Source organism: Amia ocellicauda, chromosome 3 (genome assembly GCF_036373705.1).
Source record: "Amia ocellicauda isolate fAmiCal2 chromosome 3, fAmiCal2.hap1, whole genome shotgun sequence".
Classification (NCBI taxonomy): Eukaryota; Metazoa; Chordata; class Actinopteri; order Amiiformes; family Amiidae; genus Amia; species Amia ocellicauda.
Window position 1 is genome coordinate 10,067,283 of NC_089852.1, and position 111,768 is coordinate 10,179,050.

General features: G+C 36.9%; 1 protein-coding gene across 6 annotated transcripts; it reads left to right on the plus strand.

Moving 5' to 3' along the window:
- Nucleotides 1-2,006: 2,006 nt before the first annotated feature.
- rad18 (RAD18 E3 ubiquitin protein ligase) lies at nt 2,007-68,848 on the plus strand. 6 transcript variants are annotated; one of them, XM_066698094.1, is made up of 13 exons: nt 2,007-2,198; nt 4,009-4,090; nt 4,382-4,443; nt 16,648-16,718; nt 23,991-24,319; nt 24,711-24,810; nt 27,167-27,351; nt 32,069-32,139; nt 32,559-32,625; nt 41,071-41,196; nt 42,004-42,124; nt 53,519-53,566; nt 68,566-68,845. In XM_066698094.1, exons 1-13 carry the CDS (start codon nt 2,145-2,147, stop codon nt 68,666-68,668), a joined length of 1,419 nt encoding a protein of 472 aa, XP_066554191.1. In that variant the 5' UTR covers nt 2,007-2,144; the 3' UTR covers nt 68,669-68,845. The 6 variants fall into 6 exon arrangements, 5 of the variants coding, with proteins under 5 accessions (XP_066554191.1, XP_066554190.1, XP_066554188.1 ...); XR_010811602.1 differs by lacking the exon at nt 2,007-2,198 and adding an exon at nt 2,931-3,503 and having other exon boundaries at nt 42,084-42,124; nt 68,566-68,648; XM_066698091.1 differs by lacking the exon at nt 2,007-2,198 and adding an exon at nt 2,936-3,503 and having other exon boundaries at nt 42,007-42,124; nt 68,566-68,847.
- The last annotated feature ends 42,920 nt before the right edge of the window (nt 68,849-111,768 follow it).

Genomic DNA, 111,768 nt, shown 5'->3' on the forward strand with positions numbered 1-111,768 from the left:
AACACTGCACTTCACTTGAGTTAAGAGATGGGGAGATCCTGGAAAAGTTACAAATAGTATTTTTCTTTTTAAAGATAATATTGCCAAAAATACATTCAATAGCATTTGAAATGCATTACTTTACAAATAATGCTATTTAACATTTCTTTATATCATATGTTCAAATCTTTTAATTTCACAACCTCTCCCTTTTAATAATATAAATCGAATATCCGCACCGAATATCTCCGGTATAAATGCAATTTACCGCGTGCTCCCTGAAACACAAACAGCATAATTTCAACAAAACTGTTAATTCAACACCTTTAGAATTTTTCAATAAATGAATTGGCTTTCCATATATCTGTGTATAAATGATACATCTAGCTGTTACAATCAAACAGGGGAAATAAAAAGATCATGTCTACTACACACACTATTAATTAAACTGCAGCATTTGTTCTACTGATTGGCATTTTAACTTCTCAACAAGGGAAACAATTATAGAATTATGGGAAACCAAAAGCTGTGTAGGCTCAAATCAATGGAAAGTCATTAGACAGAGTATATAAACTGTGTTATACATGTGTATCTTTTGAAATTCACCAATAAATGCTTTGTCACAAATTCCTATTAAACAAATGGATGCCAAGTTCTTACTCTAATTTCTGAATCAGAGCATTTAATTTGTGTCTTCCATACCACTTTAATTATAATGGTATATTTCTTTATGACATAGTTATCTTCCTGGGCTGAAGTAATCTATAAAAAGTATCTTATTATGTGAACCAAGGTGAGTGAAGTTAAGATAAACAATTCACAAAAAACTGTTATTTTCCAAAAAGGTTATATTAGTTGCAGAGTTTATATTCTTCAGAGTTGTGGAATAATATATGATGGTGGTGATTTGTAGCCAAACAAAAAATGCAATTCACTTTCAAATTTACTTTAATTAATTAACAAATGATGGTGATGCATGACTTTGTCCATGGGAGATTTTCTATTTATTTGTAATTTGCCCCCTGCCAAATGAGAGGAACAGATCAGAAATCAGAAACAGGAGAGACAAAGAAACCTTCACAGCTCCAGTTTGTAACTAAAAAACAAACATTTCCTTTAGCTCTATGTGAAAAGCAAAGTGATTTCCAAACATGACACTATGTCCAGGAGAGGGGTTGGCAATGAGGTAAAACAAAACACCAACTGAGAGATAAACATTACAAAATAAGGGGTATCATATTATTTACATTTGATCTTTTATTATTATGGAATTATTTGAACACTAAACTGAGAAAATATGAACATTTGTGTGCGGCTTAAATATTTAAATATAAGCTTTAAATCTGGAACCTGGCCCTTTCATGTATGTATGTTAAGATTATATATGTATCTTCAGTAAGTCCTATAAAACAAAATGTCATATGATCAATTGCTTGTTTCAGTCAAAACAGATGACAGGAAAATGACATTCAACACCAGGAGCTTTTTTTTCTTTTGTCTTGTGCTGGGATGTCCTCTCTCTTTAATACTTACACTGCTTCTAAACAAAGTGTTCTCCAATATTATGTGCATGGTATGTTTCTGGATGAGTTACAAGGAAAAACAATGATTTATGTACACACAGAATATAAAACTTTACATGCATATGTAAATCCTACAGGCGTTGAAACAAGTCTAATTCCGTATAGATGGAAACAATATTTTTTCCTTCAAATGGCTCAGGGTCGATGTAATGCCAGACTATGACTGCCTGTCTGAATAACGCGGAAAAAAGTGTCCGGTGGCAAAAAAGGGCAGAGCACCTGACACATTATCAATTCCCCGTTAATCTTTTAACTTGCATACATGCCCTTTTTGTTTCGATATACATTACAATTAAGTGGTCGTATGGAAAACGGACTGGGTATCTTAAAAACACACACACACACACATTTACAATTCGTCTAACGCCCACTGCGGATTGACTACACACAAGACGCAATACAGAAGCGAACGGAAGTGTTAGTTGTTACGGCGGAAGTGATTCTCAATCATACGTCGTACGTCACTTCAGTGCGCGGGAGTGTTGAATAAATGTACCGGGTTGAAAAGTTCTTTCTGGGATTAGTATTATTTAAAAACAAACCCGAAAGAGAAAATATTTGTAAATATTAACCGCTTCTACAATGTCACAGTTCTTTATTGAACCGGACATTCCTCCAATCCTGACTCATCTTAAAGTAAGTGCTAGCAGATGGTGTGCATACAGCCTTTGTGTTGAACATGTACGGTATTTGTGTGTAATTGAAAACGACGTTGAATGTGTTTTGCGGGAATAGATTGTCAAACAACAAGAACAGCAGCAGTAACAATACTAATAGGCAATACGATTATAATGAGAAGCTCAATTAAGGTTGGACTCATTAGGTTCACAGATAAGAGTCCACACTTTAGAATTGCATATTAGATAATCGCAAAACAAACAAGCAAGCAGCTGGTGCCGTTTTTAAAAAGCATTGTTTTTGATTGAAGCATGATTCGGTTAAATTAATCAATGTGTATTTGTATAGCGCGCTTTCCAGACTGGTAAACCTACAACAAACGTACAGCATGACTGTAAATGCATATGGTTTTTTTGCTAGAGATACAATCCACTCCTTAGAATTGCATATCGGATAAATGCATCGCAAGCAGCTGGTCCCGCTTTGAAATGCATTGTTTTTACAATGGAAACATGCTTCAGTAATGCATATTTTGGATTAGTGCATAAAAGCTACGTGGACTCATTGACTAATGCACAATGCATTTTACGTCTGATAAATGCATAACATACTGTCCACTACAGTATTGTCAATATTCTGTGCGCTTGTATAGGATAAAGAGGGATTTATTCTTATTATAATTATTAGTGGTAGTAGTAACGATATTAGTACTATTTCTTTACTTTTTATTTTTTGATTGTTATAGGCTATAATGTCAGTGTCGATGCCATAGTGACCTTGGTTTCCCAATTGTATTTGTCTTGCCAATAAAGTTCATTTTGAATTCAGCAATTCCCGCTTACTTAGTCATTCAATAGCGGGAAATACAGTATAAGGAAAATGGCTAAGAGAACCTGTAAAACGCTGACATTAGCTGAGCGTGTCGATGTGTTGAAAAGGCTAGATGCCAAGGAAAGCCAGACGTCCATTGCTTCCAGCTTAGGGGTTAATCAGAGCGCAATTTCGAGAATACACAAAAACAAGGAGAAGATCCTGGATTGTTGGAGAAATAATTCCAATCCCGAGCGGAAGCGCAGACGAGCAGGTAGAGCAGAGGATGTGGAGACGTCTTTGCTGAATTGGTTTAGTCAAGCTAGAAGGGGGCAGATGCCAGTGAGTGGGCCACTGCTGATGGAGAAAGCCGGTCAGTTGGCACATGGACTCGGAATGACTGATTTTAAAGCCTCCGGTGGGTGGCTTGAAAGATGGAAAGCACGCAATAATATAAGGTTCAAGAAGCCACATGGAGAGCGGCGAGACGCGGACGCCTTCAGTGCCGAGCTTGTAAGCAAAATGGCCCGCAGTTCCTGATTCATAATGTTAGGCTTTTGTCGCAGCCCTCTGTGCATTGTACTGGCGATTAATCTGATCTAGACGAGTCATGTACGCGTAGACTTATCGACTTTGTAGTATATTTGATATATAACTTGCTCCGGATTAATGCATACTCCTGTGCATACCGCCACCACTGCTCCAAGCCTATGCATTTATCCAGAGTCAATTTGCAGTTGAATAAAGCCGACCAGTTAAGGTGCCAGTTTAGTTGGAGTCTATTGATATCCAATTTGCAAGATGGTGTGTGAAGAACCTGCACATCACATTTTAAATCTGTTTTAAATATCTACGTGTAATGAAAAAATATGAATCGTCCTTTTGCCCATTGTATTCCATTTAGTGTATTGCTCAGCCATAATTATGTGAGATTAAATATGAATTACACGTTCCTGTAACCTTTTACGTATTGCATGGTGTGACATGCACGATTAATATGATTTACTTTCCTTTTTAGAACATGGACACCTTGCTTAGGTGTCCAATCTGCTTTGATTACCTGAATATTTCAATGATGGCTCAGCACTGTTCCCACAACTGTAAGTAGCCTGCACGTTAAATCTGGAATGTATGTATTTATTTTGTAGAAAGTGCCATAGTTTGATATTATTGCAGTTCAAGGTTTTCATTAATTTTATTGAAAATGTGTCATTGAGCATATAGCCTAAGGCAAGATTGTGTAGAAGGAAGGACATGTGTTTGTGTCTAACATACAAACTCAGGAGGGAAAGGGTCAAATCAATTATTTGATCATGCTGCAGCAGAAAACATTCAATTTAAAAAAAAGTCTTACACTATGTTATGGTAATGTTTTTTTAATTTATTTTTAGTTTGTTCTCTGTGCATACGGAAATTTCTGTCCTACAAATTGCAGTGTCCAGTATGTAATTTGGTAAGTATGTGATTTTTTTTCTTCTTTCTTTCCCCAAATTTGTTTTTGTAAGCACTCACAAATTGTAAGTGCTATAATCTGTGTATGCAGTGACATTCTGATTTCAATGAAAATGTAGCCATGTGTGCTAATTTGACATGTTACATTCTCATTATTGGTAAACAACAAGTGTCCCATTAAAATAAGAAATACAGCAAGATAGATTTACTGTATATTATAAATATATTTCCCTATTATTATTTATTATTATTATTATTATTATTATTATTATTGTCATTTGGCTGATGCTCTTATCCAGGGCGACTTACATTTGTACCCATTTATACAGCTGGGCATTTTACTGGAGCAATCTAAGTGAAGCACCTTGCTCAAGGGTACAACAGCACTGCCCACCTGGGATTTGAACCCACAACCTTCTAGTCATGAGTCCCTAACCACTACTCCACAGTGCTGCCTATGTTTGTCATTTCAAGATAAACAGACATAAGGCTTTCTTGTTCTTAACCCTTTCAGGCACAGTGGTTACTGGGTGAAACCACATATTCTGTTCTCTCTCCTTAATTAGCATTGTTGTTTAAAGAGGGAACTATTGCATTTTATACTAATGTGTACTGTACTCAAGGGGAGAGTAAAAGATGTAGCACACAGGAAGTGATAAAATCCCTTTAGAGCCTCTGGGAAGTTGAGTCCCCATACATGGTGAGGGTGCTCCTTAAAAAATGCTTACCACTTGATCCAGGTTGGTTTTTATACATGTATTTATCATTTGCATTATAGATAACATACTCCAGATTAGGACTTTACCAAATATAATGTGAACAATAAAAATATAACAATTTTATAAGGTGAAAACCAGGTGGTTTTACACAGTAACCACCATGCATGTAGAACCCAATTTTTATTAGCTAATTTCCTGTATGTAGAATTAGGGATATAACAGTATATATCTGCACTTCAAATGTTATTTCAGTTTCATACATATACATAATAAATAATAAAATAAGTGCTGAGGAGGTAGCAAGACTAATTCCAACATTCCAACAGATTATTCATCATGTAGTGACAGTGAAACAGAGGCTGTCGATTAGAGGAGTTGCTTCTAACTGCACTGAGGTTGTTAGTGGGGTTCCAGGGGGATCAATACTAGGGCCTTTGCTTTTTCTAACCTATATTAATGATCTGGACTATGGGATAATTAGCAAACTTGGCTCAGCAGATACAATCTTGGCAGCACAGGCTATTCAAAGGGACTTAAATAATATTCAGTTGACATCTGGCAGATGAAATTCAATGTGGACAAGTGCAAGGTAATACATGCAGGTAACAAAAATGTCCACTATAATTACACTATGGGAGGAACAGAACTAGATGAAGTACTGCATGAGAAAGACCTAGGAGTATATGTGGACTCCTCACTTTCTCCATCCAAACAATGTGGGGAAGCAATGAAAGAGATGAGTACAATGGTTTGAATGGCCTCCTCTGATTTGTAAACTTGTAAAAGTGGTAGCAGTGATGAGGATATGGAAAGGTTTGAGGAAGACCACGGAATAGATTAATATGATGACAGTGATGGAGATCAGTAGAGTGACCAGGGCAGTGACGGAGAACAAGGCAGTCATGAGAATGAGCAGAGTATGAATGTGACTTGGTCAGGGCCAAGGTCCAAAAGATTGAGGAGAGAAGATTGTCTGGTGAGAGAAGAGCATGCCAGTCTCGGGCCCTGCGGTATAAACCTCCTATACCAGTTGAAAAACAGTCTGGGAATGCTCACCTGCCACGGCAAAGCAAATCAAGATGCTGCACTGAATGTAGCACTAAGAAGTAGCCCCATTGGACAACATGGATATCTGCTGAGTGCAATGTGGGATTGTGCATGAACCAGAGCAAGAACTGCTTTTTTGTCTATCACAAAAAATGAAAAAAAGCTAAAGAATTAATGGAAGTAACTGATTAAATGAGCACAGCACAGATTACGGTGCTGCAATAGCCCCTTAATTCACAGTGGCTACAGGGAGAAACCACCTCAGAACTGACCATTGACCTTGACCCTAACCAAAATGACCCCAAGCTTACCTTAGTTTGATTATTTGTCTCTCATTTATCTCAATGAATTAACATTTTTGAAAACATTTGTGTGTGTGTGCCTGAAAAGGTTTTAAAGAATTAACATACATGGTATCTGGAGAAGCACTGTCTACACGCAGAAATGTTTTATTTATTTTTAGGGCTGTCTGCGATGGTTTGAAGGTTTGTTAATTTCTCAGGACCTAAGAAGGTTCATCACATGATATCCACAGTGATTCACCTTGATTAGCAGTAGTCTAGGACTGCTCTTCCTAGAATAACATTAAGTAGTCCTTGACTGCTAATTTGGGTCTGTGAAACCAACCCTTGAAGTTCTATTATTTGAGATCATGGATGAGGTACTGGTATGTGTTATGTTATATGTGTTTACAATACGAAGCATCAAATATGTGTTTTTAAACACTTTGATATTTTTTGTAATTAGAAACATTTTATATTATCAGGTTTTATTAATCATTCATAATGTAATCAACTTATAATGATTACATAGTCAAAGCAGAATTTAAAATCAATATCCAATTATATTAAAAACTGGTTAATTATGCAATTTAGCATTTTCAAAGGTGCACTCATTTTTGCCTGGTTATTTAGAATTGTATTAATGAATGTACCCTGCAAGCAAGTGTTTGCACATTGACCATCTAAGAGATTGTCATTCCACATAAATCAACGTTAGCATTGCATTTAATATTCCCTAATGCAAGATTGAAAGAAGATTTGATATGGTGTGCTATGCAGGAATTGCAGCTGATATTAATGTCTCATTTGTCTCAAGGCCCGCGGGCCGAATACGTCCCCCCAATGGTTTTAAAACGGCCCCTGTAAAGGTGGTGTATCATTAGGCCCACAGCAGCTTGTGAATGAGGAAATAGTGTGTGAAAACTACAAATCCCTTCAGCCATTGCGAATGTCATTGGCGCGAGGTAGGGTTTTAACAGCCAATCATAAGCTGAATTACTTTCCACGTTTCTGTTCAATCTGCAATAAACTGAGCTCAAAATGTCCAAGAAAAGAAAAATCGACAAGGTAGAGTGTTTCAGGAAAGGCGGGTGTAGGAATATCTGTTTGTGGAGCAGAGTTTAAAACCTGTAGGCTGTATGCCTCGGTGTAAGGAACGTTTAGCCGTGATGAAAGAGTTAAATCTACCGCAGCACTAAGAGACTAAACACAAAGAGAAGTATGGATGTTTGGAGAAAGAAAAGGCTGCAAAAAGTGCCTGAATTAAAACAAGTCTTGAACTACAGCAAACCATGTTCAAAAGGTCAAAAACAGAGAGCGATGCTGCTGTATCCCGAGAAATTGCAAAAACGTCAAGGTGTTTCTCTGACGGTGCTTTTTTTTGAAGAACTGTATGCTTTAAAGTCAGCGATGTAGTGTGTCCAGACAAAAAGCATTTGCAGATGTAGAGAGTAGATGATTTAGCTGCTAATCTCAGACCAGCTAGCCGTAAAGCAAGTAATTTCACTTCATACTCGCCTGCTGTTGACAGAGCACTGACATAACGAACACGGCCCAGTTATCTGTTTTTATCCGGGGGGTAAATTCAGATCAAAATGTTCACGAAGAGCTTTTGGATGTTGTAGCTAATGCACGGCTCCACCGCAGCAAATGACAGAATTCAGCAAATTGAGAGATGCGTGAACCGAGTTAAGCTGCCGTGGGAGAAATGAGTGGGTCTGAGCACAGAGCAGCGCCTGCGCAGTTTGCTGAGAAAACAGGTCTGCTTGCTAGGATGCAAAAAAATTTAAAAAAAACGGTCAGTGTCCCGGGACAATTTATCACTGCATTGTACACCAGGAAGCATTGTGTGGGAAGGTGCTCAGTGTTCCTACGGGTGCTTGAAATCCTTGAAAATGCTTGAATTTGAACGTGGTATTTTCAAGGTTGTGAAAGTGCTTGCATTTTGAATAACGTAATTGAAAGTGCTGGAATTTTGTGAATATATATATTTTAAAATTAGCTAATCACTGTCATAATAAATCGGCAATATGATTAAATGAATTAACATTGAGATATAACTACAGTTGATTGCTCTATGCCATAAAATTGTCGATAAAATTGAATATAAACTGTGCTACTGGTTTACAAGAAAAAGATTCAAGTTTTCACTATGGGGGAGTTATGCCTAAGTGTGGCGGGGTGATTTAGCTGTCCCGTCTTTTTAGGGGTCCGCTTACCACTATTTACCTCTGATGGATGGAGTGCGACAGGATCTTGGTCCCCGCCCCCAACACAATTCGTCTCTATACACCTGTATGTCTATGCATAAGTATATGCCTATCCTGCATATATTGAACAACAGTTAGTTTAAACTCTTGAATTTGGCAAGATTCAGGTCAGGATTTATACTCACGGTGACCACCTGACTAGACAACAGTGGCATGAACAGAAAGGATGATTTTCAGACCAGCAGTCCCTCCCTTCCCCAAATCTTACAGGATAGTCGAGACGCCCCTACTCCGAGATAAGCACACATTTACACTTTAAAGCTCTATTTGAACTTCCTTGGACTACAGTGCATCCGGGAAGTATTCACAGCGCTTCACTTTTTCCACATTGTGTTATGTTACAGCCTTATGCCAAAATGGATTAAATTCATTATTTTTCTCAAAATTCTACAAACACTACCCCATAATGACAATGTGAAAGAGGTTTGTTTGAAATCTTTGCAAATGTATTAAAAATAAAAAACAAAAAAAGCACATGTACATAAGTATTCACAGCCTTTGCCATGACACTCAAAATTGAGCTCAGGTGCATCCTGTTTCCGCTGATCATCCTTGAGATGTTTCTACAACTTGATTACAGTCCACCTGTGGTAAATTCAGTTGATTGGACATGATTTGGAAAGGCACACACCTGTCTATATAAGGTCCCACAGTTAACAGTGCATGTCAGAACACAAACCAAGCCATGAAGTCCAAGGAATTGTCTGTAGACCTCCGAGACAGGATTGTATCGAGGCACAGATCTGGGGAAGGGTACAGAAAAATGTCTGCAGCATTGAAGGTCCCAATGAGCACAGTGGCCTCCATCATCCGTAAATGGAAGAAGTTTGGAACCACCAGGACTCTTCCTAGAGCTGGCCGCCCGGCCAAACTGAGCGATCGGGGTAGAAGGGCCTTAGTCAGGGAGGTGACCAAGAACCCGATGGTCACACTGACAGAGCTCCAGCGTGTCTCTGTGGAGAGAGGAGAACCTTCCAGAAGAACAACCATCTCTGCAGCACTCCACCAATCAGGCCTGTATGGTAGAGTGGCCAGACGGAAGCCACTCCTCAGTAAAAGGCACATGACAACCCGTCTGGAGTTTGCCAAAAGGCACCTGAAGGACTCTCAGACCATGAGAAACAAAATTCTCTGGTCTGATGAAACAAAGATTGAACTCTTTGGCCTGAATGACAAGCGTCATGTCTGGAGGAAACCAGGCACCGCTCATCACCTGGCCAATACCATCCCTACAGTGAAGCACGGTGGTGGCAGCATCATGCTGTGGGGATGTTTTTCAGCGGCAGGAACTGGGAGACTAGTCAGGATCGAGGAAAAGATGAATGCAGCAATGTACAGAGACATCCTTGATGAAAACCTGCTCCAGAGTGCTCTGGACCTCAGATTGGGGAGAAGGTTTATCTTCCAACAGGACAATGACCCTAAGCACACAGCCAAGATAACAAAAGAGTGGCTACAGGACAACTCTGTGAATGTCCTTGAGTGGCCCAGCCAGAGCCCAGACTTGAACCCGATTGAACATCTCTGGAGAGATCTGAAAATGGCTGTGCACCGACGCTCCCCATCCAACCTGATGGAGCTTGAGAGGTCCTGCAAAGAAGAATGGGAGAAACTGCCCAAAAATAGGTGTGCCAAGCTTGTAGCATCATACTCAAAAACACTTGAGGCTGTAATTGGTGCCAAAGGTGCTTCAATAAAGTATTGAACAAAGGCTGTGAATACTTATGTACATGTGCTTTTTTTGTTTTTTATATTTAATAAATTTGCAAAGATTTCAAACAAACTTCTTTCACGTTGTCATTATGGGGTATTATTTGTAGAATTTTGAGGAAAATAATGAATTTAATCCATTTTGGAATAAGGCTGTAACATAACACAATGTAGAAAAAGTGAAGCGCTGTGAACACTTTCCGGATGCACTGTATTTATTATAGCACTTTACTTGAATTACACAAAATAGAAGAATAAGGTTAGTTGAGATTTCGAATGTAACACAATTGACTCCCTTTCCCAGTCTTAATGATCCTTGTACAGACCAATACAAAAATGACATTCACCTTTCAGTAAGTTTTTTCTTCAAAACAGTACATTGTTTCGTTTATCAGAAAAAAAATAATAATAATTACCTTGACTTTCCTCAATTACCAAAACAATCATACCACAGGTTTAATTCTGTAATTCACAGTGCCTAAGCAGTAACGTCTGAATCTTCTGTACCTCTAATTATTACCATTTTTTCGAAACACACAAAAAAATACAGAATACCAGTAAGGATACCGTTTAGTTACTTCAAAGGTTTTCCAGCCAGGATCCAAGATGAGCCAGAGGATTGTCACAGGGTTGGCAGTGTGATACCGACGTGTTGTACTGCAGCTCCTCCATTAACCGATCTGTCCGAGCGCAACCCCGATGAGCATAAACGGCACACGACTTTTAAACGTTGCAGTACAATTACAGATTGCACGCCGATAAGTGACCTTTCGGCCAGTGTGCTTAAAAAAATTATTAAAATCCACTTTGCTGAATAAGTGCGTACTCACTTTGTTTCTTAACTTTTCTCTTCACAAAGCTTCTCTGGTAAAGACTCACGGTTCTGACAGGACCTGTGCCATCCTCAGTCCTTAGTTTTCAACCACAAAAAACAGTCTTCTGTAAAAAAAACTGCAGTCCTCTCTCCCTCTAGCCATGTTCTCCGTTAAGCCGCTTAGTTCAGCCTGGGTCCACCCATAACCGTCTCTTAAAAAACAGTAAATAGACCAAAACCTTGTGAATGACAGTTGAGTACAATCCACAAAACAGCAAACGTTTTCTTAAAAAAAACAAAAAACAACAAAAAAAAAAAACGTACGTATTATTTTTTCAGCACGCTTACATCCAAAAATGCTCCCCTCTGAATGGCTAGCAACTGAGGAAATCCTTGCGATTTAATTGAACGGCTGAGTTATCAATCAACACAGAACCTGCTAGAACTTTAGAGCAATAAAAACCCTTTTTATATCCTCCACATAAGGTAAACTGCAGGGAATTGTCCATAATTTCTAGACGTGAATGGCCACTGTAGGCATGTATTTGATGGTATGCTGACGGGCTGTGCGATATGACGGTATATATCGTGTGACGATAGAAAAACGTATATCGTTTCATATTATGCTCTATCGTTTATTTCGTTGTGTCGCAAATCTCATTCTTTTACGGCAATATTTTTGGTCATTTGGACGCTTTCCGTTCTCCCCGGTTTTTCCACACGTGTCGGATGCAGGTAAGAAATGTGCATCAGACCCACAGACAGACATGGAGGAGAGTGAACTGACACAGAATAACCAACATAACCAGAAGACGCACGTTTCTAAACTCGATCTGCAAGCACCCATATGCGATCGCACCCCCCTCCCCCACTAATTTAGATAAATTTGTATAATTTGTATAAAATTAAAGAATAATAAAGTTTGTTTGCCTTTTAATAAATTGGAAATCATTGCAAACAGATGCAGAAAGTTACATTAAGATGGTGAAGTAGTTTTTATTATTAATAATATAAATATTTATTATTAACACGTGTTGTACCGGTAAGCAGAATCGAGACGCGACGGTCAGAGGAGAAATGTCTCTGTCTAGCAGATGTTAAATGCGCCACTATAAACCCGGCTGTGGTAAATCTACCTGGATCTATACCATTTTACACATAATAGTAATCTCACTGTAATGTGTTGCATTCTGCATATATTTACCATGACCGCATGCATGCGGTATTTGTTAGTTTTGCATATTTAATGATTAAAGACATACTTGTAGCTTTAATGTCTTTGGTCTTATTTTGTAGCATGATTCGATAAAAACAAGAAATATCGAGATATATAGCGTATCGCCCAGACGTCTAAAAATATCGAGGTATGATTTGAAGTCGTATCACCCAGCCCTGCGGACAGCTCCTGTTTCTGTGCGCGGTCATGCGTCTGCGCACCAGCGTCACATGCGCGCACGGCACTCTGCCCGCGCTGTCGAGAGTGAGGTTTCAATTAAGTTACTTAACTTTTCTTTGTGTATTATTAAGACCAAAGAAAATCAGTGTATAGTTTTTCTACAAGCATATAATAATTGTGCTTGTGTATTTCAATAATCAATGTAAATTAGACAACATAAACATATAAAAGTACTAGAATATGACAGAATAAGCCTTTATTTTTCAGACATGCACAACCTCAACCAAGAGACAGAATAATATAATAACTGTTGCATATGTGTATTCAATTGATCATTGTACACGAAATACAGTCAATAAACATTGATTTAATTAGTTAAATTACTAGAAAGATAGATCGATAGAATATGCTTTTTCAGAACAACCGCAACAAAACAAGAAAGAGACGCCGATACCTTCGCAGGGGAGGAGTGTCATTCAGCACTGGCACAAGCAAAAACAAACTAAACAGTTTATAAAATTAGTTAATCGCTTAACCCTAGCAGAAACAAAACAATTTGTCCAGTACAAGGTATTTACAATAAATATATATATATATATATATATATATATATAGCCGATATGTAGACATGTTGATGGTTTAGTATTCGTATTCAATTATGAAAATGTGTAATTCCATTTAAAAAAAACAAGAAAACATAGACTAGCAGATACTAATGCAAAGTATTTATAGCTGAGGGAGATTCCATAACATAAAGACCGTCAACGTGTACTAGGTTAAGGTTACAGGAACTTATACTTGGTTGTTTTGAAGAGAATAAACATGATGATGTTTTGACAGTAAGTGAGCATACTGAATATACATGGATTGACTTGTAGAACTTTGTTATGCTCTACTTTACATTCGTTGAATGTACATGGAAGTTCAATAAAAAAAAGTATTGATTTTAAGTTTGCATGTTTAAAACGATTGTCACTAAAGCTTTAATTCAAACTGAAGTTACAGTGTACTGGTGTTCACTAATTTTGACTGATTGCAAGATTGATTTATATTGATTTAATATCAATCTGATTTAAGCCAGGTAACAACGCAATGCCAAGTGTACATGAAGGTTCTCATGAAACATTTTTGGTGTTACATCTTAATAACATCTAATAGTGTGGTGAAATTTTAGTTTAATGTGCTTAGTTCAATGCAGAAAAGTGTGCATTTTAGATGAGAAGGTGTAGTTTACCAAGGCTGCGAGGTGCTGGAAAAGCTTTGACCGTGCACCTTGAAAGTACATGAAAAGTGCTTGGATTTGACTTTTGAAAAGCTGTATGAACCCTGGTGCTGAATATGGATCATGTAATGCACAAGGCGACATAAACTGTACATTTGATCAGGGGTAGAGGTTAAATCGCCACCAATTCCAGGCATTCCTTGAGGAGCTTAATGTTGAATGTGGTGATTTGCCTTATCACACACAAGTGCGCTGGCTGAGTCGGGGCATAGTACTCGTAATGTGTTTTGAGCAACAGGGAGAAATCGGACTTTTTCTGCAAAACAAAAGGAGACAATCCAAGCTCTCGATGATAGCTGGCTGTGCGATCTTGCATTTCTATGTGATGTTACTGAGCATTTTAAGACCTTAAACGTGAAGCTAAAGGGCAGTAAATGGGTCATAAGAGATGTATGACAGTGTAAAGCATTTCAGCTTAAATTACCTTTATGGGAGAAGCAAATGCAGCAAGGAAACCTTTTCCATTTCCCGACTTGCCAAGCCATCTCTAACTCTCTCACAAACGTCACTATTTCAAGCGCTGGATTCGCTGATAAACTGAACTTGTTGTGTAAAGAATTTGAGTGCTGATTCTCAGATTTTTACAAACAGCAGTTCATTTTCCAGCTTTTCTCCAACCCGTTTGGTGTTGATGTGAACACTGCTCCAGAGCACATCTAGATGGAACTGATCGAGTAGCAATGCAATGACACACTGAAGGCGAAGTTCAGTTCCGTTGGCGCTGCAGAGTTTTACCCCTTATAACCAGTCACGGTACCACAGACCTGCCTGCACGCTGCAACAAGTCCTCTCGGTGTGTGGAAGCACATACCTGTGCGAACAGCTGTTTCACTGATGAAGCTCAACAAATCCCCCCCAAAGATCACGACTGAATGACAGGCATCTACAGTGAGGGAAAAAAGTATTTGATCCCCTGCTGATTTTGTACGTTTGCCCACTGACAAAGAAATGATCAGTCTATAATTTGAATGGTAGGTGTATTTTAACAGTGAGAGACAGAATAACAACAAAACAATCCAAAAAAACACATTTCAAAAAAGTTATAAATTGATTTGCATGTTAATGAGGGAAATAAGTATTTGACCCCTTCGACTTAGTACTTGGTGGCAAAACCCTTGTTGGCAATCACAGAGGTCAGACGTTTCTTGTAGTTGGCCACCAGGTTTGCACACATCTCAGGAGGGATTTTGTCCCACTCCTCTTTGCAGATCCTCTCCAAGTCATTAAGGGTTCGAGGCTGACGATTGGTAACTCGAACCTTCAGCTCCCTCCACAGATTTTCTATGGGATTAAGGTCTGGAGACTGGCTAGGCCACTCCAGGACCTTAATGTGCTTCTTCTTGAGCCACTGCCTTGGCTGTGTGTTTTGGGTCATTGTCATGCTGGAATACCCATCCACGACCCATTTTCAATGCCCTGGCTGAGGGAAGGAGGTTCTCACCCAAGATTTGACGGTACATGGCCCTGTCCATCGTCCCTTTGATGCGGTGCATTGTTCTGTCCCCTTAGCAGAAAAACACCCCCAAAGCATAATGTTTCCACCTCCATGTTTGACGGTGGGGATGGTGTTCTTGGGGTCATAGGCAGCATTCCTCCTCCTCCAAACACGGCAAGTTGAGTTGATGCCAAAGAGCTTTATTTTGGTCTCATCTGACCACAACACTTTCACCCAGTTCTCCTCTGAATCATTCAGATGTTCATTGGCAAACTTCAGACGGGCCTGTACATGTGCTTTCTTGAGCAGGGGGACCTTGCGGGCGCTGCAGGATTTCAGTCCTTCATGGCGTAGTGTGTTACCAATTGTTTTCTTGGTGACTATGGTCCCAGCTGCCTTGAGGTCATTAACAAGATCCTCCCGTGTAGTTCTGGGCTGATTCCTCACCGTTCTCATGATCATTGAAACTCCACGAGATGAGATCTTGCATGAAGCCCCAGACCGAGGGAGACTGACAGTTATTTTGTGTTTCTTCCATTTGCGAATAATCGCACCAACTGTTGTCACCTTCTCACCAAGCTGCTTGGCGATGGTCTTGTAGCCCATTCCAGCCATGTGTAGGTCTACAATCTTGTCCCTGACATCCTTGGACAGCTCTTTGGTCTTGGCCATGGTGGAGAGTTTGGAATCTGATTGATTGGTTGCTTCTGTGGACAGGTGTCTTTTATACAGGTAACGAGCTGAGATTAGGAGCACTCCCTTTAAGAGAGTGCTCCTAATCTCAGCTCGTTACCTGTAATACACCTAACATTAAAATTATAGACTGATCATTTCTTTGTCATTGGGCAAACGTACAAAATCAGCAGGGGATCAAATACTTTTTTCCCTCACTGTACACTCCATACTGAAGATTGCTTCAGCACAAGACATTACACCAGACATTGACAAGCTAGACTCACGGAAAAAAGGTGTCAGGTCTCCTCCACAAATGAACCCCCTCAGAGCAGCAATTAGGTCAGATGTGTGTTTTAAGTAATCGTAAGTGTTGAAGATTAAGTATAATTCTAACTAATTCATTTAAAGTAAGAGTGTTGCGAATTTTGTTGAAATGAGTTTGACACCCCTGATCTTGGGCATCTTTATTTTTATGAAGAACTCTCCAATATTCCAAAAATACTTTGAGTTAATTTCTTGTCACATAGACTTCATACATTTCTTTCATTAATAATAATTTAATGATTATCATTCCAGGTTACAACTGAATCAGATCTCAGGAACAACAGAGCACTTGATGACCTGGTAAAGAGTTTCCGATCAGCAAGGTACAGTAAAAATATGATCACTATCAAAAGCATTATCTAAGGATATTTGTAGTTTTCTGCTTTTGCAAACCTTTGCCATTTGGATGATTTATAAGTATATAATTGCTTATATCTCAACAATAACAGCTTCCAATTGACTTACAGGACTCACTGGATTGGGTATTTCTGAAATGAAACTTTTTCAGAATTAAAACACATCTTAAAAGGATGTAGACATAATAATCATAATAATGATAAAACTATATACCTTGGTATATCAATGCAAACACATATGTATTGCCAGTTATTTAAACAGAACTATGTATATAAAAACTGTTTATAAGAGTTAGCCTGCTTGCGACCAGTGCTGGAAAAGATCTTAAAAGTATTCCAGTAAGGAGCAGCACCTTTTCATGTTTATAAATCATCCAAATTGAATTTTAATAATTCACAAGAACACAGGATCATAAATCTGATAAGGTATCTGATATGGAAATGATGAGTCTTGCTTTTTTTTTTTTTTTTTAATAAAAGGAGAACGCAACAAAAAATGCACACCACTTGAACCATCTATGTTATAACTTTATCTATGTTTTTATTTTATTTAGTCATTATATTGCTGTTGACCAGATACTGTAACTTGTCCTTCACCCCTTGTACTAGCATAAGGGAAAGGCTGTTATGTTTTAAATGGGACTGGGTAGAAAACACATGGATAATGGCACATGGTCAAGTAGTCCCTATTATTACAAGGGAACGCTCATTATTTTATGCTGTTACATTATTTACACATAGTGGAATCTTCTAGATACTCTACTGAGCATTGACAGTATCAAACTAATGTATTATAGACAGTGACAGGTCTAACAGGCTTTTATAGTGAGGGTAGTGTAGCATGATGAAACTTGGCATATGTGATTTCTCTGGTTTGAATTTAATGAGGTAAATGGGGCAATGCCTTGATAATATTAATCTTTCACATACAGACCAGAAACAATACAAAGTTACGGATGGATATATTTGGGCAGTAATATTGCTTTTCTTTATACAGTCAAAATTGGAAATGGGGAATTTCGAGGGCAATGGAATTATGCTGATATAATGAAACTGAGCACAGGTCTCAAATAAATGTATCGTCTTATTTCAGTACATAAAATAAATAATACTTTGCTTCACAAAATAAATAGACATAACATTGAGTCAAAACTATCTTAGAAATAAAGTAACAGCTAAAGCCCACAATTCATTTTTTTGCAGTTGTATTTTGTTTTCCTCATAATGAAACCTTTTTAATAATGTATCCACCAAAAAATATTGAATTTCCCCAGATAATAAAGTAGGGATTTAAATGTAATAAACTTTTTTTTTTAAACCTCTTTTTCAACCAATTAAAGAAATGAAAAATTTTAAGCAGCTTAACATTTGAAAATAGACTGACCTAAGGTTGTGTGCAGGCTTATTAACCTTTACTGAGAGCTTAAGGGCAAAATGGAAAGCTTGAAAAACATACATTTATACAAAAATAAGTCATCTGAGTAAAGGAAAGCAGTGTTGTTGATACACAATAGCAGTGGTACAATTATTGTAATATACTGACACTTTAGGCAGAGATTAAGAAAGTTGAAAAAATGTGCAAGAAAAATGGTACTCCTCAATCCATGTGGAGGTCAGAAGAGGGAAAAGATCTGGGCATCATCTGCATAGAAATGGTAGGATAATCCATGGGATGTGATGATGGGGCCCAGAGAGTATGTGTAGACAGAGAACAGCAGGGGGCCCAGGACAGAGCCTTGGGGCACACCTGTTAGGAGAGGTCATGGTGTGAACATTAAGGTAAGAGGAGAACCAGGCAAATATTTAACCTCAGTGTCCACAGATGGATGTGACAGACTTTAAAGGCATGTATATAATTTTTAGTTACACTTGATACAATCAAATAAAAAGTATGTATTTTATGAATGTGAAAAGAAACATAAATGGGACTTACAAAATAGGTGCAAGTTTTTTGTTAGTCCCTTTTTGATTGAACTAAGAACCTTTGTCATAAATATTTGGGTTGCTTTGCTTTTAATATTGCTTTACATGAGTAAGTTTAACCTTGTGCATGAGTAAGTCTGTTAAATATAAAATTCCAAGTAAAGTAAAAAGCGTGCATATCCTGGATAAGTAACATTTTATTGTGAGAAAAGTTGATTTGGTTACATTTGTATTTGTGGGATTTCAGTTGGATTGGTGTGGACCTAAGAGTAGAGATTTCTGAATGCACACACATGGTGGCATATCGACGGTCACCATTGACACCAAGCAACTTGTGAAGGGTGATTGAAATCACAGCTGCCAAGTTATGGAGACTCGGCTCACCGTGACATCGTCCAGTGTGTCAGTAATTTGGTGGAGGAAGTCAAATCTCATTTGCATTTAATCCCTCATTAGAGACAAGATAATTGTGTGTCAGCCATCACCTTTCGGACCTAAAGTGTCAGTCTCAGCTGAGACATGAGTGCAATGCAGAAGTAATTGGACCACTTATTTTAGGTTGCTTATCGACTTCCTTTCTGTACCCTCCTCTTTCTGGAGCATTTGCTTCATGATTAATGAGACATCCTTTCCTAAGCTTAGGTTTGTTTTTGTTTTAAGTCCCTCTCTGCCCTGCATCATCATAAGAATTAAGCTTACATATTTTTCTATTCCTAGATTTCCAAACGTCATCCCTTTTTAAGATTCTAAACCTTATTGTACTTTTATTTCACCGCTTACTTCTTCCAATTAAATGACTGTCCTTTCTCTTGGTTCTGGATGTTTGAACCTTGTCGTGCTTGGAGTTGTGGGCTTCAGGTTGGCACTCTTGAGGTTGAAAATGTAGGAATTTCAATGGTGAAAATAAGTTGACTTGATATGACCAAAATAGACATACTATAAACTGCGCAAATAAGGTTTGTCATTTCTTTGGTAGTATCCCAAGATATAATTGTTGTAATTTAATTTTTATGTATTCAGTGTCACTTTTTGGGGGTTTGCAGAAATGATTCCTGTCTTGAGAGGATTATAATGCTTGGAAAATCTGTATGTTTTTCAAAGACCCTCATTACTTTAAGTCAGATCTGATTTATCTTTTTTCCATTTCAATAATAAATCAGCTTGGGAAAATAGATTGAACCGTCATGTAGGCTTAGATCATCTCAGATTGAACTTTTTTTTTCCACAGTAACATATGCCAAAATTCAAGTTTAGCAAACCTTGTAAAGTCTCCTCTTAATGTGAATAAAGTAGCATTATTTTGTGATTCATCTGGCACTCGGGTATATAAGACTGTAAAGTGCAAATTTAATAATTTACTAATTAAATCTGTCTAAAATGTCATTCCAAGGATGTAAAATGTAATATGTTTAACATTTAATCTTTCATTTTTAAGTCACTGTAAGATGCCCATAGAAACAAGTGGTGTCTCTGAAGTACTTCCTGTTGTCAGACATTTTAGATTCCAACTGAAGATGTAAAACTTTAGTCACAGATTGTACAAAAATCTGTCTAAAATGCCAAACTAAACATTGAAAATTAGTTAAGTAAGCCATAAAGCAAATACATAGAAGTCAGAGAAATTGAAGTAGCTTATTCCAGTTCAACTGTATGTTGATGTACATAAAAATGTGAACCCCTTTCTAGGCAGTATGTTTAGAAGGTAACGTTTTAGAGAAGAGACTTAAAATTGCATTCTCAGCTGCATTGATGTGATCAACATTGTTTTGTTGTCTCTGTTGTAGTGCTAGTGCTTGTTGAATGTTAGTCATTTTTATTAAACTAAAAAAAGTAATACATCCTAATTTGAATTTAATGGAGAACCAAAACCTTGGAGCTTGGTGTTGCATATTTGTTGGAAGCCTCTTCTCAGCTGGTTGACTTAAATAGCCTTTTAATACTGTTCTTCTCATATTTATAGTACTATATCACATCAGTACTGGCATTTTGATAAACTGGCTTAATTTGGAATAATTTAACTTGTAAAGATTAGTAAGTTTCCATGTGATCTAATGAATTTATATGCTGGTTATATTTTTTATTTATTTGACAATCTTGCACTCTTTAAGCTGATTTACTCTTTAACCCTTTGCAGTCCAAATATTTTGCAGCTGTCAGGCTGCCCAGGTCCAATTTAATTTTGTGAAGAAAATAACATTTCAGACCATGTGTTGTTCAAGTTCAAATAACTTCACTTTTTTGCAAAAAGCAATGCACAAAGCAGTATTATTCCAAAGGACACCCTCAAATTTGAAAATAGTGCAAACATTTTGTTATTAGTATTTTTTTTTTTTAAGTGAAAAAACAAAATTCTGGCAATAAATTAACTTTAGAAAAGCTACAAAACATTTTACTTCACATACCTCTAACAAAGGTAACCAGCAAAAACAAAAAATACATATAAATCCATATTTAAAACTATTTACATGTGGTGAGGTTTGGAAACAAATAAATATATAAAATGCACAAATATGCAATAACAATCACCTAAAAACTATATACAATGTGCAGTTGTTTGCAATGCTCAGTGGTCTGTGTGTTTTTGCTGTGTATGATACTTCTTGAAGTGTTCATCTGGGTGTAAGGCAGGCTTTCTGCTGCAGGTTTTGCATAAGTATATAGTATCATTTAAATATGCCTCCCACTAAATAACTTCACTATCTGCTTATTGTAACATCTGTAACAGTTGTTCAGACGTGCGTGCTGTTTTCTGACTCTGTGATGATGATGCGCCTTGTTCAGCCTGCAGTGAGAGGCTCTCTCTCTCTAGCACTTCCTGACTCCATACTCTCGAAGGGGGCAGCTTAAGCCCGGGACACACCAGCAGTTTTTAATATAATGGATGTCTATGGACTGAGACACACCAGCGCGTTGCAGTGAGTCGCGTCTTCGGGCGTTGCGTCAAGATTTCTCCCAGAGATGCGTGGCTCTCGACCAATGGCAGTCTAATTATAGTGGTGACATCACTCAGAATGTTGTACGTTATGGCACAGATGTATTTAGTAGTTTATTATTATTATTATTGTTTTCGAAGTTGCCTATGGGGTTTGAATCCAATGGCTCCTCCATATAGCCTATAATTAATATAATCAATATATATCCCTTCTCCACACCCACTGGAGTTTATACCGTATTAAACTGTATTGACTGATTGGCCGGCAGATTTGTTTTAACCGGGAGGTGGGTCCAGATCAAAACGATACATAAAGCGCGCACATACAACAATAAGCACACACAAACAACAAAAAAAAAGACTTATCAATATTTAAATACAAACAGTACGAATGATTATTAAACTAAGGTAAATGTTCTTTATTTTTAGAACCGTAAAATGGCTACTTTTTTTTTTTTTTTTTTTACAAATCCAAGGTGCTTGCTTGCTTTTTCACACAGTATGCATCGAAGAGCATTTATTCAGTTCAAAGGAAAAAAGTAGACTGAGCACTGCTACACCAGTATATTCAGTATTTTTAATTAAATAGTACCTCATCTCACTGCTAATCTGCCATGGCACAGATCACAATGTTGAAACCGATCTAATATCCTTCACGAATTGCAAATGCTGCGCACTTGCATTTCCTATGCAAGGGATTCCCTGATTTAATTAACGAAATCTCTTCTTCCTCCACGGGTTGGGAAATTAACACCAGCCACTTGCAATCAACATGATTATAAATCTTTCACAATCAATTTGCCTAGTACAAAGCCCCCTAGCACATATTGTTAGTAGCTTACATTATATGTATTAATAATAAAACAAATGTATTGAAGCAATTCAGAATATGCTAGCACTACAAAATCACACGCAGTCGATGAATTGTGACAGGATGTACCTGTTTTTATCCATTGTTTGTTTATTCCTACAAGGTAGCTTATCCAGTTGTGTAGCGATTTTTACACTTCCCAGTATCGCAAGATTAGTCGCATCTTTTCCTCCAAACTCATTCTTATGAATTAGCCTAATTCCTCAACAAATGTCCAGTTCTATTCTCTGCCATCCCACTCTGCTGAGTTCAGCATTTCAGAATCGAGTGCATGCTATTACCATTTCGTAGGTAACTATGTGCTGGGTGTCAGAAATTATGCCCCAGTTTGGCAATTGAAATGCGGGCACTAGCACCCTTACAAAGAGCTCACTGGTCACTACTGTACTTGCGTTGCTGTTCTCAACAACACCCCAGTAGTGACCTCTGAAGGTGCTTACTGCAAATGCACACTCATTTGCGGCTGTAGCTTAAGGTAATTAAAGTGTATTTTAATGATAACTGAGCGTACTTTGGTACTGTAATGAGTGTTACTAGTGGCCATCGATAAAATAAATTCATAACACAAATACAATATTAATGACATTTTTTGTTAGAATATTTGTTTACTTTTTAGACCGTCACCATCGATCACTTATAGACCGTCTGCCAGTTATTATTATTATTTTTTCTTCAGAATCTGTTTATGTATATCTCTGTCCACAATTGATATATTCTGTTTATTATAATTTATTCTGTTGCTGTATTCATTGACATTTTTTAGGAAGTTATGTTAGGGCATGTAATTTGTACAAAGAGATCCTTCTTTGAAATCACAAAACAAGACCAAACAAAAGAGGGATTGCCATGCAGGAAATTAATTTCAGTGCCATTTACCTTCATTTTCCAGAATCAATCTATTTCTGATTCTATAAAGCGCAGAAGTCCAAGTCTAATATTTATCTCAATCATTTTCTTAAAAAATGCTATCTCACATAATTAAATGAGTACTTAATCTTCATGACATTTGATAAATGAATAACCTTTTTGAATAACTAGAGAACTGGGATCTGTATATAGCTTTTTAAATGTGGATCTAAGGAAAACATTAACTGATCTGTTTGTTCAGGATAAACTAGTAAATAAAGAGAAATACACTTGCATTTTGAATGTATATACAATGCAAACTATCCAGTGTTTGTTGAACATGGTATACTTTTAGGAATAATTCAAATTTCATGGCTACTATTGAGATGGCACAGAATCACCAGTAATTGCATGCATGTACTTTAAGTAATTATATATTTTCTAATGTCTAAAATTTTATCAATCTGGTCAGAACATAACGGTCTTCATTTACCTTTCCTAACACTGTCTTACAGCATATTTTGGAATTACGTTTTGTTTAGCTAGTTGCTGTTTTATTGATTCCTTAATGGAAAATAGGGATATATTCCACCATGACCAATTTGAAATTAGTTAATTACCTGTGTTTAGAATGTGGCTCATGCAAATTTCTGTGTTTCTCCTTTAGGCAGCAGCTATTGAAGATTAATTTTGAGTCGCCACCTATCTCTCCCAAAACTCCCAAGACACCCAGCAAGCTCAAATTATCGAATCCTAAGGGTTCTTCCACTCTGAAAACTGAAAATACAATAATTAGCTGCTTTCTCCAAAAAGGAAATATTTCATCTCCTTCACAACAGGCAAAACCTCAGTCTGCACATGAAGACAATGAAGACACAATGCAAAAACGGCAAAGTACAGTGAAAGAAGAGCCTGTTGAATTGCCTACAACCTCCAGTGCCTCTTCTAACTATGAGGTCCCATCAAGTTTAAGTGACGTTAAGTCCGTTGTCAAAGGTGACAGAACATTGATTTATTGTATTACCTAAACAAAACTGCAATATGTTAACCAGCCAGTAAACTAGTTGCCTTTATCTTGATACACAATTGAATGGTCTGGCCATAGATGGGATAATTTGTTGAAATGTCACTAATTGTACGTCTGGATTATATATTTGAATTCAAGTGCAAAAATGTTAAAATTAAACCAAAATACTTATCTTCCCAGAATGATGGTGCATACGTTTACCTTGGTATTGGGCCTTGGTTTTATTTAGGAATTGATCAATATACAAACATTTGGAGGCTAATGAATTATACGTTAGATTTGGTTATATATATAAATTCAGTTTTAAGCAAGATTTTTTTTTCACAACAATGATTAAATTGCACCTTGTTTTCTGTATAGTGGAATGTCCAGTGTGTGGTGTTGGCATTTCACAGCAGTACATCAACAAACATCTGGACAGCTGTTTAACGAGGGATGAGAAAAAGGACAGCTTGAGAAGGTAAGGTGTTCAGTTCTGCACCTTAGACCCTATTGGACAATTCAGAAGTTAAAGAGAAATGGGCAACACGATATTTGCCCTACAATAAATTAAATCTCCTGATGTTCATTTATGTGATGGGAGTGACATTTTCTTTTTATCAGACCACTTAAGGAATTAATGTTACAAAGTGTCATGTCAGAGAGACTTCTCACAGTAGTCACAGTATTTTACACCAAGGGGATGAGAACATTCCAAAAGACGTTTTGGACTCCCTGATGTGTGAGACTCCTGTGCAGGCATTTTAATGTTAAATACTCTGCTGTTTAAATGTTGCAAATTATCTGTAGCATCAGTTTTACATGTTACACAATAAAGTGTATTCCCACATACCTAGCCAAGGGACAGATTTATTTCTGTGATTTTAAATTAGCGTAGCTACTATTCCCCATAAAATAAAAGCATTGGTGGAAAAGCAAAGTTAAAAATATATATATATTTTGTTCCTCCTCTGTTGATCTCATGATGCTTAAATTCCCATAAGATTAAGACATTCTTTGTGAAGTGGGTTTATGATGGAAATGATAGTTTGATCAAGTATATTGCCTTAAAGCTCTTTTTCTCCTCATATTTTTCTTTTTTTATGACAAATGTATTACAGACTACAGGTTTGATCATTAATGTTAAAAACAGTGTAAACTACTTTATGATGTTATTTTAGTTTGGCAAGAATGTATTCTTGATTTTGCTGTTCATGGTCTATGGGATGCATAGCTGTACAAATAATGTAATTAGTCTATGGCGCCCTTATAGTGTTAAGAGCAGTCTATGGTATGGCATTCAACAGTGCAAGAGATTGATATCCTTAGATACAACTGTTGTTGAAACATACTGGTTTGCTGCTGACACTGTGGGTGGGTTTAATTTGTGTCTGAACCTAGGAGGAAACATGAATGCTTACTTATAGGGCTTCGTGTCCTACGGTTAACCTTCAGCCCCATAACTGTGAGAGACTCTTCCCCCCACAGCTACAGCCAAGCTGTGTTTTATTGGATGTTCATAATAATTCATGCTCAGTTTTTTCATCATCTGATCTTCTTTCAAACCAGCTTGGTAAAGCTGATGTACCCAATGTACCAACTCTCTCACTCTCCACTGTTTTTTTTTCTTCTCTTCTTTAATAAGTCTCTTTTAAATTACAGCTAAAAGAATGTTTCCTAAACGTACCCTATTTTCTGGCCCACCTCATGAGATGTTCCTCTCTGGAAACACTTTACTTTAACCTGAACACAAGAGCTCATCAATATCCTCTCTTTAATATATGTAGTTTGTATTCCTAAACTCTGCGTGACAATTTAAATTTACTTGAGACATTGTAAAGACCCAAAGTAATGTAGACCTGCACATGTGATGAAGGGTATGCTGAATGTCACCCACAGTAATACCCTTATGTTTCAAAGCTGACCATCTGAGTGTCAACATGAATGACAACCTAAAAATAATATACCATGCTATAGACTTATGCTCTGGAAATGCTCTTTATATCTGATTTTTACCAGAGAAGTGCTATTGCTTATGGTATGTGGCTTTATTTATGTCTGCTACTTCAGTAGTTCTCCCATAAAAGGAAATGAACATTGAAAGCATTTCTGAGTCTTAATATCAATTATCAAAGCCATGGAAACTGAATGTATTTGTGAGCAGTCTTACAGCTTTCAACAAGGGACTTGTTCAAAGAAACTGCAGTAAATTAACTTGTAATGTACGGCAAAACAAGCTATTTATCATCATTACAAAAAGTCACTGATGAAGTGGGGATTATTAGCTTACTGCTTCATCTTAGATATTTGTGCCTTTGCAGTAAGAAATTGAACACTGTGATGATTAACCTTCATAAGTGCACAGTAATAAATCATGTATGCAAAACATTTATGTTTCTGAGTTCAAGACCAGATTAAGTAATTTTCTTTTCCCTCACAGTTGTATTGGTCTCATATTTACTATGAGAGAGCGATACTGGTTCACTGCCTGAGTTTCTGCTCCAACTGAGTAATACAATTCTCTACAGATTTATGGAAAAGAAAAATTTAACTATTTCAAATGCTTATTTTAAGAAGATGTTTATGGAAACGAATGTGGTGAGAAATGGGAACATGTTTGTCACAATTTTTTTTTATCCTCTGTAATAATTCAGATGTAGTCTTTTGTGTTTACAAGATGTGGCCGTCTGAAACCACTCTACAATCTTCCAAATTTTTATGTCAGTCAGTTGTCTGCTGTTTCTTGTACATTTAACAAGGAAATCTAAAGGACACTGAAATTGGTCCCTTTGTTGCTTGCTTTGTGAAACAGCTTTTCTTTTTTCTTTTTTTCTTAGCTCTGTCAGCAAAAGGAAAACAATGGCCAAGGTGGTTTATGATCTCCTCTCTGATCGAGAATTGAAGAAAAGACTCAAGGATGTTCTGCTTTCTACACAGGGCAGCAGGCATCAGCTGATTAAACGGCACCAGGATTTTGTACACATGTACAATGCCCAGTGTGACTCTTTAACTCCCAAATCAGGTACCCACACTTGTATTTCCTTTCAGTGGAGATAGCCGAATTAAGAGATTAAATGTCTGTCTTGTTAGAGATATAGACGTGAGTAGGTCAGAAGATGCCTAACAGTGTGGGATTTTGTGTAAGCAATTATTTTGCTTTTCAGTCAAATGTGAAACCTCTTGATAAATTTCATCCTTGGTGTGCTATAGGCCGAACAGCTGTCACAAGGCCTGTCTCAAGTTCCATAATTCTTACCTACTTTTTGCTAACACTTGTGTTTATGTATTTTTAAATGTCTACTATATTACTCAAATTTGCTTCTGCCAAACTTTCAGCCCTTTCAACTTTCCCAGCATGTTTAGCCACTGATCTACATTTACCCCTGACCCAGGACCATTTCTTTGTAAATAAAGTTGGAATTAATCTGCAGCTTTGGAAAATAAAAAGTATGAGTTGTCTCCTTGCCAATTTCAGATAAGATTGAAGTTCGTTTTAAGGTAGATTAATACGTGTTTGTAGAAATCTTCCATCTCTTTTGTAACATTTAAAATACACGTGTAAGTATTATGGTAAGGCTTGCAGATGCCTGACGTTAATCCTTCATTGAGCTGTGCGACTTCAGGTTTTACATTCGCATGTACTCCCCTGCACAAACATTATCTTAACTGACTTGATTCATGTGCCTTTTTAAAACTGAAAATGTGCTGATTTTTCTAACGTCTTCAGTCTAGTGTTCAACCTACCAATGAAGCATCCTGCTCATTAAAATTGTCATGTGATGTTTCTGTAGTTCAAATCCTATTTGCTAAGCACAGGAAGATGATTTATTTTTATAATAACAGCTTTCACCTAGGTATTGCAGAAGAATTCCAGGAGCTGATTATTGAGTTATGATTAAGACGTTTTACCATGAAATGCTTTGAAAGTGAACCAAGAACAGCAGGTCAAAGAGTGCTGGCTTTTTTTTTTTTAACAGTTACACAGAAAGAGGAACATCCCTCTGTAATTATGCAGGTTAAAAACTAAATGGAAACAGAAACAAGGCATTGTAAAAGGCATTTGCCCAAATTCATAGTCCTGCAGACTAGATAATTGAATGTAGAGGCCTACTCTCATTGTATGTTAACTGTAGTAAGGTTTTATTTATGCCTCGGTTCCACTGGCTTAAGCGTCGTGTCTGCCACGCCGTGCCGGAGTCCCAGAGCTGTTTCTGTAAAACCAGGCCGCTGTGATCCGTCCCTCTGATACAGGAGCAGCAACTGTGGGTTTGGTTTGTGTTTCGTGTTAAAAACAGAGACAGAGAGCAAAACTACGAGCGACACAGCCTGACGAGGACAGGACTTTGTGTCTGTTTTATTATTTGTGCTTTAACAGCGTAATAAATACACGTTTCTGTTCAGAGATATCAGGAAGAGCTGAACGTGTAGACAACATTATATTCAGACAATCACGTTCCCATACGAATACGTTTCCATGTGCAACAATAAAATAAATAGCGAATATGTATTATTATTATTATTGTCATCATTTGTGCGAGTATATATGTATTTTAAATGGCACAGCGTGACTCCCTTAATGTATTACTTACTACAGATTTGTAACTGCAAACGATACTTTTTGCCGTATTATTTATAATGTACTTATCAGACGTCCTTAACCCGGGCAAGTTACAGTTGAAACAAAATACACACGTTTCATGATGAATCATCCAGATACAATATAGCAGCTTTAATTGAACTAAAGTGTGCGCGTCTCAGTCATGACGTTTATGGACGCATTTATTAAACCAGTCCTTAATGTTTTAGAGGGAAACCCAGATCTGCTGTATTTATTTATTCATGAATTTAACTTGTAAATGGACACACGTTAACTGACTCGTGTTCACCTTCACACTGACTGACAACACAGCCTGAAACACGGCCAGCTATCATACAATATTAATACCATCGGCTGCTACGATGCGATTATTATCCTTATTTGAACTAGTCAGGCGCTGCACCAGTCCTGTGAATCACAGTGTTTAATGCACTCGGATATTAACTGTAAGCAGTAAAACATTTCATTTGTTTCTGTACGTGGATTTCACTCCATCTTGGTGATCGCACCGGCACTTGAGATGGTATCTCCCGACACAGTCTCTGCTGTCCTCCTGTGTCTCAGTCAGACACACACTCCCTCTGATAGTGACTCGTGTCCTCAGTGGACGGACGCTTACGGACGCGTCCAGCAGCAGCAAGTTAACCGACACGAAACACGGCGCGTCCGGACGCTCAGCCAGTGGAAACGTGGCATTAATTTCCCAAAATGTTAAATGTAAGGTAAATATGGTATTCTTCTGATAGATTAAACCATGCTCGAATATCCTAATGTCTGTCATATTGACAATTGTTCTTAGTGTTTAATTTTGCTTCATATTAGGCCTTTGAATAAACAATATAGCTATGTACAGCAAAAACAATGTGTAGTTTCACAAGCTAAAAATAATCACTGAAAAAGGGTAAACTTAAGCAGAAGTGCCTTGCAAGTGTATTGCTTGTTTGATGTTTATATCTTTTCTTTTCAGGTAATTATCATAAAAATAAAAGCTAAGAATGCTGTATATTCAGATGTAATTGTATTATAATTGCCCTGGACCTCAGGCCTTACTTACTTACTCTTACTTTTTTTTTTTTTTTTTTTTTTTTTTTTAAATATCACTTACTTTCCTCCTATCAGAAACCTATAGGAGTCCTGCAGAATTAAAATACTGCAGTGACAGTATCTCCAAATTCTGTACTCTACGCATTTGCATCCTGCAAACTATTCTCATGCATTATTTTCAATATCTTTTTTTGGTCATAGCCCACTTGATTTCCCATAAGGACAGGATCTTCCGTATTAGAGAGAGGTAGCTGGCAGGCAGACACCCTTTTATTGTCTTGATGTGAACGCTCAGAGCATGTTCCTCTAGACCTGTGGGAATGCCTTTCACTATTTCACTAGATCCAGGAGAGGGAAACTCAAATTAAATTACCATTTCAGAATTGGTATATGAGAGAGCCTTCGTTTTCCATTGTTTGTTTATTTAGGATGGTTTCCATGTTTTGTTTCTCAGTGTTTTTTAATGAGTCACTTATTATTCAGATGTCTTACTTTGTTTTTCCCAATATAGATCAGACCATGGAAAGAGGATTTAGTGTACAAAATATATATAGTTTCTTTGTTAGTGTAGAACTAATTGTTTCTTCTTGTATTTATTTTTTGTAATTTTCCAATCTTCCAACAATGCCAACTTGCTGTCTGGGTTTGTTTGCGTGATGCATCAAACTGTCTATTTTACCAAATATAATAACCGATATTGTAAAAGCTTAAGTTGTCAACATACCACTGCTGATGCATTGCTTTGTATCTCTCAAACACACCAAAGAAGAAGAAGCACTGTAATTATAAGTCTTTGTGCTTTGTGTTGAGTGTAAATTGATACCCTGTAAGCACCATTACATGTTTTTTGCTGTCTGAACCCCAACGTGGTTCTCGGTACACCCAACTGTTTAGAATGTTAATGTGTCCTAATGGTTTACTAAATGAACCATGTCTGCAAATTAACATTTCACTGTGGAAATCAAACACTGGTATGATTAAAGCCTGCATGTGCTTTTTAAGCTTTTGTGAAAAACGATTTTGTGTTTTTAAAATCAACCCAAGTGATGTGACTCATTGGACACAGTTTAGAATGGCTTGTGTCTGATGCTTTTCCTTCACAATGAAAAGCAGCTTACCCTTGAGCCAGCTCTCCAGCAATGATCAAAGGAGGTAGTGTGCTTAGTCTGATTTATCTTCCTTTTATTGATTTTATTTTTCAGTAATAAATTCCCATTGATTTTATATTGGCACAAAATGCAAAGCTTTAATAAATTAACTTTGGAATATCTGTTGGGCCTGATCACAAGAATTTTCTTCTATCTTCTGCTCTGTAATCCAGCAGTACCGTGCACAACCAGATAATAATTCTAGATCTAGGCATCGATTCAGCTAGTCTGTTTTCAGTTCAGTGCAGTTAGATGGAATATAACTTGGGAGAACTATATTTAATAGTAAAGAAGAGCATGTATTTGTGTTCCTTTCTCCAAAAGCAGTGTTGCCCCAGTACATCCTCCATTTCGCTTCTTATGCTTTTACTTTGTTCAGTGCAAAAGAAAACATGATTTGTTATGTTGGCATTTTTAAGTTTTGGGCACACTGGGTTTATCTGCATTGCATTTTTCTTTCTCAATCCCTCCATCGGTTCTTTTCACATGGTGGTCAGTATTGTGTATTATGAGTATTGTGGTCAGACATTCAAGTGGATCTGTTGTAGAGATGTGAGGGAAACGCAGCTGTGTCAATATTGAACACTGCTATTTATATACAAATGAACATACTGTACACAGAAACATTAGATGTATGTAGATGTAGTGTTCAGAGGTTGATTTTCCTAATTTTCCTATGAATCTGTAAGGGAAATCCACACTTTTGCAAGAAATATCCTCCTGAATTGTATCATTTGTTTGGGAGACAAAATCATGTCTGCAAAGTGGTATACCCTGTGTGTGCTATATTTTGTGTGAATCTCCAGCAGTCACTAATCCCATTTGCATTTGCATATTTTTAAATGACAGCTGGAACACTTAAATTAATAAAATAAAATATTTGAATTTAACCCTATTTTTGTTTCACTTCTGTATTTAACGTATGCAACATTTTCTTTTCTTTTTTGTAGCACAAGAGATCGCAAAAGAAGTTGAAAAGAATGAGAAGCTGCGGACACAGCTTGAAGGCAAATCCAAAAGTGTGCGTACTTTCAGTGAATATATTTGTTTTGTGTATTTTAGGGTATCTGGGATAATCAATCAAGTGGCAAACGTCTGTGGTTTTATTTTTTGCTGGGGCTTTGCTAATTAACATTCTGTTCATTAAAAAAGCATCTTGATTTTCAAAGAATTAAGCCTACTGAATGTTGAGTGTGTAGGGTCAAACACTATAACATTGCCAAATAAAATTTAACAAATATCCATCAGAAATATTTTTTTAAACAATCAACGGTTTAAATAATTTAACATAAAATAGCACCATTTATTACAGATGGAGCAAGAGGTTCTTTGAGGCAGTTTATATTTGGTAGTCTAACTATCCAGTTCATTACTAATAATAAGGTATTTAGATTTTCTGCAAAGTGAAATTGTTTGCCTTTTTTGTTTCTTCCATTTTAGGTACCAGTAATGATCTTTGCAAAAAATCAAAGCGAAGAAGAAATAGATGAATTGCATTCAAATTACCGTAAGTCTTTCAAGAAATAACTTTGCTTAATCAAAACCTTCTGCCTTTGAGTGCCATTGTACCATATGAATATTCACTTAGATAATCTCTGTAGTTCACAGTACCTGTAGTGTTGTAGACTCATGGTGTAGAGAATCTATGCTACACATCACTACAGAAATGCAACTAGGGTGCCCTGATTGCAATTACTAATTGAAAGTTTAACAAAAAGAAAGTTTGCATTAACAAATTGCTGTCTAGTACTTTACCAGAGCCATCATGACTTTCTTGTTTTTTATTTCTTGTATAGATCTGTGACACTTACAAATATAGAATTCATTTGGAGATTAATGTAACACTCAGTTTGTCTTTGGTATTAATGAAATTCTTATTTGAGGACCAGCAGCTTATGGGACAGGCTACTTATGAAGACAAAATACATATATTAAATAACTTTTTCCCCTCTTACAGACCACATTTGTCTTCTTTCAAAGTAATATACCAAGGGCAGGATTAAATAAAAAATGTTCGCAAGGTGCGAACGAGAAAAGTTGCAAAAGAGTCGAAGGAGGGAATCTCGCAGCTCCTCGCTGAATTAACTCTAAAATATGAGTAGCTGCGAATGGGGTGAAGACGTGTTTTGCTGGCGTGGCTTCCGACATGGGCGGGCAGCACGAGAGGCACCACGAGCCAATCGCAGTGTCTGAAATTGAAGAGAAACCGGAGGCAGAAGAGCAGGACGGTCCTACGAGAAGCAGCGATGCGTCAATAAAGCATATAAACACAGCGATCTGGCGCTCCGTGCTGTAATCCACAGCCCTGCTGACACAAAACTACAAGCCTATACATCGTAGCAGTTACAGATATGAGTAGAAGAAAAAATAATAAAATAAAAACCGAAGCCGCCATTGATGAAAGCTGTGTAGTTGTTGTTGTTGTTATTATTAGCAAACGCCCTTATCTCTAGGTGTTATCTATTAGCGGGTGGATCAATGTGTGTGTTGAGTAAAAAACAGATCAATGTAAATATTTTATTCATCATCCACTCCCCAGCTAACACACAACATTGTGACTACGTGAATGTATTTATTTTATTTATTTACGTAAATAGTGGTTAAATTTATCATTGGAAGAAACTAACAACTACAAATAAGCTACAACTGTTCATTGGAAATCAGCTGTTTCTGCCGCCGATGTAGGAGTTTCTATGTGATTGCAAGCCTCTTGTTGTGATGCCCGAATTCATCAATAACATCACCAGACATTAGTTTGAGGTCCTTATTTATTTACAGGTGCGCGAGCCCATGAAGTCTTTCTTTTGTCATAGTGGAGCACAAATATGTTTTAAGTAGTTTTAACTCAATGAACATAACATGAGCACATTACAAGTGACTTAGCCCTTTGAATAAATAAGTACAGTATTAAGCTATCTGCTTCAACATATCTACCTGATTGGCCTAGCATTTGTAACACAGTATTGGGGTGCTCTGAATGACTGAGGTGTGCTTTTCGAATCCCAAGTGGGCGTTCCTTTCACATTTAGATATTCAAAATTGCCATGATACCCATCCCCCCCCCAAATATGCTGCTGCTGCACCCAACAATGTGATATAAACGCCTAAAAATGTGTATTATCGTCACTTGAAACTGAACAGTGTGTACATCAGTACACAAAGTACATCACTTTAATATCACTCGATGCCTTCTACTGTAAGAGGCAATAAGTACAGACTTGTTGCTCTGTGTCTCAAGGTGCAGTACTTACCCAGCTAACACAACGTTGTGGCAGTAGACCCTGCGGTGCAGCGTACCTGCGCACTCACTGTATCTCTCCAAAGGATATGTGCACTGTGGCCACACTGACAAAACATGTAATGAAAAAACTAGTGTTCAATGTTTACACATACATGTTAAATATATGATCGTGTTACACAGATATATTTACACTTGTACCATTGTCTAAATTTCATTTCCATACATAAATACTTTACGTGTAAAACTTTAAACTAATGTCAAATGTATCATGCATGGAAACACCCCTCTTATATAGGATGAAGGCAGAATATACATAACTTTTTAAAGAGTATGAGTGAGGTTTAATATTAACTCGAAAGTTGTCACTACTCCCACGAAAGATGTGTTAAGAAGGAAACCATTTTTGAGACATCAAATCGTTTTCAGAACAACGAACAAAGCAACGTGATAATAAACGAATTAGTGAATTTAAACAAATCATGAAGAATTACGTAAAAACATAACCCAAACAAACACTGACACATTGCTGAGCAAACTATAATATAAAATGACATTCAACATTTCTCTGTGAACTAACAATAAGCAACATTTTGTTTGTATGAATGTGCGCAAGATCTAATTTGTGACGCGCACTGTACACCTGTATTGTACTTAATAAGCAGTTATTTCCACTGAACACACAGCCACTGAGGCACGTGAATAAACTCATGGTACAGTGTCTATGCAAACCTTGACCAAAGGGGATTTCTTTCCACTTTGCCATAACCCTGAGAGGCTTTAGACAACTTCAAAGTTTTCTAAAACTAGAGGAGCTGAGAGAGCATTTCAGGTTGTTTTCTTGCAGATATTTTCTTGATTTGATACAGCAAAAATGGGACCACTCCCCCTGTATTGTTGGGTAGGATTAAATACTACTTTAACCAGCTGCTAATGGCAAACTACAAAACTGTACCTCATGGGGTTTACATTAAAAATTAGAAGAAAGTAGCATCTAACTAAAAATAAAAGTAAGACTGAGTACAGTTGTGTAGTTTTGTAGTAGCGGTTGTGTGAAAGTTGTTTTATTCTTTCGAGTTGTGCAAGAAAAGAGCTGCTAGAAGGTCCTTTTGCGGCACGAATTGTTAGATTTAATACCATGTTAGTTTAGCCGTGCCATATCCTTTCGCAGACATGTCGCTAATGCTTCTGCGAGCGACTCGCAGTGCAAACATTTTTGATTTCCTGCCCCAAGTCAATATAATTGTAAATGTTTTCAGCAAATTCCATTTTTTATAATATCAGTCCAATTATGGTCAAAGAAGAACTGAATGCTTTAAATTTAAAAAAAGGAGCACAAGTTTTTGGCTTCTGAAATGACTTGGTCTTGTGCACTTGCTATGATAATGGATGTGAGCACATAGATGTGAGTGGGAATGGTTTCCTTTTGTCATGCCAATGCAGTTATTGAGCGGTCTTCTCCCCTTTGTGTTACCCTCTTCCTGAGGTTTCTGTATCCAAATAACATCTTGGCTACTGTGGGTGGCTTCCAGCAACCAAAACTAATCATTGTACGTGAATGTTGTAATTTCAAGACCTGTGAAGATGAACAAACTGAATAATCTGTGTGGGCAGGGAAAAGATAACTTAGTTAAAAGGTCATGCATCTACATAGTTTAGTTTGAAGACATTTTAAAATATGAATGTACAGCAGAGCTGGAAATCCATAAATGGAAGCCCGGTGGTGATTAATTTAATTGATCATTTGAGACTCATAGCTGCTCATGGGGTTTTCGATGAATATTTTAAGTGTGAGTTGCCATTACGGATATTAATTTGTAAGTATAACATCAATACATATTGTGAGTGAAATGCACAAAATAATCTAAATGATTTTTAGTGAATCAACAGTGCAAAAAGCAGACAATTATTCTGTGCCTCAAAATATTGTACATTTGAATAGAACTTTGATAATTGAAAAGAAGAAACAAATGGTCTTTTCTATGTTTCCAATGTATTATTTTGTTTGAAACCTAATGCTAAATATATATTGAGACAGGAAAGAAAAGTAAAATATTTATTTTATGAAGGTGTGTTTGGCTTTATTTTTGTATACGTATTTTTTTTTGCTTTTCGAGTACCCTTTAACCTATGGTATCTGTGACGAGTAAGTCCATTGTCCTTCCTCTTGGAAATAATAATGGCATCTATACAATAGTCATAGAATTGTTTAATTTCTTGTCTGAATGGAGATAAAATAGGGCATTATAGAATTTGCTAAACATTTTTACCAAGAGCACTTTTTAAGGACTGGAAAAAAAAAAGTTTTACTAGGAGGCATGCATCATATTGTTTTCTGATTGAATATTACGTTACATGCCTGTAATCACTCCCATTGCAAGCAAACAAACAGAAAACCCATTATCTAGACTAGTTTCACTTTGTAGTGGTTATTGTTTTAGAAACTGTCAAATCTGTTTTTGTCCTGCATTCATGTCCTGATTTTCTTATTTTTCCCTTGGTTGGTTATGGTTTAATCTTTCTAACAAGAGTCCTGAAGGGGAACTGGAAATAAAATCCTGGCATTTAAAATACTACACATGAAATGCCATCCAAGCCACCTAGTCCCACTGGCTGTTTAGAGTGCTTGTGGTTATTTGTAATGTTTAAAAAACGAATAAAGCAGAACTTCTGTTTTGTATCATATTCATATGCATGCATCATACTGTGATGGAGAAACATGCATGATATGATTGCTGAAGGTGTAGTCTCGCCTTCACTGAACGTGACACCACGCTTTGCCTACAACAGCCCACATTACTTGTACAGAAGTTTAACACAGGTTTTTAACTTTAATTTAAATAAGTAAATACAACTTGAATTTTTTGTACTTTTAATGTTTTTCATTCTGTATATGTGGTTACTTAGTCAAAGCCCACAGATGAGAAATTAACATGACAATCTCATCTATATTCTGTGTTCCAAATTAAAAACAAAAACAACATAATACATTTGCAGTGCTGTGAAAGGAGCGGGTCTTTTGATTTATATTAATACTATCGGGTTATGGTTTGGTTTGAAAACATATGAGGGTAGAAGGTAGATAAGTGAGTACATGGGTTGTGCTTTTGTGATCATTGTAGTGCGTAGACTAGGCCTATGCGTGTTACAAGCCTTTGTTTGTGTGGAGGTGAGATGAGCATGCAGGAGGCATGTGACTGATATGAGAAATGAAATGAGGGCTATTGATTTTGGAAGTTATTTCTGTTCTTTAATAGCAAATGTGTTCATTTTTCACAAGATGGTCAGGGTTTGTTATCAGCTGCTTGGCATTCTTCCACAAAAAACATGAAGGAAAACTTTGTATGTATTATACAATTCAATATATTTTGTTAAATTGAATTAAAATATTAAATCCCGAAGATGCATCATTAGTGACATATGCTATGCTTCAGATACAAAAAAAGAAAAGAAAAAGGTAATAAAGGTTTATTTCAATAATGTCTGTCAAAAATTGCTGTATCTTATATAAGTAAGATTGAATGTGGATTTAGGATGTTTGTACATATGTTGTGTCATGATGATCTCACCACTGGCACAAATAATCGGTGATCAAGTGCCTTCACTTTTGCCTTGTATGCCTTTTCATTAAATATGTTCTAAGACAAATGTGAACTATTCAAATGCATCAAATTTCAGTAATATCTGATGGTACTTTTCCTGGAAAATACCCATGACACATAAATGGCAATAGTAGAAGGGAGATAATTTTGGGGGCTGGATAGTTATGACGCATGTATTTTATATTATGAGCCAAATAATTTATTGGATTAAAATATCACTCCCAAATATTGCCTGATTGTTCACTGACAGAAGTAAAATGAAATGGTAGCCTACCCAGAAACAATACAGTAATAAAACGCTTATCTGTCTGACTTGAGGTTGACAGAATGATTTTGAAGTAGAACAGCTGACGACAATATAAAGTGTTTCGAAATAAGAGGGTAATTGCTTTTGCTCCGTGTGGAACAAAGTAAACATGTTGCCGGGTTGTGACATTTTATCGGTGGATCGGTTTAAAAGTTGACATTTGCTTATGCCACCTGGTGAATCCTTTAATAGCCCAAGCAGATACCATCAACTGGTGACAGCTAAATTTTGAGCACAGAAGCCTCAGATTATGGGCCTTGTGTATCATATGACATTTCCTTATGAAAGTGCAGTAGGCCGCTGAGGGAAGAGTGACTTTTAATTGAGAATTCACTGTGTTGATAAGATGACAGATGAATGAGTGTTTATACCTTTCACTGATTGGGCTGGGGGCAGCAGGGTGCATAGCCAAGGTGAGCCTAGGGTTTTGTCCAAGGTCTATGGCAGGAAGATTGTTAAAGGGCAATTTCAAGGTGATGGACAGTAGATGTAAAAAGGGGGAAAGTAGATGTTAAACTCACCTTATTTGTACTATGCGTCATCCATTTATTCTACTTTTTTCTTGCTTTCTTACTTTCTATGCTTTTTTTCCTGGAATCTTGCTTTCTTACTTCAATGAATGAAACTCATTTACCTTATTTTTTCTGTAATCTTTTCTAAACCAGCATGTTGTGGACAGCAGCAAGACTTGTGACTAAAGGAAAAGTACCGATGTGCATGGCATCATTAATACTAGGATATTGGCTTGGTGGGAACAGGTTGAGTTAAAACCTCAAATAAGTGATGTAATGCTAATTTAAATTTTTTTAAACACAATGATGTAACATGGGAGGAATCTGGTTGGTTAATTAAAATAAGTGAATTAAACCTGACCGCATTTTGTGCGTAAAAGTGTACATTATAGGAGGAACACACACTGTCAGACAATTGTAACTACAGTACACACTTTGTGTTGCATTCAGAAACAAACACCTTAATAAGAACCATATGAAGTGATGCAGGGAGATAGGGAACCAGATTGTGAATGCACGCTAACTGAAAAGGAAAACAAAGTCTTTCACTATTAATATTGGTTTTCCAGGAATTTTTGTGTTGCAACTAGCAGTTTAGCTGCATCATTGTTGCCATTGTTATTTTTGAGATATCTATCTTTACCCGAGCTAGAGTTTCAGATTTAACATTTTAATAGATCTACAGTATAAAAACCTAATTCTGGGGAAAAAAGGGTAATCTTCACAACCATATCAATCTTTTGCTAGTTTTATTTTTGTCGTTGTTGTTTTCCCCCGTTTTATTTATTTTTATTGTTTTATTCCATTTAAATGCATCTAGAGCACCTTGTTTTTCTTACAGTAATATACATAAATGATTAAGGCACCATTAATTGGAAGCATTTCAATGAAGTACAGCTGATATTTATATAATGACTTTTTCTTAATAAGATGCCATTTTGGTTTTAATTATGGTCTTTTCATTGTTTTTGTTTTTCATTCTTTAATGTGTGTACATATTTGTATATTAAGACTGCAATATTGTATTTATTATAAAAAGGAAACACTGTTCCATATTTTACCATAAACATAAGTCTGTTTTCATTTACTTTGTACATGTTATGGTTTTTGAAAACATAATCTAATAGTAATGTCTGGGGTCTGACAAAATACGATTGTTATTGCTTTAATCTGAATAATGATTTGTATCATCTGGTTTTATCATGACATATATCTGCGTGTTTATCACAGATCTATGCTGTCGATTTCATATTTATTTTCAGGTTTTTTCCTAACATTGTGCAAATGCTCCATAAAACTGGGATTTCTCTCAGGATCCAAAATGTGAATAGGAATAGAAAATGAGTCACTGTCATATTTTTATCTTATGTAAAATTAGTATTAGGTGTTTACGGTTGACCTGTAGAGAAAGCATAATTGTATATCTTCCAGTATTCCTGGGACATGTGCATTTAAAGTGAATCCAAAAGAAGTTTTGAAAGCATTTTGATGTACAGGGTTGACATTGACATATATATATATAAAATTTGGTATCTGAAATCAAAATGTTTTTTGGTTTGTAGCGTAACATTGTAGGTCATTTTAAAATGTTAGCTTTGTATTGTATGAATGCCAAACTTAATTCGGAACCTGTGGTTACTTTCTTTGCATTGCAACCCTCAGAAAATCATGGATTATAATATGTAATGTTGAGGGTAAATAGCTGAAATCCTCCTTTTATTTTTTAAATAATCTCCTTTATTATCAATGTTATTTAGATGTTGTAATCTACAGTAGAAATGTGTTAACTTGGAAGATATTCTAGAGGGAAATTAAAGTGAAAATCTGTTTTTGGAAATAAATAACCATATTAACGTCACAAATTTGAGTAAGCTGTAACATTAGTCTTAATCATTTGAAACTGTAAGACCACTTTTTATTATTTTTTATGAGCTGTCCATTTTGAATTGTGGCCCCTAGGTGAATATGTCTGGAGCTTTGCAGGAAAAATAAATAAGTAGAATTAGATTTCCTTATTAAAGGAGAAGTGCTGCTAATTCCTAAGTGCAGCATTTGACCTCTATTGAAGAGGTGATATTAATTGTGAAAGAAATGTCAGGCGCACTTTGCTCTTTCTTGGATTCATCTTGTGCCTATATTAAGTTGGGTCAATATGAACTCTGTGGGTAACACAAATCCTCTGGCAGAACGTGGTGCTGCACTGCTATGGAAGATGTTTTGTATGAAAAACAGTTGTGTAAACTTTGCTAGTGGGGCAATGGACAGTTGTCATGTGTTGGGCTTTCTCTTGCAGGGAAGCAGCATAGAGATGAATTCTCTCACCTCATTGCGCAGGTGAAAGGGCGCTGGAAGAAGTTGGGGACGATGCAGGTCAATGAAGAACCAACTAGAGGACATCAGGATGGAAAATGCTCCACAGGTGCAGGCTCCAGTACAGTTTCTGTGAAATTCATAACATCTTTAAGGATTGTTACCTACAGTATACGGGAAAACCTAAATGAGGCATGAAAAAACATATTAAAAAATGTGTATTTCAAACTGAACCAAAGCTAAAACAAGGGGATTATGGATAGTCCCCAGCCGTGTCAAAAAATACTGAGTAGAACGTTCTCATAAACAAAACAAAAAATGTGGGCAGAGACAGAAAAACATACAGTGCTGATGCTGGTTATGATTTCTCATTGGGTTTTAAGAAGTATTGTGTTGAGCATGGCATCACATTTCACCCAAGGCTCCCAATATGAGGTAAAAGCTTAAGGATTGGATTTTTACTTTAGTTCGCTGCATCAACATTAAGCATGCTATTTCACCCACGGGCACAGGCTAATTTTTCTCTTCTTTAGACATATTGATCAGATTTCCCCGAAATTGTGTAAATGTGGGATGTGGATAGTTGCTTTACCATAAACATTTTTGTTTCATTGTTAGTCATTGATTAAATGTGAGCTTAAAAACTTAAGCCCCATTAAATCAAAACTTTGACCCACCTGCTAATAGAAAACTGCAAACCTGTTCATCATAGTGGTTACATTTATGATTAGAAGAAAGTGTCATCTTACTAAAAATGAAGCCGCAACTGAGTACAATTCTGTAGTTTTCTATTAGCGGGTGGGTCAATGTTTTGATTTAATCCGGCCCTAGGTACTTTAATATTAATTACTAAACGTAGTACATTTTTTTAAGTTTCTTTGAAATGCCTGAAAATCTCCTCCATCTAATTTTCTAGCAGAAAGATGTGAAACAATGCCATGCAGTTGTATAAAAACACTCGAAATGCCCACTGAAGATGGATTATTACCATTCCAGGTGCCAATCAGCCCCTCGTCCAGCGATGTGTCCATTAGCAGGTGAGCTATACCTATAATAATCGTGTGAAACTTTAAATAATAACACATAATACAGTGATATGTTTTGAATGCCCAGCTCTGTTCCATATATATTTTACTTCAGGATGAATTTGAAAAAGTGCATCTTTTTAGTACAGGAGAAGAATATCAGGCATGTTTCTAACCATGTGAAGTGCATTTTTCATTTGCAAAAATATATTTTGATTGCAGTGAAAATCATTTTTAGCCACTGTTTGGTCCAGTTAGCAAAACCATTAATATGAAGTTATTCACTGTATTTTATTATATGGCGTTTTAGCAGTTTTGTGCAGTGAAGTACATATTTGTAAATGTATTGGGGTTTTGAAAGGACATATTTTAGTGCTCAATTATCATGGCTATAATCTCATAAAAAAATTAAAAATAAAAAAACGATATTGTTTAGATTATATTAACTTCATTGGTGTAGGGTGGTTTGTCAAACCAATATGTAATGTTATATTTTAATAATTAACAATGTTTTCCACTTTGACATGCATGTTCTCCAAGTGTTAATTGTAAAGGTATATAGCAGAGACATGTTTCCAAATATATTCTGTTTACATTGAGCTGAGCTGCAGCGTATTTCTTGCTTCCCCTGTCAGATTGATTGTTCTGTCACTCATGCAAGCAATTTTATTCATTTACCAGGCATTTGAGCAAGTTCTCTTGATAGCTTGAAAAACATTAGAAAACTGATATTGACAGTTTCTTCCAACTGCAGGTATATAGTCAAAAGTGCACTTCTGTTGAAGAATCCTGATCTCAAATCAGCCACAAAAGCCCAGCCACTTACCTAAAATGATCTCTGTCTCTATGATTTGAAACTGTTTTCTGTTTTCAAAGCAAGTGCTGGTCATTCTTAATAGTCATCCAGTTACTTTACCCCAACCTAAAAAGACTTTGTTTGCATATAACCTTGAAACCTAACAATAAATCATTTCAGAGCAGGCCATTGTTACTATGTATATATATACACCGATCAGCCATAACATTATGACCCACCTGCCTAATATTGTGGTCCCCCTTTTGCCATCAAAACAGCCCTGACCTGTCGAGACATGGACTCCACTAGACCTCTGAAGGTGTGCTGTGGTATCTGGCACCAAGATGTTAGCAGCAGATCCTTTAAGGCCTGTAAGTTGCGAGGTGGGGCCTCCATGGATTGGACTTGTTTGTCCAGCACATCCCACAGATGCTCGATTGGATTGAGATCTGGTGAATTTGGAGGCCAAGTCAACACCTTGAACTCTTGATTCATCAGACCAGGCCACCTTCTTCCATTGCTCTGAGGTCCAGTTCTGATGCTCACGTGCCCATTGTAGGTGCTTTCGGCAGTGGACAGGGGTCAGCATGGGCACCCTGACTGGTCTGCGGCTACGCAGCCCCATACACAACAAACTGCGATGCACTGTGTGTTCTGACACCTTGAGCTACAGTAACTCGTCTGTTGGATCAGACCACATGGGCCAGCCTTTGCTCCTCACGTGCTTCAATGAGCCTTGTCTGCCCATTACCCTGTCACCGTTTCACCGCTTTTCCTTCCTTGGTCCACTTTTGATAGGTACTGACCACTGCAGACCGGGAACACCCCACCAGAGCTGCGGTTTTAGAGATGCTCTGACCCAGTCATCTAGCCATCACAATGTGGCCCTTTTCAGAGACGCTCAGATCCTTATGCTTGCCCATTTTTCCTTCTTCTGACACATCAACTTTGAGGACAAAATGCTCACTTGTTGCATAATATAATCACACCCACTGACAGGTGCCATGATAATGAGATTATCAGTGTTATTGACTTCATCTGTCAGTGGTTATAATGTTATGGCTGATCGGTGTGTGTGTGTGTGTGTGTGTGTGTATATATATATATATATATATATATATATATATATATATATATACACTCACCTAAAGGATTATTAGGAACACCTGTTCAATTTTTCATTAATGCAATTATCTAACCAACCAATCACATGGCAGTTGCTTCAATGCATTTAGGGGTGTGGTCCTGGTCAAGACAATCTCCTGAACTCCTAACTGAATGTCTGAATGAGAAAGAAAGGTGATTTAAGCAATTTTGAGCGTGGCATGGTTGTTGGTGCCAGACGGGCCGGTCTGAGTATTTCACAATCTGCTCAGTTACTGGGATGTTCACGCACAACCATTTCTAGGGTTTACAAAGAATGGTGTGAAAAGGGAAAAACATCCAGTATGCGGCAGTCCTGTGGGCGAAAATGCCTTGTTGATGCTAGAGGTCAGAGGAGAATGGGCCGACTGATTCAAGCTGATAGAAGAGCAACTTTGACTGAAATAACCACTCGTTACAACCGAGGTATGCAGCAAAGCATTTGTGAAGCCACAACACGTACAACCTTGAGGCGGATGGGCTACAACAGCAGAAGACCCCACCGGGTACCACTCATCTCCACTACAAATAGGAAGAAGAGGCTACAATTTGCACAAGCTCACCAAAATTGGACAGTTGAAGACTGGAAAAATGTTGCTTGGTCTGATGAGTCTCGATTTGTGTTGAGACATTCAGATGGTAGAGTCAGAATTTGGCGTAAACAGAATGAGAACATGGATCCATCATGCCTTGTTACCACTGTGCAGGCTGGTGGTGGTGGTGTAATGGTGTGGGGGATGTTTTCTTGGCACACTTTAGGCCCCTTAGTGCCAATTGGGCATCGTTTAAATGCCACGGCCTACCTGAGCATTGTTTCTGACCATGTCCATCCCTTTATGACCACCATGTACCCATCCTCTGATGGCTACTTCCAGCAGGATAATGCACCATGTCACAAAGGTTGAATCATTTCAAATTAGTTTCTTGAACATGACAATGAGTTCACTGTACTAAACTGGCCCCCACAGTCACCAGATCTCAACCCAATAGAGCATCTTTGGGATGTGGTGGAACGGGAGCTTCGTGCCCTGGATGTGCATCCCACAAATCTCCATCAACTGCAAGATGCTATCCTATCAATATGGGCCAACATTTCTAAAGAATGCTTTCAGCACCTTGTTGAATCAATGCCACGTAGAATTAAGGCATTTCTGAAGGCGAAAGGGGGTCAAACACAATATTAGTATGGTGTTCCTAATAATCCTTTAGGTGAGTGTGTGTATGTATGTATGTATGTATGTGTATATATATATATATATATATATATATATATATATATATATATATATATATATATATAATATAATATAATATAATATAATTAGTTATTCAATTATCCTCTCAGTTTCCAATTCAATTCCAGAGAATTTTCTCACATCATGTGGTTTAGTAGTTTATTTCTTATACCCACAGCTCTTTGTATAAGAAGTAGTTCCATTTGTTCTTGTGTTTGTTTGCTTTTTGTAAAATCCAAATTAGAATCACAGCTGAAGAAGGAAGCTGATAAATTTGGATAGTATTTCTGCTAATTATAAATAATTGAATTGGCTTTGACTTGGGATGATGGGATTTTCTAAATATATAACATTTTATATGTGATGAATCCAAAGCAATCTAAACTTATAAAATGTTTGTGTTGCAATTTACAAATCTGCGAGTGACTTCATAATTTAAAATGGGGTTCAAACTCATCAGCAGCAATTTAGTTTTTTTGGTATGTTTTGTTGCTTTTACCCAGGCAATTCATCATGTTGCCATTTTATTTAAAATGAATGCAGAAAAAACACCTACTGTAAACAGCCCTGCTCTGTTTCTATTCATTGATTTGGTATAGTTATGTATCAGATCTGAGACCACTATGGTGGTGTATGAGATGAGGTACAAAGTACACATTTATCCTTTGGGGTTTTTTCCAGCTATTCCACAAATTACTTGATTGTGGGTTACCATTAGAAAGAATAAACAGAAAGCCACATTCAAATGACATTAACATTTTTGGTTGCCTAGGGGACTGTGATTTCATCTGGCCTGCAACTAAGTTGGTAAACTTCTGTTTCCAGAGTGAGTTTAATGATGGTAGTTTATACAGACCGTTGATAATAAGTATTAAAAACTTTTGCTTGGTATGCCTGGTAAGATTTTTCTAACTCCTGGCTTCCAACACTACAGACTCTGGTTCAGTGATAACATTTTCTTGTTCAAATTATTTCTGTGCAATCCAGGTTGCATTGCTTCAAATTAAAACTAATCAGATCTGACCAGCTCAAATTGTAGTTTGCCAGTGTTTTTTAGTTTTGATAATTTTCTGCCTTTGCCTTGAAGAGCTTAGAAGTATTTTATTTCTGTAGTAAATCACTGTAAATGATTGAATTTGCTTTTCAGCTCTAAACACAGTTCAGATACATCCATATACGTCCAGGTGAACAACGTAAATTCCTAATTTGATATACATTTTGCCATGTGCTTTGTCTGATCATTAAACATATGGTAGCTGTTATAACTCCAAAACCTAATACTTTTTTGTTTAATATATTGTATTCCAAGTTTTCCCTGGCTGTGTTTGTGTTTCCAACCTGTCAGCATGGCTTTTGCCTTAAAGTGTCTTTCCATGTCACATCTGGCTCCTGCCACAAGGGTTACAGCTAAGATGGAAAAAAGGGAGGTGCCAACAGTAATACATATTGATTTCTAATTGGTCGCCATTATGTTCTTGATGTTAACCACAAATTATTCTTAGCTGTTCTTGGGCCTACGGAAATATAACTGCTACCTTTCATAACATACTTAGCACATGCATGTATTGGGTATATAGACATTTCATAAACAAATCAGATAGCTTCCATTCAACAACACTGTCTGCCAAGGTAGCTGAGCATTTATTTACTGTAAAGCTTGTGGAGACCATGCATAAAGAATGGTTTACTGCTCCTCAGTGATCTTAGAAACATTTGTTAAATATCTAACCTATGTCAACTGCGGGTTTGTCGTTTCATTTTCCTTTTCCTTTTGACCTGTCTCAACCAAAAGTCGTTATTGTAACCACATTATAAATGTTTACTAGACATTCTCTTTTATGGATGTTGTGAAGCTGGGATACATAACTAACAAATCATTAAAGCATTAAGAAATATCTCAAGTATTTTGGCCTAGACTATTTGAGAAATACATCCTCTACTAGACCCACTCATCCTTCAAACCAAATCTTGAACGAAATGACGTTTCTAAACCAAAACGATACCCTAAAATATTTGTATCTAAATATCTGGGAGCCTAACATTTCTTACATTAAATGACCCATACTAGATGTTTGTAGGTCTTATTCTTAAAGGATATAAATGGGCTTCTTCACCCTCCAGGCATGTACTTGACTTGATCTTTTCATATATGTGTATACATCGGTTTCACTTATTTTAAGCCTTATTTTTTGGTAATAGCTCTTTAAAACTATCACCAATATTTTGCTTTAATGGTCTGTGTGTTTCAAGGGGAGCAGTGCTCCTCAAATCTGGTCATTGTTGTAATACCACCTGAGCTCTTAGTTATTTGATGTGCTTATATACTTAAAAAAATAATAATAATAAAATAAGAAAGTAGTTGTTAATTTTAACCTTTAACGCCTGCTTTATTGTGGTTCTTGAGGACCCTGTCCTCCATCTCTAGAAAAAAGTTGTATTCTTAAACATTTTTAATCTCTAGCATTGCCAAAAATAATACAATAAGTGATTTTTGCATTTTATTGTGTTCATTTAGCTAGATTGTTCTGTAAAACTTTTTAGTCTTGACGTGTATATCAAAATGAAAATGCTCATTGTTAAACTTAGCAGTGAACAAGAATCAATGCAATATTACCCAATAAGACTTTTCAAGATGGTTTTTAGCACTGCACTGCACTGAAATAAATTGCTTTTGAGGATCTTTTCTTCGATTTCCCAAGGTTTTCATTATAGGTGGCTTACCAGTAACATCAAAACAAGCTTTGAAGAGGCCAAGTTTAATCCTTCATGATGATTTCATCCATTCACCATTACCTGTCTCCAGACATAACTGCTTGGATTATGATCTCATTAGATTTAAGAAGTTAAGTAAAGGATTATATGAGTCAGTGCTTAGACGTGAGCCTGTGCTAAATGCAGCATTGGTAGAAGTAACATGGCTGGATTCTATGGATGATGAGAGAGTATTGCAGTCGCAGTGTAAGACGGGGGGAAAAAAATACTTATTTTCCACAGTAATTGTCGTCTTGTGAACTCTCAAACTGGATATCCACTATTTTATACTGTTGATGTCAGCACTGTGGATACAAATAATTAAAAATAAATAAATCTACCAACTGTCTCAAGTTTCAACACTATTTCATTATTGTAGTGAAATAACTGGGTATTTTTGCATCTTTGATTGTCATTGAATTTTGGCAAGTCTTAACTGAACAGATTCTAAAAGTATTTCCAAAAAACATTGCACTTATTGGATAACATGCTGAACCACATCATCAAATGTTAAAGTTTTTAGGCACTCAAGATATGAAGGCTTGCGTTTGGCAAGAAGTTGTGTCAGAATAACCTGGCACAGCTTAAACACATCATTGGCCATTCCCTGCCACGATAATGTGAAATGTTATAAAGTGAAATGCATATATTGAGGTATTGAGACCTAGATGAAACAAGTGCAAAATAGTTCATAGCAGTGTATTCAGAATTGCTTTATTACCCAAATGCTCATGTACTTCTGAAAATGAGTGGAGCTTAGTGTCCATTTACAGCTGATTTAGAAGGTTTCCGGCCTTGCTTTTAAGATTTGTTACCCCAGGACATACAGTGCATACTTGAAGGACTTGGATCATTTACACTGAAGAGAATGAAAGGGGGAAATAAATAGCACCAGTCCCTGGCTGTAGTTGAGCTTCATGCAATGTTCTCTTTATTGTGGCATTATTCTTTCAGACAGTTAGTACATAGCCCAAGGTTTTATTTAACTTCATTTAATTGTTTATGAATGGAACTACCAATTGAACAAAAAACAAGGTTTTGCTAAAACAGTTTTTTCTTTGAAGGTTTTTTATTACAACAAACAGGATTATAGTAATTCCATCAAATGTCAGATGTTCCAGATGATTTTTTGTTGTTGTTTTAACGGAAAATAATTCTTACCTCTTGTAGCATTACACAATAGAATGTGTTCCCTTCACTGGATTTATATTAATTGGTCAATGTTGGAACTGCAAACAATCCTAAATCGAATGTTGAGAATAATTATTTAAATATCAGTGGAGTCATTGTAATACAAAATATGAAAATGAAGATATCATAAATGATTGCAAGCTTACAATGATCACAAAATAATACATGGCCTGCAGAAGGTTTCCAAATATTGTAACACTTTAATATGTCTTATATTTCAGATTGTTAAAGGCTCTATCTGAAACTAGACAAAATGCAGTGGGGCAATGGGTTCGTTTGTTTTTTGCAGCAAATTATCAGCCATCACTTTTTGTCACCTTTGAGTCAACTGCTTTGACTTCTACCCTGTAATGTAGTATTTTACCGTGGAATCACTAAGAATTCAAAGCAGATCTTACACAAACTCCATTCTTAGCCAGCACCATTGATTAACATACTGTAGAGTCCTGGTAGTCCTAATGTAGCTTTCAGACATTCAAAGGGATATGTCGGTTTTTGATTATTATAAACCTTTTTTGCATCAAATCTAGTTTTACATAATAATAAAAGTAAAAAAATATAACCTGTAAAAAATGAATCCTGGTAAATTAAGATAAACTATTGGAGCATTCATAAAATTGGTTGATGCATCTGACTGTACTCCTGCTCTGAGCCATTTTGTATGATTATAGTTCAAAAGCCTGTGTAATCTCCACTTTCCTCCTTGCAAGTCACTGTGCTCTAGTGCTACATCGTCCAATACTCTGTTTGAAAAGGTCAGCTGTGTATTATAAGCAGGGTCGGCACTGCCAAATGCCTGATTATGTGTTTAAACAGTAAATTGGTATTGATTGTCGCTCATCAAAAATGTATTTTCTAAATGAATCTCTCTTTATTTGTAGGCAGGGTATGGCAGCATGAGTAATCTCCTCTTTAGCAAGTATAACAAATTAACTCAATTTCTTAGCATACCCTTTAGAACAGTCTCCTTAATTATTCTCGATGAAGTGCTTTGAACCTGTCGTTAATTCATATTTGGAAATAAACCATTCCTTCCCATGATTGGCCAGTCATTAAGAAGACGACACTATTTCGTCCTCTTGTATGCATGAATTGAGTTGGTGCAGCTGATGACAATGCTACCAAACATACAGATGAAGTTTCTTTGTAGATGACATGATGATTTATGGATTATATGATATTTGTATGCAGTTTACATGTGGTACTACCTGTGGTCCTACTGAATGTGACTTTTGTGGTGATGTATTGAAAGACTGATGTAGAAAGGTTGCTGTATTTTTGTTTTACAGTTCATTGTGATGATTTTAGTGTCACTGGAGATCAATAACAGCAACGGCTTAACATCTTTAGTTCTATTTAATAAAGTATAAAATCCAGTCATTTTTAACATGGTACATTTCAGACTTAATTGCATTTTCAGACTTGCTCCACCTGGCCAGGATGTATATTTCAGGTTAATGGAGTTAGCACCATATCCCCTTTGACCATTTAAATGGGGTGATCTGTGCAAAGCCTAAAGTGAGCCAAATAAAATATATTATACTTACACAGAAAAGACTCTGTAAAAGAAAAGCTCTTTCTTATTATTTCTGTTGGACCCCAGCCCTGCCTTGTTGTCATTCCATTAGACTTGTAATCGGTCCACCTAAATGGACTTGGTTAGCCATACAAGATTTGCAGGTTAAGCACAGGGTGAGTTATTATTGGCTTCTGTTTACAAATCCAGTGACTAATATTTAATTTGAAGACTCAAATCAATCTATATATGGCCAGAATAACAGTTACTGTAATGCACTCTGCCCATCTCTTGTGTGTTTTTGCACAATATCACTGAACCATATTCTCATCGTCCCTTGCTTAGTCCGTGAAGTCACCGTACGGACAGGCATTTCTCTTACACTCAGGTGTTGCACTGCTTTACTCTGATGTGTAGTACAAGCTGAAGGGATTGAAGATATCCATCTTATGTTTCTGAGCATTAGAATGCAGAGGATACAAGTGCTGTAGTCCCCCGCCCCCCCCCCGGGAAAAATGGCTCAATCAATCCTTCTGCCATGCAGTGTTATGAATTGCATTGATTGCTGCTTTTGACTTGTATAGATGCTGTCCCTAAGACTCAAATTAGGAGTGTAAGTTGAAAGTGTTTTGTGCCACTGCAGCCACATTTAGAGCAGCTTCATGCAGCCATGTGAATTTTAAAGACGCCTTATGACCTTATGTACCATGTGTTTTAGATGCAGACAGCTGCTGGCATTATCCACCCATACTATTGTCATTGTTTCTGATTCAGTGTCACTTGGAAGCAAGAAAAGGAGATCTTGGAGAGTGATCTGTAAAGAGCAGTTTTTTTACAGGTTACCTTTCTGCATTGTCTTGGTAGGCAGAACCTTCTTCAATGCCTGAAAAGGTAGAACACATTAATGCTGCCTGTACTTAACACCATAGACTTCAGAATTTAAAACATTTTATGTGAAGTGTATGTGTAGAACTGTGAAGGGTGTCTAGATGTTTGAGACTAGGCAGCATCTTTTGGAAAAATCACAAAATATTTTCTATTCTTTCAGTCTGTCAAAAAAATAAAATTGTAACTGAATGCTGTGTTGTGATGTGATGCAATAACATCAAATGTACTCTGTAATGCATCGGCAGTCTTTGCACATAGGTCCAAAATTAAAAAAAATCTGTCAGTAATCTATTTCAATAATGTATTATTCCATCATATTAACATACGAATTACATTATATATTGTCACTGTTTCTTGCACATATTCTTATTAGTTAGTCCTCTTTCATATACAAATTGGAAAAATATTTCAGGTCAAGTTACCTTAAATTAACTTTTGGTTTCAGATTCCTGAAACTGTTTTTAACATGACATTTCTAAGTACAAATCAGCCCTAGGCTCACAATATCCTTGCTTTTGCTGTTGTAGAGCTATTTTTTATTGTTCCCTTGTGTTTTTCATTAAGGAAACACCAATTCTGTAATCAGTTCATGAACAGTATTGTCATGCAGTGATTTTTACTGTTAAATTGCCTTTGTTTATTTAAGGCCTACAGTTTGTACTTCATCATAGTAGCAATCAATACTTACTATATCAATATGCCCACATTTAAAAAAACAAAAAACAACAAAAGAACATGTTTTAAGCATGCAATTGAAACTGTTACTTGTACCAAATAACCCCCCCCAAAAAAAGTGAATAACTTAAAAAAAAAAAAAAAAAAAGAAAAAAAAAATTCTTGCCACATTGTGTTTACTTCGGTTAAGACAACAATTTAATTTATTTCACATTTACTCTTGAATTGCCCTCCATTGCTCAGGGTTTAACTTTCACTGTCTGTCTGAAGAAGCATTATATTAACCACACTGCAGAGCAATCCCCAGGGCTGACACATTCCCACTTGTTTTTAGAAGCACCAAGTCTGGGGCTATGTTGATTTAAAAGATAAATATGCAAAAAAAAACAAAAAAAACATGACTTATGATGCACAATGGTGAATCATGTACTTGATGCCTGTGAAATAAGTTAAATAAGCTGTTGTAAGTTGTATATCAAACCTTATTTGATTAGAAAGGAATTATTTCGGTGTGTCATTGCCAAGCCTCCTCAATAAACTTGTCTTAGTATTGACTTTTGTGAGAACGGTCTCATAGTGTTTAGTGAACCTCAGAACGTATCTCAAAATTCAACTTACATTTTTGGATGCACAGTTGTACATTTTCATTGATATTTTGATGGTAACACACCTTAACGAAGTTAGAATATTTTAAGCCAAAATACTAGATACCTAAATGATAGTCAGTAAAATCCTTATATCAACATTAATTACAGTTTGCTTATGCTAGCCTATGAAAGTAAAGCCCAGATTTGTTTAAGCACTTTGATGTACTGTCATTGCTTGTGTTGTAAACCATTCCTGTTGTATTCATTAACATACCAGTGAAAGTAAAGACTTGCATTCAAGTTATTATAAACACAACAGATAACTCTTATCAATGCTGCTTCTTGAATGTTCTTTTATTTGGCTTAAACCCATTGTGAATTAAGACCTGTATGATCCTTTGAGCTCTTTGGATAACTCGAGTTATTCAGATTTATTCAAGCTCAGCCAAGTACTTTACAGAGATGGTGCTGACCGATTAACTGCCTCTAATGCTGGACAAATGCACTACATTACTCTCATCCTGGTTTATTGAAATATACACCTGTATTTTGGGGGTATTATGGTTATATTATGAAAAACAAATAAGTAGAAATCCCAAATCATTCTTTCTATTCATATTTCAGCTCCTGCTCTGATGTTTTTCTCTCCGACTCGGCAGATGAAAGTCATGAGTAAGTTCCTCCTCTGAAGTGCGGTTTCCGTTTTTGGAAGTCCAAATGTAAGACTAACTTCACAACCAGACAAAATGCCCTTTACCTCTTAGTTGGCAACTAATCTGTCAGTCATTCAATTAAGATGGGATATATATTTGTGATGTATGATTATGTATTTCTGATTTTATTCAGATTTGGAGAAGAAGCAAGAGGTCATGATCTAGTTCCCTCGGGTTCACTAAATAACTGAGGCTTGTCTGTTTGACATTCAGATGCAAATGTACATGCCTTTTTTACTTTTATCTTGAAATACACTTGAGGGAGTTGGAAAAAGTAAAATAAACAATCTATATACTACAGCCTCTCTATACTAGCTATTTATTTTTTATGGAAGAGGAAACCTATGAAACCTACAAAACCCATGAAGGAGGTCATTTTCCTCTGACACTCACATATGGGAAAATGTTTCATAATGAGCCATATTGCCTTTCTTCATGTCTATAGTCCTGTTTCTTTCAGCACATTTTTCCATGGGTACTTCCGTACTTCCGAATTTATACGGTAAATTCCGTATAAGATATGCCGTAAAAGAAAAATGTGTTTATTCTTTGTCCGCTGTCTACTAATACATAATTAGGCTGTAAACTGGCGATGGAAGTGTACAGATTAGCTGCTTCTGAAGGTGATGTCATGCAGAAATAATTTTCATCACTTCCTTTCAAGCAGGAAAAGCCTTTGGAGAAATTAAACTACAAAGGAACAATCCATCTTCATCTGACTGACGTAATCAATAATGTACATAATTCATGGAGAAAGTACCTAATATTGTTTTTGCCTTTTAACTTTCTCACAACAATTAATGGTGACCTCTCAGATTTTACATATCTGGTCATGTAGGCAAGTTGAATTTGGCTAGATGCAATTACTCTGGGTGTGCAAAGCATGATTTATTGGAACCTGAAAGCGCCCTGTGTGGTGCAGGTAAAGGTTGCACACCTACTGTTAAAAGACCTTGACACAATGTATTCCATTAGTTGGGACAATGCAAGGAAAATTCAGTAGGATTGCATTGGTGTGTATTATAAAGCCTTTTGGAGAAGGTCCATAAAGAAATACCCCAGGGAGTTGCAGTTCAGAGATTTTATTTTATTCTTGTGTGCTTAGTAAGTGTGAATCAGATATTTTCCAGTCTTTCCAAACCAACAGTTTATCTTCCTACTGTATTGGCTTAGAACCAGTGTGCAAACTGGCTGGAGGGAAACTTTCTTAATGCTTTGTTTTTTGAATGCCGTATAACTAATTGTAGCGGTACAGCTTTGTTTGTTTTTTAAATGAGGACTTTACACATTTTGGTAGTACGTTTTTGGTATAAAAACTGAAAGTTTTATCAAATCTGATTTTAATTAGCTTTTTAATTAATTGGATTTTAAAAGTAGGATGTCATAAATGTGTAAAATGTATGCAGGTTACATATAAACTATTTAGATAAGTTGAATACAAATCAGCAGTCAAGATCTAAGTATATACATAACGTTATGACCACTGTCAATAACACTGATAATCTCGTTATCATGGCACCTGTCAGTGGGTGGGAGATATTAGGCAGCAAGTGAACATTTTGTCCTCAAAGTTGATGTGTCAGAAGCAGGAAAAATGGGCAAGAATGGGTAAGAATCTGAGCCAAAGGCCCAAATTGTGATGGCTAGACAACTGGGTCAGAGCATCTCCAAAACTGCAGCTCTTGTGGGGTGTTCCCGGTCTGCAGTGGTCAGTACCTGCAGCGAAGGTACTGGGGAGCGAAGGCTGGCCCGTGTGGTCTGATCCAACAGACGAGCTACTGTAGCTCAAACTGCTGAAATAGTTAATGCTGGTTCTGATAGAAAGGTGTCAGAACACACAGTGCATCGCAGTTTGTTGCGTATGGGGCTGCGTAGCCGCAGACCAGTCAGGGTGTCCATGCTGACCCCTGTCCACTGCCGAAAGCATCAACAATGGGCACGTGAGCATCAGAACTGGACCACGGAGCAATGGAGGAAGGGGGCCTGGTCTGATGAATCACGAGTTCAAGGTGTTGACTTGGCCTCCAAATTCCCCAGATCTCAATCCAATCAAGCATCTGTGGGATGTGCTGGACAAACATGTCCGATCCATGGAGGCCCCACCGCGCAACTTACAGGACTTAAAGGATCTGCTGCTAACGTCTTGGTGCCAGATACTACATCGCACCTTCAGAGGTCTAGTGGAGTCCATGCCACGACGGGTCAGGGCTGTTTTGGTGGCAAAGGGGGGACCTACACAATATTAGGCAGGTGGTCATAATGTTATGGCTGATCGGTGTAGGCTACAGCTACTGAATTAGAATGCTAGACTTTTGCAGCTTTGCTTTTGAGAGTTTATTAATGCATGATGACAGCTTTTGGACTGACTGAAATGCTGAATGAAATATGTTGTCCTTCAGGGGTTTGAGGGCTGAATTGTTGAAAATTCAAAACCAGAAGGTTGTACATTCTGTTGACCTCTGAAAGTTTATTTCAAAGCGCAGGCAATTTATCATTGTGTATGCCTCAAACTCAAGAGCCACCTATCACTCATCACTCATGAAGCGATAAAGCAACTCTTAAAGAAATGGTAATTGTACCGTGGAATATACATACAGTGGCTCTCAAAAGTATTCACACTCCTTGGACTTTTCCACGTCATTGTGTGGATTAAACATTCCTGATTAAATCACACAATGATGTGGAAAAGTCCAAACGCTTTTCACCAATCAATTGCTGTTCACCATAGGTCCCCATGCAACTCCTGATTGATTTAATCAATCTACATTGCATTAATCAGGAGTTGCATGGGGACGTATGGTGAACAGCAATTGATTAGTGAAAAGCGTTTGAGGTCCGGTCTTTGACTGGGCCACTCCAGGACATTAACCTTTTTGTTTTTAAGCCACTCCAATGTGGCTTTGGCTGTATGTTTAGGGTCATTGTCCTGCTTGAAGATTAATCTTCTCCCAAGTCCCAGGTCTCTTGCAGACTTCAGCAGGTTTTCTTCCAGGATTTCTCTGTACTTTGCTGCATCCATTTTGCCCTCTATCTTTACAAGGCTTCTAGGCCCTGATGCCCTGACCCAGATACTCAGTTTTTGAGGTCAGCCTGATCTAGGCAGATTCACAGTTGTGCCATATTCTTTCCATTTCTTAATAATTTACTTTATTGTGCTCCGCGGGATATTCAATGCCTTGGAAGTGTTCTTATATCCTACTCCTGATTGGTGCTTTTGAAGAACCTTATTACGGATTTGATGTGAATGTTCCTTCATCTTCATTATGTAGTTTTTGTTAGGAATTGTGCTAACCAACTGTGGAACCTCCCAGAGACGGGTATATTTGGTGATTACAGGGGGAGATTACTTATGCATTCAATTATTTTCTGTTTTGTATTTGTAATTAATTTAGAACAATTTGTAGATCATGTTTTTCACTTTGACGATTTGGACATTTTGTTTACTGATCAGTGGCTAAAACTCCTTATTAAATCCATTCTGATTTCATGTGATTTCATGTTGTAATGCAATGAAATGTGGAAAAGTCCAAGTGGGGTGAATACTTAGGAGAGCCTACAGTATACAGTGAGGGGAAAAAAGTATTAGATCCCCTGCTGATTTTGTGCATTTGCCCACTGACAAAGAAAAGTATTTTAACAGTGAGAGACAGAATAACACCAAAAAAATCTAGAAACGCATTTCAAAAAAGTTATAAATTCATTTGCATGTTAATGAGTGAAATAAGTATTTGACCCCTTCGACTTAGTACTTGGTGGCAAAACCCTTGTTGGCAATCACAGAGGTCAGACATTTCTTGTAGTTGGCCACCAGGTTTGCACACATCTCAGGAGGGAGATTGTCCCACTCCTCTTTGCAAATCCTCTCCAAGTCATTAAGGGTTCGAGGCTGACGTTTGGCAACTCGAACCTTCAGCTCCCTCCACAGATTTTCTATGGGATTAAGGTCTGGAGACTGGCTAGGCCACTCCAGGACCTTAATGTGCTTCTTCTTGAGCCACTCCTTTGTTGCCTTGGCTGTGTGTTTTGGGTCATTGTCATGCTGGAATACCCATCCACGACCCATTTTCAATGCCCTGGCTGAGGGAAGGAGGTTCTCACCCAAGATTTGACGGAACATGGCCCCGTCCATCGTCCCTTTGATGCGGTGCAGTTGTCCTGTCTCCTTAGCAGAAAAACACCCTCAAAGCATAATGTTTCCACCTCCATGTTTGACGTTGGGGATGGTGTTCTTGGGGTCATTCCTTCTCCTCCAAACACGGCGTGTTGAGTTGATGCCAAAGAGCTTGATTTTGGTCTCATCTGACCACAACACTTTCACCCAGTTCTCCTCTGAATCATTCAGATGTTCATTGGCAAACTTCAGACAGGCCTGTACGTGTGCTTTCTTGAGCAGGGGGACCTTGCGGGCGCTGCAGGATTTCAGTCCTTCACGGCGTAGTGTGTTACCAATTTTTTTCTTGGTGACTATGGTCCCAGCTGCCTTGAGATCATTAACAAGATCCTCCCATGTAGTTCTGGGCTGATTCCTCACCGTTCTCATGATCATTGAAACTCAACGAGGTGAGATCTTGCATGGAGCCCCAGACCGAGGGAGACTGACAGTTATTTTGTGTTTCTTCCATTTGTGAATAATCACACCAACTGTTGTCACCTTCTCACCAAGCTGCTTGGCGATGGTCTTGTAGCCCATTCCAGCCATGTGTAGGTCTACAGTCTTGTCCCTGACATCCTTGGACAGCTCTTTGGTCTTGGCCATGGTGGAGAGTTTGGAATCTGATTTGATTGATTGCTTCTGTGGACAGGTGTCTTTTATACAGGTAATGAGCTGAGATTAGGAGCACTCCCTTTAAGAGAGTGCTCCTAATCTCAGGTCATTACCTGTATAAAAGACACCTGGGAGCCAGAAATCTTTCTGATTGATAGGGGATCAAATACTTATTTCCCTCATTAACATGCAAATCAATGTATAACTTTTTTGAAATGCGTTTTTCTGGATTTTTTTGTTGTTATTCTGTCTCTCACTTAAAATACACCTACCATTAAAATTATAGACTGATCATTTCTTTGTCAGTGGGCAAACGTACAAAATCAGCAGGGGATCAAATACTTTTTTCCCTCACTGTACTTGATGGAACCTGGGAGTGACTAGTTTATCACAAACAATCATAAGATATTGATGTGTAAGGTATTATAGTCTGTAAATTGTTTGCATGCAAGTGTTTTAGATTTCAGTAAATGCAGATTTATCTCCGGCTATGAGCTGCTGATTGCTGTTGGCCATCCAACTACTAGAAAACACGTATACCCCATAAACACTTAAGCCTAAATCTTGTTTGTGTGTTTTTTCAGGTTTCCTTTAACTAGTACCATATGTGAAATTCTCTCATTTTGTGGAATTATTCCTCAGGCTCTGTTCTCTGAAATTTATCTCTGAAATATATTTCTCTTATTTATGAAGAGAAAATGTTCCTTCCCTTGCTTCAGGTTTTTGTAGTTCTTTTTAGTAAATATGCCTTTTGCAGCTCATACTATACAAAATAGATGTATTGTAATACGTGAATGTTTCAGTTGATCAAACAAAGGCTGTGATTGGCTTCTTTGTGAATATACCATACTTGTGGTTTACTTTACTCATCCTGTGTTTTTCTTTACAGAATCTCCACTTTAGATTTATTTTTTTCACGTTGACAACGTTTTTGGTGTCAATACATTCTATTTAGCTATATTTATCAGATAGTTCAATGTTGTTAAATTGTCATTTGAATATCTATTTAATAATAAATCGAGCCATGCAATCTAAAGAGCTACAGGTTATCCTTGTTAAATGGATGGAGCTATTGAATATGCATCATTGTTTGATATTACTTTTAAATTCAATGTGCTTTTTTAAAGATTTCTCTTTCGCAGATTTTTTTTTATTTTTTTATTTTTAGCATAGTCCAACACGTCATTTTAATCTTTTGATTTTCAACTTCTGTTTTTTTTTTTCTTTAATAAGAAAAAAAGCAAAGTATCCATAGCAGTCACCTGTGATAAGTTGTAACCTTGGGATGGTGATGCTATAGATAATAGACTGAATTTAAGCAAAATATTATTGCAGCTCTAGTAAACATTCTGATGTTGTGTTTTCTTGCATTTCCGCTTGTATAGCCTGCTCCCTGCGGTGCTTTATACATTTGTAGGCCTCTTGCATTGTCCCTCTGCATCTATGGTCTCTGAATTGTTTCACAGGGTGAGATGTTGTTAATGGTGGTCTGAATCTTTCAGGGAATTGCTTTGGGACACTATTTGTTTAGAGTTAGCAGCTTCTGTATTCCTTTGTTTCTCCAGCCTGTTTTGATCTGTTAAAAGTACATCTACACAAAGTAGTTAAAATTCCAACAGTGCTTCCACAGTCCCAAAAACATCACTGTAGGGGGCTGCAAGTGAATACCAAGATGGTAATATAATACATCTTCAGGTCAGCCACAAACACTGTTAATACATCTCTAATAAAGAACTGTAAAGTATACATAACATGACATGGAATCTGAAAGTACTGATTCATATAGTTAAATATTGTAATGTTGATGTTATCTTTCGAGTTAGAAGCACTGCCCAAGGTGGAGGGTTTTTCAGCATGCGCTCTGGAACGTATCGAAGACATTTGTCTATGAAAGCTGCCATTGGCCCTTTTGCCCGTCACTCAAACAGGACCCTTCCGCTTCCTGTTTGTATAAAAGGTGACGTCTGCACAAAGACTTCCTCTTTTTGCCCTTTGCCTTGGTTCGTGAAGACTGGTGAGAGCTTCTGTGTTTGTGAATAAAAAACAAATTGCGTTTTTCGGCTGGCTGGTTGTACAAATGGTACCATCCACTCACCGATTCGCTACAGTTGTGTGTTGTTCTATTTTAATTTTATTTAAATGAGCCATGCTGTTTTGTTCCATCTGCACCTTGGTTCATCTCGGCTTTCACATGACTACCAGTCGTTCAATATTATTATTATTATTATTATTATTATTATTATTATAATTATTCAGGCTAGTTCGCTTTGTTGGTTTTTTCCTCCACAGCGAGAGCACAAGCAGTGGCAGTAAAAGTCTCAGTCTGTCGTTAGAGACCTCGCCAGCGACAGGAGCTCCTCTGCCGGCATGCGCCCAGACTACAACCCACAACTGCGGTTGCAGGAGGTCTTGCTCTACCAGTTTACTGGATTGAGCTCTGCTGTGCCCACTCATCCATGTCGTGGTTCTTGTGTGTTAAGCCCCGGTTTGGCTGGTGGTTTTTCTACCGTGAGCCCTCCGGATTCTGAACAGCATGGCGCCTAGTGTCCCCGGTACCCCCCCAGCACACGTGGTGCAACTAGGCTTGTACGGCCTGTGCGGCGCTTGCATTGTGCAGTGCTTTGTTCAGCGCACTTTGGCGGTGCTTGGTGTTACACCTCGGTACCTCCCGTGTTGTTGCCACAAAAGAAAAAGCACAAATTGGTAGAAGTGTTCCCTGATTTTTCGACCCAGTGCAGTAACGTGTGTGTAGTACCCCTCCCCCACTATGTTGTGTTGCGTGGCCAGTAGAGACACACTTACAGCGGCAAGTCCCACTAGGTGCTCCACTGTTGAAAGAGCACCTCGGCTGCTGGTGTGCCTTTGGTACCTGCGCTGACTGGAGCACTCACTTCGCGCTCACGTCGCAGTGTGTGCGTATGCATGTGCACGAGCGCGAAACTGACGGGATGGAGAGACCCTGTTCCCATTCCCCCTCTCCACAGGTGAGGATCTAGTCCCTGCGCCCAGCGGCTGCTGAGCCTTCTAGTGGCTGCGTCCCAAACACTCCCCATTGACCTCCTTCATCTAAGGCCTCTGCAGTGGTGGTTCGGGTCCCATAGGCTGCATCCTCACCCCGACAGAGCACGTCGAGTGATAGTCACTCAAGTATGCTGGAAGGTGCTCCGTTGGTGGCTGAGCCCTTCAAATGTAACCCTCAGTGTGCCCTTGGAACCAATATGCCACCGAATGGTTTTGACAACAGACGCCTCCAAAGACAGGGAGTCCAGGGCAGTTGGACGGCGCCTGTCAGGGCCCTCCATATCAACGCCCTGGAATTACGAGCTGTGCTCCTCAGTCTCCGTCACTTCATGCTGTCCCTTCGGGGCAGTCATGTGTTAGTGTGGACAGACAACACAGCGGTGGTTGCCTACATCAACAGGCAGGGAGGTCTCGCACACACTATATCGGCTAGTGCGTCGTCTGCTTCTATGGATGCAGCCTCAGGTGCGCTCCATCAGAACAGCCCACCTCCCGGGCATCTCCAACATACCCCAGTGTCATAATGGCGCCTCCACCCGCTGGTGATTCAGCAGCTTTGGAGCCGCTACGGCAGGGCATAGGTGGATCTCCTCGCTCAGCGGAGTCCACACATTGTCCTCAATGGTTCTCCATTTGGGATCAGTCAGGGACCCTGGGGACGGACGCGCTAACCCACACGTGGCCGCGTTGTCTCCTCTATGCATTCCCACCATTCCCTCTTCACCCAGTGGTTCTGGAGAATATCAGGCAGTAACGAGTGACAGTTCTTCTGGTAGCCCCTCGCTGGCCCCGCAGACTGTGGTTTGCGGCCCTGGTCTCCCTCTTGGTCGAAGAGCCTTTTTGCGGGAGATGGTTCCAGAGTTACGCTTCGGCCCAATCCTGCATCCCTCCCGAAAGTGCTGTCTGTATAGCCTCCCTGTAGAGCGTGCTGAGAAAAAGCAACGCAGAACCGTTTTCCCTTCCTACCGGACTGTGACTTGTATATAGTTAATTCTGTAGGTGGGAGTGCATGTTTTTTTTACACCTGTACCACACCATTGTTCCTTTGTCAGCAGGCCTGTGGCCCCGCCCTAGCTATACTAGCTGTGCTGAGGGCCGCTGCTGCTGTATTCTACGGGAGGCTTTGAGATTACTCTTGTGCCCCGCTGTGTATATAGTTAATTTATTGACATCAGTAGAGCATCTGTTGCCACTAGCTGCTGGTTGGCATTGTGTAACTTGCTCGTGTGTCCTGCGTGTGGTGCGTGATCTGGCTCCTACACCCCACAGAGTATATAGTTAATTGGAATAGACAGTTGAGCTTGTCCGCTCCTTATTAAGTTGAGCATGGACAACTGCTCCTGTTAGCGAGGGCACGTGTGCCTCGCTATGTATATAGTTCCTTTGCCAGCAGCCTGTGGCCCCACCCAAGCTATGCTAGATGTGCTGGAGGCCACTGTTGCTGTGTCCAGCGGAAGACACTTGAGTTGGTTCTTGTTGCCCTGCTGTGTATATAGTTCCATTATTTAATTGAATTATCCAGCAGTAGCTATCCAGTATGGTTTAGCACAGGGTGCTTATATGGTATGGTCTTGGTATTGGCCCCACTCCTAGTAGGTACCCCTCTGGGCAGGCTCTCTTACCAACTCGCTGCCTCCTCCCTTGCAACGGTTTGGTTATACTGTAACCCCTCCCCCTTGGGCAGTGCTTCTAACTCGAAAGATAACGATAGGTTGCGTATGCAGGCGTGGTTATCTGAGGAAAGAAACACTGCCCAAGGGTTGCAAGGTTGTGTGGGAGTTCTAGCTCCCAGCAAAAATAAGTCTTTGTACAGACGTCAGCTTTTATACAGACAGGAAGCGGAAGGGTCCTGTTTGAGTGACGGGCACAAGGGCCAATGGGAGCTTTGATAGACAAATGTCTTCAATACATTCCAGCTCATGTGCTGAAAACCCCTCCCCCTTGGGCAGTGCTTATTTTCTCAGATAACCAAGGTTGCATACGCAACCTATCGTTTTAAATGTAAATTCTCCAGCTAGTCTTTAGACAGGGTATTGGTATCAGAAATGTGCTTGAAAATGTGCAGATCATTGTTTGATTGTTTTTATCCAAAGTAGGTTGTAAAGTAGGTTTTTTTCTTTTTCTCAAAGTGCACCATGCATTATTACAGTTTTTAATTTAGTTTTGCATTTACTATAATTTCTGTGCATCATGTAACTGATGGCACTTTGTGTCTGATTTAAAGTTTCACATCACATAAATACCATCAAAGGCTTGAAAGAAAGGTAGTATTTCTTCACATGTATCTTCATTTACATAACTTTTTTGTTTGTAATGCAGTGCAAAGTATATTTTGTTGAATGACTTCAAATGAAACGCTAAACACTATAGCAGGGGTGGCTAACCCTGGTCCTGGAGAGCCGCACGGTGCGCAGGTTTTTGTTTTGTCCAGATCATGAACTGCTTAATTGAAACAATTATGGGTTAATTGTTAATTAGGCAAAATGTCCCTGTGTTCAAGATATCCATTGATTTGGTAATTTAGAGAGACCTAGAAAAGCTGCAGGATTGTGGCTCTCCAGGATCACGGTTGATCTACAATTGGTCTAGTCATCAACTGGAATAATGCCTATAAATGTTTTCATGTTTTAGATACTTTTCAAATTATTTTCCTTTATTATGCATCTAGTCATTTGTAGGGTATGCATGCCCTGGTATTATTATTTATTATTAAACCAATAAACTTTGGAAAGGCTTTTAGTTCTTTCAATCTCTCATAACATTTGAAATTCAAGCAGGATGTGTGATACATTGCTTGTAAAATCGTTGTGACACCTTTCTGACTAGTGAAACAAAAGAAGGTTATAGTACACATCCGGGGAGCAAGACATAATCAGGATGCTGAACACTGTGCAAACAGAATAAAAAGTGAATGATTTGTTAAGGACACAATTAATCAGCTTTTTATTTTATTCTTCAAAAAAATATTAAACAAGCTTTAATGAAAAATAAGGCCATAATGAATATCAACCATGCATTTATCATTATTGATAATTCTAATATTTGCCTAGTCTAATCTGAACAATGAAATGGACAACAAAATAAAACTGAAACAAACAAACCCTAAATCACTGGGGATTTACAGGTGTCAAGCTTGTGTAGTGTGGAGGCTGTTCAATTATCCCAAGATTTATGCGGTCAACGGTGGGAACAGTGCTTTTGTAATCTCCCTATTCCTTGTGTGATTTCCAGCCCCTGTCCCAGTTTCCTAAAAAGCAGGGCTGTTACAGAAGAACATGATCCATCTCTGTGAGGTTGCCTTTACTTTCCTTCCTAAGTGGGTTATGATCATTAAATATTTGCTAATGGATTAAAGATGACATTAGGCTATGTACTACATTAAGCAGAACATTTTTTTGGCTGCGTGATTATTCTGCCAAGTATCAAGTAAGGCAAAATTAACCTGTGGTAGCAGTCTCCTTTTCCCATGTCTAGGGACTACTTATTGTGCCTATACAGGTAACTCCTGATTAAAATAAAACCGGAGAAGGTATTTGGCAAGATTAAAATTCAGAAATTGTCTGGCTTTAGAGTTAATTACATTTTTTCGTATCTTTGCAAAAAATGCAGCCATGCAGAGACGAGGTGGAAAAATGTATATAATCATATCAATTCACACATGGCAATAAGTGAAACTTCATGGCCATCCTAGTACTTAACATTTGGACTGTAATTCTGTTCTTAAATCTCAGAAATAAATTTGGTTATATTTAATCAAAGAGCTATAAACCAAATTAACCAAAAAACTGCCGTTATATAACATATAGGCTAAAGTTGGATCTAAAAATGCAGAACTTGTATGCATTATTTTTCTCCAGCATTTGCTCTTTTTGTTGCTATTAAGCATCAGTGTTTTAGCTTGATCTCCGTTCTAGCCACGGTCAAGCAGAATATTCTTCCATAAAGCTATCCATCTGAGTGAAAGGGGTCATAGTTATCATGTTTGATCATAGAGCTCCTGACGTTCTATTTTGCAGTTTCTTAGTAGCCAGACACTTACTTTTGTTAACCGTTTACCCATACAATTGTTTGTTTATATTCCTACCTGATTAATCCTCATTTTGCTCTTATAAAACATTACCAAATTTGCCTGGGTTAATCTGTAACAAACTTTTTTTGTTTGCAGTACTCCAGATAGTATCCATCTTAATGTGTAGTTGGTACCATTAAGACAGGTTGATTTAAGTACCATTTTAAGTATGATGTGTATTAGAAAGTATATTCATCTGCAACGTGCTGTCACCCAGCTATGAAATAAACTAGACTGTTTTGGTGAATTTGATGTTGAAGACCTTTGAAAGTAGATCTGGCAGATCTTACAAATTAAACTGATTACTGTTGGTCATAATTTATGTCCCAGTGCAATTAAAGGAACGTAAACAAAAATGCCAGTTCTTTGGGATCCGGAAAGAAAGATAAGTTGGAAACTACATTTTTGGGGGCCACCCCATAATAAGTGGAAAAGCAGTTATCATATTTTGAAATGTTTCTTATCTAAAGTTAATTATTGTATACATTTGTTTAACCAAAAACTTTTGTAAATCTAATTTGTTTTTCAGGTGGATGGAGTGTTTTACGCTGATGAAAAATGAATAGCTAATCAAAAAAGCAATATTTTTAATCTCTTGGGGAAAAAAAAAAAAACCACTTTCCATTATTGTTATTCACAGTGCTTGGGTTTTTTTCCAGTATAATTATTGTTGACCAATTATAATTCTACAAAGATTCTTGTACTTTTCTTTATATGTAATGACCACATTGCTTTTGCTCTTTTTCTGTCTGGACTATACATTTGTCTAAACTATCAATATATTACTTGTAGTGGTTCCTGAGGAATTTCTAGTTTGCTCTAAAAATGCAGTAAGCTTTTCTGTCTTTGAGTGATGGCTGCATTTGACAAGTAAACCAAGGTAGGGGCAGTTATCATGAAAGGGCACATTCCATTATAATCAATGTGCTGTAAAATGGGATGACATAATCCATTAGTACATGACATCATTTCTCTAATTGCACAGTTTTGATCTAACTGAAAAAAGACCAATGCAAATTGGATATGAAAATGTACTTCTGGGTAAATACATTATTTTAACTCTGATTCCAGTGTCATCTGCCATTTCATTTGGAATCTGGGGTTACATTTCAGAAGGTTTGTTTTCCCAGAAGTTGTGATACAGAGCTGTTGGTTTGAAATGAGAGCTTTTTCCTCATAGTAGTGGCACATTTTCTGACCCTGCTAATGTCTGCACTTCCAATGAGGTTACTGTACTTATTCAGTAAGCCTTAACTAGAAACTCGAACATTGAGGTGAAAATTACTTTGAAATCTACTGAGATTAACCTTTTTGCCTTTTGGTTTTAAGGAAACGCAGGATAGTTATTAAGTGATGAATTCCAGACTCTGTGCAAAAGTACACGAATGTTCCAATGCAGCGTTGAGAATTTGGTCTTTAAATAATATTATGAATAGCAGTTGCATATGCCAGCAAGAGCTATTTAAACAACTCATTTGGTACCATCATGTAGTGAATCTGCACTAGAATGGTTTAGCATGGCATAAAATGTGGTGTTATACACATATGTAGTATGGTCAAGTAAATAATCAATACAATTGTCACATTTGCTAAATAAATGCAAATTAATATGTAATACATAATCTCAGTATGACATGTATAAAATAATATGCTGTTTTCAGTAATGTATATCAAACAAGGATAGCTTCTGAAGTCTTTTCTCTCTCAATTGAAACGGGGTTCGGCCCATGACTAAGGCAATGGGGACAGAAAGGAGTGTGGGAACCAGGGACAGGAAGAACCCCGTTGGAGATTGTTTTTGCAAAATGTGGACAATAGTATAGAGGCTTTATCCAGATCCAGCTGCATAAAACAAAATACTTAATATGTCTCCCAGGAATCTCAATCATTTTTCTTTACGAATGACAAGAGACCAACAGTTTGACCTATCCTGGAAGTAGGGTCTCTAAATCTTCAGGGCATATCTTGAAAGGAAATGATACTTATCAGATTCATAAAGATAAACAGTCAATACAGCATGACAAATGCACACCCTCAAGTGAAATGTGTAGCCATATACTACAAAGTAAATGAGCAAGTCACCCATAGCATTTAGTAGGCAAGAAAAACAGGGTAATTATTCTTTAAAGTATATATTACTTTATGATCTAGATCTAGGTTTTAGTAGTGTTTACTCTTTGGATTTTGTTTTGTATTCTAGCACAGCATGCTATGCCATTATCAAAATTACAAGTAATGTACATAATTGGCTGGTTTACTGGGTTGATTCATTGTGTTGAGGCTCGTCCTCAACTTTGTTTATATGTCTGGCTCCTGTTCAGTCACTTTGGACCTTTCTTTTTATGGAAATCTTGAAAGAGGTTGTATTTTATTGAAGGAAAGACAACAAAACCTTTTAGCTTGAATGCTTCAGTTTTTAAAAATAACTTCTCAAATGTGTATAAATAAATGTTTTACTCGTCCGCAATGCAGCATGGTTTTGTGATGGCTTTATTTATTTTGAATTTAATACAATTCTTTTACATGTGTTTCAAATAGTTCTTGTGTGTACAGAATTTTTTTTGTTAGTCTCATACAGCTGAGGTCAGGATTATATCTAAACTTTAATTCACTTGCCAATCAGCAGTTACATACCCACTATATTGCAGTGGGTTTTCATTGTGAATTGCAAAGAAAAAGCACTTGGTAATAGGCATGTAATTTGAAGTTGTAAGTGATGTCAAAGTTTTCATCTAATCTTGGCCCAAGTCTATTTCATGTACATTTTCTTAAACTAAAAGAATGGTAAATCTTAATAAATGATTAGTCTGCATTTTCTACATGGAATTAACCATTATTTAATATATAAACTTACTGTATCTCAGCATACCTAAACTTGGCAGTGTGTGTGTGTGCAATAGATCACATGCCGCTTATCACTCTTGATACACTCTAATTAAAATGAGAACCGACACCTCGTAGATGGTAGTTTTAAACAATGTTATTATAAGCTAAAATATAAATTTTGAATTGTGCGTTGACTGGAAGAAAGTGTAATCTTTCACATTCATACATTTTTGTTCCAGTTGCAGTCAAAACATTATCATTTTAAATTGTTTTTCAGTGAGACTGAAAAAACGCCAATCAGAAAACGGAAATCCTGCCATTCCAAAGACGAGAACTTTGTCCCAGATTCTGCAATGAGGAAACGATTTAAGAAGAGCTGAAGAGCGCTTGAAAGGAAGATGACGGAGGACTCCTGCATAGCTGGAAACCCATTCATGAATGCTGAATAGATTGTACTTTCACTTTTTTTTATTGTAAATAAGTAATCTGTATTGTAAAGTTTTTTTTTTTAATAACTTTTTCATTAAATAATTATATACCCAACAAATACTTTAATGTATTTAATGTATTTGAATATGGAATCACTTTCCAAAACTCCTTATAGAATCACATGACTAACAAAATCAATGAGACCAATTATGGTCATGGTCACTATGCTGTTCAAGCAATTCAAACTAATATTGCCATGGTTTTCTCAGGCTTTAACAGGATGGTCATTTGAATTGCTTTCCAGCAATCAAAAACTTCCTGTTACTCAGCTGATGTTCAGTGTCATGCATAGGCGCCTACTTCACGGGGGCTCAAGGGCTTCCATCAGCACCCACCTTCCCCCCCCCGCACTCTTACCGGAAAAAAAACAGCGTCAACAACCCCCCGCACTTACTGGAGAAAACACCGCCAGCCCCTCCACTCTTGCTATTTTTTAATCTGACAGTGGCCGTAGGGGTTCCGGCTTAGTAACTCAGCCCCCCCCCTCCCCGAATTTCAAACCTCGGCGCCTATGGTGTCATGCACAGTCAATAGATGCTGATTTATCCAGGCTAATCCAAACAATTAAAACAATCGTGACTTAAATCAAAATGAGCTGGATCTATTTTGTTTTGGTGCCGTTGTGCATCTTCCAGTCCTCGTGCCCTTGTTAGCTTTGCGTGACAATGCATTCCAAAATATACCACGATGTTTTAGCCAATGAACCTGGTACCCTCTGTCAGGAAGCTCTAGCTAGATTGTGAGCTGCACAATAACAATCCCAACGTAGGCATGGGTTTAAGGGGCCATGAGGAGAGGCAGGGAGCCCCCCCCTCCGAAGCTAAAGTTACACAATGAATCAAAAGCTCAAACCGCATAGTTAAGGGAGCAGAAAATCAGCATTGTTGATTGGCCATGACAATTTCCAGACCTGAATCTAACCTTGTCCTATGAGCTGAAAAAAGCAGTCTGCAAGCACAAATCCGGAGGGGCTCATATTTCTCTTATGAGTAGCTGAACCTTTTTAATCGCTTCTGGGAGCCTCTCCTGCATGTACTAATTACCGGGTTTTAATAACTTTGAACATTTATCAATATGTGGGGGCAGTCAGTGAAAGATGCATAAGTATTTGCTCTGCAGTACTGTTCTGTAGTGCCACACAATTGTGCTTATTTACATGGTGTTAATTAGAAAATGACACTATTCTACAAAAACCTTCAGGGTATTTTGATATATTCAAAACATCTGCTCTCAATTTATTTTTAATTCCTTGCCAGCTGAAAGGAATTAAAACTATATGTGCTTTTGGAAATGTAAAGAACTAGTTTTGAATGCACAATTCTTGCTTCCAGGGGATGGCTCCGTCAAAATGTGTGCCCCATTATAAAGCTACAGGATATTTACATCAATGTAAACGAGGCACACCAGCACGCATTCTCATCTGTAGCGCTCGTATGTTTACTGTATCCTGGAACAGATGGGTCTTGCACACGCAGGCTTAGTTTCTGGAAATGTAGCTGTGAGAGGCTGCTCCATTTGATTGCGTTTAGTAAAAACACAGTCGGATACACTATAGTTGTTGCCTCCTTTTCTGTGGATTTTAGCCACAGTAATCAGTGATTACAGAGGGAAGAACACCAGTGTGTGTGAGGACTGCTTGTTCTCCATAGCAGGTCTGCACCTATTTATACTTAATCAGAATAATTAATATACATATTGGTACTTAATATACTGTGTTCATCTTGAAATGGATATGGGAATGACACTACAACATTAAAACTGGATTTACACAAGATACAGTTAAAGATTGTCTTATCAATATCATACTTTTCATCAGCTCCTGCAATATCCTTAGATAGATTTAAATCTCAGTCTTCTTTCTAATTTATAACAGGTTTTGCTTTCCCTTCAAGTTTGACATTGATTAACTTGATTTTCACTTTGGTAGTAGGAAGCCTTTTCAAGTCACCTTTTACAGAGCTTTCTGTAATAACCATGTTGTTATTTTTTAATAAGGCACCCATAAGTACTAAAATCTGGATTCAACCACTGTCTGAAACCAGTCTGAAATTTAGTTTATTTTGTGTTTTTCTTGTTCTTTAAAATAATTCTTCAAACATCTAACTGATCAACTGAATAATTCAGCCACCCAAAGTTAAACGAAATCCAAGTCTCCATTAGACAGTGTTTCCTTTGTTTAAGCAGTAATTGCTGTGGGATGTGTTCAGAGAAAGAGCTGATAAATGCTAAACATTATTTTTTGCTTCAAAGTAGGATAAGGAACTAATTACTAGATGAAATAAACAAGTATGTTTATCAGCAGCAGCATTGTTTCGATCCATTGCTAGACAAAGGCCTCCCCAATATGTGTCCAGTTCTTTCAATTCACTTTTTCAGGTTATACCAGCAAAGCAAAGAAACCCCCAATGATGATAATTATATGAATGAAGCTGTAGATCGAAGCAAGTGGAAACATCCAGGGGAGGCCTTCATCCAGCACTAAATTGATATAGGCTGATGGTGGTGATATAGATCTCCCCATAATATCAGCCAAAACACAAACAGTATAAATTACCTTTGAGACCACAAGTATTAATTATTGTTTTAATAGGCATGCAGATAAACTTAACAATGTCATGGAATTTAGCCAAGGAGTTCTGGAAAAGGACATTTATTTCCATGAGGGCTTTTAAGAATCTGCTCTCTTTTTTTAATACTATTTTATGATCCAGGTGTATTGCTAAAGCCACCATTCTGAACTCATTATTCAGCTCCCTATCATCCATGTGCCTGAAGTGCATTTATTCCATTGTTTATCGAATGGACGTTAGTGAATCTGATATGCCGTACGTTTACCGTCAGTTAAGTACCCATTTATAAACAGCTTTCAAATTGAGTTGCTGTTTGTTTGAAAACATTTGAAAAGCAGAGTCAAGGCGGTTTGAAAAGAAAAATAATAAAACCCAGAGTCAAGGACACTTGAGAGATCTGCCATAAACAAAAAACAGATCTTACTCGAGTCTGCTTTATGACTAAATATACAAAACTGCTTGGCACACCGAAAAATCATTCGGCTGGATCTGACTGCTCAGGCAATGCTTAATGACTTTGTTGACTACAAACGGCTTTTAGAGCACATTACATATAGTCATATAACAAACTGAATATATGTATACGACCATTTTCATTCAGATTCATCCAACGACCCACAGTCTTAAGATATCACTTATAATGTGATGTTTTTTTATGTCCATCCAGTACCTGTCATCTAATGTATGCATATCACCCTTCTTCAGCTTTAGTTAATGAGGCGACTAATGTAATATTTTCTATATTTTATAGGCAATTGAACAAGGGTGCTATCAATGCCAAATTCAGAACACTACTGCAATAACAAAATGACGGACTTGAAAGTGTTCTATGTTTGAAAGAAAAATCAAACTGACAGCTGTGATTGTCGCATTGTAGACCCGATAACTAACAGCTACTTAATTCCTTCCAGAGGCCTGATTCAGTTCCAAATCAGTCTCCTTCTGTGTATGCTGCTCCTGCCAATCAGTACTTATTCTGTATTATTTAGGATGTGTGTGGTGTCATGTGGATTTTGAATTAAAATAATTTTAACTGTTAGAGCTGCCACATAACTATGCAAAGTACTGTACTATACTTACAACAATTTTTAGTCACCATGGACACTATGTTAATACAACAGTGAGTTACAGATGACAATCCTGTGTGAGAGAGTCTGTTACCATCATGGTGCATGTTATAATACATTACAAGTTTAGTTGTGTGCACTGCAATAAAATACAGTTCAAGTATGGTCTACAAGAATAAAACAAAGTTTAAAAAGGTTAAATAAAATGTAATAAAGTAGATATGTTTAGAATGCCATACATTCATATTTTTAATTATTAGTGCGCTGTATAGACTTTCCATAGGTATGATAATCGTGGGTTTCACGGATGCTGTTGCTTTAGCTTTGATTTAATCCATCGCTATGGGGGTGAAACACCAAAAGCACAGAGGTACACAGCACAATTTCACACATTACGTTACAGGAGATCAACGCGATAGCCCTTGATCTACTTTCAAACATTGCATGAATCTGCAAATGGTTTGAAGAGCAGTTGGCATGTCCTGCCGTTCTGGAGGAAGCATGGTCCACATTAAACGGGACTTTTTAGCTCCAGATGTAATAAGAGCCTGCCTAGTTTCTCCTCACGCAACGCATTGTTTTCTCATAAAGATGCAATGTTTTAGCCCCTTTATTTGGTCATCAAACAGTTATTGAGAAAAAGCCTTTGGCACTCTCCAAAATAATTCACTTATGCTCTAAGCCTCCCTAACAAACCATGAACCCTAACTAAAATTTGCAGTCCACTCTTGTTACAAAAGCAACCTTTCCAATGTTAGGCAGCCAAAAACAACTAGAGGATGTCCAAGCACACTTCTAGTGCTCCTCGGTAGTTACACTAATACTTTGTTGTTGTTTTTCCCTCCCCGAACATTTATTATGATCATAAATATGTTGTTACTGATTAAAAAATACAGTGAAATAACATACAGAAATGTTTACATACATACCTGTTTCTAGGAACTAAAACTATCCAAATTGAATTGATTCTGCTGTACATTTATAGTTATATAATATACTACAAAAGCAAAATATAGTCCAAGGTAACCTTAGGTTTCAAACACAGGATACATATTTTTCAAACATTTGGCATCTGTGTACAACAAATTTCCTGGGTGGGCATTTCACTGATCTATCAACAGCTTAAAACCATTAACATTTTGTAGCCAATTAGCATGTTAGATTGTTTCTTAGTTGTATTTACAACATGTTAAGGCAATTTAAAATACATTGAACATACCCAGGGGGTATTTTTGTTTTTGTTAGTTATTTCACTCAAATTTATGGGGAAAAACACACAAAACAAATGGAGAAATTAAACCAGATAATCCTGACCCAGTTTTATAGTAATAACACAATGTAAGTCTAAAATAATAAATCACTATCCTGTTTGAATTCTATAATGAAATTGTTTTTGCACATAAACAAATTGACACATAGTATACCTTGATATAAAATAATAATATACCCTTGTCTTTCAAAACTATTTACATTCTTCTAGGGACATCCTATAGATTATATCAACTTCAAAGATCCTTCCAAAAATCATGTGTGTTGCTGGGCTTTTTAAAATGTTTTTGTTCCTAACAACTTTGATCACAACCACAAGGCATATTCATAATTACACTCACACGTTCATAATCACCATCCCTAAGCTGATCCTTTAGGTTAATTTAACTTGAACTTAAGCCAATGGAAAATATTAGTAATAACAAAATACAGAAATCCTAAACTGAGTGTCTTTCAAAATCTGGGTTTCAAAGTCTTTTTTGCTGAATAGTCATCTTTCAGATGTATATTAATCATAGGCATAGAATTAAGGAGGATCCCCAACATTGTGAGGGCGTCAACTTCTCCCCCTCAATCATAGGCACCCCTCCAGTTTATGAAAGACGTGATCATTCATAGACATTTTCTTTTGCGGGGCTTGTACAGGTCATCGAGTCATTAAAAGACAACTGAGAATATGGGATATGAACACTTGATATTAGGGTCACATAACTAGCGAACAGACTCCAAATGGCTGTACAACAATTGTAAATTTCCACACAAAAAAAAAATTAAAAAAGGAAATACAATATATTTTGTTGTCTTTATTCTTTCTTAAACAGAAATGTTTTTGAAAAGTGAATATGAAGGAGCAATATATTAATTTCACATAATTTTTGTTTTAGCCAGCAAACAACAATTCTTATTAATTTCACCAAAATGGTTTATTTTTGTAAACGTTCTGTTGAGGAAAAAAGAAAAAGAAAAATCAATTAGTTGGGATTTCCAAGAACTTTATACTGTTTTCCATAAGTTTGCTTTGGCTCATGATCGTTTTATGGATGGTTCTCTTGGGTCATTAAGGGAAATCCAGGGTACTTTGCATTTCTCTTACTGCTACTGTGGAGCGTCTAAATCCTTAATCTGAAGTTTAAACTTTGATCTATATTCTGGAAGCATAATCTTTTCTCTTTTTATTGTGTTTCTCTTGTCGGTAGGGTCAGATCTATTCAGTCTAATTTAGTTCATTTCTGCTTCCTATGAACAAGTCGTCACTCATCTTGCAAAAGGACTTTCTGGCTGCTCTCCTTCTTTACTGCCTTTCTACTAAAGGTTTGGATTTTCAGCACAAGAGATGTAATGCAGAGATGTCCCAGAGCTTAAACAGTTCTTGTACTGGTTAGATACAGTGTTTGAATAGGTGAGAATTTAAACAGGAATCAGGTTAATTATAACATTCCAAAATGTTCCAAAAAGACCATACATGTAGTCTAAAACTTTGCCCTTTTCCATGTTCTGTGTTTTCCTTCTGCTGTTAAATGTTAATGTTCTTTAAATCACCCCTTTCATAGTCATTAGACAAATGGATGCCGTGGTGGAGCTGTATTGGGTTTTGCAGATCTATTCTTCAGTATCGCCTTTCTCTCTGTATAAGGTGCATTGGTATAAATGGGCTTTGCATATTCATGTTATGTTCCAATACTACACACCTTCATTGCTGCTGGAATGTGTGCATGGTTATTTTCCCCCAGACCACAGTGATATCATTTTTTTTATTTTTATTTTTTTTGTAAGCCAGCATGTGCAATTTTATTACTGAAGTATGTTGTAAAATCATTTTCATCTCAATGCATTCAGTCTGAAGATGTTAGCCTTTCTCCAATATTTCACAGCTGTTGGAGAAACACCAACTACAGGTGATGACATCTCATTAAGATCCAAAGAACGGTCTCTAGTAGCCCTCATTGATATCACCCTTGAGGGTACAACTCCTGCACAAATGAAATCTGACATCTTCAAACTGATTGCATTAAACAATAACTTCCAACATATTGTTCAGCCTTTTCTTCTATATTGCTTGCAAATGGAAAGTCATAAACCTTGGTCTTGGTCACTAGACTTCAGATGGGTGGTATAGGTGCAATGATAGCATTTATTTATTTATTTAGGTATGTAAGCAACAGATAATTAAGTTTAAACCATGTTTAACCGAGTTAATACAATTAAAAATAAATACACCAAGAAATTCCTTCTTTAACAGACTTTTTTGACTTTTCAGTTGATTCATTTCAACACATGCTCTTGCTTATGAGATTAATTCTTGCTGAATGCATGTGTTTGTTCAATTCAATGGAATAACGTGGGTTTAATGTTAGAAGACTTCAATCTCACTGGGTTATTGCTAATAGCTATTTGATTAAGATCTGCTGAACACCACTACCTGATTTTTTTTTTTTTAACAAACTAATGTTTTATAATTTCTATGGGATTCTGATTTATTTTAGAAAGCACAACTTGATATGTTTCCTTCGGGTCTGGCTATAGTTTGACTTAAATTGAAGTTACTTTTAATTTACAGGGTGCTGTAGCTAGAAGGTTTAAGAGTTAAGCATCATAATTATATATCACTTTCTAACATTAAGTTTTTTAAGTACATTGAAATCTGAATCCTGTCTCTTTCCAGTTCTGGAAGTCATAAGCAAAGAGATCTTGTTTCTCTGTTTTATTTCCTTAATAATAGGGTGTCACAGTTTTCCAAACTTGGAAAATGTTTTTTTTATTTTTTTGAAAATATGGTGCTTATTTTCCAGATACTAGATACTTAAGTCATGTCTGGTCATATTAAGCAACCCTGAACGTGAACAGAAAAAGGAATGGTTCTGTTAACTACCACATGGAATTGTTACTGTGCAATTTTTCCATAAATAAATATTCAACAGTTACAGAAAACAAAAAAAACATGTTTTGAGAACTTTAATGAACAGGTAACATTTACACTTACAGTGGCTCTGAAAAGTATTCACCCCCTTGGACTTTTCCACATATCATTGTGTTACAACATGAAATCAGAATGGATATTAATTACAAATACCAAACAGAAAATACTTGAATACATAAGTAATCACCACTTCAGTCAATATTTGGCAGCAATTACAGCCATGAGTCTATGTGGATAAGTCTCTACCAGCTTTGCACATCTGCACACAGCAATTTTTGCACATTCTTTGCAAAATTGCTCAAGCTCTATCAAGTTGGATGGGGACCTTTAGTGAACTGCAATTTTCAACTCTTAGCGTTGAGGCCAAAAAGCTCTATTTTGGTCTCATCAGACCATAGAGTCTTCCTCCACTTGGTCTCAGAATCTCACACATGCCTTCTGGCAAACTCTAGCTCAGCCGTGGATGACTGTAACTCCTTTAGAATTGCCATAGGCCTCTTGGTGGCCTGCCTGACTAGTGCCCTTCTCACCAGGACGGTCTGATCTAGGCAGATTCACTGTTGTGCCATATTCTCTCCATTTCATAATAATGGACTTTATTGTGCTCCACAGGATCTATGCCTTGGAAATGGTCTTATATCCTACCCTTGATTGGTGCTTTTGAAGAACCTTATTTTGGATTTGATTTGTTTTGAATGTTCCTTTGTCTTTATTATGTAGTTTTTGTTAGGAATTGTACTAACCAGCTGTGGAACCTCCCAGAGATGGGTGTATTTGGTGATTACATGAGGAGATTACTTATGCATTCAATTATTTTCTGTTTTGTATTTGTAATTAATTTAGAACAATTTGCAGATTATATTTTTCACTTTGACAATATGGACATTTTCTTGACTTATCAGTGAGTAAAACTCCTGATTAAATCCATTCTGATTTCATGTTGTAACACAATGAAATGTGGAAAAGTCCAACGCCAGGGGTCGACCTTAACGCTCACATGCTAGCCAATGGCTAGTGCAGATCGCTGCGGTCCAGTACAGATTCTCTAGAACTTGTCCGTGTGACTAGTGCATATTATCTTATGTTTTAGAACTGTTACGATAGATCAGTATGCTACTTCCGGTGCTCTAGTTTCACGCATGGGCACTAGCGACCACGTGCTAGCAGTCACGTTTGGTTTGTGTTCTCCAGCCTTACTCCGGTAGTATTTTATATAGAAATGTACTGGCAATTATGTACTGTCAAGGTGTAATCGAATGTACCACTTGCAGCAGACGACAGAGGCAGTGGAGTGACCAGAGCGTCATTAAACGTGATTATAATCCTAAAACAGAGCCATAAAACAAGACAACTTGTGTATAAATCCTTTAACACAGTTGCATAGACCATAAATAAGCTACACAGTAAGTTAAGATATAAGCAAACATATATATTATATAGAGAGTGATATTGTGAAGTTATTTTCACCATATTTTCTACTGTGCAAGGAGTATTTAAACTATAGCCAGGTCACACTGTCACTCAATGTACTTTAGGCAAGCAATATATAACTCACCTATAACAGAAAATAATACAAAATATGAGCACAAAGAAACAGCAGATTAATCATTATATTCATATTTATTCATTCCATGGGTACAAAGTTTGTTACAGTTTTAAATAACACAATTTGTCAATATTTTCAACAATTTTCTTTTTCTGACAATAATTTTAAATAATGACTGGATCCGAATTGGCGGGCTAGAGACACTTTGTGCAGGCTAGTGCAACTTGAGAGCCACTAGTCCTGCTGGCTAGTGGGAAAAAAAAGTTAAGATCGACCCCTGAAGGGGGATGAATACTTTTGAGAGCCACTGTAAGTATGTCAGATCTGAGAACAGCTGTGTAATTGTGCTATGGCTATATTAAAAAAATGTTGTTTTACCCATAATTAAGAATACAATCTTATAATAAAGCATTTACATAGAAATACAAAGTAAGCAGACTGTCAGTGTCCTTCATTAAGGCAGACATCTTTTTTAATTTCCTGAATATTTATTATAATTTGTGCTACGTCCTTGAGTGTTTACAGCACCAAATGCATAATCTTTTCAGCATGCAGAGCAATATATCATGGAGAACTAACAGTTAGAAAGATTACCTTTTTTGTGTGGCTGCCAATTTATTTTTACTTATTTTTACAAGTAGAACTGGCTGGCTTCTAATTAAGGGCTCAGACAGAAGCATCATATCAAAAATATGTTCAAGATGGCCTCCAAACAAATTCAGTTATGCGTCTCCATTTAGAAGAATTCAATGTGATCTCAAAGGTATGTGAAAGAGAGGACTGCAGTCTTATCATTCCCCAGCCATAAAGGAAATCTTCTGTTTTCAGCTGTGAATATCACTTTCAACTCCCATTACCTACCATTAATCAGCTCAACATTGGTGATTTATGCTATAGAGTTTTTGCTGGACCTGCTTAACAGAATGATCAATTATCAGTTCCCTCCCGTTTCACAACTTTAAGCATCAGAATGATTTTATCCTGCTAACTTCAAAGTTTGGAAAAACAATGATATAAGATAAATATAATAAGGTTTAAGATAAATACACTGATCAGCCATAACATTATGACCACCTGCCTAATATTGTGTAGGTCCCCCTTTTGCCACCAAAACAGCCCTGACCCGTCGAGGCATGGACTCCACTAGATCTCTGAAGGTGTGCTGTGGTATCTGCCACCAAGACGTTAGCAGCAGATCCTTTAGGTCCTGTAAGTTGTGAGGTGGGGCCTCAATGGATCAGACTTGTTTGTCCAGCACATCCCACAGATGCTCGATTGGATTGAGATCTGGGGAATTTGGAGGTCAAGTCAACACCTTGAACTCGTGATTCATCAGACCAGGCCACCTTCCTCCATTGTTCCGTGGTCTAGTTCTGATGCTCACAAGCCCATTGTAGGCGCTTTCGTCAGTGGACAGGGGTCAGTATGAGCACCCTGACTGGTCTGCGGCTACGCAGCCCCATACGCAACAAACTGCGATGCACTGTGTGTTCTGACACCTTTCTATCAGAACCAGCATTAACTTTTTCAGCAATTTGAGCTACAGTAGCTCGTCTGTTGGATCGGACCAAACAGGCCAGCCTTCGCTCCCCACGTGCATCAATGAGCCTTGGCCGCCCATGACCCTGTCGCCGGTTCACCGCTTTTCCTTCCTTGGACCACTTTTGATAGGTACTGACCACTGCAGACCGGGAACACCCCACAAGATCTGCAGTTTTGGAGATGCTCTGACCCAGTCGTCTAGCCATCACAATTTGGCCCTTGTCAAAGTCGCTCAGATCCTTACACTTGCCCATTTTTCCTGCTTCTAACACATCAACTTTGAGGATAAAATGTTCACTTGCTGCCTAATATATCCCACCCACTGACAGGTGCCATGATAACTAGATTATCAGTGTTATTCACTTCACCTGTCAGTGGTCATAATGTTATGGCTGATCAGTGTATAGATACAGTTTAATCTGCATTTTAAGCTAAATGCTCAAGATTTTTTTTCATTTTTAGTTTAATGATTTAAATGATTTGTTTAACAAACTGTTGGTTTAGGTGTTGACTACATTGGCCACATGTTTTAATAGTGCACATGTTTATAATATTTATATATATTTATAACTGACTTCCCGTTATGTGGCATTAGGGAATGTCTTTGAGCTGGTGTGTATTTTTTGGTCTGTATTTATTGGTCTGTGCATTTTCATCCAAAGCATCAGTGCAAGACAGCAGTTGGTGGAAAAAGACCACAGGAATACTAGGAGAAAGCACCCACTTTATTTAATTATTGATTTTCACGGATGTGCTTATTTCTTAAAGTAATTAAATTGACAAAGTCCAGTGTGCAGTTGTAGAAGTACTTGGAGTGGGTTGTATTTATCCTGAAGCAACTCGATTGCCTACCGACTGCATGAGGTTCTATGGAAAGCATTAATTATTAGTTTACACAAATAATATTGTTATTAAACATGGGCCTAGACCAAAATCAAGACTTTGATGTAACGCTAATTGCAAATGACAAATCTACAACCTATCACAGTTTTATTTATATGTGGTAGAAAGTGCCTTCAAGAAATTAAACCGTGTCTGGCTACGGGTTTAGAAGTCTTTATTTGGTCTAAGCCATCTCAAGGCCAGGGCCTCAGTATTGTATTAGACTAAAGCTATAATTCAGTATAGTGATGGATTTCTGACTGGGATAATTAAGAGGCCAATAGTAATCACCAAGTTGCTTTCTTGATTCATCTAAGTCTTTTTGCAAGCCTGTTTTTTCCTCTCCATTAGACTTGATCTTTCTGAGATTTACTGCTAAGTGATTTCACCGCTGCCAGGATTCAAATGAGGATTTACTGAACAAAGAAAATAAAAAAAACGTAGATAGATCTTTTTTCTGTTTCAACTTCCATGATCAATCTTGCTTTTGATATCTTCACCTAAAATTCGACTGTGTTAAACTAGCTATGTAATTCACGCTTCAGTTTATTTATATATGTATAATTATCTGATTTGTTAGGATGCAAGTTCTCCCCAACTCTCTTGTAGAAATTAACTGAGCTGATAATTATTGTGGTACTTTTTTTTAACCATCAGTCAACAGCATAAGTACAATCCTTCATCTACCAAGCCAATTTTTGTTAACATTGTAGTTAAATTATTCACCTTTCAGGTGATATTGCAGGTGATAACATCTCACAAATGTCGTAGAATATCTCCACTGTTATTTTGAGACGTGCAGATCTCTGTAGCATTTTTGTTTTGTTATTCCTTTTATTTAAACTCAAGGGTTTTACAAGAGAGCATGTTAAGTTCCAGGATATGTTTCCTAACGAACTTATAAACTGTTTGGTTTATAAATGTACCATTGATCTGATTATAATATACAATTTAGTCTCATTGTTATACAGATGCATTAAGCCCATTTTTTGTTGTCGTTATTTTGTAGGCTACATGGTTTCTCAGAAAAAGTGGTATGACAGATGGAATTAATAATTTTTTAAGATTACTGATTTTCTAAAGTTTGTAGAACACAGAAGGACCAGGTGAACACATCACAATAACTTGAATTAATGCATACAAGTAATTTATCTGTGCACATCTATCATATTTTTTCGGACTTGTTTTTGTTTCTAGACAATTAATTTGTATTTTAAACAAGCATGGGAATCTCTCTGCCATTAGAGAGATCTTTGTGAGGAGAAAAAGAAAAGGAAGCAACTTGCCTTGGCTTACGGCATGGTTTTAATATCCATAAATTAAAATCCCTATTGGCCCAAATGCCTTGTAATTTTATCCTACTGTGAAATCCTGAAGAGAATTAAAGACAAAATATACAAACTGAAGCAACGGGATCTTTAGATTATTTCATATTTCCTTCTTGGACAGAGTATTTCTGTACCAATCCTTGGGAACAGTCACAGGTGTCGGACCTCTTCAAAGGATTCCCAGAGTGCCTTGTCTAGGCTGCCATTGGGGGGGAAGTCACTTGTGTATAGTTGGGTCTCCCCCAAATGACTTCAGTGCCACAGGAAACATGAACCATGTGGTCTATCAACTAAACAAGCCACTATTCCTCAGGCTATCATTCACTGCAGAAGCAGGTCCCATGTTGTTATATATATATATATATATATATATATATATATATATATATATATATATATATATATATATATATCTGTCCATATTTAGCAACAAGCATACAGTCACCCTCACTGACCCCATCCCTCTCTTTTTGCTTTTTCCCCTATCCTTATGTTTAATGTTGGTTAGTGTCATATGTGGCAACTAATTGCCAAATCTGAAGTGAAACTAGGCATGTTCATTATTGCACATAATTATTTTTCAATAATTACTATTCAGTAACTATTTTGTTAACATTTTATAAAAGAACAATCTACTGCAAAATTAAACTGGCAGTTATTTCAAGGTGTGACGGGAAGGTAAAAACAATACATGTACAAGCCTGAATTTACTTGAATTGTGTGTTGTTTATACATCGTCACTTGTGAACGCTTACAATAGAGTTCGCTATTGTTTGTCTATTACTTTTTCTTTTCACGTTAGGAATGAGACAATAATTAATTTTGTCAGAAGTTCCATTATTTTTCATGTTAGAGGATTCGTGTCTAGACCTTCATTGAACACATTATATACAGACCAAGAATCAAACATTGACCTGTTACACTAGACTGACCTACTACACAAGAACAAACCTAATGTTTCAAGAAAATTAAAATGATTTCAGATCCGTGTTCATAGGACAAAATCAATATGTTTCCAAGAAGTACCTGTGTGTTGTTCTTGTTTCATTCTTACAGCCTACAATATTCTCCTGAGTGCTCATTATTTTACTGGAAAGCACAAAGTAAATGTGAAATTAGATATAGGTTTTTATGTCTCCATTAAGTAGCTTCACACTCTTTTTAAACATTTTTAGTTCTTCAACCTTTTTCAATACTTTAGTAGATTAGATTAGATTAGGTGAGTGTATATATATATATATATATATATATATATATATATATATATATATATATATATATATATATATATACACTCACCTAAAGGATTATTAGGAACACCATACTAATACTGTGTTTGACCCCCTTTCGCCTTCAGAACTGCCTTAATTCTACGTGGCATTGATTCAACAAGGTGCTGAAAGCATTCTTTAGAAATGTTGGCCCATATTGATAGGATAGCATCTTGCAGTTGATGGAGATTTGTGGGATGCACATCCAGGGCACGAAGCTCCCGTTCCACCACATCCCAAAGATGCTCTATTGGGTTGAGATCTGGTGACTGTGGGGGCCAGTTTAGTACAGTGAACTCATTGTCATGTTCAAGAAACCAATTTGAAATGATTCGACCTTTGTGACATGGTGCATTATCCTGCTGGAAGTAGCCATCAGAGGATGGGTACATGGTGGTCATAAAGGGATGGACATGGTCAGAAACAATGCTCAGGTAGGCCATGGCATTTAAACGATGCCCAATTGGCACTAAGGGGCCTAAAGTGTGCCAAGAAAACATCCCCCACACCATTACACCACCACCACCAGCCTGCACAGTGGTAACAAGGCATGATGGATCCATGTTCTCATTCTGTTTACACCAAATTCTGACTCTACCATCTGAATGTCTCAACACAAATCGAGACTCATCAGACCAGGCAACATTTTTCCAGTCTTCAACTGTCCAATTTTGGTGAGCTTGTGCAAATTGTAGCCTCTTTTTCCTATTTGTAGTGGAGATGAGTGGTACCCGGTGGGGTCTTCTGCTGTTGTAGCCCATCCGCCTCAAGGTTGTACGTGTTGTGGCTTCACAAATGCTTTGCTGCATACCTCGGTTGTAACGAGTAGTTATTTCAGTCAAAGTTGCTCTTCTATCAGCTTGAATCAGTCGGCCCATTCTCCTCTGACCTCTAGCATCAACAAGGCATTTTCGCCCACAGGACTGCCGCATACTGGATGTTTTTCCCTTTTCACACCATTCTTTGTAAACCCTAGAAATGGTTGTGCGTGAAAATCCCAGTAACTGAGCAGATTGTGAAATAATCAGACCGGCCCGTCTGGCACCAACAACCATGCCACGCTCAAAATTGCTTAAATCACCTTTCTTTCCCATTCAGACATTCAGTTTGGAGTTCAGGAGATTGTCTTGACCAGGACCACACCCCTAAATGCATTGAAGCAACTGCCATGTGATTGGTTGGTTAGATAATTGCATTAATGAGAAATTGAACAGGTGTTCCTAATAATCCTTTAGGTGAGTGTATATATATATATATATATATATATATATATATATATATATATATATATATATATATAATATTGGAGAAGAGTTGTTTTGCTGGATCCCAATCAGTATATTATATTATAGTGTAGTATAAGACTCAATAACAAAACCAGTTGTACGTATGTTCTGGGACATTATTATAAATTACTGGAAAACAATAGGTGATGATACACTGTTAAATATGTGAACTACAATAAAATAATACAATGAATAATGGTCTGTCTTTTAACATTTTGAGAGGTGGTATCTCATTCTTTCAAATGACTCTGGACTGGTACTGCACAGAGAAGAGATGGAATCAATAACCATTACATTTCTTGACAAATATATTTATTTAGGACCTCTAACTGGGAAATACCCCAGAGATATTAATCTCACTTACCAGTAAATTCAGTGAGGCCTGGGAAATTCAGTCAAGAACTAAAGGAAAAACAAAATAATGCAATAAAAAAACAATAGGACTATTGCATTGTTTTAGTAAGGAAAACCTTGAGGACAGAGATTATGTTTTAATATTTGAAACACTGCAATTTAAAATATATTTATTTAGACAAGATATAATACCTATACAGAAGTGGAATTGAATAATAAGGGGAAATAACGTTTTTTTTCTTAGCAATACATCGCCTGTTTTAATAATTCAATGGATTTAATCAAAAGAACAATGTTGTTTTAAACCCCATATAATTACATTATTTGTAGTATTTTATTTATTTACTTACTTATTGATTTACTTCCTTTCTGGACTTATTTTCTGGTGAATTCAATGTCAAACTTGCCAAATGCTACAATATTGTTATTCTTAGTTTTTCTTTTTCTTTCTTCCCTCCAATTAACTATGCAGTCTAATTGTGTATGATAATGTAGAATGAGACTATTAACATAAAGTAACATATTTATGGTGCAGTGAGGTAGACGTATATTCAGTTTTACTTTGGTTTTAAGTAAGTTCTAATTAAAAGGTATTATTATTTCATGATTTCTTAGTCACTATAGCTATTGAGGGGTTTATGTTATGAGGGTTATATATATACTATATATACACTCACCTAAAGGATTATTAGGAACGCCTGTTCAATTTTTCATTAATGCAATTATCTAACCAATCAATCACATGGCAGTTGCTTCAATGCATTTAGGGGTGTGGTCCTGGTCAAGACAATCTCCTGAACTCCAAACTGAATGTCTGAATGGGAAAGAAAGGTGATTTAAGCAATTTTGAGCGTGGCATGGTTGTTGGTGCCAGACGGGCCGGTCTGAGTATTTCACAATCTGCTCAGTTACTGGGATTTTCACGCACAACCATTTCTAGGGATTACAAAGAATGGTGTGAAAAGGGAAAAACATCCAGTATGCGGCAGTCCTGTGGGCGAAAATGCCTTGTTGATGCTAGAGGTCAGAGGAGAATGGGCCGACTGATTCAAGCTGATAGAAGAGCAACTTTGACTGAAATAACCACTCGTTACAACCGAGGTATGCAGCAAAGCATCTGTGAAGCCACAACACGTACAACCTTGAGGCGGATGGGCTACAACAGCAGAAGACCCCACCGGGTACCACTCATCTCCACTACAAATAGGAAAAAGAGGCTACAATTTGCACAAGCTCACCAAAATTGGACAGTTGAAGACTGGAAAAATGTTGCCTGGTCTGATGAGTCTCAATTTCTGTTGAGACATTCAGATGGTAGAGTCAGAATTTGGCGTAAACAGAATGAGAACATGGATCCATCATGCCTTGTTACCACTGTGCAGGCTGGTGGTGGTGGTGTAATGGTGTGGGGGATGTTTTCTTGGCACACTTTAGGCCCCTTAGTGCCAATTGGGCATCGTTTAAATGCCACGGCCTACCTGAACATTGTTTCTGACCATGTCCATCCCTTTATGTCCACCATGTACCCATCCTCTGATGGCTACTTCCAGCAGGATAATGCACCATGTCACAAAGGTCGAATCATTTCAAATTGGTTTCTTGAACATGACAATGAGTTCACTGTACTAAACTGGCCCCCACAGTCACCAGATCTCAACCCAATAGAGCATCTTTGGGATGTGGTGGAACGGGAGCTTCGTGCCCTGGATGTGCATCCCACAAATCTCCATCAACTGCAAGATGCTATCCTATCAATATGGGCCAACATTTCTAAAGAATGCTTTCAGCACCTTGTTGAATCAATGCCACGTAGAATTAAGGCAGTTCTGAAGGTGAAAGGGGGTCAAACACAGTATTAGTATGGTGTTCCTAATAATCCTTTAGGTGAGTGTATATACTATATATATATATATATATATATATATATATATATAGTTTATTCTCAGAACAATATAACGATTTAACATGATTTAACTCATTTTACATATTTGGAACAATATCAATTTTTATTAGTATTAACTTTTATTTATAACCAGAATGACATCCTGATCCAATTGAGCATACTGTGCATGGACAAAACTGTGCTACTGAACCCAAAATATGTGTGCATAATGGACCTTTTTCTGTCCCTTCAGGTAACTTGTTGGCCAACCAAGAGCAGGAATCCATTGCACGCAGATGTATTGTTAGGCTGCAACTAGCCTATTTATAGTTTCCTCACAGAAAGCAGAGTTTGCATGTTTAACAGTGCAAGTGGAATATATACAGTACTGTGCAAAAGTTTTAGGCAGGTGTGAAAAAATGCTGTAAAGTAAGAATGCTTTAGAAGATAGACATGTTAATAGATTATATTTATCGATTAACTAAATACAAAGTGAGTGAACAGAAGAAAAATCTAAATCAAATCCTTTGCCTTCAAAACAGCACCAATTCTTCTAGGTACACTTGCACAAAGTCAGGGATTTTGTAGACATATAGTCAGGTGTATGATTAAACAATTATACCAGACAGGTGCTAATGATCATCAATTCAATATGTAGGTTGAAACACAGTCATTAACTGAAACAGAAACAGATGTGTAGGAGGAATAAAACTGGGTGAGGAACAGACAAACTCAGCTAACAAGCCATACCTCCGATGTGGCAACAAGGCCAAGCGACTCAACTATGCACAAAAACACAGGAACTGGGGTGCAGAAAAACGGCAGCAGATGATGTGGACTGATGAGTCAAAATTTGAAATATTTGTCTGTAGCAGAAGGCAGTTTGTTCGCCGAAGGGCTGGAGAGCAGTACACAAATGAGTGTCTGCAGGCAACAGTGACGCATGGTGGAGGTTCCTTTGCAAGTTTGGGGCTGCATTTCTGCAAATGGAGTTGGGGATTTGGTCAGAATGAATGGTCTCCTCAATGCTGAGAAATATAGGCAGATATTTATCCATCATGCAATACCATCAGGGAGGCATCTGATTGGCCCCAAATTTATTCTGCAGCATGACAACAAGTCCAAACATACAGCAAAAGACATTAAGAATTATCTTCAGCTTAAAGAAGAGTCCTGGAAGTGATGGTATGGCCCCCACAGAGTCCTGATCTCAACATCATCGAGTCTGTCTGGGATTATATGAAGAGAGAGAAGCAGCTGAGGCACCTAAATCCACAGAAGAACTGCGGTTAGTTATCCAAGATGTTTTGGCCAACCTACCTGCCGAGTTCCTTCAGAAACTGTGTGCAAGTGTACCTAGAAGAATTGATGCTGTTTTGAAGGCAAAGGGTCACACCAAATATGGATTTGTTTTAGATTTTTCTTCTGTTCACTCACTTTGCATTTAGTTAATTGATAAATATAATCTATTAACATGTCTATTTTTGAAAGCATTCTTACTTTACAGCATTTTTTCACACCTGCCTAAAACTTTTGCACAGTACAGTATATATGTAAAGCATGATCATTGTTGTATATATAACACAAATGTGTCTGGCATAGTTTTACAGAGAGGACCTTTGCTTCTATAGCCTGGGTGGTCTATGGAAATGGGATTAAGGTCCTAATGCAAAGCAATGCAGATAGGTATTTGGAAGACTTTCCCAGCACCAATCTCCAATTTGGTCACTTTTTTTTTTTTTTGGGGGGGGGGGAGGCGGGCGGGGTTCTGTTTCTGTTTGTTTCTTGAATGCAAATGGGTACTAACTCCAGAGCTGAATATAGTTGTTTATGGGCTTGTTGTTTGTTGTTGTGTATAGTTGTTAAGGGAAACAAAATTACAAAATAAAAAAAAATGGAAGGATGGTGCAAGAATGAAAGAATAATGCTACAAGCCTGAACTATTGTTGTGGAAAGTGTTTCAATGTCTTTTGCCTTTTCCTTTTCTTTTTTTCTGCCACCTTCCTAGACTGACAGACCACATATTGCTATAATATTCCTTTCAAAGTTTATTTGTTTTTTTTTTTGGCCTTCAGACATCAATAAAACTTTGTAGTTGGAATAAGAAGGAACCCCTGGGCCCTCTGATATTGAGGTTTAAATCCTTTCTGCAGGTTTACAGCTACCAGACACCTTTAACTCTTGAGTTGCACTGTTTTCACCTATTTGGCATTAAGTGGCAATTTAAAAGTCACTTTGGAATGGATGGAACAGATAATCCATCTTGCCAGGCCATGCATGTGTGCCACGTAAAATATGATGTATCGTTTAACACACTATTTTAATAACATCCTCCTTTTGCTTTAAATATGTTTAAGGTGTGACTTATTAGATAGGGCAGGACCTAAAGCAAATGGTTAAACATCTGTCTTCCTTCGCATTAGGCACCAAAATCGATTACAAAGATTAAAAGTACCATAGTTGCAAAGATGGTGGTGAAAAAAAATCAGAATCAGTCACTTCAGTGAATAAAACAAGTACCAAGTACAGTGTATTGATAATGTGATGAACAAAACTGAATGGGCATGCCCTCCTACAGGATTTTATATCTGCAGTTTCAGCAGCTGTTAAACAGGAACTCATTGCCTTTTCTGCACTGTTTTCTATAGCACAGCCTTCCCTGCAAAGTATGATTGGGCTTATTTATTAGGTTATTTGTACATACTCTGCATCTTTGTTCAGCCTCTCTGCCTCATAAGACCATTTCTAATTAGATTTGAGATTCACTTCAAATTTTCCTGGCAAATAATTTGTACATAAAGTGACTAGTTCTACCTCTTGGTGCCCATATAAAACAGCGGGGCACACAGGGGTCCCAAAAGAGATTGCAACACCTTGTAAGTATGTGCTTGTTTTTGCAATACTCTGTTGTATACTGTGTATGAAATATGTCCTGGCCTGTTATGGCATGGTTACAGTGGTGTCAGAACCTTCCAGGGACAGTTTACTTTTAAGAAAGAAACAAAAGACAAATGCACGAACAAACAAAACATTTTGAATCTGATAGCTATACAAAAATATTGGCTAGAGCTCATAGAGTCCCTCTGTGTTTTCTCAACAAATGCAGGAAAGAACAGAGCTCTGTTACACAAATGCACTATATATCACTCCAGGTGACGACTAGGGGCCAAAATATTAACAACAATTTGAAAATGTACATAATATGAGGCTTTCATGGCACACTCATTAGTGTATTCAGTTGGGGCTGATGCTGTGCAGTGTATATACTATAATGCATGTGTTTTGTGTGTGTGTGTGTGTTTTATGCATGGAAAGATGTTTTGCAAAGATTTATGTTGAAGAGGGATTTAGTTTCCAGTAGGTGTACAGCATCTGTGTGCTGTATACCTGTGTTGGTTTGACCATGGGTATGTGTCTCTGCACTTCATGGAACAGGTTAAACACTTAATTCCAAATGTCCTTGAGAAATGGATGCTGGTAATTACAAGCCTTTGTGACCTTTGAGACTTGCTGTAATGCTGGCACTGGTTTAGATACCAGGACTGTAGGCTCTTTGTCAGAAAGGTTTGCATTCATCACTTGGAAAGCTAATTGGTAACTGGTGCAACACTCCACTGGTCATTGCTGCTGAATAAAGTCAATATGAAACAAGCTGTGAAGTAAAGCTATATTCTCATTTATTGTAAGCAATGTTCAAGCATCTGTGGTGTTCTTGATGTGATGTCAGTTTTGTATTAAATCCCACACAAAAAAAACGTTGTTTATGGCTAATACAAATAAGATGTTGAATTAATCATACCTTGTGTTAAACAATAGCTTTGTGACCCAGTGTGTTGCCTAGAATGTGTTTTTTGCTTTGAGGTACTCATGCAAAGCATTAGTTTTTGTACATTATGCTGATCCATGTAGCTGTTTCAGGTCATTGAGCACATACCAGCTAAGATGAGGCTTCCAGGTTGTATAATTCACCACTTGTTGCGTTACGTTCACAGCATGGCCAAACTTAAATGTGATGTACTAAAGACTGTTGTGTCACATTAAAGTCTTGAGTTTCCAGTTCGAAACGATTATGCAGAATGCACGTCATCTCTGATAACCTGGGACATGGAAAGTAACAGGAAATAAACTTGCCTTTGCTTGTGCAAGTCTACTGCATATCATCCCAAGAACATGTCAGGTTTTCAGAATAACACTTCTGAACAAGTGCATTTTTGCATCATGGATCTGGGTTCTTCTTCTGGATAGGAATTAACCCCCCCTCCCACTCACTGGCATCACCAAGTTTGCTGTCAGAGAGCATTCCTCCAGAGTGCCTGTCAAAATGACTTCCATTCTGACATTTGGTCTGTAAGATGGGAGATCTTATCTAAGCCCAAGAAAACACTGAAAGACATTTAAACGGCACAAAATGATTATAAATGCATCTCAGATAAACTCATATTTCATTCAGGAATCCAAATTCACTTAAAACGCATAAACAACACTATATTTGGAGGCTTACTCCAGGAAACAGCATGAGGTAAAGATCACATTTCTTTTGGACTCCAGTTTGTGGCAGGTTATGCTTACCCAATTATGTGTTTTCATTTGTATTTTATTTATTTCACATATGCTTATCTTGGAAACAAAACATTTAAACAATCTTTGTTTGAAAACAACTTTTTCATTTAAATGTTTTTTAATTATACAATTTAACCAAAAATATACAGGAAAGATTAAACTATATCAAACCTATTTATTTTCAAGCAGATTATGGTCATGGTCATTAAACAAATCGATTTATAGTGAAGGGACGTACCCTAAATGCATGTTGTACTACGACTTTTGTCCAATCTTATGTAAAGATACTGGAATATAAACAGGTTTTGTCAGTACAAACCAGTGTGGGCTTTCTTTCTAATTATTGATATTTGTAAATTCTGTAAGTGTAGGTTGAAATTTAATAACAGACCACTAAGCACTTTTCTGAGTCATATTTAATGTAGCAAGCATTTTTTAATATGTATTTTCAGACCATAATGGTACAATTCAATAATGCTGACAACTTCTTTAGAGCTTGATCTTCCTTTTTATTTTTAAAATATTGTTTTCTTAGTATTTAGTTAGTTTTTAGTTGTTTTTTGCAAAGGACTTCAAGATCAATAACTCAGATATGTAACCCTAAATGTATTATTCCAATGTGTAATTATTATAGATTTCAGATTGTACTTTTAATATGTAATTTCAAACTAAATTCAAAATATTCAGCAAATCAATTCCAGATGACAGGGCATAATCATTTTATACCCAGTTTTTTTCCATAACAATGAACTTCTCCAGCTGTGCTTTCTTATATTTAAGTGTCATTAAGATTAAAAAATATAATCGTTTTTTTTATGTACTTCTCATGCTTTTTATACTCTGTTATTTCTACAACATAGGTTAACATTTTCTGGAGGAAAACACTATCTACACAAATCAAATCCTAGATTTTAATCTTGATTTAATGTTCCAATTCCAATGATATATGTGTTTGCTAGCTCATGGATAGGGTTAAAGCATCATGGAGAGTATTTAAATTGCTGATAATTATGACTTTAAAAAAGAATGTCCCTTCAATGCCAACAACTGTGAATATTGCTACTTATTAGCACAAATTGTTTTGGAACCACATATTTATTGCTTTCCTGTTCTTTTGCTATCAAGCTGTTTTATTGTTGTCAATAAATCCAGCATGTATTACTGGAAACTAAATTTGCAATGGAAGACAGGGTATTTAAACACAAATTCAGTAAATCCATATAACTGGTCGATATAATATGTGTGTAGTGGAGTGGCCACTTATAAAGCACTTTATAATAGCTTTTTTTGAAGTATTTGAAGCTTAGGTGCTTTGTCATACATTTTGGCTATTAAATGCATTGTCTTACAGGTGTGACTGCTCTGAAATAAATGTGCATCTCCATGCCCATGTATGTAAGAAGAAATTGAGTCTGAAGCAGATGCAATGTCTATATACCATGTACCTCATGGTCATGGTCAGAGGAAAAGGGGTTCAAAAGAAGCATCTGATATTCATATTGCTTGTCAGAGAGTCAGCATCATCAGCTACATCAGTGAGACACATGTTTTGTTTTTTGTTTTTGCTTGCCTCCACTGCAGAGCAATTTTCAGATAGGCTTGACAGCTGCAGTTACTGCCCAATCTCCTACAGCGTATGGTATGGTTATTTGTAAGAGCAGCATCTGTATAAGGCACACTTTAATAGCATGAACCCACATCATATACTGGCCATTCTCAGGGTTAAAGGTTTTCAGAATGACTGATTGACTGCAATGTATGGTCTGTGAGCTGCAACTGGTTAAAGTGAGACAGAAAAGCTTAATACAATTTTGCAGCAGACCCACAAATTCTCTCTTATTTTTTCCAAAATACATTCTGGCTCAGGTCCCTGGTCCATTGAGGAATTTAATGTGAGACAGTCTGCTTCCAGTTAAGCAGAATTAGGCATATCATTTAACAAGCTGTGTTTTAGTTTGACGGAGGACTTTGAGATTAAGCTTCTGAACTGAAGTATGAGCATTATCAATCGTTGCTGCCTATGGTGATTCAATGGTTGGAAAAGCAATCTCAGCAAAGGCTGTCTGTGAAAGCAGTTTAATCTTCACAATTTCACACATCACTTCCTGTCAAACCCCCAAATATCTATAATATTTTTAGTTTGTTTGGCTTTTTACTTTATGTTAGTAATTAATACAACAAGAGAAAAGGGTTTAAAATACATGGTTCTTCTGGTGTAATATATATCATTCTGCTCTCTTCAGTATGCAACATTAGGGAATTGGTACTGGGCAGGTACTTTGCTCAATTCCATGATCTAATGGGATTAGATTTGTTTTCTTTAGAGGAGATTAAACAGACAGTGATTGCAAGGTTTTGGAAAGGGTCAGGAAATCCCAACCTTAGATGATTTTTCTTTCTAAGATTCAATTCTAAATTACTTGCAAAATATGGTTGGAGACTGGGGGAGATAAGTTTCTTTCCAACAGCAGGTTAATGAAATGCTTTACCTTTGCACTGAATGACTTCTTCCAAGAAAGTAAGGAACACTGTTCCAGAACTAATATTTCAAGATATTGTTTATCTCTTGCTTTGCGCAAAAGTGCACCCATGAGTCCCCACAAAATCTCAGTGATGTTATGAATAATGTATCAAGCCAAATTTGCTGTTTGTATCCTGGAAAATTAATAACACTTTGCATAATTGCTGAAAAGAATTGCATACAAACAGCTTGCATGTGTTAAGGATGGAAGTGTTTAGATTGTTTGTGATCATTAAATAGATCCTGGAGCACCATAAGGTGTTCTAGGAGAACCAGGAACAATCATTTGTACCTACTTTATTTTTGTTTTTGTTTTTGTTGTTGTTGTTATGTTGCATTTTTGCAAAGGCAAATGATAATATCTTCTTTCAGTTGCTTGGTTCTCTGCTTGCCAGTAATCACTTAAGGTTTTGCAGGCATACTGCACAGTGTGAGAAAGTTGCATGGAACAAACTGTCAAACCATATTGCAGATGCTGTTTGCTGTTTGAAGCATCCTTCAAGATCTGACTGGATATGCTAGATATGCCACATGGCACTTCCTCTTGTTTGTAACATCTATTGCTCTGACGTTTTATTTTTTAAAGTTACGAAATATGCAGATAAACCATCTCCAAATAAGCAATAGCTATTGCCGTAAGTAAAATAAAGTTTAATACTAGGAAATATTATACATTTTCATTTTATAAACAAATTGTTAAAAAAAAAAATGTATATAAATGTGAGGGTTCGATGTCAAAAATAGATGCCAAACTAGAGCTGTTGATTCATAAGTGTAAATTTTGATGTCCAAAATAACATTGGTAAAGATTTATTTTGAGAGATGGACAGGGCAGAGCAGAGTTCAACTGTTAAACTGACAGAGATCTGCAGGGATTTTAATTTGCTGTTGGACTATTCTTGATTACATGCATTTGACAAGTAGGCTGCTACATTTGAAATAAGTTATTTTTTTCAAACAGGATCATGGCTTTGACATGGCATTTTGACCTAACCATGTGACACACTATGGCCCCTTTAAAATGTGAAGTCCCCATTTTATCACATATTAAGCAAGAGCCAAAGAAGAAAAAAAGCTGGCCCAAAATGGAAATCTAAGTCAAATCATCTGTTTTAGATGGAATGAATATGAAACAGACAAAACCTGACCTATCTCTGATAAATATGATCCTGACTTTAACTTTGATAATGGTGAACAACAAAGAGATTTGAAGTCCCTTAATAATGTTATATATACTTCTGAAATGGATTACTTATACCGAAGCCACAGAATTAACACAAATGCATGCATTGCATCCTACACTATGTGCTAATAAAAGCAATCAACATGAAATGGCAATGGAATTTTTCCATCTGGTTGATTTTTTTGTTTAATTTTCTAATATATTATTTATCTTTCTTTTCATCGGAAACTGGGGTTAGGAGGTGATTAGGTTAAAACTGGAAAGAAAGTGAAATGCTGTATTGATGTACTAGAGGCACACTAAAACCCAGATTTGTGGAATTACAGTAGTATTGGCTGTTATCCATCAGGGAATACCTGCTGCAAAGAATTGCATTTAGTAACCCTTATCTTCAAAAGCTAATGCTTAAAGCTTGATTTACTAAGCTTCGTAAGTGTTGCTCTGAGTGTTTATTAGGAACTGAAACAGTGTCTTGGAAATTGATTCAAACTAGCTGTAGAACCACATTTTTTTTCTTTCTATAACTATAGGCCACAGCTGCTCACTTCCATAGCAAACATTTTGCCATCCTAAATCATTTTCTTTTTCTGACGCTGGGCATTTTTCTTCAGAAAAGGAAGCTGATTTTTAAATACTGTTTCAATTAGTCTAATTCTTCCTTACAATCATTTGTGATGAAGCTATTTCACTCGTGACTGTTTCTAATTTGTTTCACCTGCTTTATTCCCCTCACTAAAAGAAAATGGCCTTTTTGTGTGGCTCATTTAATACACACACACAACAGATCTTTTTATGTTTTGCCATTGCTCATTAGCTAGTACTTATAATCACAAGTATGCAGTGGTCTTCCAGAAATATGCCATTCTATTTTCATCCTGAGAATTAAATGAATTCATCATTATCTCTGATGAAGTTATACACCCTGTACAAAACTCTACACATTTTTTGAGGTACTGCATGGCAAGAGAATTCTGTCATTATCCAAAACTGAGAGTTTCAGCTACATTCATTGGTCTTTCCTTTCTTGGTGCTTTGTGATAGAAGAATTATAGCATTCTGAAATATCTATTAAAAAACAAAACATGCTTACCATAAAATATACATAGCATGTACCACAACCAATGTGCTTCAGGCTGGCTGTATGACTAAAATGCTCCTCCTTCAATATAACATACAGCTGACAGAATATTACTATTACTAACAGTAATACAAATAATTCACTTTTTCTTAATTATCATCAGCATCATATTACTTTATTATTTTTATTATTATTATTATTATTATTATTATTATTATTATTATTATTATTATTATTATTATTATTATTCCTGGATAAATTGGACCAATGAACACAAGTTTAAAATATGTATTCTCCAAAAAACGCTTACTGCACATATCAATCAATGAACTATGGCATGGACTTCTTTCTTCCACTTCAATCTCACTCTACTGTTGTTCGGACTCATGTGGTGCCACTATGACAACACAGACGGCCCATGAAACTGCAGAACTCATCCAAAATGTAGACCCATAAATCCCAATTGCCTGTGCTAGTCACATCAGAGTCATAAAACTAATCTGGATCTCATCGTAAAGCAATTTTGAAAATTTCCATGTGAAAAAGTATATAGAAACAGAGACTTTTCAATCTTCTAAGACAAATGATAGATTAGTGAGCATATCTGAAGTTAGAAAAGTGTCCTGGATACGTGTTGCAACTCCGGCCAACTCCATTACCTATGGTCAGCCACCTGTGAATGAATAAATATTGGCAAGACTCATGCATGCGGTTAATGAAGTCCAGATCTTATCTTTTTATTAAAATGTCTCTCCTGATCAAAAATATTAGTAATTCCTTAATTTAACATACTTATTCAGAATCCAAATATCGGTTTAAATATATAGGCCCTTTTGCAAGATGAATTAAAACAGATCCCCATTTTTGCTTTGTTGTATAGCACTTTAGCTTTATTTCATTACAAAGACCAGGGCATTGTACTGTCTCTCTAGGTTATTTGCCAATCTGTAATTAAGTGTAATAATAGTTCATCATAGCTAAAGTGGACTTTTTGACATTTCAGTTTTCAAGTAATTGCTGTGTGTCTAACAGGTCAAAACAGTCTCTGTGATCAGATTGCTGCATAGATACAGTTCTTAGATATGCAATTTCACTTTGGTTGCCTTTTTTTCACTATTTTGTTTTCTGTTCTCCCTGAAAAGAGCTGTGATAAGCATTAAGTCACAGAAAGATGATGATGAGAAATATTTTCCTTGTATGGAAAATATATTGAATTACTTTCACTGTTAGGAGGGAGGTATTACCTTTTTCACTAGACCCACTGCCAATTGTTTAATAAAATAGACATCCTGTCTGGATACACATTTCATTTGAAAAGTAGCCCCTCAAAATGAAGAATTTATGAATTGGGAGAATTAATACTGAAAACACTGACAACAGAACTATTTAAATAACAGATGGATGACAGAGTAAATGCAACATTTTTCCTTTGCTTTGTTTCACGGGGCTAAAAAAAAAAAAAACTATCAAAAACGCAATGTTGTCCGCAAGGTTGTTAAATTATTTTTTCAAAACTTTGTCTTTGACATTTAGAAATGCAATTTTGAATGGAATACATGTTGAGAGTGATGAACAAATATTCAATCAACATAATTTGAAAATAGAGCTTTCAGTGTTGTTTGATAAATTCAGCTCTTTCACAAAATAATGAAAAAACAAGCTGTCAGATTCTTTTAAGATTATTTTACATTGAAAACAATTAATAACCTCCATCAGTAAATGTCTCTAAGGATGCATATATTTATTCCTTAAATAGTTTTTATATATAAGTATATTCTGAGATATATTGACACAAATATTAATGTGTTTTAATGATTAAAACATGCTGTTACATAATTCATATTAACCTCAATGTGACCTTACATCAAATCAGTTTGCGAGTTCTGTAAGCGACCTGTCCCATGTGGACATGGAATTTAATGTACATCCATTGTGAGATTGAGTATATGTATGAGTATATCAAATCACATGTATGGGTATATATCTGTGCCTTTTCCAATCAGTGCAGACAAATAGTTTTTTCACCCAGTTTGATCATTTTAGAGACCATTAACTGTTTAGTCTCCTTCAGTCCAATCCCTCATATCAATTAAATTATCATTATCTGTATCATTTTCTGCTTGATGTTCGTTTAACTAACATATGTCAAGAAGTGCATGACTGTATGCCACTGTGACAACCACCTCTGTTTCTCGGGCAGAGCAATCATCTTCCTTGGGACTGGGTGATGTTTACTTTCTAACTTTATGTGAAATATATGCTTCATGTTTTCATGCTATACACAAGCAACTTTCATCAATACAAAAAAATTATAATCACCGAAGTACATTTTGTTGACTTAAAATCCAATCCTCTCAAAATAAGGTTTAGTTGGTTAAGAGCCTCACATTTGCATCCAGACTGAGAATCAGACACCTTTAGTAGAGCAATGAAAATACATAAATGCTAGACATACTCAATCACAACATTTTCTAAATTCAGCTAAATTCAGATGAAATGGCTGTGGAGCTGATGTGAAACTCTTAATTCTCCAACATCAATCCACCTAGGTTTCCAGTAGACGTGTTTTACACTGTGAGCTCAGGTGAGGCTAAATATAGCACCAACAAAATGTGTGGATGAATATAACTTTCTGATAATGAGGAGCTGTTTCTCAAGCTCCAGTGCATATTGGCAGTTTCACATGTTATTCATCTGTCAGTAAACTATGCTTATTATGGGAGCTTTAGTTGTGCCTTTGTACACTGCAGAGATGTAAAAGACTTGGTTAAAAAAAATTCCAAGATCCGCAGGAAGAGTAAAACAGTATATGTATGCATGCATGTAAGACAACATGGTGAAGCTATGCTAGTGTTACAAACGAAAGAAGGCAATCAAATCTCTCAAAATATTTTCAATGAACTTTTGGACAACCTTTGTGTATAGGACAACGTCCTAAAAAAATACTTTTGTCTTATTGTAGTATTTCCTCTAGCTTGTCGTTACTGAAAGAGACCTTGTACAAACACCCATTCACTTATTTTCATGTTCAAGACACACAACTTCACAATATTTTAACTTCCATGTGTACATTACCTTGATATACAGTTTCTTGTGAAAAGCTGGTTTAACCACTCTGCTAGAATTTTTTTTATTATGATGCAGTCTAAAGGTTCAAGGAGAAAATGCAAAGGACAGAAAGCTGATCAGGAACATTTCAGTCAAGTGATTCCTTATCTATTATTCAAGTAATTGTTTAAACCAATTAAGTAAAATTAAGAAATCTCTGTTAATGTGTTCTCTGTTTTCACTCATCTTCTGAACTCAGATGTCTGATGCAGCAGTTGAAGAAATTAACGATCATTTGTTATTAATTATGAACGTTTTCTGCACTGAGTGGCACAAGATTATGTTTTACAAGTGGAAGCTGATGAGAAGTCTGCCATCTTGATGCAAAGTTCAGGTGTAACAGATTATACTACATTTTCACTGTTCCAACAAATAATGAGGAGCAACCAAACCAAATTCTACCATGAACAGAAATATAATACATTGTCTTGCTTTTGAATTAGTGCAAAGAAAAATAAGTCATGCTTCTGTATTCCCAATTATAAGTATTTTGATTAAAATGTGGGTTATAATTGAATTGTAGCAATCTGGGCTGCAAGGGCTAAACATGGATTTGTACATCTTCTATACAATTGCCAATTGAGGTTCAATTTGTATTCCCACTGCATAATCAACGAAAATGCAACCTGACTGCTTCCTTCAGTCTAATTGTCTTGATTTATGACATATTTTACCATAAAGACTAATGGCTGTATTAATCTTTTTAAAATGAGAGAACATCTGTACAAGCGGCATTAAAAAAAACAGACACTTCAGCATTACACAGGACGCATTAATATTGGTTATATGTTCTTGAGTTAGAGCTGCAACCACAATGACCACTTTAAGATTAAATAATTTAATCCAGATCTCCTCTTTGAAGCTTCAGTACCTTCCCGGCAAAGTGAAAAGTTTCATTATGTACTCATAACTGGAAATATTAATGTGACAAATACAGACATAGAGGTTCATGTGATGTGCATCAGTGTCAGATAGCTGGGCATCCAAGGATTACTGCAGCCCTGCTTACACATCCTAAAAGGGTTTCATATCTTATTCATAAGGGCCTTGTTATTTGCAAAGAATAAACACCAGGCAAAAATATAACAAAAATAACCTTCTAGTGGATGGAGGCAGTTGATTTAATAGTCTTAGTGTTATTGGTCAAATAAGAATAGGCTAAAGAAGTGAAGAGAAAAGTGCTCACAACAGATAAATCAAAAAGAGATGTATACAATTATCAATAAAATAGGCACAAAGAAGGCAGTGGTGCTCTTCAATCAGAGAGCTTCAAGCTGTTCATCAGTGAAACTGAGCAATAATAATATAGTCAGGCTTACACTAGTGCTACTTTTAAAGAGTGTAAAGATGTCTCCAGTCTGTGCACGTGAGAGATTCTCAGTCCAAACCTCACCTCTGCCTAATCACCATGGATACCCAATACTGCTTAATTTAAGTTTAAAAAATCATTCTAACTGTCACATTGTATAATGTTGTTATTATTATTATTACTACTACTACTTAAAAAATGATGGATTCCTTTCAGCAGCCTTGTGAAAGAAAATGTGAAGGTCTTGCGTGGTAGGTAAATTATTCCATCCAGTAGACAGCATTGCTCTAAATGGGCCGTGAGGGGCCCTGACCACAAACATATTTACTAAGTCTTTTAGGCAGCGTATCCATTTTAATTTCTTCAAGTTTGTTTTTTCACTTAACAGCAGAGCCAACTTTTTGATTACAGACTTAGGAGATAAATATATCTATTTTTCTTTTTTGTGTTATGCTCAGTTAGTTACTCCTTGAAATGACAATAAATCATACTTCAAGACAAACAAACACATGCATGAGAAAAACATGCTTGAAATTCTCTTCATGAAAACTTTATCTGAATGCAAGTAATAGGGCACAAATTGACATAATTGGTTATGTCCCCATAGACCACAGGCAGTAACAACAGAGTTAATCGGAGTATATGAGAGTATCATAAGAACATAAGAAAGTTTACAAACGAGAGGAGGCCATTCGACCCATCGTGCTCGTTTGGTGTCCATTAATATCTAAGTGATCCAAGGATCCTATCCAGTCTATTTTTAAATGTTCCCAAACTTTCAGCTTCAACCACATCACTGGGGAGTTTATTCAGATTGTGACAACTCTCTGTGTAAAGAAGTGTCTCCTGTTTTCCGTTTTGAATGCCTTGAAGCCCAATTTCCATTTGTGTCCCCGGGTGCGTGTGTCCCTGCTGATCTGGAAAAGCTCCTCTGGTTTGATGTGGTCGATGCCTTTCATGATTTTGAAGACTTGGATCAAGTCCCCACGTAGTCTCCTCTGTTCCAGGGTGAAAAGGTTCAGTTCCCTCAGTCTCTCCGAGTAGGACATTCCCATCAGACCTGGAATAAGTCTGGTTGCTCTCCTCTGAACTGCCTCTAGAGCAGCGATATCTTTCTTGAAGTGTGGAGCCCAGAACTGTACACAGTATCCAGATGAGCTCTAACTAGCACATTGTACAGTCTTAACATAACTGCCCTTGTTAATTCTACACTTTTGACAATATACCCTAACATTCTGTTTGCCTTTTTTATTGCTTCCCCACATTGTTTGGATGGAGAAAGTGAGGAGTCCACATAGACTCCTAGGTCTTTCTCATGCGTTACTTCATCTAGATCTGTACCTCCTATAGAGTAATTATAGTGGACATTTTTGTTACCTTCATGTATTACCTTGCACTTGTGCACATTGAATTTAATCTGCCAGGTGTCGGCCCACAATTGAATATTATCTAAGTCCCTTTGAATAGCCTGTGCTACCGAGATTGTATCATCTGCAAATTTGACAAGTTTGCTAACTACCCAGAGTCCAGATCATTAATATAGATTAGAAAAAGGAAAGACCCTAGTACTGATCCCTGTGGAACTCCACTAACAACCTCACTCCAGTTAGAAGCAACTCCTCTAATCAACAGCCTCTGTTTCCTATACATCAACCTGTTCATAATCCATCTACTTACATTACCCTGAATGTCTACAGCTTCCAATTTGAGGATCAGTCTTTGGTGTGGAACCTTATCAAAAGCTTTTTGAAAATCTAAGTATATCATATCATATGCTTTCACGTGATCTACAGCTGCAGTTGCATGTTAAAAAAATTCTATTAAATTAGTAAGACATGCTCTGCCTCATCTACCCATGTTCACTATCTCCAAGAATATGGTTTTCATTAAGATGCTCCTCTATTTTCTGTCTAATTATTTTTTCCAGCATTTTACAAGTGATGCAGGTGAGACTGATTGGTCTGTAATTTCCTGGCTCAGTTTAGTCCCCTTTCTTGTGGATTGGTATGACATTTGCCGTCTTCCAGTCAGTTGGCACATCCCCTGTTCTAAGTGTCATTTGGAATAATTGAGTTAGTGGCCTATAAATAATTTCCCTCATTTCTTTAAGTACTGCTGGAAATATCCCATCTGGCCCAGGTGATTTGTTTGTTTTTAATTCTGCTAGTCCCTTTAGTACCTCCTCCTCATTTATCCTGATCTCTCTTAGGATTTGACTGGACTGATTGTCAACCTGTGGCATGTCATCTTTTTTTTTCATTTGTAAAAACCTCTGTGAAATACTCATTTAGAACATTTGCCACATCTTGTTTGTTTTCCAAGATACTTCCATTTTTGCCCTTTATCTGTTTCACTTCCTCCTTTATTGACCGCTTGCTGTTGTAATATTTGCATTGGTTTTAGCTCCAAGAGCTATGTTTCTTTTTATTTCCCTATTTGCTTTCCTGATCCCTTGCTTAAGATCTCTTTGCAGCTTCATATTCATATTCATATTCTATGTATTTTGTTTCGTCACCATCCCTTTTGTATGTGCTATACAACATTTTCTTTCTCTTGATATTTTTTTACATACCTCTATTAAACCATTTTGGCCAGTGTTTTTTGGTCCTCAGTTTGCTAAGTTTTGGTACAAATTGCTCCTGAGCCTCTAGTATATTCTTAAAATATACCCATCCATTTTCAACTGACTCTGTATCCAGTGTGCTCCAGTCTACCTCTTCTAAGTGCAGCCTCATACCTTCAAGGTTTGCTTTTCTAAAATTGTAGACCATTGTTTTAGACTTGGACCTTGTTTTTTGAAAGAATGTCTCAAAGCTAACCATATTGTGATCACAATTTGCCATTGCTTCTCTAACTAGTGTCCCCCTGACTCTATCTTGGTCATTTGAAAAGATCAAGTCAATACATGCACTCTCTCTGGTTGGTTCCGTGACAAATTGAGTTAGAAAGCAGTCATTTACCATCTCAACCATTTCTATTTCTGCTTCTGTAGTTCCCACTGGGCTTTCCCAGTCTAAGTTTGGGAAATTGAAATCCCCCATTATAACAGCCACATCCTTGCTACATGCAGTCCTGACTACACTGTACAATGCAGCATCTTTCTGAATATCTGAGTTTGGTGGCCTGTAAGACACTCCTACCGCTAATCCTCCACATCTCTTGTTCAAAAGTTTCACCCACAAAGATTCTGTTCCGTTACTGGGATCTAATACAAGTTCTTCTGCCTCAATGTCATCATGCTTCACAACCAAGTCATGCAAAAGGGAATAGTGAAACATAATTATTATAAATAATTTATTTTATATGAATCAATTATGTATTAATATTAAACTATTCCATTCTATTTATAGCATTAAACATATGTACAAGTAACAGTATATATCCATATTTGCTGCTACTGAATTGTACCCTCTGGAATTAATCAGAACTGTGAGATATTGCAGACATGTTTTACTTTGTGAGGCTTCATGAGTGAAATCAGCTTTCTGCTTTAATGTTGAGATCTGGTATTTCAGTTTACTGCTGATAAGCGTACTTACAAATTATGCTTCGATAAAACCGGCCTGATATTGTTTTAATGCTATTCAATATCATAGAGGTCAAAGCACATCCTGTTGAGTAGTCGATTAAGGTGAATGAGATTAGATTTCCCAAGCTGTTGGAAAAAAGCAAAAGTGCATTGTGTGTACCTTTTTTAGAATGAAAGATTGTTAGAAACTATGGTTAGGAAGTATGACCCATTGAATCAAAAATTAAACACAAGCGACTGGACTGGACTGATTTAAGGACAACCATGAATCTTTTTTTTTAATCATGAAAAGGGGCCTGCAAAGATTAACATGGACTTATACCTGACCTACTTGAAGCACAATGTATGGATGAAACAATAAAAATTAGATCATTCATGTTCCCTTCAGTAGTATGGAATGTGTAATGATAAATTGTTGCTCGACTGGGCAAGAACAGAATCATCTTTCAATTTACAGTTGAGCAGCAGAGGTTTTATACATCAAAGGTAGACCGTATTCTTGATTGTATATACATTATGCTTCATCTTTGGAATTCTATCATCTAAGATACATAAAGCCCAATAGGCCAAACCTTTATTTCTCTAACCTGAGAGAATACATTGATTATGTTTCAAAGTTTTTGCACATTTCATCATTTTTAAATTTTTGTTTTGAAATTCAGTTTTTCAATTTAATTAATATAAAGCTTTTATTTGCATTCTAAAGCCAAATATCACTGTGGGTGTTTTCAGTGAATCTCTCTTTTAATACATTATGCGGATCTCCTTTAATGTGCATCTCATTTCCAGGCATGACAATGTAATGTACTAGGCTAAGTGTCTTCCTGTCTGGGCACACAAGATGATGTAACTAATTATGATGTTAGGTCTAATAAAACCTGGAAAGAGAGTACTTCATCAGAATCATGTATCACAATCATCGAGTTTGTTTCCTGTGATTTCAGATTTTCACCGTTTGCCTTTATGCCCATTAGAAGTTCCTTATCATTATACTATAATGTGTATGCTTATTATAGTTGTTACAGAATTCACAAAGCATATTACAATGAGAGGCAAAAAAACAAACAAATTACAATATAAGTCTTTATTATAGTAAAATTCTTATTTGTAAAGAAGCAGTTACATTTAAGACCATTTAAAATAGAAGAATTAAAGTAATTGTAGAGAGTTTCAAGGTCTATTTTGCCTATTTTACCTGTTTATTTTTATCTGTTTGATACATCAGGTAAAAGAAAGTGATACGGTACAGTTAACAGCTATAAATATAAAGGACAGCCAACCTTTATGATACAGTGTAATTCTATTATTCCCATACGAAAGCCACAGCTGGCCATGTATGATGTTTTTGTTGTTGTTTGTTATTCCCTCAGTGAGTAATGACTGGTTGAGTGAAGCTTTGTGTCTTACCACTGACATTCAATTTGACAGATTCAACAACTACACCACACAAATTGCTGTGTGATGTCAAAATGTCACTGTAGCAGTCAGGCAATGGCAAACATGTATATACAGTGCTGTGCAAAGGTTTTAGGCAGGTGTGAAAAAATGCTGTAAGGTAAGAATGCTTTAAAACATAGACATGTTAATAGATTATATGTATCAATTAACTAAATTTGAAGTGAGTGAACAGAAGAAAAATCTAAAACAAATCCATATTTGGTGTGACCACCCTTTGCCTTCAAACCGGATCAATTCTTCTAGGTACACTTGCACAAAGTCAGGGATTCAGGCAGACAGGGGTTTCCAGATGTGCTGTCCAATCTCTTTGGAAGAAGCACAAAGAAAAGGGCAACGTTGAGGACCATAGACGCAGTGGTCAGCCAAGGAAACTTACTGCAGCAGATGAAAGACACATCATGCTTACTTCCCTTCGCAATCGGAAGATGTCCAGCAGTGCCATCAGCTCAGAATTGGCAGAAAACAGTGGGACCCTGGTACACCCATCTACTGTCCGGAGAAGTCTGGTCAGAAGTGGCCTTCATGGAAGACTTGCGGCCAAAAAGCCATACTTCCGACATGGCAACAAGGCCAAGCGACTCAACTATGCAAGAAAACACAGGAACTGTGGTGCAAAAAAATGGCAGCAGGAGTGTCTGCAGGCAACAGTAAAGCATGGTGGAGGTTCCTTGCAAGTTTGCGGCTGCATTTCTGTAAATGGAGTTGGTCAGAATTAATGACTCCTCAATGCTGAGAAGTACAGGCAGATATTTATCCATCATGCAATACAATCAGGGAGGCATCAGATTGGCCCAAATATATTCTGCAGCATGACAACAACCCCAAACATACAGTGACTATCTTCAGTGTAAAGAAGAACAAGAAGTCCTGGAAGTGATGGTATGGCCCCCACAGAGCCCTGATCTCAACATCATCGAGTCTGTCTGGGATTCCATGAAGAGAGAGAAGCAACTGAGGCTGCAAGTGTGCAGGTGTACCTAGAAGAATTGATGCTGTTTTGAAGGCAAAGGGTGGTCACACCAAATATGCATTTGATGTAGATTTTTCTTCTATTCACTCACTCACATATATGTATATATGTATACAAATATATACACATGTGTGTACAGATTTGACATGAATACATTCAAAGTAAAGGTATATGACAGTAAGTGCACATGCTGACAGCAATTAAATCAACCAAAGCCCATTTAATCAACAAAGCAAGGAACCAGAAAATCTGTATGACTCTTTATGGAGTGCTTGGGAAATGGACTTCAAGGTTAATTATGGTAAGGTAAAGGATATGTTGTTTTTTGTGGGAATCAGATGGGCACATAAAATGAATGTATAATGTGGTATTAATCAGATTGTATTAATGAAGACGTTTGAATTAAAAGTTAAGTATCTGCAGAGATAATATAATTATTATAATATTTTTTTCATATTATGAATAATACTTAGAAGTAAAATAACATGAGTTAAAACAAAGTAAAAAAAATGTTATTTAATACATTCAAATGTGACTCTGTTGCCTGTCTGCATGCCTGCCTTGGGAAACAAACCCAAGAAAAACATGCTGTGTTTCTGCAGAAGCCTGTTATGATAATATTTAATAAATAGGACACCTTAATATGGAGCAGAGGCTATATGAAAATTAATTAAGTGGGGGTTTATCAATGAAAATCCATAGGCAAGAAGGATGTGATGTATGTTTGGAGAAAATGAAATAAAAAAATCAGTTGTGCAACTCACTTGCTGTTGATGGTGTTACATAATATTGTTTCAGTTGGGAGTAATCAAGTAGAGGCACTCTAACACCATTCAAAAAAATCTATCACCACTACTTAAAGGTCTCTTGTTTTCTGTTCCAAGCGCAGTCAAGTCTGGCAAATGATATCATCTACTAAGTCTACACATTTTCACAGTCCTTTTTTTCCATTAACCCTCTACTAGGAAGCAGTATACCATTTTCCAAATATCATGGTAGCACAAATAAAATATGTTATGACTCAACCTGGACATTATTCCATTCCATCAAACAAATCTATTGTAGTGATACCAGGGGATGAAAAACTAGAGAAGCCGACTCTTTGTCTCTGTTGCCGTTTGTTTTAGGCTGCATTATGGGCTCATGCTTGGAAAATGGAACATCAGATGAATATATATTTAAAAAAGACAAATAATCAAAACATGTAATCTGCCCCCCAGGAAGATTTTGAATGGTTTCCACTCTATTTTCCTTGAGGGTCATAAGGGATTTCCTCTGCCTATACTTTTTCAAAACAGAATCAGCAGGTTATTTAAATAAGCAATGTGGGGCAGGAAAATACAACCTTGGTCGTGGCCGTACACATCCTTTTATTGTTCTGTCGGTTAAGTTTAAAATAGACTGTGCTGGTGGAAAGCTTAGATGTAGCTAAATGCAGTTACTGTGTGGTCAACATTAATTTCAATAATTAACTTTATCGCAACACCAAGGAAAAGCATGTTGTGACATTCTGTGATGTAACGGCCCTACTAAAGCTGCGCTGACATTTGTAATTTAGAGCTGGCTTAGGTCTATTAGGTTGGTGAGATATCTGACATGACTGTGTTTGAGGGTTGTTGTTTTTTTTCACTCTCTATGATCTCACTTATTAATACTCACTGATGCCCTTCGCTGTTATCTGTGGCTCTCTCGCAGCTCTCCTTCTTGACTGGCAACAAGGCAGTGACACTGCACAGAAGGATTACACTTGCATATAATATTGCTGCTAAATAAAAGAGGCAGTTCTCATTTGTTATAAATATCTCTATATAGCCTTAACAAGAACTGCATAATTTCAAATAAATCCATCACATGCACTACCTTGTGTCGTGGATTACCTTTGGGTAATAATAAATAAGAAAGGTTTACCAACAGTTACATGAAAACGTTGTCACAATACCTTACAATTCAGTTATATAATCCTAGTTTTACTGATCTGTATTTTCTCTCGACAACACAATAGATGGCAATTTACAACATTCATTGAAAATGTTTAACCCAAAACATCGAAATGCCTTCAATATACAGTTGTAGTTAAAAGTATTCACTTACTGCATTTGAAGCAATATTATTGGATGATTTGTTTAGATTCATAACTATTATGCAGCAAACACTTCTGAATTACCCCTGTCCTTTCAGAATTTGCAATTCAGACAAGAAGAAACTGTCAACATTTCGGTTGATTTCTATGGGTGACTGTCCAATGTGTATGCCCCCCCTGAGTCATAACTCCATTAATTCAGCTGCCAAACAAATCTCCGAACATGCAGGTGGCCATGGTGACCTTCAAAGCAAATAGCCTCAACCTAACACAAGACATCTAGTTCAATCCATTTATTCCCATTAGATTTTAGTAATATGGTGTAAATTGTCAAGGTCAACTAAAACAAAAGCAGAGACATGACGGTGATCTCATCAAACTGAACGGTGGTGTGAATATATAGAGCTCAAAGGACGGCTTGGCAGTCTATTCCAGTAGTGATTCGCCTAACTGTCTTGGCTGCTTCTGGAAATGACCTTGTGAGCAGGAATGCAAGACAAGAATCCTCAACAGGCTGCTAAAGAAGACTAAAAAGCAAAATCTAAAGCTGGGTTAAAAAGTTGAAGAAATCTTTGTCAGCAGTATATTTATGAAGAAGTCATATTGATTATCCCTTGGCACTCTTAATAAAATCTGGCGGCATGACGGCTGATTCCCAATGTCCAAAAGGCGGATGCAGTAACGAATCATGTCTTTGCGCCCTGTCAAATGGCATATTCAAAATGAAGTGTTAAGCAAAAACACTTTAATCACATGTACCCTGCAGAGCTCAATTTCATCGAGCCCTGTAGGATTTGGGTTATGCTGCACTAAAGTCATTCCACCGTGTAAGGCTGCAAACATCACCATGATCGCAAGCTGCGACTTTTGCTTCAGACAGCCCTCTACTGCTGTTCAATACATTTACCTTCTGTGTAGGCTAGTATGCACAATGGAGAAGATTCAACAAGTATTAAAGTGAGAACTTTGAAGGGTGAGATCAACAATGTGTAATAAAGTGAAATACTGCTGGTTTAAAAGTTAATAGTAGCCTTGTATTTAAAAAATTTACACTGGACAAAACCTAATGATAAAATATTCAAGAACAATTGACAATCAGAGAAATATTGAATGCATGGAAACAAAACTGCTGAGAATATGTTTAACAAAATGTTATATTAAACTAAAATTTAAAGCTGGAGGATGATAAAATATGAGAAATTATCTGCAGTTTTTTTTTACAATTAGAAAAAATAGGAATGACACATGAAAGTGAAACAGAACTTTGCATTTTTATTATCCAGCTTAATTAAGTTATACAAAAGCAAATGGGTTCTGAAGCAATATGGCCTTTTATATAGCATTGCAGGTACAGACATCTAACCAATGCCCTTCAATATAATGGGTAATGGGTTACTGAATTGTTCTGGACAAGAGCAGAATGTAAGTGAAAAGATGCATCATCGTTTTAACTTTTGCTGTTATCTGCATTTTCATTTGACCTTGGTATCACGACAATTCTTCCTACAGAATCTGATTTCCATTAATGCGTTTGGAATGCTGTAATTGCTTGAAAGCAAAATATTACAAAATATACATCGTAATAATAGTGTTGCTAAATGAATCCCTCTTATTATACCTTCCAACAGAGAGGAAGGAAGCTCTATTAAAGATAGGACTCATTTGGAAAGAAATCTGAAATATATAAAGATAAGTCCCATAAATAGCTGTAAATAAATAAATAAATAAATAAATAAATACATGTATGATTTGTTAAGTAGCCCAATCATGTTTCTCAAAACCAGTTTTGCATTCTGAGGACTGCTTCCTGAGTTTCTACTTACATTAAATAAGCTTGTTAATTATTTACTTTTATAACGATAGGCCTTCACCTCCTGTGGTTCTTTAAATGTATATTGTTTACTAATGATACTGGAGCCTTACCCTGAATTTCAAATATTCACAAGGGCATTCTGCTATTCTCTACCTTCTTTTCACCAGAGAAGGAGAATCCACAGATGCATACCAACATACACAATATGCAAATTATATACATGAAAAAAAGGATATATGTGTATGTATGGAAGGGGTATTGCAGTAACTGCACAAGACAATGGTCTTTTTGTGTCAAATCTATCTGTTATGAAGACAAAGGTATTTCACCTAACCTTCTTCCTGAGTATTGTAACTGTATAAACAGAAAGAACACCACATGGATACATAATGCACTAAAATATGAAATGTTGAAATGTTCTGTGATGTTCTAAGAGTCTAATGAAGAAATAGATGTTTTGTTTTGATTTATTTTTTTATCTGGTTCTATATCTTCACGTCAATATTTCACCTCCTGCCTTCACTTAGACCATAATATTAGGTAAGCAGTCATCTATTCAAATGTGTCAGTATATATGACCGCACTATCTAAAGCATTTAATTTCCTTTGAAAGGTTGGCTCAGCAAGATTACTAAATCTCTCTGATACTAAGGAGAGAGGAAAAAGAAGACCACTGATTCTGTATGATACAACAGCCATTATCAATAAAATACGTGATCTATTTTCTATTCAATTTTTTTGCTTGTCCTTTATTACCAAGGGCTGTGATTCATCACATTAATTTATTTATCTGTAATGCTTGTTGACTTTATAGTTGTTTCTGCAGCTACAGCCAATAAACTTCTTTTACAGGGAAATTAGTATTTTCCAGTGAAACTTTCAACGTGGAAAGTATGTGAACTCTGGACAATGTACCAACAAATAGGAAAGTCTTCCCAAACTACAGCACGTAATCTTTCTCATATCTGCATGCCTTGCCACTTGGGATAACAAAGTAATTCAATAAGATAGGGGGTAAGTTACATGTTATTTGTTCATATTTATTTATATATGATAGTCACCAAATATGGGAACAAAATAATAAATTGTCCTATAGCCAAGGGAGCCAAAATGTGTGTGCCAAAGTGAGATTTGTCCCATTTATTTGGAAATAGAAAAAGGAAACCAGTTGATGTCATAGATAAGGTCTCTGAATTTCAAACTCTTGTCAGATCCATAAAGGATCTTTTCTCTTTGTCAACAATCTATTCAGTTTAGCTTTAATATATTTTGAAGCTAACACTGATTGGAGAGTCATAACGTCCTTTGAACATTTGTAATGGTGTCCAAAGCTATTAGTACATGGTTATGTGTATGGATATATTCTCAACTGCTTCAATGTGATCAACTGAAGTTCTGCTTTCCACAAAAACTCGTCTGATATTATAAAACTGATGTCATTAAATACTAGCTGAATGTGGGTTTGTTA

Coding starts and splice junctions, on each gene's coding strand:
- rad18 (XM_066698090.1), top strand. CDS start 3,060: ATGGCTAAGAGAACCTGTAAAACGCTGACATTAGCTGAGCGTGTCGAT. Junction 32,140..32,558: donor TTGAAGGCAAATCCAAAAGT/GTGCGTACTTTC, acceptor CTTCCATTTTAG/GTACCAGTAATGATCTTTGC. Junction 42,125..53,518: donor AGCGATGTGTCCATTAGCAG/GTGAGCTATACC, acceptor TTCATATTTCAG/CTCCTGCTCTGATGTTTTTC.